This window comes from Lithobates pipiens, unplaced genomic scaffold (genome assembly GCF_037356315.1).
Source record: "Lithobates pipiens isolate NorthernLeopardFrog02 unplaced genomic scaffold, aLitPip1_a1.2 Scaffold_25, whole genome shotgun sequence".
NCBI lineage: Eukaryota > Metazoa > Chordata > Amphibia > Anura > Ranidae > Lithobates > Lithobates pipiens.
This window is the reverse complement of record NW_027507787.1, coordinates 109,936,481-110,042,971: the sequence shown is the minus strand read 5'-3', so window position 1 is coordinate 110,042,971 and position 106,491 is coordinate 109,936,481. Positions and strand designations below refer to the sequence as shown.

The 106,491-nt window shown below is 47.5% G+C and overlaps 45 pseudogenes; 29 read left to right on the top strand and 16 right to left on the bottom strand.

Moving 5' to 3' along the window:
- The first annotated feature begins 26,971 nt into the window (after positions 1 to 26,971).
- On the top strand, positions 26,972 to 27,080 carry LOC143932183 (5S ribosomal RNA; annotated as a pseudogene).
- Positions 27,081 to 27,834: 754 nt separating this feature from the next.
- LOC143931170 (5S ribosomal RNA) lies at positions 27,835 to 27,952 on the top strand (annotated as a pseudogene).
- A 334-nt stretch (positions 27,953 to 28,286) lies between these two features.
- Positions 28,287 to 28,405, top strand: LOC143932201 (5S ribosomal RNA; annotated as a pseudogene).
- Positions 28,406 to 28,512: 107 nt separating this feature from the next.
- Positions 28,513 to 28,631, top strand: LOC143932128 (5S ribosomal RNA; annotated as a pseudogene).
- Positions 28,632 to 28,741: 110 nt separating this feature from the next.
- Positions 28,742 to 28,860, top strand: LOC143931564 (5S ribosomal RNA; annotated as a pseudogene).
- Positions 28,861 to 28,967: 107 nt separating this feature from the next.
- On the top strand, positions 28,968 to 29,086 carry LOC143931930 (5S ribosomal RNA; annotated as a pseudogene).
- A 106-nt stretch (positions 29,087 to 29,192) lies between these two features.
- LOC143931212 (5S ribosomal RNA) lies at positions 29,193 to 29,311 on the top strand (annotated as a pseudogene).
- Positions 29,312 to 30,609: 1,298 nt separating this feature from the next.
- LOC143932616 (5S ribosomal RNA) lies at positions 30,610 to 30,728 on the bottom strand (annotated as a pseudogene).
- Positions 30,729 to 30,832: 104 nt separating this feature from the next.
- LOC143932332 (5S ribosomal RNA) lies at positions 30,833 to 30,951 on the bottom strand (annotated as a pseudogene).
- A 335-nt stretch (positions 30,952 to 31,286) lies between these two features.
- LOC143931235 (5S ribosomal RNA) lies at positions 31,287 to 31,405 on the bottom strand (annotated as a pseudogene).
- A 108-nt stretch (positions 31,406 to 31,513) lies between these two features.
- LOC143932188 (5S ribosomal RNA) lies at positions 31,514 to 31,632 on the bottom strand (annotated as a pseudogene).
- A 12,604-nt stretch (positions 31,633 to 44,236) lies between these two features.
- On the top strand, positions 44,237 to 44,355 carry LOC143931638 (5S ribosomal RNA; annotated as a pseudogene).
- A 108-nt stretch (positions 44,356 to 44,463) lies between these two features.
- On the top strand, positions 44,464 to 44,582 carry LOC143931521 (5S ribosomal RNA; annotated as a pseudogene).
- Positions 44,583 to 44,690: 108 nt separating this feature from the next.
- LOC143931292 (5S ribosomal RNA) lies at positions 44,691 to 44,809 on the top strand (annotated as a pseudogene).
- Positions 44,810 to 44,916: 107 nt separating this feature from the next.
- LOC143932173 (5S ribosomal RNA) lies at positions 44,917 to 45,025 on the top strand (annotated as a pseudogene).
- A 334-nt stretch (positions 45,026 to 45,359) lies between these two features.
- LOC143931691 (5S ribosomal RNA) lies at positions 45,360 to 45,478 on the top strand (annotated as a pseudogene).
- A 790-nt stretch (positions 45,479 to 46,268) lies between these two features.
- LOC143932429 (5S ribosomal RNA) lies at positions 46,269 to 46,387 on the top strand (annotated as a pseudogene).
- A 107-nt stretch (positions 46,388 to 46,494) lies between these two features.
- LOC143932346 (5S ribosomal RNA) lies at positions 46,495 to 46,613 on the top strand (annotated as a pseudogene).
- A 333-nt stretch (positions 46,614 to 46,946) lies between these two features.
- On the top strand, positions 46,947 to 47,065 carry LOC143931945 (5S ribosomal RNA; annotated as a pseudogene).
- A 290-nt stretch (positions 47,066 to 47,355) lies between these two features.
- Positions 47,356 to 47,474, top strand: LOC143932626 (5S ribosomal RNA; annotated as a pseudogene).
- A 108-nt stretch (positions 47,475 to 47,582) lies between these two features.
- LOC143931237 (5S ribosomal RNA) lies at positions 47,583 to 47,701 on the top strand (annotated as a pseudogene).
- A 14,363-nt stretch (positions 47,702 to 62,064) lies between these two features.
- On the top strand, positions 62,065 to 62,183 carry LOC143931734 (5S ribosomal RNA; annotated as a pseudogene).
- Positions 62,184 to 62,291: 108 nt separating this feature from the next.
- On the top strand, positions 62,292 to 62,410 carry LOC143931692 (5S ribosomal RNA; annotated as a pseudogene).
- Positions 62,411 to 62,517: 107 nt separating this feature from the next.
- Positions 62,518 to 62,636, top strand: LOC143932412 (5S ribosomal RNA; annotated as a pseudogene).
- Positions 62,637 to 62,740: 104 nt separating this feature from the next.
- On the top strand, positions 62,741 to 62,859 carry LOC143932592 (5S ribosomal RNA; annotated as a pseudogene).
- Positions 62,860 to 62,967: 108 nt separating this feature from the next.
- On the top strand, positions 62,968 to 63,086 carry LOC143932013 (5S ribosomal RNA; annotated as a pseudogene).
- Positions 63,087 to 63,194: 108 nt separating this feature from the next.
- Positions 63,195 to 63,313, top strand: LOC143931198 (5S ribosomal RNA; annotated as a pseudogene).
- Positions 63,314 to 63,420: 107 nt separating this feature from the next.
- LOC143932588 (5S ribosomal RNA) lies at positions 63,421 to 63,539 on the top strand (annotated as a pseudogene).
- Positions 63,540 to 63,646: 107 nt separating this feature from the next.
- Positions 63,647 to 63,765, top strand: LOC143932011 (5S ribosomal RNA; annotated as a pseudogene).
- Positions 63,766 to 63,873: 108 nt separating this feature from the next.
- LOC143931197 (5S ribosomal RNA) lies at positions 63,874 to 63,992 on the top strand (annotated as a pseudogene).
- A 107-nt stretch (positions 63,993 to 64,099) lies between these two features.
- Positions 64,100 to 64,218, top strand: LOC143932587 (5S ribosomal RNA; annotated as a pseudogene).
- A 107-nt stretch (positions 64,219 to 64,325) lies between these two features.
- On the top strand, positions 64,326 to 64,444 carry LOC143931685 (5S ribosomal RNA; annotated as a pseudogene).
- A 105-nt stretch (positions 64,445 to 64,549) lies between these two features.
- On the top strand, positions 64,550 to 64,668 carry LOC143932408 (5S ribosomal RNA; annotated as a pseudogene).
- Positions 64,669 to 65,933: 1,265 nt separating this feature from the next.
- LOC143931313 (5S ribosomal RNA) lies at positions 65,934 to 66,052 on the bottom strand (annotated as a pseudogene).
- A 333-nt stretch (positions 66,053 to 66,385) lies between these two features.
- LOC143931080 (5S ribosomal RNA) lies at positions 66,386 to 66,504 on the bottom strand (annotated as a pseudogene).
- Positions 66,505 to 66,611: 107 nt separating this feature from the next.
- On the bottom strand, positions 66,612 to 66,730 carry LOC143931211 (5S ribosomal RNA; annotated as a pseudogene).
- Positions 66,731 to 66,837: 107 nt separating this feature from the next.
- Positions 66,838 to 66,956, bottom strand: LOC143931915 (5S ribosomal RNA; annotated as a pseudogene).
- A 108-nt stretch (positions 66,957 to 67,064) lies between these two features.
- LOC143931155 (5S ribosomal RNA) lies at positions 67,065 to 67,183 on the bottom strand (annotated as a pseudogene).
- A 108-nt stretch (positions 67,184 to 67,291) lies between these two features.
- LOC143931218 (5S ribosomal RNA) lies at positions 67,292 to 67,409 on the bottom strand (annotated as a pseudogene).
- A 335-nt stretch (positions 67,410 to 67,744) lies between these two features.
- On the bottom strand, positions 67,745 to 67,863 carry LOC143932639 (5S ribosomal RNA; annotated as a pseudogene).
- A 109-nt stretch (positions 67,864 to 67,972) lies between these two features.
- Positions 67,973 to 68,091, bottom strand: LOC143932006 (5S ribosomal RNA; annotated as a pseudogene).
- A 110-nt stretch (positions 68,092 to 68,201) lies between these two features.
- On the bottom strand, positions 68,202 to 68,320 carry LOC143932444 (5S ribosomal RNA; annotated as a pseudogene).
- A 21,615-nt stretch (positions 68,321 to 89,935) lies between these two features.
- LOC143932566 (5S ribosomal RNA) lies at positions 89,936 to 90,054 on the bottom strand (annotated as a pseudogene).
- A 108-nt stretch (positions 90,055 to 90,162) lies between these two features.
- On the bottom strand, positions 90,163 to 90,281 carry LOC143932179 (5S ribosomal RNA; annotated as a pseudogene).
- A 2,973-nt stretch (positions 90,282 to 93,254) lies between these two features.
- Positions 93,255 to 93,373, bottom strand: LOC143932692 (5S ribosomal RNA; annotated as a pseudogene).
- Between the last annotated feature and the right edge of the window lie 13,118 nt (positions 93,374 to 106,491).

The following is a 106,491-nucleotide window of genomic DNA, read 5'->3' as shown; positions in this document are numbered from 1 at the left end:
ACATCCCCTCTATGTCCAATAAGTGTGTTACTAGTGAGGGAGGAAGGGGCGTGACAGTCCATAGAAACAAGTGGGAGGGGCATGATAGCCTTTAGGCCAAATTAAAATAGTCCCAAAGAAATACTCAAAAAGAAAAGTCTCTTGGATGGCTTCTGAATGTCCATTAGATTTGCAGAAAAGGAAGGAAAGGGAAATGTCCACATTATAACGCTCATTCTGCTCAACTTTTTCCAAAACCTTTTAGTTCAATTCTGTGATCACTCATATGTACAGACAAGAATTCTCTACCCCAAAACACTGCCTCTTTGTAAGGACAGAACTTGATATCCACAGACAGACTGGAACTGATGCGTTGGGCGAGACCGGGGACTTTCGGCTGGCACATCTGGATCTTTTTCATGTGGTGCTCACAGGACTTTTGTACACCAGGTTTGCGTCATGTGGCTCCCCCTTGAGGTATCATTCGCAGGAACAGTTTCCAGCCGGAGTCCGCCTTTAGTCACCTGAGCACCTCCTATGGTATTTGAACAACAAAGATGAACAACAAAGACTTCCATGTTAACGCTGTAGTCATTACTTCATTAGGATAGGATATAGGGCAGGGTATGGATGGGGTGTAGGGTATGACTGGGGTGGGCATTTCTTCATGTGAATAGGGCTGTGGGTGAATGCAGGCTGGCTGGGGCAGATACTCCTCATCCGACATGAGTAGTCACAGAATCTACCTGATCAATTCAGGCCTTAACCATTGGAGATATTAAAAATAATATTCTTAATTGACTCAAACATAAGTAAAACATGCAGGAATGAAAATGTTTCTCAGCAAAGGTTTTCATTATATAGTTTCAATGTATTTAACTAAACATTTTTCCAAATCCAGTATTATAGCAGAACTTCAACAAAACTTAAACCTCTTTAGTTTCTTCTATTCCCGGGATCCAAGTGGACCCAAAGGACCTAGGACAGAACATTTTACCCAAACACATATTCTGACTTAGAAGTCTCCCAACTTTGCAAATATGTCTGATGATCATCAGCAACAAACAAAACATTGATGGATAAACGAGGAGAGCAAGGGGGCGGGACTTTATATGAAGTAAAAGGTAGCTGTAGAGTTGATTGGTGAGTATATAGGAATTTAATTGATTATGACAGTAATACATACATAATAAGCAGATACAGAGATGTAACATTAATATCATAAAATCAACATTTACACTTGTTAATATCATCAATTACTCATGGTAGATTAACAATCAGATTCCAAAATTCACCAGCAAAGGATTGGATAAAAATGTTTAACACAATAAAACCTGCAAGACCTATTGCCTCCCTAGGTCAATAAATGGACATAATACAATAATAACTTGAGACTCAAGTAAATGATGGTAAGAATACGACAGTTTGTAGCTCTACGCGTTTCGTGGCTTTTGAGCCACTCATCAGGAGCAAGGCGTAATGAATCTGTGATAGAATAATAATAGATCAATAATGTGATAAAGATGATAAGCGACATGAATGTGGAAAGGATGAATAAACCTTACCCCAAGTACATGTCTACTTGCTCAGATACACAAATCGGTGATGGGATGACCGGGTGACGCAAACCGTCCGGGGGCACCCCCGGCCGGGAGCTGTGGCAGGCGGCCCGGAAACATAACCCACACAGGCTTCACCCAGGGCGGGCATGGAACTAACGAGGCACTCCTGTGGGGGAACAAATAGGTGATGGAGCGGATAAGAATGTAAAAGTGAGCAGAAAAGTGCCCAAAGGAAAAGGTGAAAAGAAAGTAATGGGCAAAAGAGCCCGTGCTGATAAAGGGTAAGCAGGGTGGGACAGTGAAGGTATCCCAAAGACAAAAGCAAAAGTGAGGGGTGAGAAAGTGATCCAAAAACATGCATGAAGAAAATGGATAGGAAACTTATCCATAGAAGACCAATAATGGAAGTGTGAACCGTGTAAGGAAAGTGAAGGGTGCACCATTACCTGTATTTAGAAAAATATATGGGAGAAGAGGCAGAAGAAAACCCTGACTGTGTGTGAACCCAAGTGCAGGCAACCTCGAGTGCCAGCCATTACCCAGGAAAATACCTGCATGTGCGTCGCCAGGGAATGCCCATCAACGCCACGACGCATGGCGGAAAGCAAGGAGGATGGGCTAGCAGCCGGGCTGACAAAGTCACCGGCCGAATGGCTAACATCCCCCAGTCCGCCCGCGGATGTAAGCTCCACGTGCAGGGACGCGGCGGCGTCAGAGTGACGTTGCGCGTTCAGCGTGGGACCGTGACGTCGACGCGCTGTGCGGGATCTCCACCCCCCCAGGCATAGGATGACGCGGGGGCAGGGGGAGGTCCGCAGAGCGCGACGCAACTCCCGGAAGTAAGGACAGAACCGGGCGGCACGGCAGTCCGATCACACCACACACCAACGGTGTAAATAGACCAAGACCACATGTCTATAAGGGACTTAATTATATATAAAAAATTATATATATATGAGTACTAGAAATTTTGAGAGGTTACTTAAATTAAAATAATATAATTGGATAAGAACAAGGGAGGCTAAATCGAAGGTCAATAATTTGCAAGAATGTAGTAAAGATAAACAAATAGAGCATAACTAAGTACTTCCATCCCTAATTAGTTAAATGACAAAAAATGAAGGTTTTTAGGGACTTTAAGGAAATTATGTCCTGGTAAAGGTCATGTAATTCCATCCCTAGGGACTTTGAGTGAAACCATGACCTGGTAAGGTCACAAGTTTCCATCCCAATTTGTTGAGAAGGAGGAGAGCAAGGGGGCGGGACTTTATATGAAGTAAAAGGTAGCTGTAGAGTTGATTGGTGAGTATATAGGAATTTAATTGATTATGACAGTAATACATACATAATAAGCAGATACAGAGATGTAACATTAATATCATAAAATCAACATTTACACTTGTTAATATCATCAATTACTCATGGTAGATTAACAATCAGATTCCAAAATTCACCAGCAAAGGATTGGATAAAAATGTTTAACACAATAAAACCTGCAAGACCTATTGCCTCCCTAGGTCAATAAATGGACATAATACAATAATAACTTGAGACTCAAGTAAATGATGGTAAGAATACGACAGTTTGTAGCTCTACGCGTTTCGTGGCTTTTGAGCCACTCATCAGGAGCAAGGCGTAATGAATCTGTGATAGAATAATAATAGATCAATAATGTGATAAAGATGATAAGCGACATGAATGTGGAAAGGATGAATAAACCTTACCCCAAGTACATGTCTACTTGCTCAGATACACAAATCGGTGATGGGATGACCGGGTGACGCAAACCGTCCGGGGGCACCCCCGGCCGGGAGCTGTGGCAGGCGGCCCGGAAACATAACCCACACAGGCTTCACCCAGGGCGGGCATGGAACTAACGAGGCACTCCTGTGGGGGAACAAATAGGTGATGGAGCGGATAAGAATGTAAAAGTGAGCAGAAAAGTGCCCAAAGGAAAAGGTGAAAAGAAAGTAATGGGCAAAAGAGCCCGTGCTGATAAAGGGTAAGCAGGGTGGGACAGTGAAGGTATCCCAAAGACAAAAGCAAAAGTGAGGGGTGAGAAAGTGATCCAAAAACATGCATGAAGAAAATGGATAGGAAACTTATCCATAGAAGACCAATAATGGAAGTGTGAACCGTGTAAGGAAAGTGAAGGGTGCACCATTACCTGTATTTAGAAAAATATATGGGAGAAGAGGCAGAAGAAAACCCTGACTGTGTGTGAACCCAAGTGCAGGCAACCTCGAGTGCCAGCCATTACCCAGGAAAATACCTGCATGTGCGTCGCCAGGGAATGCCCATCAACGCCACGACGCATGGCGGAAAGCAAGGAGGATGGGCTAGCAGCCGGGCTGACAAAGTCACCGGCCGAATGGCTAACATCCCCCAGTCCGCCCGCGGATGTAAGCTCCACGTGCAGGGACGCGGCGGCGTCAGAGTGACGTTGCGCGTTCAGCGTGGGACCGTGACGTCGACGCGCTGTGCGGGATCTCCACCCCCCCAGGCATAGGATGACGCGGGGGCAGGGGGAGGTCCGCAGAGCGCGACGCAACTCCCGGAAGTAAGGACAGAACCGGGCGGCACGGCAGTCCGATCACACCACACACCAACGGTGTAAATAGACCAAGACCACATGTCTATAAGGGACTTAATTATATATAAAAAATTATATATATATGAGTACTAGAAATTTTGAGAGGTTACTTAAATTAAAATAATATAATTGGATAAGAACAAGGGAGGCTAAATCGAAGGTCAATAATTTGCAAGAATGTAGTAAAGATAAACAAATAGAGCATAACTAAGTACTTCCATCCCTAATTAGTTAAATGACAAAAAATGAAGGTTTTTAGGGACTTTAAGGAAATTATGTCCTGGTAAAGGTCATGTAATTCCATCCCTAGGGACTTTGAGTGAAACCATGACCTGGTAAGGTCACAAGTTTCCATCCCAATTTGTTGAGAAGGAGGAGAGCAAGGGGGCGGGACTTTATATGAAGTAAAAGGTAGCTGTAGAGTTGATTGGTGAGTATATAGGAATTTAATTGATTATGACAGTAATACATACATAATAAGCAGATACAGAGATGTAACATTAATATCATAAAATCAACATTTACACTTGTTAATATCATCAATTACTCATGGTAGATTAACAATCAGATTCCAAAATTCACCAGCAAAGGATTGGATAAAAATGTTTAACACAATAAAACCTGCAAGACCTATTGCCTCCCTAGGTCAATAAATGGACATAATACAATAATAACTTGAGACTCAAGTAAATGATGGTAAGAATACGACAGTTTGTAGCTCTACGCGTTTCGTGGCTTTTGAGCCACTCATCAGGAGCAAGGCGTAATGAATCTGTGATAGAATAATAATAGATCAATAATGTGATAAAGATGATAAGCGACATGAATGTGGAAAGGATGAATAAACCTTACCCCAAGTACATGTCTACTTGCTCAGATACACAAATCGGTGATGGGATGACCGGGTGACGCAAACCGTCCGGGGGCACCCCCGGCCGGGAGCTGTGGCAGGCGGCCCGGAAACATAACCCACACAGGCTTCACCCAGGGCGGGCATGGAACTAACGAGGCACTCCTGTGGGGGAACAAATAGGTGATGGAGCGGATAAGAATGTAAAAGTGAGCAGAAAAGTGCCCAAAGGAAAAGGTGAAAAGAAAGTAATGGGCAAAAGAGCCCGTGCTGATAAAGGGTAAGCAGGGTGGGACAGTGAAGGTATCCCAAAGACAAAAGCAAAAGTGAGGGGTGAGAAAGTGATCCAAAAACATGCATGAAGAAAATGGATAGGAAACTTATCCATAGAAGACCAATAATGGAAGTGTGAACCGTGTAAGGAAAGTGAAGGGTGCACCATTACCTGTATTTAGAAAAATATATGGGAGAAGAGGCAGAAGAAAACCCTGACTGTGTGTGAACCCACGGTCCCACGCTGAACGCGCAACGTCACTCTGACGCCGCCGCGTCCCTGCACGTGGAGCTTACATCCGCGGGCGGACTGGGGGATGTTAGCCATTCGGCCGGTGACTTTGTCAGCCCGGCTGCTAGCCCATCCTCCTTGCTTTCCGCCATGCGTCGTGGCGTTGATGGGCATTCCCTGGCGACGCACATGCAGGTATTTTCCTGGGTAATGGCTGGCACTCGAGGTTGCCTGCACTTGGGTTCACACACAGTCAGGGTTTTCTTCTGCCTCTTCTCCCATATATTTTTCTAAATACAGGTAATGGTGCACCCTTCACTTTCCTTACACGGTTCACACTTCCATTATTGGTCTTCTATGGATAAGTTTCCTATCCATTTTCTTCATGCATGTTTTTGGATCACTTTCTCACCCCTCACTTTTGCTTTTGTCTTTGGGATACCTTCACTGTCCCACCCTGCTTACCCTTTATCAGCACGGGCTCTTTTGCCCATTACTTTCTTTTCACCTTTTCCTTTGGGCACTTTTCTGCTCACTTTTACATTCTTATCCGCTCCATCACCTATTTGTTCCCCCACAGGAGTGCCTCGTTAGTTCCATGCCCGCCCTGGGTGAAGCCTGTGTGGGTTATGTTTCCGGGCCGCCTGCCACAGCTCCCGGCCGGGGGTGCCCCCGGACGGTTTGCGTCACCCGGTCATCCCATCACCGATTTGTGTATCTGAGCAAGTAGACATGTACTTGGGGTAAGGTTTATTCATCCTTTCCACATTCATGTCGCTTATCATCTTTATCACATTATTGATCTATTATTATTCTATCACAGATTCATTACGCCTTGCTCCTGATGAGTGGCTCAAAAGCCACGAAACGCGTAGAGCTACAAACTGTCGTATTCTTACCATCATTTACTTGAGTCTCAAGTTATTATTGTATTATGTCCATTTATTGACCTAGGGAGGCAATAGGTCTTGCAGGTTTTATTGTGTTAAACATTTTTATCCAATCCTTTGCTGGTGAATTTTGGAATCTGATTGTTAATCTACCATGAGTAATTGATGATATTAACAAGTGTAAATGTTGATTTTATGATATTAATGTTACATCTCTGTATCTGCTTATTATGTATGTATTACTGTCATAATCAATTAAATTCCTATATACTCACCAATCAACTCTACAGCTACCTTTTACTTCATATAAAGTCCCGCCCCCTTGCTCTCCTCCTTCTCAACAAATTGGGATGGAAACTTGTGACCTTACCAGGTCATGGTTTCACTCAAAGTCCCTAGGGATGGAATTACATGACCTTTACCAGGACATAATTTCCTTAAAGTCCCTAAAAACCTTCATTTTTTGTCATTTAACTAATTAGGGATGGAAGTACTTAGTTATGCTCTATTTGTTTATCTTTACTACATTCTTGCAAATTATTGACCTTCGATTTAGCCTCCCTTGTTCTTATCCAATTATATTATTTTAATTTAAGTAACCTCTCAAAATTTCTAGTACTCATATATATATAATTTTTTATATATAATTAAGTCCCTTATAGACATGTGGTCTTGGTCTATTTACACCGTTGGTGTGTGGTGTGATCGGACTGCCGTGCCGCCCGGTTCTGTCCTTACTTCCGGGAGTTGCGTCGCGCTCTGCGGACCTCCCCCTGCCCCCGCGTCATCCTATGCCTGGGGGGGTGGAGATCCCGCACAGCGCGTCGACGTCACGGTCCCACGCTGAACGCGCAACGTCACTCTGACGCCGCCGCGTCCCTGCACGTGGAGCTTACATCCGCGGGCGGACTGGGGGATGTTAGCCATTCGGCCGGTGACTTTGTCAGCCCGGCTGCTAGCCCATCCTCCTTGCTTTCCGCCATGCGTCGTGGCGTTGATGGGCATTCCCTGGCGACGCACATGCAGGTATTTTCCTGGGTAATGGCTGGCACTCGAGGTTGCCTGCACTTGGGTTCACACACAGTCAGGGTTTTCTTCTGCCTCTTCTCCCATATATTTTTCTAAATACAGGTAATGGTGCACCCTTCACTTTCCTTACACGGTTCACACTTCCATTATTGGTCTTCTATGGATAAGTTTCCTATCCATTTTCTTCATGCATGTTTTTGGATCACTTTCTCACCCCTCACTTTTGCTTTTGTCTTTGGGATACCTTCACTGTCCCACCCTGCTTACCCTTTATCAGCACGGGCTCTTTTGCCCATTACTTTCTTTTCACCTTTTCCTTTGGGCACTTTTCTGCTCACTTTTACATTCTTATCCGCTCCATCACCTATTTGTTCCCCCACAGGAGTGCCTCGTTAGTTCCATGCCCGCCCTGGGTGAAGCCTGTGTGGGTTATGTTTCCGGGCCGCCTGCCACAGCTCCCGGCCGGGGGTGCCCCCGGACGGTTTGCGTCACCCGGTCATCCCATCACCGATTTGTGTATCTGAGCAAGTAGACATGTACTTGGGGTAAGGTTTATTCATCCTTTCCACATTCATGTCGCTTATCATCTTTATCACATTATTGATCTATTATTATTCTATCACAGATTCATTACGCCTTGCTCCTGATGAGTGGCTCAAAAGCCACGAAACGCGTAGAGCTACAAACTGTCGTATTCTTACCATCATTTACTTGAGTCTCAAGTTATTATTGTATTATGTCCATTTATTGACCTAGGGAGGCAATAGGTCTTGCAGGTTTTATTGTGTTAAACATTTTTATCCAATCCTTTGCTGGTGAATTTTGGAATCTGATTGTTAATCTACCATGAGTAATTGATGATATTAACAAGTGTAAATGTTGATTTTATGATATTAATGTTACATCTCTGTATCTGCTTATTATGTATGTATTACTGTCATAATCAATTAAATTCCTATATACTCACCAATCAACTCTACAGCTACCTTTTACTTCATATAAAGTCCCGCCCCCTTGCTCTCCTCCTTCTCAACAAATTGGGATGGAAACTTGTGACCTTACCAGGTCATGGTTTCACTCAAAGTCCCTAGGGATGGAATTACATGACCTTTACCAGGACATAATTTCCTTAAAGTCCCTAAAAACCTTCATTTTTTGTCATTTAACTAATTAGGGATGGAAGTACTTAGTTATGCTCTATTTGTTTATCTTTACTACATTCTTGCAAATTATTGACCTTCGATTTAGCCTCCCTTGTTCTTATCCAATTATATTATTTTAATTTAAGTAACCTCTCAAAATTTCTAGTACTCATATATATATAATTTTTTATATATAATTAAGTCCCTTATAGACATGTGGTCTTGGTCTATTTACACCGTTGGTGTGTGGTGTGATCGGACTGCCGTGCCGCCCGGTTCTGTCCTTACTTCCGGGAGTTGCGTCGCGCTCTGCGGACCTCCCCCTGCCCCCGCGTCATCCTATGCCTGGGGGGGTGGAGATCCCGCACAGCGCGTCGACGTCACGGTCCCACGCTGAACGCGCAACGTCACTCTGACGCCGCCGCGTCCCTGCACGTGGAGCTTACATCCGCGGGCGGACTGGGGGATGTTAGCCATTCGGCCGGTGACTTTGTCAGCCCGGCTGCTAGCCCATCCTCCTTGCTTTCCGCCATGCGTCGTGGCGTTGATGGGCATTCCCTGGCGACGCACATGCAGGTATTTTCCTGGGTAATGGCTGGCACTCGAGGTTGCCTGCACTTGGGTTCACACACAGTCAGGGTTTTCTTCTGCCTCTTCTCCCATATATTTTTCTAAATACAGGTAATGGTGCACCCTTCACTTTCCTTACACGGTTCACACTTCCATTATTGGTCTTCTATGGATAAGTTTCCTATCCATTTTCTTCATGCATGTTTTTGGATCACTTTCTCACCCCTCACTTTTGCTTTTGTCTTTGGGATACCTTCACTGTCCCACCCTGCTTACCCTTTATCAGCACGGGCTCTTTTGCCCATTACTTTCTTTTCACCTTTTCCTTTGGGCACTTTTCTGCTCACTTTTACATTCTTATCCGCTCCATCACCTATTTGTTCCCCCACAGGAGTGCCTCGTTAGTTCCATGCCCGCCCTGGGTGAAGCCTGTGTGGGTTATGTTTCCGGGCCGCCTGCCACAGCTCCCGGCCGGGGGTGCCCCCGGACGGTTTGCGTCACCCGGTCATCCCATCACCGATTTGTGTATCTGAGCAAGTAGACATGTACTTGGGGTAAGGTTTATTCATCCTTTCCACATTCATGTCGCTTATCATCTTTATCACATTATTGATCTATTATTATTCTATCACAGATTCATTACGCCTTGCTCCTGATGAGTGGCTCAAAAGCCACGAAACGCGTAGAGCTACAAACTGTCGTATTCTTACCATCATTTACTTGAGTCTCAAGTTATTATTGTATTATGTCCATTTATTGACCTAGGGAGGCAATAGGTCTTGCAGGTTTTATTGTGTTAAACATTTTTATCCAATCCTTTGCTGGTGAATTTTGGAATCTGATTGTTAATCTACCATGAGTAATTGATGATATTAACAAGTGTAAATGTTGATTTTATGATATTAATGTTACATCTCTGTATCTGCTTATTATGTATGTATTACTGTCATAATCAATTAAATTCCTATATACTCACCAATCAACTCTACAGCTACCTTTTACTTCATATAAAGTCCCGCCCCCTTGCTCTCCTCCTTCTCAACAAATTGGGATGGAAACTTGTGACCTTACCAGGTCATGGTTTCACTCAAAGTCCCTAGGGATGGAATTACATGACCTTTACCAGGACATAATTTCCTTAAAGTCCCTAAAAACCTTCATTTTTTGTCATTGATGGATAAACAACATTTCCTGTCGCATCATGGCAGCATACACTCTGGGGTTGTGACTCCGCCCCCACAACCTGATAGGACCACATAGCTATAAAATGAAGATACGCCCCCCGCCCCTGTATTCTCTTATTTTTCCTCACCTGTTGGGACTGCACGGATCATCACCCTCTTACCGCTTCGCCCCAGCCAGGTTCTAGCCTCTCCTGGGTGGAAGTCCTTACCGGTACAGCCTCTAAAGGAAGCTAAATGGAAGGAACCCCACTCTGGTGATCTCAGGGGTATGAATACTTTTTCTCTGCAAACAGAGCATTGCCTCTATAGCCATTGGAAGTAAGCCTTAAACAGGCTGAAGGCATATAATAAAAAGATCGGTCTTTAAGCCTTAAACAGGCTTAGTACCTGCGGTGGTCTCCGGTTTCCTCTTCCTCCCTGGTGTCACTCTGTCTGCAACCTGACAGCATACTCTCTACCTTCAGTATCTCTTGTCACCTTAGGTTGTCTGGTGCCTTTCCCCCAGTGTTGCCTTTCTGCCATATTTTACTTCCTTTTGCTGAGCTCTGTCCCACAGCAGCTTCAGCACTCTTCCTGGTCACTTTGCCCCTTTGCACTCACTGTGCACTTTGGGCAGAATGTGTATGTCTATCTATGTCTTTTCCCTTTTCCAAGATGGTGCCAGCGGCCGCACGGAGCTACTGAGCATGTGCGGGCGGGACATGACCCCGGCTCCAATTTTAAAAGGGGAAGATGCCTTTTTTAACGCAGATGCCTTTTTTTGCCTGTTTTTTGTGCTCAGCGGAATTTCATGACTGCTGCATTTCTGTTTTTTCTGCACCAGTGTTGCCTCTCTGTTTGGTAAGTATCTCCCCTGTATTTTTCTTCTCTCTATTCCCCTCTCGTTTCTGTTATGGCTTTATCTTCCTTACCCTTTTTGTGTTACTTGTGTCTTCAGGCTTCCTCTGTTCCCTATCCATGGAGACCACTGCTCCAGCAGATCACCACCAGCATAATAGGTAAGAGGGGAGGAGTTTGGTAAGTAGAGAAGATCGAAAAAGAGAGCAGGACGCACTAGCGCTACCTAAATGGTTAGCCCCATCAGGTCCGCAAGATCATCTCGCAGAGATTCCTTGCATAGAAGAAGCCGCTCTGGCCATAGGCAGAGCCATTCGGGGGAGGAAGTTGCTCAGGGAAAGGGAGTCGCAGAAGGAGTCGCTCCAGGTCTCATTCAAGGCGCAGCCATTCCCGCCGAAGAAGATCCCCTGACCGGAGGTACCATTCACCAGCACGCCACTCCCATCCTTCTGAAAATACCTGCTGGGTATGCGGGGCCATAGCCCTTCCAGATATGTTGGCATGCCGCAGGTGCTTTGAAGAAGCCACCAGAGAGAAAGGGCAAGAACACAGAGAGCTCACAGAGTCTTCTGCCCCACGTATCGCTCCCGACACTGAGTTATCTCCATGGGGTGCTTCGCCGGCTCCCCCAAATACTTCCAGAGAGCATGATTCTCCTTCAGATGAGGAAGAACTAGAGGCTTCAGCGGGCTTTGACTTCTCCCTAATAGAGCCTTTTGTGAGGTCAGTAAAGGGGGCCATTAGCTGGGAGGAACCCCAGGAGGCTCAACCCAAAAGGAGAAAATATTTCCCGAACCTGAAGAGAGAACCCAAAGCCTTCCCCTTCATTGATGAGTTGGAGGAACTTATCAGAGACGAGTGGCAGAGACCCCAGAAGAAAGCAAGTCTCAACAATCGGCTTGCCAACCTATATCCTCTAAAGGAGGCTAAAATTAAATCTCTCGTGCCCCCGCCAGTGTTGGATGCATCCCTCATGTGCCTGGCCAGACACGTTACGCTCCCTATCGAGGACGCCGTGTCATTCAAGGACGTCCTGGATAGGAAGATCGATACTGATCTCAAAAGAGCTTACCTAGCATCAGGAGGCGTATGCAGGCCAGCAGTGGTTCTTGCAGCTGTGGGTAAGGCTATTGCCAGTTGGTCAGCAAGCACAGAAAAGCTTGTATCCAAGGCGCTGATCAGGACCAGATAGTTAGGGCCCTGCAAGAACTAAGCCTTGCAGAGGATTTTGTGGCAGAGGCATCTGTGGATGCTATTAAGTCTGCATCCAGGGCTATATTGTCCTCGGTAATGGCCAGACGGGCTCTCTGGCTCAAACCCTGGGCGGCAGATCCTGCTTCCAAGTCCAATTGGTGCAGCATCCCGTATGATGGCGAGAACCTTTTCGCCGCAAAATTGGACTCTGCTATTTCTAAGGTCACTGGCGGAAAATCAGGGCTTATCCCCTCGGATAGAAAGCCAAAGCTTCAGAGGCCTCCTCCCTTTAAGCGTAACCTCCCAGACAGGTACAGGGATGCCAAGTCCTACAGGCCTGGTAGGGAGTACAGAAGGAACTGGAAGGCCCCTCAAACGTCCTTCCTGAAGTTCCAGAAGCCCAGGACCCCGCCATCTACTGACAAGAAGTCCTTTTGAAGGTGTGTCCGCCCAGCCAGCAGTGGTGGGGGCCAGACTCTCAAAGTTCACGCTGGTCTGGGCGGAAACAATAAGCGACCCCTGGACGTTAACCACCATTCGCATCGGGCACAGATGGTCATTCAGGTGACTTCCCCCGGGGGACCATTTTTGCCCAACAAACCTCCCGTCATCCCGGCAAAAGAGGTTAGCCTTGACCCGATACGTTCAGGATCTGCTCCAAAAGGAAGCAATTACCGAGGTGCCCCTATCCCAAAGAGGTCGGGGTTCTATTCCCCTCTATTTCTAGTAAAAAATAAATCAGGGGACCTACGTCCTGGATCTAAACTTAAATCGCTCTATCCAGGTAGAAGCATTCAAAATGGAGAGCCTCCAGTCTATCCTCCAGGCCATAAATCTGGGGGACTGGATGCTCTCCATAGATCTAAAGGAGGCCTACCTCCATATCCCTATCCATTCAGAACTCCAAAAGTTCCTCCGTTTTTCGCTAAACCACAGACACTTTCAGTTCTGAAGTATTCCGTTTGGAATTTCTACGGCTCCCAGGACTTTTACAAAGGTCCTTCTTCCAGTTATCGCGCATCTGAGGGAGAGGGGGCTGCGAGTCCACCATTATCTGGACGATATTCTCCTCCTCTGACAGCCGGGAGTCGCTGTTACAGCATCGAAAGATCCTCGTCTCCACTCTGCAGAATCTGGGATGGCTCATAAATTGGGGGAAGAGCCAGACTCCGCCCACCCAGAGAATGATCTTCTTAGGAGCCCAGTTGAATACAGTGCAGCTGCCTCCGGAGAAGTCTTCCCTGTTGGTCCAGAAGGTGAAGAAGGCCATTCTGGCAAGATCCCTGTCGGCCAGAGTATGCCTCAGCCTTCTAGGCTCCCTATCTGCAACCATTCCTATGGTCCATTGGGCTCAGTGGCACACCAGACCTCTGCAGAACTCCTTCCTACATCAGTGGGATGGTTCATCCATGACCCAGACGATCCGGATCTCGGAGACAGTCAGGCGCTCATTGCGTTGGTGGACTCGTCCCCACAACTTAAACAATTGCAAACACATAGTCATCCCTCCTCAGGAGGTAGTGACCACGGACGCCAGTCTAGAAGGTTTGGGAGCCGACCTCCAGTCCCATGCAGCGCAGGGCCGTTGGCCTTTCGAAGTATGGGACTCGGTATCAAACGTGCTGGAGATGAGGGCGGCCCTCCAGGCTCTCCTGGCCTTCAGCTCCCTTTTAAGGGGGAAGCAGGTCCTCTTAAGGATGGACAACAAGGTTGCTGTCGCCTACATAAACAGACAGGGGGGGACCAGGAGTCCCTCCATGATGCGGGAAGTTCTCCCTGTGATTGAATGGGCACAGTTGAACCTGTCAGACCTGAGGGCGACTTACATCCAGTGGGTCGAGAACATCTTAGCCGACACGCTCAGCAGGGAGTTTGCCTCCAACAATGAGTGGTCCCTGAGCCCTCAGGCCTTCTCCCTCATCTGCCAGACCTGGGGTCAACCAGACATAGACCTTGCTGCGACTCCGGCAAACTCCAAATGCCGAAGGTTCCTGTCAAGGTTTCCCTTTCACTTAGCGGAGGGGACAGATTGCCTCCAGCATCCCTGGAACTTCCATCTCGGGTATATCTTCCCTCCGACTCCCCTGATAGCGAGATTTCTCTTAAGGCTCAAGAGATCAACGGCATTGGTGATAGCGGTGATTCCTATTTGGCCCAGGAGGCCATGGTTTGCCACCCTCCTACAACTGAGCACGGCAGACCCTCTTACTCTTCCCCTGTCAGCCAACTTGCTCTCCCAGGGCCAGCTGCTACATCCAGATTCGGGGAAGCTACACTTGATGGCTTGGGGGCTGAGAGGGCTAGGTATCTATGTCAGGGCTGCTCCCAGAAGGTAGCTGATACCCTGCTCCAGGCCAGAAAACCTACCACCAACTGTACCTACCGCAGGGTCTGGGAGAAATTTGTTGCCTTCGCTCAGGATCTTGGCAGGGATCTGTCCTCCCTTTCGGCTCCTCTGATCCTAGAGTTCCTGCAATCAGGCTTAGACAAAGGTCTTAGCTCTAGTACTCTGAAAGTTCAGGTGTCACCTTTATCCGCCCTGACAGGAGTTAAATGGGCTCACAATCCCCTTGTTATGCAATTTCAGAAGGCCTGTCTTGAACTAAGACCACCTAGGAAGCCTTCCTTTCCAACATGGGACCTATCAGTCATCTTAGAGGTACTATCCAAAGAACCCTGTTTTCCGCTGGAAAACATCTCCCTCTGGCACCTGACACTAAAAGTCACCTTCCTGGTCGCAATCACATCAGTGAAGAGAGTTTCAGAGATGCAAGCATTACTGATTAAGGAGCCGTATCTGATCATCCATCCGGACAGGGTAGTTCTAAGACCCTTGGATCACTTTGTCCCAAAGGTGGCACCCTCTTTTCACTTCAACCAGGAAATCAACTTGCCAGCTCTTAACACAGACCAGGGTGACCCTCATCCTCTGGATGTAAGGGGCAACATCATAAAATATCTTTCCCTGTCCAAATCCTTTAAAAGATCGGAGAACCTCTTCATCATTCCCTATGGCCTTAGGAGAGGTCAAGCAGCGTCGGCCCGAACCATTGCCTCCTGGTTGGTGAAGGCCTACTTGCTGAGTGAGTTGAAAATTCCTGAAGACCTGAGGGCCCATTTCACCAGAGCAGTGGCCACCTCCTGGGCAGCGTATTGTAGGGTCTCAGCAGAAACCATCTGCAGAGCGGCCACTTGGTCCTCCAGGAACACCTTTATCTCTCACTACAAGGTGGACTCAGCTCAGCTATCAACAATAGAATTGGGAAAGTCCATTATTCAAGCCAACTATTCTATTCCTTGCTAATAAACGTTTACCTTTGCATCTCCCACCCAGTCTGCGAGTTAATCCCCAGAGTGTATGCTGCCATTATGCGACAGGAAACTGGAAAATTGTATACTTACCTTTTCCGTAATTTTCCTTTCCTGTCGCATCTTCATGGCAGCATACAATATCCCACCCACAAAGGTGATTCATATATACAGAGAATACCGGGGCGGGGGGCGTATCTTCATTTTATAGCTATGTGGTCCTATCAGGTTGTGGGGGCAGAGTCACAACCCCAGAGTGTATGCTGCCATGAAGATGCGACAGGAAAGGAAAATTACGGAAAGGTAAGTATACAATTTTCCAGTTTCATCACCAACACTCTATGACTGACACCCTGTTAATTCAGAAGGTAAATATCCAGAATAGTCATTCTGATTGCTTATTTCAAATAAATCCTTCCCATCACATTTTAGTACCCCATGGACTCAATATATGCAGCAATGTATCTTGATTACAGTCATTTAATTTCTTCAACATTTTTTTCAAATTTTCACCCTTCCTTTACCAAAATCCCTTTATCAATTCTTTTAATTTAATTTAACCCCAAACTTTTAGGGAAAGTATAACATGGGCCTAAACATAATATGAGACACCTTGTTGTGCACATTCCAGACACACATACAACAACTCTCTCTCATCCCACATTCATCTGGCCATTCCATTCTTTCTTAATTTCATTCATAACACCTTTAAACCTTAATATTTTTCTTTCTAGTGTCCAGAATTACACAACATAGTTACTTCTCTTTTTCTTTACTAACCACAATTCCTCTGGCGTAGCGCCTGGAATATACAACTTCCCTTTTATTTACTTTCGAACACTGGATTTCTTAATTATAATATTCTCAACCCTGTCAAGATCAATATTTCAAATAAATCACTGTTAATTTAAGGGCGGCACAGTGGTGTAGTGGTTAGCACTCTCACCCAGCAGTAAGAAGGGTTGCTGGCTCAAACCCCAACCACAACACCACCTGCCTGGAGTTTGCATGATCTCCTCATGCCTGCGTGGGCCTCCCCCGGGCACCCTGGCCCCCTCCTACACTCCAAAGACATGCAGGTAGGCCAATTGGCTTCTGCCCATAATTGGCCCTAGTATATGAATGGGGACCTTGGATTGTGGGCTCCTTGAGAGCAGGGACCCATGTGAGTGTGCAATGCACAGGGATATGGACAATTGTAGACACTCACTCAGGTTGAACTGGATGGACTGGTGTCCCTATTCAACCTCGCCAACCATGTAACTATGCAATACAGCTCAAACAATTTGCACAAATATAGCACATTTGCTGTTATCAGAAAAAAAAAAAAACACTTTAATGTAAGGATAGGCAACCACACCCAAAATAGTCTTAAAATCAGACTCTAAAAATTTGCATCTGATCAGATTCCTTTAAAAAACATTTGGTAATTTTATCAGTGACATGTCACATTCCCCTTTTAATGTTTCCAATTTACTATGGAGTAAATATCTGCTTAGTATATGCCCAACACATTTCATGAATAGACTGACACTAGTTGCAACATTTTAACAATAAACATGTACCTTTTATAGATAACTTTTCTGAATCAGATCCTTCGTTAACATTCATTTTCCACTTCAGCAAGTCCCTGACTCACTGACTATGGAATACAAATACAAAAATATACTCCCCACAAAACCCGTGGTGAAAATATAGTTGAAGTTTGTTCCCATCTTCCACCCGAAACAAAATACAGATCTCTGCGAGTGGATATGTACCTCCGTGCATTACTTATGCATTAGGATATGTACCTCCGTGCATTAGTAAACAGTACTTTGGACAGGAGGGATCACTCAAATAGTAATCTGCCTTTGTCCAAATCCGCAATTCAGTCCTCTTAAAGCACCACACACAGATGAGTACCCTACTCTGTCCCTTTTACCTGCCCACTTTAGCAATGCTCTTTGTCTTAGCAGGATCATAGGACATATGATTGTATTATTCAGAATTATCTGAATTCAGAAAACAAAAACAATCTTATACTCTAAATTGGAATTCCAAGACAAGACAAAAATTCACATACACATAACATTAAGCATTTCTCTCCATTAAACAGTTCCCTCTACCCATGTGTCCATCTTATAAAACTGCAAACAGGGCGACCCAATGACTGCCACTAACCACAGTCCACAAACAGTCCATGAAGCAGAGACAGTCGTGGGAGAAGTGTTTAAACATGTTCTCCCTCTGACAGAAACAGTCAGTCCATAAAACTGCAACCCTTTTGCCTCACCGGAGATCCATGTCAGAATTCACACCCCCAAACCCACCAGCTCAGAGGTGGAGAATCGGAGAGCGATGAGAGAATCTGGGGGAATCCGAGGGGGGAAGCAGGAAGATTCATATTCTCCCTCTACCTAACTCAGAACCCCCAAAACAGTAACCATGTCCCCCTGTCAGTGCATCCAGCAGCAATTTAATCACTGCCCAATAAACCAACATCTTGATGTCTCTATGAATCTCCGGTACCGTAATCCCGCAAAAGTCTCACGAGACCCCAGCACCAGGGCTGCTCATTTCACGAGGTGGGGTGCTTTCAACAAGGTTTCTAGCCTCCCCACCAGCTCTCTCTCTTTTTACCCTTGGTTGACCCTTTTTCCCGTGCCGTTGCCAAACAGGGATCTGCACTGATCTGCACATACCACCAACCCACCTGTACCGACTCATTATAACTTCAGCAAACAACAATAAACAAATAATCAACAAACAGACACAAATAAACAAACAAGGTAAGTCTACACTAAAACATTCCTTTTAACAACACCTTTTATCTGACAATCCAAATAAAACTAGCTGTGACACTTTAAAAATCCTTATTTTAAACAAAACTCTCTCTGTGTTAATTTCCTTACCTGCCCAAAACTTCCCATCCCGGCTGTCCTTTAAAATCATTTCCTCGACGCAAATAGCTAACTGCCCGTTTTTAAATGTACTTTCCTTAACTTTTTTTTTTCTTTCTTCTATGTCAGTTCTAAAATGGCTCTGAAACCTGGCTTGTATATAAAAAGAACAATGCATTGAAAAACCTTGCAAAATGCACACCTTCCTTTAATAAATAACTCAAATCTCTCCTTTACCTTCTAACTTCACTTACTTTACCCTCAACAAATGTAGGATATTCTTAATTAACATCCTACTCACTTACCTAAATCTCATCACTCCTGGGCATTCTTCCAAAATACCCACCTGTCTTCAACCCCCATCCACCTAACACATACATTTTACAACCTGCAAAAAATACCATTCCGATACCCTTCCAAGAGTTACCAAAACACATGTGAAACATGTGCAAACAAATTATGCACTTCTCAAGCAGAATCAAGCACCTATAACTATAGAGTTCCATAGCCAACATACTAGCAACCAACATACTTAAAAGGGGAGAAGTCATATTATTCATATACTATACCATTGTCTCTTCAAAGAATACCTTAGCAAACTTATATGAACATGCATATGACAGTAATCACCCTTCCCATGATACCGTACCTAAATTTAACTTCACTCTAATCTAATTTTCCCCTTTTGGGACATCATATAACAGTGAAAACAGGGCTGTCTTACCTTCCAACCATGTTTCACACAACACATATCTTATTACTTTAATGCAAATGCGATAGACAAGAAAAGCCAGATAGAGCAAAAGTTTGTAGCAGTTTTGTGGGTTCCAGTAGTAATTGGTAATTGCCCCATTACCCTTTTTTCCCCTTCTCCTTCCCAAAAGGAGCCTAATATTAGGTTTTTAAACAGAGTCCCACCAAGGACCTAGGCTTCTCATATGCCACTTCTTAACAACCTGGTCCGTCTCACAATTCTCTTAACTAAAATTTATCTGGCCAGGGTTGTGTGTGTCAAAGCTTTCCACGCTTGACCACACCCTGCCAAGTCCTAAATTCCTAAATTCCAAAATCTCAGCAGTGCCTCCATTCTTTTGTGATTAAAATGGTATTTCTATATACCTGACAAAGACCAGCTAGGTGTAACTAACGCAATTACAATACTCACAAAACCATTTATACTAATGCTGCAGCATTAGGAGACAAACATCCCGACAAAGACAATAAGAGATGAGTTGAGACCAAATGTCAGGAGTTGTCTAATTCATTGTGGGAGGGGCTGCACGTTATATGCACCCTTATCAACCAATCATTGCATAGAACATGGGTGTGGTTAACATAGAGGCGTACATATCATTACATATCATTAATAATGAAACAGTCTATTACCATAATGCTATACATGCCTATAATGTAAATAACCTTTGAGACATAGCTGTCACAAGGTTACCAGGACGAAAATACCATCTGGTGATGACTAATACTTGGTTTCCCATCCCGAGTCTGTGTACCCCAATAAGAGGAAGGCGGGAGATACCACAACTTATTTATACATTATAGAATGCTCACAAAACACTTATGCAAGCAAGTTTATGCATGCTATTGTGACACATAGCTCAATACTAGACCTGAAGAACCAAACTTCAAAATATGTTCTCAAAACTAAGTTAAAAGCACATTGCTCTATAGCCAGAACAAGATGGAGTTACTATTGTTCAGTCATATTACTACAATTATGAGGCATTCCAACAATCCCTTTGCTGAGTTCCCAGGTCTGTACACCCACCCTGCCCATTAGGAGAGGGTTCCCATGAGCCCTATGCTGAGATTCCCAGGTCTGTAAACCTGCTGGGCCCATTATGAGGCATTCCAACAATCCCTGTGCTCAGTTCCCGGGTCTGTACACCCACTCTGTCTATTATGAGGGGTTCCCACCAGCCCTGTGCTGAGATTCCCAGGTCTGTACACCTGCTGGGCCCATTATGTGGGGTTCCCCCCAAACACGTGCTGTGTTCCCGGGTCTGTAAACCCACTCATCCCATTATGAGGCGTTCCCACCAGCCCTGTGCCGAGTTCCCAGGTCTGTACATCTGCTGGGCCCATTATGAGGCATTCCAGCAATCCCTGCGCCTAGTTCCCAGGTCTGTACACCCACTCTGCCTATTAGGAGGGGTTCCCAGAAGCCCTGTGTTGAGTTCCCAGGTTTCTACACTGACAGATCCCATTATTCCTGTGTCGAGTTTCTGGGTTTGTCCACCCACTCATCCCATTATGATGGGTTCCCACCAGCCCTGTGCCAAGTTCCCAGTCTGTAAAACTGCTGATACCATTATGAGGGATTTCCCAAAATCCCTGTGCCGAGTTCACGGGTCTGTACACCACCTCTGCCCATTATGAGGGGTTCCCATGAGCCCTTTGCTGATATTCCCAGGTCTGTACACCTGCTGGGCCCATTATAAGGGGTTCCCCCCAAACACCTGCTGAGTTCCCGGGTCTGTAAACCCACTCATCCCATTATGAGGCGTTCCCACAAACCATGTGCTGAGGTCCCAGGTCTGTACACCTGCTGGGCCCATTATGAGGCATTCCAACAATCCCTATACTGAGTTCCCAGTTCTGTACACCCACTCTGCCCATTATGAGGGGTTCCCACCTAACCTGTGCCGAGTTCCCATGTCTATACACCAGCTCTGCCTATTATGAGGGGTTCCCACCAAATCTATGCCAAGTTTCCAGGTATATACACCAGCTCTGCCCATTAGCAGGGGTTCCCAAAATCCCTTTGCAGAGTTCACGGGTCTGTACACCACCTCTGCCCATTATGAGGGAGTTCCCATGAGCCCTGTGCTGAGATTCCCAGGTCTGTAAACCTGCTGGGCCCATTATGAGGCATCCCAACAATCCCTGTGCTGAGTTCCTGGGTCTGTACACCCACTTTGTCTATTATGATGGGCTCCTACCAAACCTGTCCCAAGTTCCCTGGTCTATAAACCCACTGACCCCATTATGAGGGGTTCCCAAAATACCTGAGCCGAGTTCATGGATCTGTACACCACCTCTGCCCATTATGAGGGGCTCCCATGAACCCTGTGCTGAGATTCCCAGGACTGTAAACCTGCTGGGCCCATTATGAGGCATTCCAGCAATCCCTGTGCCGAGTTACCAGGTCTGTACACCCACCCTGCCCATTATGAGGGGGTTCCACCTAACCTGTGATGAGTTCCCATGTCTGTACACCACCTCTGTCCATTATGAGGGGTTTCCACCAAACCTGACCCAAGTTCCCTGATCTGTACACCCACTGATCCCATTATGAGGGGATCCCAAAATCCCTTTGCCGAGTTCATGGCTCTGTACACCACCTCTGCCCATTATGAGGGGTTTCCATGAGCCCTGTGCTGAGATTCCCAGGACTGTAAACCTGCTGGGCCCATTATGAGGCATTCCAACAATCCCTGTGCTGAGTTCTCAGGTCTGCAAACCCACTCTGCCCATTATGATGGGTTCCCACCAAACCTGTCGCAAGTTCCCTGGTCTGTAAACCCACTGATCCCATTATGAGGGGTTCCCAAAATCCCTGTGCCGAGTAGGGAACGGTTCGCCCGGCGGTCAGTTTGCGGCGAATTTCGGCTGTTCGCGATTCGCCCGATCGGCGGACTATTGCCGCTGTTCGCCCGGCAGACTTACGTGTTTACTGTGTAAAAGAACTTTGACCTATGATGACACATCCATCATGGGGTACAGGACAGCCAATTGAGACATTACAGCACATTGACAATTGGACATTCCCCCTAACTTATAAATAGACCCGATCCGGCAGCCATTTTACATTCTTTCTACTGTCACTATAGGGAGAGGTTGCTGTGGGGAACAGGGAGAGACTGCAGTGACCCAAATCGCTAGCTATTAGGACCACAAAAGTCCTTTTAAGGACTGGTATGGTATAGGTGTAGTTCAGGATATAGGTTTGAGGCACTGCTAATCAAGTCATTGTTGGAGCAGATTGTCTTTTGTCAGTGCAGATAGGGACAGACAGGACACTGTTTGTAGCAGAGAGGGACAGTCAGTTTAATCATTAGCTGTCACTATTAGGTCCACAAAAGTCCTTTTCAGGACTGGTATGGTGTATTACAGGATATAGCTTTGAGTGCACTGCTATTCAAGTGATTGTTGCAGCAGCCTGTGTTTTGTCAGTGTACAGAGGGACAGACAGGACGCTGTGTGTAGCAGTGAGGGACAGTCAGTTTAATCATTAGCTGTTACTATTAGGTCCACAAAGGTCCTTTTCAGGACTGGTATGGTAATATGGTTGTACACGTATAAAATTCTTTCTTCCAAATATAGAAAGAATATTATGCTTGACTGCTGCCCTTATGCTGCAGCAGTCCTTTATCAGTATAGGGACTGAGGTACAGTCTGCTAATCACAACCTACTCGTTCCACAAAGGTCCTTATAAGGACTGGTAAGGTGTAGCGTACTACAGTATATAGGGTTGAGTGAGGTACAGTCTGCTAATCCTTAAAGACTGGTATAGGTCCACAATATATAGGGTTGAGGTGCACTACTGCTGACTGCTGCCCTATTCTGCAGCAGTCCTTTATTTATAGGCAATTGCTTTGGGCACCCTCAACTCTCTTGACAAACACCAAGATCGTCACCTTGGGAATCAAGGGGGAAAAAAAAGTCAACAGCAAAAAAAAAAATATTTACGGCACCTGGTAATCCCAGGCGGTCTCCCATCCAGGTACTAATCAGGCCCGACGCTGCTTAGCCTCCGAGATAAGATGAGATTTGTTGCTTTCAGGGTGATGTGGCTGTAGGCAATCTCTTTGCGCACGCTCAACCCTCTTGACAATTGCCAAGATGGTCACCTTGGGAAACAAGGGAAAAAACAAGTCAACGCCAAAAAAAAAAAATAATAATAAAGCCTGCAGCACTGGGTATTCTCAGGCGGTCTACCATTCAGGTAGTAAACAGACCTGGCCCTGCTTAGCCTCCAAGATTAGACGCTTTCAGCATGATGTGGAAAGAGGCAATCACTTTGGCAACCCTCTTGAAAAATGCCAAGATGGTCACCTTGGGAAAAAAGGGGAAAAAAATAGGTCAATGCCCCAAAAAAAAAGAAGCCTATGGTGTCCCATCCAGGTACTAACCAGGCCCGACCCTGCTTAGGCTCGGAGATCAGACGAGATTGGTTGCTTTCAGGGTGATGTGGCCATAGGCAATCTCTTTGGGCACCCTCAACCCTCTTGACAAAAGCCAAGATGGTCACCTTGGGAAACAAGAGAAAAAAACAAGTCAACGCCAAAAAAAAAAAAGAAGAAGAAGCCTGTGGCACTGGGTATTCCCAGGCGGTCTCCCACCCAGGTACTAACCAGGCCCGACCCTGCCTAGCGTTTGAGATGAGGCGCTTTCAGGGTTATGCGCCCATAGGCAATCTTTTTGGGCAGCCTCAGCCCTCTTGACAAACGCCAAGATGGTCACCTTGGGAAACAAGGGAAACCTTGGCACCCCAGATTTTTGGAACTACATTTCCCATGATGCTCAACTACACTGCAGAGTGCATGAGCATCACAGGAAATGTAATTCCAAAACATATGGGGTGCCAATGTTCACCATCACTGTCCTAGGGCAAGGATAGATGAAGACTTTGCACTATGCGGTCTTCCAGAGAGGCTTGCGGCTCTCACCTTGTCCATCCCTGCACCACGCTGATCTACTCACTGTCTCTCATCTACTCACTGTCTCTCCTTGCTCCTTCCCTCTGCCTCTCCGGCATGGATGCTTTCACTGCCTTCTGAGTCAGAATCCTTCCAAGCCAGCATCCTTCCAAGACAGCTTTCTTGAGCCCCTGGCCTGAGCTACCACCCCTTCCTGGCAGGGGTTTCCTCAAGGGCCACCAACAACCTCTCCTCAGCACTGCCTCTCCATCTTCCACCCAACTCCCCTGCTGGTATGGCCCATGTCTATTTATGGGGTTGTCTTAGTCCTTTGCCAACCCACTTCTGGGGACCCCATAAAAATTCATGTCAGCCCTTCCTAACCTCTACCTTCTAGTTCTAGAAGATTCTTTAACCTTCTAGACACCATGGGGAGGCACCAGAGAGCTGCCAAGAGGAGTCATCCAGCCCTGGCCTCTAGTAACCCAGACCCAATTTAATGATTCAGGTTATTCCTGGCCAGTAATATGCTTTTTTTCTACTCTCACAATAGAGGGTGCTATACTCTCCTCCCTCTTAAAAGCAGCCGTGTCCCCATCGTCTAGAAAAACAAAAATTGGTCCTGCACCCAGGAGCAAGGGCATCCCATAAGCAAAAATGGGAAGGGGAAAAAGGGAATACAGCTGGAAAAGGGCTTTGTACAAATAAATATGTGGTATCAAAAAAAGATGATTTATATATTTTCTTTCACAAACAGAAACCATATACATAATGTGTACATCTTGACTACAGGTCCCTGTAGCTAGAAAGATCTGTCAATGTCAACATATGTACATTAGGGATGAGCTTGGTGTGTATTCGACTCGAACACCGGCTGTTCGCCCGTTTGGCGAAGCCAGAACTCTGTGGGCCGTTCATGCCAAATTCGTGTGGCGCTCATGGCCCACAATGCACTGCGCCATCGCAGTGCATTGCTAGCTCATGATTGGCCAAGCATGCACTGTGACCCCGCATGCTTGGCCAATCACAGCGCTGGCAACGAGGAGAGCCATGATTGGCCACAGGCAAGATGCATGTGGCCAATCATAGCTCAGGCTGTGTAGTACACGCCCCACACTATATAAGGCTGCCAGCAGGGCGGCCTTGTGTAGTGTGTTGGTGTCTGCAGGAGTTAGTGGGTGTTCTCTGTGTACCTTCAAACGCAGTATACACCGTCCATTATCCACCTATTTAGCGTTTTTGCTCTTCTGTAATTGAGCTATCAGCCATCTGCAGGAGTTTCTGGGTGTTGTCTGTGTGCCCTGAGTGCATTATACACCATTATACACCTATATAGCTATATTGCTCTTCTGTAATTGCTAATCTGCAGGAGTTTCTCTGTGTTGTCTGTGTGCCCTGAGCGCAGTATACACCTTTATCCACCTATTTTGCTCTTCTCTAATTGAGCCATTTGCCATCTGCAGGAGTTAGTTGGTGTTGTGTGCCTCCAACACAGCACAGTATACACCGGTATCTACCCTTTAATTCCTGTTGTTCTATAATAAAGGCATCTGCAGGAGTTTGGTGTTGTGTGCCTCCAGCACAATATACACTACCCAATTGCTGGTTTTCCCATCTCCCTTCAGGCCATTACCATGTCTGGAAGGCCAACAAGGAGAGGCAGACAGGCACGAGCCGATAAAAGAGGGCAAGCAGGCTCTGTGTCTAGAGACAAGAGTGCTGTTCGTGGATGTGGTGCATTGTCATCAGCACGTGGCCATTATTTTCGGCAGCTGGACGTGTTGAGCAGCATCATGACGAAGACTTGATAGCAAAGCAGCTGCCAACGCATCCTCTTCCCTCGTCTCATTGTCATCATCAGTGACTCCTTTCCTAGACCCACCACGTCTTCCTGAGGAGTCCCCTTAACTCTTTGAGCACAGTGTTGGGTACATGCTTCAGGAGGATGCCCAGTGTTTTGTAGGCTCTGATGATGATACCCAGCTAGAGGAAGGCAGTAGCGTGAGCGCAGAGAGAGGGGATGCTCAAGAAGGACAGCAATCTAGCAGTCATGTTCCACAAGCTGCAGCATACTGCCAGGTTTGCTCCAGCGATGAAGAGGTAGGGGATGATGAGGGCACTGACTCCACGTGGGTGCCTGGTAGGAGAGAGGAGGACGAAGAGGAGGAGGATGCACATCTTCAACGAGGCAGAATGTCCTCCGGGGGCCAGCTTAGGGGCAGCACACCGCCTGTGCAGGGCGCTGCCTCTGCGCGTTATTCTAAAAGTTCTTTGGTGTGGGCCTTTTTTGAGACAAGTGCATCAGATCACACTGCTGCTATTTGCAACATATGTCTCAAGCTTATCTCGCGTGGCCAAAACATCAGCCGCTTGGGCACCACATGCTCGACCAGACATATGTTGACCTGCCATGCAGCTCGTTGGCAAGCGTACCTCAAAGACCCACACCAAAGAACAAAGCGGACCTCTCCTTGCTCCTCCTCAGCTGGGATCTCCAACCCCACTAGACCTTCAGTCCTCTCTGAGAGGAATGAAGGTCTAGAATTAGGTGTGTCACAGGCAAGTGCTTGCAGGCACTCTGCTAACAGTACAGCCACGTCCGATTGTAGCAGGCAAATTTCCCTGCCCCAGCTGCTGGACCATAGAGTACAGCAGTCAGGAATACCAGGTGCCGTAGGCTTTTTTTAATATGTTGTTGGCGTCGACGACCTGTTTTATTTTTCTGCTTGTTTGCCAAGGTGACCATCTTGGCTTTTGTCAAGAGGGTTGAGTGTGGCAATCATGATCGCCTATGGCCACATCACCTTGAATGCGCCTGATCTCGGATGCTAAGCAGGGTCCGGCCTGGTTAGTACCTGTATGGAGGACCGCTTGGGAATACCAGGTGCCGTAGGCTTTTTTTTAATATGTTGTTGGCCTCGACGACCTGTTTTATTTTTCTGCTTGTTTGCCGAGGTGACCATCTTGGCATTTGTCAAGAGGGTTGAGAGTGACCAGCAAGATCACTTATGGCCACATCAACTTGAGTGCGCCCGATCTTGTCTGATCTCAGTTTCTAAGCAGGGTCGGGCCTAGTTAGTACCTGGATTGGAGACCGCCTGGGAATATCAGGTGCCGTAGGCTTTTATGTTTCTGCTTGTTTGCCGAGGTGACCATCTTGGCGTTTGTCAAGAGGGTTGAGAGTGGCTGGCAAGATCACCTACGGCCACATAACCCTGCATGTGCTAGATCTCGTCTGATCTCGAATGCTAAGCAGGGCCAGGCCTAGTTCCTACCTGGATGGGAGACTGCCTGGGACTACCAGGTGCCATAGGCCTTTTTTTAATTTGTTGTTGGCTTCGACGACCTGTTTTTTTTTCTGCTTGTTTGCCGAGGTGACCATCTTGGCATTTGTCAAGCGGGTTGAGAGTGACCAGCAAGATCGCCTATGGACACATCAACCTCAGTGCGCCCTATCTTGTCTGATCTCGGATTCTAAGCAGGGTCGGGCCTGATTAGTACCTGTATGGGAGACCGCTTGGGAATACCAGGTGCCGCAGGCTTTGTTTTAATATGTCGTTGGCAACGATGACCTGTTTTATTTTTTTGCTTGTTTGCCGAGGGCACCATCTTGGAGTTTGTCAAGAGGGTTTAGAGTGGATATCAAGGTTGCCTACGGCCACATCACCCTGAATGTGCCAATCTCATCTGATCTCGATTGCTAAGCAGGGTCGGGACTGGTTAGTACCTGTATGGGAGACCGCCTGGGAATACCAGGTGCCGTAGGCTTTTTTTTTAATATGTTGTTGGCATCGACGACCTGTTTTATATTTCTGCTTGTTTGCCTAGGGGACCATCTTGGCATTTGTCAAGAGGGTTGAGAGTGGCCAGGAAGATCGCCTACAGCCACATCACCCTAAATGTGCGAAATCTTGTCTGATTTAAGATGCTAAGCAGGGTCTGGCCTGGATAGTACCTGGATAGGACACCACCTGGGAATACCAGGTGCCGTAGGCTTTTTTTATATGTTGTTGGCGTCGACTACATGTTTTGTTTTTCTGCTTGTTTGCAGAGGTGACCATCTTGGCGTTTGTCAAGAGGGTTGAGAGTGGCCAGAAAGATCGCCTACGACTACATTACCCTGAATGCGCCTGATCTTGTCTGATCTCAGATGCCAAGCAGGGTCGGGCCCGGTTAGTACCTGTATGGGAGACCGCCTGGGAATACCAGGTGCCGTAGGCTTTTTTTAATATGTTGTTGGCATCGACGACCTGTTTTATTTTTCTGCTTGTTTGCCTAGGTGACCATCTTGGCGTTTGTCAAGAGGGTTGAGAGTGGCCAGTAAGATTGCCTACCACCACATCACCCTGATTGCGCCTGATCTCATCTGATCTCGGATGCTAAGCAGGGTCGGGCCTGGTTAGTACACGGATGGGAGACCTCCTGGGAATACCAGGTACCGTAGGCTTTTTGTTATATGTTGTTGTTGTCGTCGACGACCTGTTTTATTTTTCTGCTTGTTTGCCGAGGTGACCATCTTGGCGTTTTTCAAAAGGGTTGAGAGTGGCCAGTAAGATCCCCTATGGCCACATCACCCTAAATGCACCCGATACCATCTGCTCTCAAATACTAAGCAGGGTCGGGCCTGGTTAGTACCTGGATGGGAGACCACCTGGGAATACCAGGGGCCGTAGGTTTTTTTTAATATGTTGTTGACGTCGACCACTTGTTTTATTTTTCTGCTTGTTTGCTGAGGTGATCATCTTGGCGTTTGTCAAGAGGGTTGAGAGTGGCCAGCAAGGTTGCTTACGGCGACATCACCCTGAATGCACCTGATCTTGTTAGATCTTGAATGCTAAGCAGGGTCTGGCCTGGATAGTACCTGGATAGGACACCACCTGGGAATACCAGGTGCCATAGGCTTTTTTTTAATATGTTGGTGGCGTCGACGACCTGTTTCTTTTTTGCTTGTTTGCCGAGGTGACCATCTTGGCATTTGTCAAGAGGGTTGAGAGTGGCCAGCAAGATCCCCTATGGCCACATCATCCTGAATGCGCCCGATACCATCTGATCTCGGATGCTAAGCAGGGTCGGGCCTGGTTAGTACCTGGATAGGACACCACCTGGGAATACAAGGTGCCGTATGCTTTTTTTAAATATGTTGTTGGCGTCGACGACCTGTTTTATTTTTCTGCTTGTTTGCCAAGGTGACCATCTTGGTATTTGTCAAGAGGGTTTAGAGTGACCAGCAAGATGGCCTACAGCTACATCACCCTGAATGCTCCCTATCGCGCCCTATCTCGTTTGATCTCGGATGCTAAGCAGGGACGGGCCTGGTTAGTACCTGGATGGGAGACTGCCAGAGAAAACCAGGTGTCGGGGCATTTTTTTTTATATGTTGTTGGCATCGACGACCTGTTTTATTTTTCTGCTTCTGTTTTGTTTATTGCTTGCTCTTAATCCCTGTACTCTATACACCATTAAAGTTCGTGTGTGTTCATGTGTAAAGGCAGGTGTCCCAATACTTTTGACAATATAGTGTAAGTGTAAGGGGGCACTCTGCCACACTCTGATCATTAATCAATTAGTTAGGTATCCTGATAATTTTTTATTACATTTAGAGGCTTGTAAGACGCAACAGATTGGGTACGGCACAGATATCAGGTTTTTCAGGATCAATTCTAGTTGGTGCCCGGTCATGGTTTTTGATCTGTTGTTGCTCCAGTTGGCAGGACAACCCAGGGATGGTCCTCTTTTGCCCTTTAACGGGGCCCCGCTCACATCATCACTTTTCATCAAATACTGCAGCACAGTTTTGGGGAATTTGGGGCTCAACCCCAAGTAATACTCGGGTCACTCCTTTAGGATCGGGGCAGCCTCTGCAGCTTCACGTCAGGGGGTCCCCGTGCATATCAATAAGAGATTGGGTAGGTGGAGGTCTAAATGCTATGCCAGGTACATCCCGGAGCCGGTAACAGAGATGTCCCAAGCGTTTCTTCATTCGACTGATTGATTGGTTCAGGTTGAATAAACTTTGTATTTTCATCTCCCTGTCTGTTGTACTTTTTGCCCCCTTTTAGGCATACTGACCACGTGACCACGGCACACCTTCAGGTCACTTTCTTTCAGTAGCTGTCATTCCCATTTCATCATTGTTATAAGAGTCTCTAAGGACAAGTGGGGAGGCGGAACGTAGGCCGCCGTCATTTGTCGTTATAAGACGGCCTCGGTTCCTCCCTGCCCTGTCGGATGTTTCCGGAGGTTGTCCCACCCTCCCGTTCCCCTTTTTCTTTTTATCCCTTTTTTTTTTTAGTACTACTTGGGAATGCCCCCTTTTAGGCATACTGACCACGTGACCACGGCACAACTTCAGGTCACTTTCTTTCAGTATCTGTCATTCCCATTTCATCATTGTTATAAGAGTCTCCGAGCACAAATAAAAAAAAAGCCTACGGCACCTGGTATTCCCAGGCAGTCTCCCATCCAGGTACTAACCAGGCCTGATCCTGCTTAACATCCAAGATCAGACGAGATTGGGTGCATTCAGGGTGATGTGGCCATAAGCCATCTTGCTGGATACTCTCAACCCTCTTGACAAACGCCAAGATGGTCACCTCTGCAAACAAGCAAAAAAAAAACAGGTCGTCGACGTCAACATATTAAAAAAGAAGCCTACGGCACCTAGTTTTCCCAGGCAGTCTCCCATCCAGGTACTAACCAGGCCTGACCCTGCTTAGCATCTGAGATCAGACGAGATTGGGAGCATTCAGGGTGATGTGGCCGTAGGCAAACTTGCTGGTCACTCTAAACCCTCTTGACCAACGCCAAGATGGTCACCTCAGCAAACAAGCAGAAAAATAAAACAGGTCATCGTTGCCAACAACATATTAAAAAAAGCCTACGGCACCTGGTATTCCCAGTCAGTCTCCCATCCATGTACTAACCAGGCCTGACCCTGCTTAGCATTTAAGATCAGACAAAATCGGGTGCTTTCAGGATGATGTAGCCGTAGCCAATCTTGTCAGCCACACTCATCCCTCTTGACAAACGCCAAGATGGTCACCTCGGCAAACAAGCAGAAAATTATAACAGGTCGTCGAAGTCAACTACATATTATAAAATTAGCCTACGGCACCTGGTATTCCCAGGCGGTCTCCTATCCAGGTACAAAGCATGCCCAACCCTGCTTAGCATCCGAGATCAGACGAGATCAGGCATATTCCGGGTGATGGGGCCGTAGGCGATCTTGCTGGCCACTCTCAACCCTCTTGACAAATGCCAATATGATCACCTTGGCAAACAAGCAGAAAAATAAAACAGGTCGTCGACGCCAATAACATATTAAAAAAAAGCCTACGGCACCTGGTATTCCCAGGCGGTCTCCCATCCAGGTACTAACCAAGCCCGACTCTGCTTAGCATCCGAGATCAAACTAGATAGGGTGCATTCAGGGTGATGTGACCGTAGGCAACCTTGCTGGACACTCTCAACTAGGGATGAGCTTCGTGTTCGAGTCGAACATACGTTCGACTCGAACATCGGCTGTTCGCCCGTTCGGCGAATTCCGAACGTTATGGGCCGTTTGCGCCAAATTCGTGTGGCGCTCACGGCCCACAATGCACTGCGTCATCGCAGTGCATTAAATAGAAAATAGATGGTGTTGCGCTCCACACCAAATAAATTAAGTCTAATAGCACAATTAATAAATAATCGCATAAAATCTTGAAAACGCACTCATGTGATTAAAATCACTAAATAATCGCATAAAATCTTGAAAACGTGCTCATGCGATTAAAAATTTCATTAATTCTAAGATAAATACCAAGTGAATAATACAGTGCTTAAAATAAAGCTATTTCCTACTAGTATTCATAAAATAAAGTAGCTAAAATGGTCTATATAATCGTGATAAAGTGACAAGAAAAAAATCGCAAATGTTAAAATTATCAAAAGAATCGTGACATCAAACAAATCTGTGTCAGTCCATGAAAGTGCATACAAGTGCCAGCATATGTGCAGAAAAAAATTATATATAATAATAAATATACAGTAAAAATATATAAAACGGTGTGTGAAAAAAATTATTATCGCAAAATACAAAAGATAATAGTCCAGCAAACATGATAAAAAATGTCTCTAAATAAGTGTAAAAAAGCTAAATCATAAAGTTCATGCAGAAGATGAAATAAATCCACGCTGTGCTATGTGAAGAAATGAATCCTATGAACAACCCCGGGATGATTCCACCAGTGATTTTGCAGCTCCTTAAACGTGGGTGCTCACACACTGAGTGCAGTGGGTACCTTACCTCACTGCTGTCAGTAAGACAGCAAAATACTCCAGTGCAACAGTTGTGTCCTCAAATGGGGTGTATATCCTCAGTGGGTGTAGGGGAACTTCAACACTTTGCGGTGTATATCCTAAATGTAGTATGGGCGCCCTCAAAACCTTTTCCTCCAGATATTCCGCAAGGGATCGCAAGTCAGACCCAAGAAAGAAAGAGGGGGGCTCCAATAGTGAAGTACGTTCACACAAATACTTTATTATAAAAAGGAACTAAGTCCTGGGTACTCACATTTATACATTAAAAATCAAGCGTTTTTTTCACTAACAAACAACGAACGGCTTCCTCGTTCGTACCCCGGACGTCACTTCCGGTATCCTCCTAGGCCAATCCTACGCGTATCGTCATTGATCACGTGACTTCATCAGGGACTACATCTAGTCCCTGATGAAGTCACGTGATCAATGACGATACGCGTAGGATTGGCCTAGGAGGATACCGGAAGTGACGTCCGGGGTACGAACGAGGAAGCCGTTCGTTGTTTGTTAGTGAAAAAACCGCTTGATTTTTAATGTATAAATGTGAGTACCCAGGACTTAGTTCCTTTTTATAATAAAGTATTTGTGTGAACGTACTTCACTATTGGAGCCCCCCTCTTTCTTTCTTGGGTCTGACTTGCGATCCCTTGCGGAATATCTGGAGGAAAAGGTTTTGAGGGCGCCCATACTACATTTAGGATATACACAGCAAAGTGTTGAAGTTCCCCTACACCCACTGAGGATATACACCCCATTTGAGGACACAACTGTTGCACTGGAGTATTTTGCTGTCTTACTGACAGCAGTGAGGTAAGGTACCCACTGCACTCAGTGTGTGAGCACCCACTTTTAAGGAGCTGCAAAATCACTGGTGGAATCATCCCGGGGTTGTTCATAGGATTCATTTCTTCACATAGCACAGCGTGGATTTATTTCATCTTCTGCATGAACTTTATGATTTAGCTTTTTTACACTTATTTAGAGACATTTTTTATCACGTTTGCTGGACTATTATCTTTTGTATTTTGCGATAATAATTTTTTTCACACACCGTTTTATATATTTTTACTGTATATTTATTATTATATATAATTTTTTTCTGCACATATGCTGGCACTTGTATGCACTTTCATGGACTGACACAGATTTGTTTGATGTCACGATTCTTTTGATAATTTTAACATTTGCGATTTTTTTCTTGTCACTTTATCACGATTATATAGACCATTTTAGCTACTTTATTTTATGAATACTAGTAGGAAATAGCTTTATTTTAAGCACTGTATTATTCACTTGGTATTTATCTTAGAATTAATGGAATTTTTAATCGCATGAGCACGTTTTCAAGATTTTATGCGATTATTTAGTGATTTTAATCACATGAGTGCGTTTTCAAGATTTTATGCGATTATTTATTAATTGTGCTATTAGACTTAATTTATTTGGTGTGGAGCGCAACACCATCTATTTTCTATTTACTGTCACTTTGAGGGGAGGGTTTGCACCTCTGTCGGTGTTTTTTGCTGCAACCACACCAACCTGCTCTAACTTTACCACTATAGCGCGAGGATAACCTACCATTACTATTTTGACATCGCAGTGCATTGCTGGCTCATGATTGGCCAAGCATGCACTGTGACCCCGCATGCTTGGCCAATCACAGTGCCAGCAGCGAGGAGAGCCATGATTGGCCACAGGCAGGATGCCTGTGGCCAATCATAGCTCAGGCTGTGTAGTACACGCCCCACACTATATAAGGCCGCCAGCGCGGCGGCCTAGTGTAGTGTGTTGGCGTCTGAAGCAGTTAGTGGTTGTTCTGTGTACCTTCAACACAGTACACACCGATCGTTTTCGGCCAATTTTCGATCTTGCTGTTGTGTAGTGGTTGTTGTCTGTGTGCCCTGACCGCAGTATACACCGCTATATTCACCTCACCTATATAGCTAGTGATCTATCTTTTATAATAGAGCTTGCAGTCAGTAGTGTTAGGAGCTTGTGCGTGCTGTCTGCGTGCTCTGTACCCAGTACACACCGCTATATCCACCTACATAGCTGTTCTCTATTTGAGCCCACTTGCCATCTGCAGGAGTTATTGGAAGTTGTGTGTGCCTCCAGCACAGCACAGTATACATCTGTATATACCCCTTTATCTCTGGTGTTCTATAAAAAAGGCATCTGCAGGAGTTAGTGGGTTTTTTGTGCCTCCAGCACAATATACACCTGTATCTACCCTTTATTGCTGTTCTCTAATAGTGCCATCTGCAGGGCTTAGTGGGTGTTGTGTGACTCAATTACAGTATACCCCTTTATCTCTGGTGTTCTATAATAAAGGCATCTGCAGGAGTTAGTGGGTGTTGTGTGACTCCAGCACAATATACACCTGTATCTACCGTTTATTGCTGTTCTCTAATAGAACCATCTGCAGGGCTTAGTGGGTGTTGTGTGACTCCATTACACTGCTGTTTTACCCAACTCCCTTCAGGCCATTACCATGTCTGGAAGGCCAGCAAGGAGAGGCAGACAGGCGCGAGCCGATAAAAGAGGGCAAGCAGGCTCTGTGTCTAGAGACAACAGTGCTGGTCGTGGACGCGGTGCATCGTCATCAGCACGTGGCCATGGGACATGCTTGTCCTTCTTTTCGGCAGCTGGACATGTTGAACCGCAACATGCCAACGACTTGGTAGAGTGGATGACCAAGCCCTCTTCATCCTCCTCATCCTCTCTCACATAGTTTCAGGGTACTAGTAAAGCAGCTGCCAATGCATCGTCTTCCCTCCTCTCAATGTCATCATCAGTGACTCCTTCCCTAGACCCACCACGTCCTCCTGAGGAGTCTCCTGAACTCTTTGAGCACAGTGTTGGGTACATGCTCCAGGAGGATGCCCAGTGTTTTGTGGGCTCTGATGATGACACTCAGCTAGAGGAAGGCAGTAGCGTGAGCGCAGAGAGAGGGGATGCTCAAGAAGGACAGCAATCTGGCAGTCATGTTCCACAAGCTGCAGCATACTGTCAGGTTTGCTACAGCGATGAAGAGGGAGGGGATGATGAGGGCACTGACTCCACGTGGGTGCCTGGAAGGAGAGAGGAGGAGGAGGAGGAGGCACATGTCCAACGAGGCAGGATGCCCTGCGGGGGCCAGCTTAGGGGCAGCACACCGACTGAATCACACTGCAGAGCTCCGCCTGTGCAGGGCGCTGCCTCTGCGCGTTATTCTAAAAGTTCTTTGGTGTGGGCCTTTTTTGAGATGAGTGCATCAGATCGCACCGCTGCTATTTGCAACATATGTCTCAAGCGTATCTCACGTGGCCAAAACATCAGCCGCTTGGGCACCACATGCTTAACCAGACATATGTTGACCTGCCATGCAGCTCGTTGGCAAGCGTACCTCAAAGACCCACACCAAAGAACAAAGCGGACCTCTCCTTGCTCCTCATCAGCTGGCATCTCCAACCCCACTAGACCTTCAGTCCTCTCTGAAACCTGCTCTGAGAGGAATGAAGGTGTAGAATTAGGTGTGTCACAGCCAAGTGCTTCCAGGAACTCTGCTAGCGGTACACCCACGTCCGATTATAGCAGGCAAATGTCCCTGCCCCAGCTGCTGGACCGGCGAAAGAAGTTCACTCCCAGCCATCCACATGCCCAGCGGTTGAATGCTAGCTTGGCTAAATTGCTAGCCCTTCAACTGGTGCCTTTTCAGTTGGTAGACTCGGCCCCCTTCCGTGAGTTTGTACAATGTGCGGTTCCTCAGTGGCAGGTCCCCAAACGCCACTTTTTCTCACGGAAGGCGATTCTGACTCTCTACCGGCATGTGGAAGGCAATGTCCTTGCCTCGCTGGACAGGGCGGTCAGCGGTAAGGTGCATATTACCGCTGACTCATGGTCCAGCAGGCATGGACAGGGACGTTACCTGTCTTTCACGGCCCATTGGGTCACTCTTCTGGCAGCTGGGAAGGATGCAGGACAAGGTGCAGTAGTGTTGGAGGTTGTTCCACCACCACGCCTCCAAAATGCTACTATTGGTTGTGACACACCTCTCTCCTCCACCCCCTCCTCTTCTTCTTCCTCCATGGCCTCTTCCAGTGCTCTGTCCTCAGAACCAGCGGTGCTTCGTAGGAGTTCCAGGGGCTACGCAAGTACGCAGGCAAAACGATGCCATGCCGTGGTTGCGCTGGTTTGTTTGGGGGACAGGAGCCACACTGGGGCGGATGTTTTGTCAGCTCTGCAGGGGCAGGCTGAGAGGTGGTTGACGCCACGCCAGCTTAAGCCAGGAATGGTGGTTTGTGACAATGGCACCAACCTCCTCTCCGCCCTCCGACAGGGACAACTGACCCATGTGCCCTGTGTAGCTCACGTCCTTAACCTGGTGGTGCAGCGGTTCTTGGGCAGGTACCCCGGCTTACAGGATGTCCTGAAGCAGGCCAGGAAAGTCTGTGTGCATTTCTGCCGATCATTTAATGCCTGTGCTCGGCTGGCTGAGCTCCAAAAGGAGTTGAACCTGCCCAAGAACCGCCTTATATGTGACATGCCCACCAGGTGGAACTCAACGTTGGTCATGCTGCAGCGGCTGCACACGCAGCAGAGGGCCATCAATGAGTACCTGTGCGACTACGGCACCAGGACAGGGTCAGGGGAGCTCGGTTTTTTCTCACCACGCCAGTGGGGCATGATCAGGGATGCATGCACTGTCCTGTCACCATTTGAGGAGGCCACAAGGATGGTGAGCAGTGACAGTGCATGCATCAGTGACACTGTACCTCTTGTCCACCTCTTGGAGCATACGCTGCGTGGAATAATGGACAGGGCACTTGAGGCAGAACAGAGGCAGGAAGAGGAGGACTTCCTTGCCTCTCAAGGCCCCCTTTATCCAGACAGTGTTCCTGCTGTGCCACCCATCACACAGGAAGAGGATGAGGAGGAGGAAGAGGAGGAGGAGGATGATTGTGTCAGCATGGAGGTGGAGGCTGGCACTCAGCAGCAGCAGCAGCAGCAGCAGCAGTCTTGTAGGGATGATTTACAGTCCCAAGAAACACGTGGACTTGTACGTGGCTGGGAGGAGGTAGCTGCGGATCATGTTGTCCTTAGTGACCCAGAGGACTCCGGACCGCATGCCTCAGCTAACCTACGCTGCATGGCCTCCCTGATCCTGCAAAGCCTGCGGAAGGATCCTCGTATTCTTCGGATCAAGGAGAGGGACCATTACTGGCTGGCCACTCTCCTTGATCCACGGTACAAGGGTAAGGTTGCCGACCTTATCTTGCCATCGCAGAGGGAGCAGAGGATGAGACATCTCCGGGAGGCCTTGCAGAAAGCTCTGTGCAACGCGTTCCCAGAGACTGGGAGGTTACAAACTCCTGGTCCTGGACAACGTGTTGCTGAGGCATCGGTCAGAAGGAGCGGTGGAGAAGGTGGCCGTCTGACTGATGCTTTCAGACAATTTTTTAGTCCGCAGCCCCAAGGTATGATCGGTTCCAGCACCCATCGCCAGCGTCTGATTTACATGGTGCAGGAATACCTAGTGGCAAGGTCAGACTTGGACACCTTTCCCACCGAAAATCCTCTGGCTTACTGGGTCTTGAGGATGGATCACTGGCCAGAGCTTGCACAGTATGCAATTGAGCTACTGGCCTGTCCTGCATCCAGCGTTCTTTCGGAACGCACCTTCAGTGCTGCTGGTGGCTTTGTTACCGATCACAGGGTGCGCCTGTCCACCGAATCAGTTGATCGACTGACCTTCATCAAGATGAATCAGTCTTGGATCACCCACAGCTACCAAGCACCTGAAGCTGATGTAACAGAATAATTTTTTTTGAAATATCACATCCCTTCAAGACTGCCTATGCTGATGCTGAGTGAACGTCCTGTTATGTTGATTGTCTATCCTCTTCCTCCTCCGCTGATATGTTGAAAGAACATTTCTGGTTCTGGGTGATGCCTAAGGCCCAATTTTTCTGCCCCTGTTTAACAGGGGCGTTTACGTACAATTTTTGATGCAATGCTTTGCAGCAGGGCTAATTCCTGCAATCAAACATGAGTATATGGGAGAGGTTGCAGTGTGGTGGCACCAGCACCAGTACCTAAGGCCCAATTTTTCTGCCCCTGTTTAACAGGGGCGTTTAATTACAATTTTTGATGCAATGCTTTGCAGCAGGGCTAATTCCTGCAATAAAACTAGAGTATATGGCAGAGGTTGCAGTGTGGTGGCACCAGCACCAGTGCCTAAGGCCCAATTTTTCTGCCCCTGTTTAACAGGGGCGTTTAAGTACAATTTTTGATGCAATGCTTTGCAGCAGGGCTAATTCCTGCAATAAAACTAGAGTATATGGGAGAGGTTGCAGTGTGGTGGCACCAGCAGCAGTGCCTAAGGCCAAATTTTTCTGCCCCTGTTTAACAGGGACATGTAATTACAATTCTTGATATAATATTTCACAGGAGGGCCCCTTCCTGTGCCCACCCAGAGTAACGGTGAGGACTTATAGTGTTGTGGCACCAGCACCACAACCACCAAAGGTCAATTTTTCTACCACTGTTCAACAATGGCATGTAATTACAATTCTTGATATAATCGTTCACAGCAGGGCGCTCCAGCGCCCACCAAGAGTCACTTTGAGGGCTTACAATGTTGTGGCAAAACCAACACCTTGTTTCGCCATTTCTGCAGAGCATATAGGGCAGGCCCCTACTTTCAAACATCCAATTTACAAACATCTCCTACTTGCAAATGGAAGGAGACAACAGCAAGTGAGATGAAAAAAGATAGACGACAAAACAAATTATACAGGGGTGATAACCCTTCCCTATGTTTTCCAAAAAGCTTAAAAATAGTTTTTTTGACTGGAGCTACACTTTTAATTAATTTTCAATGTACCAGTTGAAAATTACAAACAGATTCAACTTAACACAACAAACCTACACAGTCCCTGTCTTGTTTGCACCGCCTGTATACTGCTGTTCTGAGTATATAGGGCCTGGGGGCCACACGCATTTCCTTTTTTTAATATGGGTACAGGGTTCCCCTTAATATGCGTACAAGACCCAAATAGGCTGGTAATGGGCAGGGAGGGCTACCCATGCCATTTTTCTCAATGATTTTCAACCATATTGCAGGAACCAGATATAATATTAAAACCGCAAGCAGTTTTAAATGGTGTTATTTCCGTTTAATCTCATTTTGTGCAGGGACTGTTCTAAACACGGGAAACACGTGGCACTTCACAGGCATACTACAGACACCCCCCAGGCACCATATTTAAAGGAATATTTCACTTTTTTTTCACTTTAATCGTCATTAAAATCAGTGCTCCCGCCAAAACGGCCATTTTTAAAAACATTTTATGCATTGACCCATGTCCCCTGGGGCAGGAGCCAGGTCCCCAAACCCTTTTTAGGACAGTATCTTGCATATTAGCCGTTAAAATTAGCACTTTTAATTTCGAACGTTCGAGTCCCATAGACTTCAATGGGGTTCTAAAGTTCGTTCGAATTTGGGGTTCATTCGAAAGTTCTGGTGCGAACCGAACCAGGGGGTGTTCGGCTCATCCCTACTCTCAACCCTCTTGAAAAACGGCAAGATGGTCACCTCGGCAAACAAGCAGAAAAATAAAACAGGTCGTCGACGCCAAAAACATATAAAAAAAAAAAGCCTACGGCACCTGGGGTTCCCAGGCGGTGTCCCATCCAGGTACTAACCAGGCCCGACCCTGCTTAGCATCCAAGATCAGACGAGGTACAGCCCCATGGTGTGCTGTGGATCAGTCAGCGTCAGGGTAATCCCAATGTGGTTAGTGGTGGGAGAACAGGCCACCATGTCGGCCCCCTGGTTGCTGAAGAGATCCGGTATTGTCTGGGTATTACAGGATCCCAGGTCCCTTGGTGAGCGGGATCTAGATGCAGAGGGTCCGCGTGAGGAGGTCCCCATGATGTGACAGTGTTTTTCAGGTAAAATCCTTGGTGATCAATCTTTTTTAGGCTGAGGTAAGACGGAGCAAAAAGCTTAAGCAGCCATCCTCTCTCTAGGCAAGCCACACCCTCCCGGCTTTTTTTTAATATGTTGTTGACGTCGACGACCTGTTTTATTTTTCTGCTTGTTTGCCGAGGTGACCATCTTGGCGTTTGTCAAGAGAGTTGAGAGTGGACAGCACGATCACCTACAGCCAGATCACCCTGAATGTGCCTGATCTTGGATGCTAAGCAGGGTCGGGCCTGGTTAGTAACTGGATGGGAGACCGCCTGGGAATACCAGGTGCCGTAGGCTTTTTTTTAGTATGTTGTTGGCGTCGACGACCTGTTCTCTTTTTCTGCTTGTTTGCAGAGGTGACCATCTTGGCGTTTGTCAAGAGGGTTGAGAGTGGCCAGCAAGATTGCCTACAGCCACATCACCCTAAAAGCACCCGATCTCGTCCGATCTCGGGTGCTTAGCAGGGTTGGTTAGTAGTGATGGACGAACTTCTGACGGGACGTTTCGCGAACGCGGACCGCGAACGCGGCCGATAGTTAGCGAACCGTAACGTTCGTGGCGGGCCCCATTGACTTCAATGGGAGGCGAACTTTGCAAACCTACAGGTCAAATTTGCAGCCACAAAATAATTACTAGCTATGCAAACATAGTCCCACCACATGGCCAATGACATAACACATGTATGAGGTGAATCTGGGGTCGACAACTACAAGCATTCTTTTTTTATATGTGAAATTGTGACAATTCAGGACTGTGGAGTGCATGAAGGCAATGGAGGAGAGGGAAGGTCAGGGTAGGCAAAGAAGAGGGTGCAGGAGATGATCACCAGCAGCGTGACATACAGCAATGACACCTGCACCGTGATAGAGTCATCTGACACCAGCACCGTGATAGAGAGCACTGACATCAGCAGCGTGACATACAGCAATGACACCTGCACCGTGATAGAGTGATCTGACACCAGCTCCGTGATAGAGAGCACTGACATCAGCAGCGTGACATACAGCAATGACAACTGCACCATGGTAGAGTGATCTGACACCAGCACGGTGATAGAGAGTGCTGACATCAGCAGCGTGACATAAAGCACTGACACCAGCACTGTGATATACAGCACTGACACCAGCACCGTGATATACAGCACTGACACCTGCACCGAAGTAGAAAAGATGTAGCTGGATAGCCGCACTCCAAATTATTCAACTTTATTTCAAAAATGTAATTAAAATCATAGCATCTAGGCTGGCAAACAGACTAACTGCACAGCCGCTGACATGTTTCACACCGAACATGGTGCTTAGTCATAGCTATGATTTTAATTACATTTTTGAAATAAAGTTGAATAATTTGGAGTGCGGCTATCCAGCTACATCTTTTCTACTTCAGTTCCTGTTGCAAACAGAGCCAGCACCCTGTGGGATTGTGGAGACAGCTGTTTTGGGAGAAGTCATTACCTTAGAGCGGTAATTCTTTGTACTGACACCTGCACCGTAAGCAGCCCCAGGAGGAAGTCAGGACAGCACAGGTATGGTGGGAGCCCCTCATAATGAGCATAGCACAGGGATGGTGGGAGCCCCTCATAATGAGCATAGCACAGGGATGGTGGGAGCCCCTCATAATATGCACACCAGAGGTACAGCCCCAGGAGGAAGTCAGCATAGCACAGGGATGGTGGGAGCCCCTCATAATAAGCAGCCCCAGGAGGAAGTCAGCAAAGCACAGGGATGGTGGGAGCCCCTCATAATGAGCAGCCCCAAGAGGAAGTCAGCATAGCACAGGGATGGTGGGAGCCCCTCATAATGTGCATAGCACAGGGATGGTGGGAGCCCCTCATAATGAGCATAGCACAGGGATGGTGGGAGCCCCTCATAATATGCACAGCAGAGGTACAGCCCCAACAGGAAGTCAGCACAGCACAGGGATGGTGGGAGCCCCTCATAATATGCACAGCAGAGGTACAGCCCCAGGAGTAAGTCAGCACAGCACAGGGATAGTGGGAGCCCCTCATAATAAGCAGCCCCAGGAGGAAGTCAGCACATCACAGGGATGGTAGGATCCCCTCATAATGAGCATAGCACAGGGATGGTGGGAGCCCCTCATAATATGCACAGCAGAGGTACAGGCCCAGGAGGAAGTCAGCATAGCACAGGGATGGTGGGAGCCCCTCATAATGAGCATAGCACAGGGATGATGGGAGCCCCTCATAATGAGCATAGCACAGGGATGGTGGGAGCCCCTCATAATATGCACACCAGAGGTACAGCCCCAGGCGGAAGTCAGCACAGCACAGGGATGGTGGGAGCCCCTCATAATAAGCAGCCCCAACAGGAAGTCAGCATAGCACAGGGATGGTGGGAGCCCCTCATAATATGCACAGCAGAGGTACAGCCCCAGGAGGAAGTCAGCACAGCACAGGGATGTTGAACTTTTCAAACCTACAGGTCATATTTGCAGCCACAAAATAATTACTAGCTGTGCACACATAGTCCCACCACATGGCCAATGACATAACACATGTATGAGGTGAATCTGGGATCGACAACTACAAGCATTCTTTTTTTATATGTGAAATTCTGACAATTCAGGACTCTTGAGACAATGGAGGCGAGGGAAGGTCAGGGTAGGCAAAGAAGAGGGTGCAGGAGATGATCACCAGCACCAGCACCGTGATATAGAACACTGACACCTGCACCGTGATAGAGTGATCTGACACCAGCACCGTGACATAACAGATGTATGAGGTGAATCTGGGATCGACAACTACAAGCATTCTTTTTTTATATGTGAAATTCTGACAATTCAGGACTCTTGAGACAATGGAGGCGAGGGAAGGTCAGGGTAGGCAAGTCTATCCCTGCTCCACACAGCAACCTCTCCCTATAGTGACAGTAGAAAGAATGTAAAATGGCCGACCGGATCGGGTCTATTTATAAGGTAGGGGGAATGTCCAATTGTCCATGTGCGGTAATGTCTCAATTGGCTGTCCTGTACCCCATGATGGATGTGTCATCATAGGTCAAAGTTCTTTTACACAGTAAACACGTAAGTCCGCCGGGCGAACAGCGGCAATAGTCCGCCGATCGGGCGAATCGCAAAACAGCCGAAATTCACCACGAACCAACCGCCGGGTGAACCGTTCCCTACTCGGCACAGGGATTTTGGGAACCCCTCATAATGGGCAGAGTGGGTTTACAGACCTGAGAACTCAGCACAGGGTTTGTTGGAATGCCTCATAATGGGCCCAGCAGGTTTGCAGTCCTGGGAATCTCAGCACAGGGCTCATGGGAACCCCTCATAATGGGCAGAGGTGGTGTACAGAGCCATGAACTCGGCAAAGGGATTTTGGGATCCCCTCATAATGGGATCAGTGGGTGTACAGATCAGGGAACTTGGGTCAGGTTTGGTGGGAACCCCTCATAATGGACAGAGCTGGTGTACAGACATGGGAACTCAGCACAGGTTAGGTGGAACCCCCTCATAATGAGCAGGGTGGGTGTACAGACCTGGGAACTCGGCACAGGGATTGCTGGAATGCCTCATAATGGGCCCAGCAGGTTTACAGTCCTGGGAATCTCAGCACAGGGTTCATGGGAACCCCTCATAATGGGCAGAGGTGGTGTACAGATCCATGAACTCGGCTCAGGTATTTTGGGAACCCCTCATAATGGAAATACCAGGTGCCATAGGCTTTTGTTTAATATGTTGATGGCGTCGACGACCTGTTTTATTTTATTGCTTGTTTGCCGAGGTGACCATCTTGGCGTTTGTCAAGAGGATTGAGAGTGGCCAGCAAGCTCGCCTACAGCCACGTCACCCTGAAAGTGCTTGATCTCATCTGATCTCGGATGCTAAGCAGCGTCGGGCCTGGTTAATACCTGGATGCGAGACCGGCTGGGAATACCAGGTGCCGTAGGCTTTTTTTTAATATGTTGTTGGTGTCGACGACCTGTTTTATTTTTCTGCTTCTTTGCCGAGGTGACCATCTTGGCATTTGTCAAGAGGGTTGAGAGTGGCCAGCCAGATCCCCTATGGCCACATCACCCTGAATGTTCCCAATCTCATCTGATCTGGGATACTAAGCAGGGTCGGGCCTGGGTAGTACCTGGATGGGAGACCGCCTGGGAATAGCAGGTGCTGTAGGTATTTTCTAATATGTTTTTGGCGTCGAACGTCCTGTTTAATTTTTCTGCTTGTTTGCCGAGGTGCCCATCTTGGCGTTTCTCAAGAGGGTTGAGAGCGGCCACCAAGATCACATACGGCCACATCACCCTGAATGCACTCAAGCTCGTTTGATTTTGGATGCTAAGCAGGGTTGGGCCTGGTTAGTACCTGAATGGGAGACCACCTGGGAACACCAGGTGCCATAGCCTTTTTTTTTTAATATGTTGTTGGCGTCGACGTCCTGTTTTATATTTCTTGTTTGCCAAGGTGACCATCTTGGCGTTTGTCAAGAGGGTTGAGAGTGACCAGCAAGATTGCCTACGGCCACATCACCCTGAATGCGCCTGATTTCGGATGTTAGGCAGGGTCGGGCCTGGTTAGTAACTGGATGGGAGACCGCTCGGGAGTACCAGGTGCTGTAGGCTTTTTTTAATATGTTGTTGGCAACAACGAACTGTTTTATTTTTCTGCTTGTTTGCTGAGGTGACCATCTTGGCCTTTGTCAAGAGGATTGAGAGTGGTAAGGAATATTGCTTATGGCCTCATTACCCTGAATGCGTCCGATCTCATCTGATTTCAGATGCTAAGCAGGGTCCGGCCTGGTTAGTAACTGAATGGGAGACCGCCTGGGAATATCACATACCGTAGGCTTTTTTTTAATATGTTGTTCGCATCGTCGACCTGTTTTATTTTACTGCTTGTTTGCCGAGGTGACCATCTTGGCATTTGTCAAGAGGGTTGAGAGTGGCATTCAAGATTGCCTATTGCCATATCACCCTGAATGCACAAGATATCGTTTGATCTCGGATGCTAAGCAGGGTCGGGCCTGATTGATACCTGGATGGGAGACCCCCTGGGAATACCAGGCGCCGTAGGCGTCTTTTTAATATGTTGCTGGCGTCGAGGACCTGTTTTATTTTTCTGCTTGTTTGCCGAGGTGACCTTCTTGGCGTTTGTCAAGAGGGTTGAGAAAGGGCCAGCAAGATCGCCCATTGCCACATCACCCTGAATGCGCCCGATTTCATCTGATCTCAAATACTAAGCAGGGTCAGGCCTGGTGAGTACCTAGATGGGAGAAAGCCTGGGAATACCAGGTGCTGTAGGTGATTTTTTAATATGTTGCTGGCGTCGACTACCTGTTTTAGTTTTCTGCTTGTTTGCTGAGGTGACCATCTTGCCGTTTGTCAAGAGGGTTAAGAGTGGACAGAAAGATCGTTTAAGGCCACATCACCTTGAATGTGCCCTATCTCGTCTGATCTCGCACGCTAAGCAGGGTTGGGCCTGTTTAGTCCCTGGATGGGAGACATATGGGAATACCAGGTGCCGTAGGCTTTTTTTTAATATGTTGTTGGCATCGATGACCTGTTTTATTTTTCTACTTGTTTGCCGAGGTAATCATCTTGGCTTTTGTCTAGAGGATTGACAGTGGCAAGCAAAATTGCCTATGGTCATATCAACCTGAATGCGCCAGCTATCGTCTGATGTCGGATGCTAAGCAGGGTCGGGCCTGGTCAGTAACTGAATGGGAGACATATGGGAATATCAGGTGCCGCAGGCTTTTTTTTTAATATGTTGTTGGCATTGACGACCTGTTTTATTTTACTGCCTTGTTTGCCGAGGTGACCATCTTGGAGTTTGTCAAGAGGGTTGAGAGTGGACATCAAGACCTCTTATGGCCACATTACCCTGAATATACCCGATCTCATTTGATCTCAGATGCTAAGCAGGTTTGGGCCTGGTTAGTACCTGGATGGGAGACCTCCTGGGATTACCAGGTGCCGTAGGCTTTTTTTAATATGTTGTTGGCGTCGACGACCTGTTTTATTTTTCTGCTTGTTTGCCGAGGTGACCATCTTGGCATTTGTCAAGAGGGTTGAGATTGGCCAGCAAGATAGCCTATGGCTACATCACCCTGAATGTGCCCAATCTTGTCTGATCTTGGATGCTAAGCAGGGACGGGCCTGGTTAGTACCTAGATGGGAGACCATCAGGGAATAACAGGTGCTGTAGGCTTTTTTTAATATGTTGTTGGCGTCGACAACCTGTTTTATTTTTCTGCTTGTCTGCCGAGGTGCCCATCTTGGCCTTTGTCAAGAGGGTTGAGAGGGGTAATGAAGAACCCCTAAGGCCTCATCACCCTGAATGCGCCAATCTCGTCTGATTTCGAATGATAAGCAGGGTCGGGCCTGGTTAGTACCTGGGTTGGAGACTGCTTGGGAGTACCAGGTGCCGTAAGCTTTTTTTTAATATGTTGTTGGCGTTGACGAACTGTTTTATTTTTCTGCTTGTTTGCCGAGGTGACCATCTTGGCGCTTGTCAAGAGGGTTGAGAGTGGTCAGCAAAATCGCCTACAGCCTCATCACCCTGAATGTGCCCAATCTCCTCTGATCTGGGATGCTAAGCAGGTTTGGGCCTGGTTAGTACCTGAATGGGAGACCTTCTGCAAATACCAGGTGCCGTAGGCTTTATTTTAATATGTTGTTGGAATCGACGACCTGTTTTTTTTTCTGCTTGTTTGCTGAAGAGACCATCTTGGCGTTTGTCAAGAGGGTTGAGAGTGTCGTCTGATTTTGGATGTTAAGCAGGGTCGGGCTTGGTTAGTACCTGGATGGGAGACTGCTTGGGAGTACCTGGTGCCGTAGGCTTTTTTTATATATATGTTTTTGGCGTCGACGACCTGTTTTATTTTTCTGCTTGTTTGCAGAGGTGACCATCTTGCCGTTTTTCAAGAGGGTTGAGAGTGTCCAGCAAGGTTGCCTACGGTCACATCACCCTGAATGCACCCGATCTCGTCTAATCTCAAATGCTAAGCAGAGTCGGGCTTGGTTAGTATCTGGATGGGAGACCGCCTAGGAATTCCAGGTGCCGTAGGCTTTTTTTTAATATGTCATTGGCGTCGACGACCTGTTTTATTTTTCTGCTTGTTTGCCGAGGTGACCATATTGGCGTTTGTCAAGAAGGTTGAGAGTGGCCAGCAAGATCGCCTACGGCCCCATCACCCGGAATATGCCTGATCTCGTCTGAGCTCGGATGCTAAGCAGGGTTGGGCATGCTTAGTACCTGGATAGGAGACCGCCTGGGAATACCAGGTGCTGTAGGCTTTTTTTATAATATGTTGTTGACTTCGACGACCTGTTATATTTTTCTGCTTGTTTGCCGAGGTGACCATCTTGGCGTTTGTCAAGAGGGATGAGTGTGGCCGACAAGATTGGCTACGGCTACATCATCCTGAAAGAACCCGATTTTGTCTGATCTTGTTACACATTCATATTGCACCACAGCTGTGTCAAGGGGACTGAGTCAAGTCAAAGGGGGTTCATTAGCAAAGTGCAGGTCCAAATAAAACCAGCAGCTCCTTCAGGTAATGGGGGTAAAAAAATCAAGCCGTTTTTGTTCAACCCACTGGTTGAGCACAAAGAAACATTCTGATGTATGGACTGAGCTTACATGAAAAGAGAACTTCATTAAAACCAGCAACAATTGAGACAATGAACACCTTGGTCAGGTCTATGTACAGTATATCTATGCATATTGTATAGAGTACAGGGATTAAGAGCAAGCAATAAACAAAACCGAGTACAGCAGTAAGGATAACTGCCACATTCACAACAGGGTTCTCCTTTACATCCATGTCTCTAAAGTCCCACCTTACATCAGAGTCCCACTTTATAGCAGAGTATTGCCCCCTTGCATCAGAGTATGGCAGAGTGCCCCCTTACACATACACTATATTGTCAAAAGTATTGGGACACCTGCCTTTACACACGAACTTTAATGGAATATCAGTCTTCGTCCATAGGGTTCAATATTTAGTTGGCACACTCTTTGCAGTTATAACAGCTTCAACTATTCTGGGAAGGCTGTCTACAAGGTTTGGGAGTGTGTCTATGGGAATATTTGACCATTCTTCCAATAGTACATTTGTGAGGTCAGGCACTGATGTTGGACGAGAAAGGCCCATCTCGCAGCCTTCACTCTATTTCACCCCAAAGGTGTTCTATTGGGTTGAGGTCAGGACTCTGCATTCCAGTCACGTTCCTCCACCCCAAACACGCTTATCCATGTCTTTATGGATCTTGCTTTGTGCACTGGTCCAAATCACTTGGTGGAGGGGGGATTATGGTGTGGTGTTGTGTTTCAGGGGTTGGGCTTGGCCCCTAAATTCCAACTTTGTGGGAAGTTTGAGGAAGGCCCCTTTCTGTTCCAACATGACTGTGCACCAGTGTACAAAGCATAATCCATAAAAGACATGGATGAGCGAGTTTGGGGTGGAGGAGCTTTACTGGGCTGGACAGATTCTTGACCTCAACCCAATAGAACACCTTTGGGATGAATTAGAGCAGAGAATCCCGAGCCAAGCCTACTCGTCCACATCAGTGCCTGACTTCACAAATGATCTTCCTGGAAGAATGGTCAAACATTCCCAAAGACACACACCTAAACCTTGTGGTAAGCCTGCCCAGAAGAATTGAAGCTGTTGTAGCTGCAAAAGGGTGGGCCAACTCAATAGTGAATCCTCATTGACCACCAAGGGGAGACACGCTGCCCATCATTGGCCACCAAGGGGAGACGTGCTGCCCATCATTGACCACCAAGGGGAGACGTGCTGCCCATCATTGACCACCAAGGGGAGACATGCTGCCCATCATTGACCACCAAGGGGAGACATGCTGCCCATCATTGACCACCAAGGGGAGACATGCTGCCCATTGACCACCAATGGGATGAACGTGCCCTGGAGTTAAAGGATAAATGCATCTTTAAAGAAAAATAAATGTATAAAATTAAGAAAAAATGTGTACCCTTCACTTACTTTAGATCGAACAGCAGCCCAGCCATACTGGATCATTCCAGTCAGAAGGAAGAAAGAAATGACTGCAGATCCAGAACGTCCAATTGCCTTTTATATTGTTTCACAAAGATAACAATAAAGACACCAAACTATGGTCATGTGGACGCATTTCACACATACATCTTGTGCTCATTCCAGTCATCTGCAACGAGATATTGGTAACATTAAAAAAACACAAGGAGGATGATATGGGGCTTTAGGCCCCAATTATTGCATTAACAACCTTTAAAACACACTGCACTCAATTGTAATATTGACAAGCTAGGCATTTTAAAACAATAAAATGCTTTCCTGGCTTCTAAACAAATAAAGCATTCAGCAGTAAAAATATACATCATTTTCACATTAAACAATATGGTTCTAATGCTAACTAATAACCGTACTAAAGCCTAACAAAAAAATAAAAATAAATAAATTATGTGCATTGTGTCTGAATACTGCTCTGTTGGGACCACAAAGAGCTGGAAACAAGGGGAAATCAATTGCAATGCATTCTATGCTGCGCCAGGCTGGGCATGAATCAGCAGCAAAGGGCAAATTAATGGCATTGTATACAAACAATGCTACCGTGGGCTTGGGAGGGGGTCCTGTCGAAAGCCTAGCTGCAACAAATGGGCAGCAAGAAATCTATGTGCATTGCATCTGAACACTGCTCTGTTGGGACCACAGAGAGCCTGAAATGGGAAATTAGTCGCAATACATTCTATGCTGCGCCAGACTGGGTATGAATCAGCAGCAAAGGGCGAATTAATGGCATTGTATAAAACCAATGCTACCGTGGTCTTGATTGTGCAACACATCATTTGCATTTCATATAACTGGCTCCCCTAGAGCAGCCAATCACTATCTGCATTTTTTTAATGAATGCTGCTTTGTTGGGACCACAAAAAGCATATGCGCAAGGTGAAATCATTTGCAATGCATTCTACACTGCGTAAACAAACAATGCTTCAGTGGGCTTCATGGCACAATACATCATTTGAATTTCATAAAAACCAAAGGCCGGCTCTAGTAGAGCAGCCATTTACTATTTACATTGCCTATGAAATCTGCTCTGTTGGGACCACAGAGCATATGCGCAAGGGGAAATCACTGACAATGCATTCTACACTGCTCCAAGGTGGGCATACTAATGAGCAGCAAACGGGTAGTTAACAGCATTATACAACGCTACAGTGGGCTTGGGAGGGGGTCCTGTCTAAATCCTGCTCTAGCAAATGGGCAGCAAGTGATATCTATGTGCATTGTGCCTGAACCCTACTCTGTTTTTGCTTGCTACTGGCTACACTATACATGGACATTAATGAATAGTTTTCATTGAAAACTTTCATATGGTTTAAATTATTATAATTAACAAATGGATCTGAAGTCCTGTTCAACAGCCCTGGTCTGGTGCACCGTTTGGTTCAATGCCGGCTGACTCATCACACCGCTCCGCTCCGCTGGGTGAGCCAGGTCCTCTGATGCTCCGAGAAGTGTCTCTGGATCCCTTCTGATCTGGTCACCGTGTCTCTCGTGCTGTTAGATGTCTGGCAATGTCTGTCTCTGCAGCGCTCTGCAATGGCTGTAGGCCACTCCTTCTGGAGACCTCCTCACAAATCCTCACAGGCAGACCATGCATCCAGAAGAGGCCTAAGATGGCCGCACGGGGCCCTTTTATAATCTACCCAGCATGCAGTTCTGTCCCAGGTGACCATGGGTAGGGCACCTTGCATTCTGGGTAGGCAAAGGTCAGATAAAAGGAACATAAACATAGTCACTTCCTATGATGCTTTTCAACGTTCAAGAAAGAAAAGAATCCAAGTCCATTTCTTGTCAATGGTCGCTAGATGGCGCCAAATACTAAGTCAAGATAATGTCCATAGACTTACATTATAATAACATTAAAGACGAAGTAAACCCTGATGAGTTTACTTCCTCTTTCATTCCCTGCAAAGGAAAAGCATAATGGACTACTATGCATCGCATAGTAGTCCATTATGTGTCACTTACCTGATACAGGAGCCAGCGAAGTCACTGCTGTCCCCTGTAGTCCGGCGCATCCATCTTCTTGGTGGGGTCTCGCAGCTCCGCCGCTGTCATTCGGCGAAGCCGCGATGACGTCACTCCCGCGCCTGCGCACGGGAGCCGACACACGTCGTTGGAAATGCCACGCTCAGTGCGCCTGCGCGCCGCTGTCTACGGCGCATGTGTCTTCAGGCAAATATCTCCTAAACCGTATAGTTTTAGGAGATATTTCTTGGACCTACAGGTAAGCCTTAATCGAGGCTTACCTGTAGGTCAAAGTGTGTTGTAAGGGTTTACAAAAAAGCCAGGCTCCTCCGCTAGTAAAAGAGCTAGCAGAAGATAGCGGAGGAGTCCGGCGAGAAGACCCCCGGAGCTGTGCAATAAACTATTTTAACCCTTGTGTGTTGTGTTTTTTTTTACATTTTTTTCACAGGTGAATGAGTAGGGGTACATTGCACCCCATACTCATTCACATAGGGTGGGGGGACGCTATCGGGGGCCCCCTTATTAAAGGGGGCTCCCAGATTCCGATAAGTCCCCCACCCACAGACCCCGACAACCAACGGCCAGGGTTGTAGGGAAGAGGCCCTTGTCCTCATCAACATGGGGACAAGGTGCTTTGGGGCGGGGGGGCCGCACCGCCCCCCCTTCCCCAAGGCACCCCCATGTTGAGGGCACGCGGCCTGGTACAGCTCAGGAGGGGGGGCGCTCACTCGTCCCCACCCCCTTTCCTGACCGGCCGGGCTGCGTGCTCGAATAGGGGTCTGGTATGGATTTTGAGGGGGACCCCACGCCGTTTTTTTCGGCGTAGGGGATTCCCCTTAAAATTCCTACCGGACCTAAGGGCCTGGTATGCCTCCGAGACATTATTGCCGATCTCTTGCTCTCGCTACTATAGGAAAATGACAGTGTCGCGCTGGAAACACAATATCGGCGGCACCTACTGTATATATATATATATATATATATATATATATATATATATATATATATATATATATATATTAGCATAGACCCTAGTGAATAAATTGGTGATCGTTGAAATAGTTTTTTTTGTCTCATGATATTTGCGCAGTGCTCTTTCAAACACATTTTTGGGGGGAAAAATACACTTTTATGAAAAAAAAAAACCCATAAAGTTAGCCCAATTTTTTTCTATTTTTTTTTTTTTTTTAAACTTCTGTTTATTGAGTTTTCAATTTATAAGAACATTTACAACACAGGTTGAGTCCTGCCAACATAGCAGTACCCCAACCGTTGGCCTCGCAGGGCCTAACATATAAACAATTTGACTAACTATTAACAACCCCCCCCCCAACCCCCCTCCCCCTGTTTGTCACGACTCAGCCCCCCAAAAATACTCGGACTAGTACCTCGGATCCAGGTTCCTGCAGTTCATCAAAAACTATTACTTATGAGCCGGTGTACCGACAGCCATCTACAACATATCAGTTATAAGCAGTATATCATTACAATGCACTCCCCATTTCCTTGTTCAGGACAACCTCTAAACCGTAATCAACAGGACCCTGTTGTCTTAGCCAACCCCAGCACAGCAAGTCCCCGGGGCCTAGCCCGCAGTGCCCTCCGCTTCGTACCAGGCTCTCCAAACCCTATCAAATTTGTGTACAGTTCCCCGCACCCTGTATGTCGTTTTATAATACGGCAGCATAGCATTGATTAGATGTTTCCAAAAACCTATACTCGGAGCCTGTTTATTCTTCCACTTAAGTAGGATGGCCTTTTTACCATAGAATAGCAGGATGGTAATCAATGTTCGCAGTGCCCTAGACGGCACCACCTCCTCTACCAAGCCCAATAGGCAGACCCGCACCGTCAGGGGGATCTGTACTGCCACTACCTCCGATATACAGGAGGTAACCTCCTGCCAAAACCTCCTAATGTGAGCACAGCTCCAGAATATATGGTCGGCATCGGCCGGAGAAAAAGCACATCTCCAACACTCCGCCGCCGTTAATCCATATATCCTGGCTAATCTGGCCGTGTGTAGTAGCTTCTATGTAAGAACTTAAATTGTATTAGGCGATCCCTGGCCGACACAAGATGCCGAAAAGGTTGAGCCCAGAGATCGTCCCAGTCCTCCGTCTGTAGATCAGGGACCTCCATTTCCCATTTAGTCCTGCACCTAGTGACTGCCTTAGGCGAACATTTAAAGAACTCCTTATAAGTTACGGAGAGCGTTTTTGATAGGTCCTCCCGGGATAGCAATAATTCGAGCGTCGAAGGCAGAGATGCCACCTTCAACTCCTCAAATTGAGCATGATATGCGTGCCTGAGTTGGAAAAAACTGAAAAAATACGAGTTAGGCAGATCATGCCTAGTTTGTAGCTGCGAAAAAGACTGCAATTCCCCTAGGTTAGTAATGTCTCAGAGCGTCTTTATGCCTCTAATCGCCCATAACATTGGATCAGGTAGCCCATAGAAATGGGGGAGCCTCCTATTCATCCACAGAGGTGTGGACGGAGATATTCCCTTATAACTAGGGGCAGCCAAAGTATGTGCCTTTTCCCATGCCCTAATCGTGGCCGTCATGGTTACGGTGATGGGCAAATCTGAATTAGTTCCCCGAAAAAGCGCCAGGCGTAAGCTTTCGTACGAACCTAAGTGCACGGCTTCCAGTACCGTCGCCGCGTCACCATCGTCGGACAGCAGCCACCGGCGTGCAAACACCATCTGGCCCGCTAGGTAATATTTGAACCAATCCGGAACTGCCAAGCCACCCCCATCTGTTGGTTCCTGTAGGACCTTCAACCCGATCCGAGGTGACTTTGGCGACCAGAGAAATGTATTTATAATCCCCTCTAATTGTTTGAAAAAGGACATTGGTATCCAGACCGGGGCATGTCTCAGATAATATAGGATTACCGGAAGCAGCTTCATTTTAAGTAAACTGATTCTGCCCACAAGGGACAGGGGCAGTCCAACCCAGGCCTGCGTTTTATGCTTAAGGAGACCCAGCAAGGGAAGCAGGTTCAAGGAGAAATAGTCGCGCACCCGGGGAGTGACCGTTACACCCAAATATTTAATGGAATCCACCCATTGAAGTGGCAAGTGTGGATCCATCCTGGCTTTGGCCTTTTCATCCACCGGCAGGATGGATGACTTCATCCAGTTCACTCTAAGACCCAAATAGACGGCGAATCTGTCAAAGACAGCCAGCGCCTCTTTCAAAGACTCCTCCGAGTCATTAAGGAACAAAAGCATATCATCCGCATAGAGGGCTAAAGTCTCCCTGATATACCCCACCCTGATGGCCTGAATCCCCTCTGCCGACCTGAGTGCGATGGCCAGGGGCTCCATAGCCAGGGCAAATAAAAAGGGAGACAACGGGCAACCTTGCCTGGTGCCCCTGCCCACCGCAAAAAAATCAGAGGTCCTCGCTCCCACTCTAACAGCCACCTTAGGATTCGTGTACAACATGGACACCCATTTACAAAACTGTGGCCCAAAACCCATGACTTTTAGCACTCTAAGCATATATTCCCAATCAATAGAATCAAACGCTTTTTCTATGTCTATGGACACCACAATTCTACAGTCAGAGTCTGTTGGCGGGAGCTGCAGATGGGTAAAAAGTCTCCTTATGTTTGTGTCTGTTGATTTGCCAGGCATGAACCCTGTCTGGTCGCTGTTCACCACCGTCTGAATGACCTTGGCAAGTCTGGTCGCTAGGACTTTCGTGAGGACCTTAAGATCCGTGTTTAGGAGAGCTATGGGACGATAGGATGCACACAGTAGGATCTTTCCCCGGTTTCAACAATAGAAGCATATAAGCCTCCATCATGGAGGGCGGCAGTGAGGTCACATCAAGACAGTGCTGTAGCAGCCAATTAAATCGCGGGGCCAAAAGCTCTACATTTACCTTATAAAATTCTATTGGAAAACCATCCGTTCCCGGGGGCCTTATTGGGTGGGAACGAGAAAATTGCCTTCTGAATTTCTGTAAGCGTAATGGGGGAATCAAGGGTCAAGCAGTCGTCTTCCGCCAGTTGTGGGATTGGCAGACCCCCTAATAGGGAGTCCAGAGCTCCAGGGTCATACCTAGGGATGGGCCGGTACAGTTTCGTGAAAAAGGTCACAAACTCCTGCATTATTAAGGTTGGGTCAGAAACCAAGGCACCTGATGCAGTTCTAATTTTAGGAATGTGCACCAGGGGCGGCCTATCAGCCACCAATGTGGCCAGGAGCTTTCCATTTTTGTCCCCTTCAGCAAACACTCTGTGGGCAGTAGTGGTCCATTCAGTGCTAGTCAATTCTTTAATATGAAGCGACAAACTCCTCCTAGCCGTCATGAGATGCTCAAGAGTGGCCCCCGTCGGGGACCCCGCATGAGCCTCCGCACACTCCCGCTCCTTCTGCTTCAAACAGAGGAATTCCTCGTTATCATTGACCCGAGCTGTTTTTATTGCTGATATACATTCGCCCCTGGCAACTGCCTTAAAGGCATCCCACACCACAGGTGGATCCGAGGTGTCCATGTTCTCCGACCAGTAATGTTGGAAAGCAGGGTTAAGCTGGGAGAGCACGTCTTCCTTCTGTAACCAACTGGCAGACAACCTCCATCCCCTCTTCCCGGATCCAGTCGGAAACGACAGGGTGAGGGAGAGAGGATTATGATCCGATATGCCCCCCGGCAAATATTCCACCCTTTCCACACTGTGCAGCAACCTGTCGTTACCAAAGGCCAGATCAATTCTCGCCGCTGACCCATGGGCTGAGGACACGTGAGAATAGCATCTGGCCACCGGACACTTCCATCTCCACAGTTCCGTCAGTCCCACCCCCATGGCCCAATTGTTTAGTTCGGTTGAACCTCCCCTACTTGGGTTGGAGGAATCCAATACCGTCTCCAGTGTAGCATTGAAATCCCCCAATACCACCATGGGTAGATGTAAAAATTCAGCCAAGCTGGCAAACATATCATATAATAATTGAACCTGGAATGGGGGGGGGTATATACACATTGACCAACAATATCTTCTGGTAGTACACTTCCAGCACCACCGCCACATATCGTCCCCCCCGGTCAGTAATAACTTGATGTACCGTGCAGGCAATAGCCTTGCTAATAAGCATGGACACTCCCCTTGCGTAAGTGGAATATGTGGAATGCAAAGCTTTCTGAATCCACGGCTTCCGCATAGTCAATACTTTGGCTCCATCTAGATGTGTTTCTTGGAAAAGTATTATATGGGGTTTGTATTGTTTCAAATATTGGAAAACCGAGGCCCTCTTAAATTTGTGATTGAGGCCTCGGACGTTCCAAGAGACAATATCCAACCTATCCACCATTATCCCACAACAGAATAACACTCGTACAGTGCAGGTCAGACCAAACTCCCACATGCCGGACCACCGGTACCATGGCATAAAACCTTAACTTAAGGAACCATACCTCCTTCCCGAGACTCTGAGTCGTGACAAACCGAATTCCCACCCCTGCTCTTATACCAGCACCCGTTTTAAAATCAAACCAAAGTGTCCTGATATGAAGCTTCCTCCCATAACGAAACCAGCAAAAACTTGCGGTGAGGTCCAACCGCTGTAATCGAAAGTCTGGCAACATCTCCTCCGTCGTGTCTTCCTTGGTCCTAAGCTCCAGGAAGTGAGCATACTATTGGAGCACAGCACGCACCAGGGCACAGATACGTGCCAACATAGTCCCATACAAGTGGTTGAGATCAGGGAAAAAAGAAAAATAATAATAAAAAAAAAAAGAGAAAAAAAAAAAAAAAGTCAAAGGCAAAGGGACAAAAACATAAGGATGAGTAGCCTCGGGTAAACATAAGTGGAAACTCAGATGGAAAAATAGGAAAAAAACGTGAATAGTAAAGGGACCGTGGGCTCCCCGACCCCTCCGGGGAAAACCCACCCCCCCTTCAAGCAACCCCAGAGTACCGTATGATGCAGCACGAGCCTCCTCCACCCTTGTTGCAGGTACGTCTAAAAATGTTCCGGAGCAATGGGAGGGTCGCGTTCCATTCCACTGTCTGCCGGCGGGGGTGTTCTGCCGGAGGACCCCCGACTCATGGCTCCGTCTCCACCAACAGGATGCTGAATAACTCTCTAGGCATCAGTGGGCCAGTCCTCGTGTCGGACAACTTTTCACAGAAGTGTGCAACAGGCACAATATTCCGCCACAGCCGTGGCTGATTAATAACTCCACGCCCAACGTCCCATGCCTTTAAGCCAGTTCTTTGTCCATCCAGTCACAGGCCTCCGCAGGGTTGTCAAAAAATTTCACACTGCCTTTGTGTTGGATTCGAAGCCTGCTCGGGTATAGCATACTGTATGGTATCTCCTTCGCGCGTAGCCTCTTGCGGACATCTGTAAAGGATCGGCGTTGTTGTTGTGTGGCGGCAGAGAAGTCAGGGAATAGCATTAACTTGGAATTGTCATACAACAGTTCTTGTGTTCTTCTAGACTTGTCCAGGATCATGTCTCTATCCCTGTAGTTCAGGAATCTGACAAGAAAAGGTCGTGGGAACGCCCCTGGTGGCCGCCTGCCCGTCGGGACCCTGTGCGCCCGTTCGACCACATAAGTGGGGGGTAAATCTTCCAGGGAAAATAATTTTTTGAACAAAGCCTCAGCAAACTCCACCGGCTTGTCCCCTTCTGATCCCTCCACCAGGCCCACCACCCTTACATTGTTGCGCCTTTGATGGTCTTCGGCGTCATCCGCTCTGCGTTGGAGGTTCCGCACCATGTCACGGAGTTCAGCTACCTGGGCTGCCTGTGAATGTGTGGCATCTTCAACTCCAGACACCCTGTCCTCCACTGTAGTAAGTCTGCCCCGGATCTTGTCTAGGTCATGGCGTATCAGTGTGCATTCAGAGGACAAATGATCGATTCGCCCCATCAGCTCAGACTTACTGACATTAATGGCTTCCAGTATAGGTCTCGTGATCGCCTCAGCATCCACCGCTACAGGATGGTCCTCAAGCCCCTCACCTTCTGCTCCCAATTCCGCTGCAGGAGCAGAATGCTCCATCCCGTCCCACGGCCGCGCTACACACTGCTCTGCCCTCTGTGAAGACAAGATGGCGGGGGCGGCGTTGCTCTTTCTGGGCCCTGCGCTGCTGTTTAGATGCCGATGAACGCATCTCTGGAGCCAGTACACTTTCCCCCGGACTATGGTGCCTTGTATTCCCGGCCGGCTGCGCTCCAAAATCACGGATAGTAGCAGGATGAGCGGAGCTGTGTAGAAAAGCTTGCTGCCACGATCACATCCGGTCACGCCCCCGTCCCAATTTTTTTCTATGATGTAAAAGATGATGTTATGCCAAGTAAATAGATACCTAACATGTCATGCTTGTGAACATTACTGGAATGACAACAAACTAAGGAACCTAATAAATCTCCATAGACAGCGCTTTTAAAAATAATGTAACGGTTACCAGGTTAGAGTTACAGAGGAGATCTAGTGCTAGTATTATTGCTCTTACTCTGACGATTGTGGCAATACCTCATGTGTGATTTGAACACCATTTATATATGAGGTGTGACTTACGTAAGCGTTTTCTTTGCTGCGCAAGCATGCGAAGACGGGAGGGGGGTGCTTTAAAAAAAAAATCTTATTTTTCTTTCTTTTTTCTTTTTTTGCATTGTCCCTTTAAAAAAAAATCTGATCACTTTTATTGCTGTCACAAGGAATGTGACAGTAAAAGGCATGTGACTGGTACTCTATATGGAGGTATCAGGGGTCTAAAAGACCCTCCTTTTGCACTTACAAGTATTCAGATTGCCAAAATCAGCGATTCTGAATACTGTTATTTTTTTTATAATAAATTGGTGCTGTTGGGATTATACATCGGAGTCCCAATCCAAACCACATCTGGCTTTGTTCAGGTCTCAGCTTGGGGGGCGGATGTGCTGACTGGTGGCTCAGGTCTACCAGTGGGACAGGAAGAGCGGCTGGAGAAGGGGGTTGGACGTCCCCTCTCGAACGGCTTTTAGCCACCTTGGTTGTTATCACTAAAAAGCCAACCGTTCTAAAAAAAAAAAAGTAACCCCTTCAAGCCACGAACGCAAATTTGCATACAGTAAGAGCGACGTTGTGCCCAAATATTGTCCTTTTCCTTTATTTTTTTATTTTTTCCCCACAAATAAAACTTTCCTGGTGCCACCATGGCAGCATACCTATGATAGCTCCGCCCCGGAGTCCTCCCCTCAGGATAGTTAATAGCTTATAAAAATGACAACCCTACCCCCCCCCCCCCCCCCCCAGCATTATCCTTCTTTTCCTCATACCTAACTGATAGTGTTTGGACGTATCTTACCTCTGCCATGGGCAGTTTTCCATCTGGGTTCTGGCCGTAGGCAATCTTGCTGCCCACTCTCAACCCTCTTGAAAAACGCTAATATGGTCACCTCTGCAATCAAGCAAAAAAATAAAACAGGTCGTCGACGTCAACAACATATTAAAAAAATAGCCTATGGCACCTGGTATTCCCAGGCGGTTTGTAAGAGGGGGGTACTGGGGGGTAGGTTTGGGTGGGCCTAAAAATCATATAAATCATGGCTCCTGTATATCCTGGATCAGGGATAAGGCTAGTAAGGGGGATATCACTTGATAAATTGACCACCCAATGCCTGCAATATTGTAAGGTAGTTAACGGGCTCCTGCTTTCAGGGTAGTATGATGTTTAGTAAAGTATATAGAATTACTAGCTCCTCTATGATGATATGAGGTCTGCATTATGAAGAATAGTTCATATAAGGCAGAGAGGTAAGTGCCAATATAAATGTTGCAGCAGGGCACAAGATCGGTTCAGTCACTAAAATATACCAAGTGCTCCGTTCGATGTATACTTTACCGATAGGTGTCTCGGATCCTTCTGGGCGCTCATTCGGCCGTGGTAATGTTCAGTTAGAGAGTAAAAGGCTACAATTATATGGGATCCGAGCAGGAATGGAGTCTAGTCAAGTGCGTGCGTTGAATGCTCTCTCGTCTGACAGGTTGGAGGCCCAGGACTGCTCCAGGTAGAAATCATGGTGGTAACCGGAGTCAGGGATATTGAAGCTAGTGTAAGTGTCTGTAGAGCGGGCCGAAGTCGGGCTCGTCGGTGGGTGGCGGGGTCGGTATCCCCCAAGTGGTCTGTAGGTGGATGGCGACCTATGTCTGCGAGATCTGGACAGTTGAGTTTCCATGAGATCTTCAGTACTGTGGGTGTTGGGTGAAATGTGGACCCGAAAATCAGCATACCAATTAGGTACTTCAACCAGTGGCAGGTCCAGCATTTTGCAGAAGGTTTCTAGATCTTCTGGCACTTTTAAGATGGCAGTGCGGCCCTGGTAAGAGGCTTTCAGAGCGAACAGAAACTTCCAGCGATAGTGGATGTCTCTCTGCCTCAGCCCGTCAAGTAATGGGCGCAAGTCTCTTCGATATTTCAGAGTGATCGCTGAAAGATCCTGATATATCTGGATCGAATGGCCTTCAAATGTCAGGTTCGGATCGCTCCTAGTTTTTTTAAGAACCTCTTCTTTGAGGGTATAGTCGTTAACATAACAGATGACATCCCATGGGGGATCAGAATCTTTGCCCTTAGGCCTAAGGGCTCTATGTATCCGCTCCATAGCTATAAGTGGACCGGAGGGTCGGACTAGCAGCTGGTTGAATAGGGATGTGACTGCTGGGAGAATTTGCTCAGGCTCGATCGACTCCGGGAGGCCTCTCATCCTCAGATTGTGTCTTCATCCCCTATTGTCGATATCTTCGACATGGCGCTGGAGGTCTCTGAGCTGCCAGGTGTGTGTGTCGACTTTGCCTTGAGCCATCTGCAATTCATGCTGTTGTTGCGCCGCCATTAGCTCCATGGAGTTTACTCTCCCTGTGATTGCTTGTATCTCGTGGCGGAGGTCTGAGATGGCCACGGTCAGAGTGCTCTTTATATCGGCCGCGACAGTCCTCAGGTCGTGGATATTTAGTTGTTGGTGATGGGGAGATGGACTGTCTGCCGTGGTGTGCTGTGGATCAGTCAGCGTCAGGGTAATCCCGATGTGGTTAGCGGTGGGAGAACAGGCCACCATGTCGGCCCCCTGGTTCCTGAAGAGATCCGGTATTGTCTGGGTATTACGGGATCCCAGGTCCCTTGGTGAGCGGGATCTAGATGCAGAGGGTCCGCGTGAGGAGGTCCCCATGATGTGAGTGTTTTTCAGGTAAAATCCTCTGTGATCAATCTTTTTTAGGCTGAGGTAAGACGGAGCAAAAAGCTTAAGCAGCCATCCTCTCTCTAGGCAAGCCACACCCTCCCGGCTTTTTTTTTAAATATGTTGTTGACGTTGAGGACCTGTTTTATTTTTCTGCTTGCTTGCCGAGGTGACCATCTTGGCGTTTGTCAAGAGGGTTGAGAGTGGACAGCACGATCACCTACGGCCACATCACCCTGAATGCGCCTGCTCTTGGATGCTAAGCAGGGTCGGGCCTAGTTAATACCTGGATGGGAGACCGCCTGGGAATACCAGGTGCCGTAGGCATTTTTTTTGTATGTTGTTGGCGTCGATGACCTGTTCTGTTTTTCTGCTTGTTTGCAGAGGTGACCATCTTGGTGTTTGTCAAGAGGGTTGAGAGTGGCCAGCAAGATCGCCTACGGACCCATCACCCGGAATATGCCTGAACTCATCTGATCTCGGATGCTAAGCAGGGTTGGGCATGCTTAGTACCTGGATAGGAGACCGCCTGGGAATACCAGGTGCCGTAGGCTTTTTTATAATATGTTGTTGACTTCGACGACCTGTTTTATTTTTCTGCTTGTTTGCCGAGGTGACCATCTTGGCGTTTGTCAAGAGGGATGAGTGTGGCCAATAAGTTTGCCTATGGCTACATCATCGTGAAAGCACCCGATTTTGTCAGATCTTGAATGCTAAGCAGGGTCAGGCCTGGTTAGTACATGGATGGGAGACCGACTGGGAATACCAGGTGCCGTAGGCTTCTTTTAATATGTTGTTGGCAACGACGACCTGTTTTATTTTTCTGCTTGTTTGCTGAGGTGACCATCTTGGCGTTTGTCAAGAGGGTTTAGAGTGGCCAGCAAGTTCGCCTACGGCCACATCACCCTGAATGCTCCCAATCTCGTCTGATCTCAGATGCTAAGCCGGGTCGTGCCTGGTTAGTACCTGGATGGGAGACTGCCTGGGAAAACTAGGTGCCGTAGGCTTCTTTTTTAATATGTTGACGTCGACGACCTGTTTTTTTTTTGCTTGTTTGCCGAGGTGACCATCTTGGCGTTTGTCAAGAGGGTTGAGAGTATCCAGCAAGATGGCTTATGGCCACATCACCCTGAATGCACCCAATCTCATCTGATCTTGGATGCTAAGCAGGATCAGGCCTGGTTAGTACCTGGATGGGAGACTGCCTGGGAATACCAGGTGCCATAGGCTTTTTTTCAATATGTTATTGGCGTCGACGACCTGTTTTATTTTTCTCCTTGTTTGCCAAGGTGACCATATTGGCGTTTGTCAAGAGGGTTGAGAGTGGCCAGCAAAATCGCCTAAGGCCCCATCACCCGGAATATGCCTGAACTCGTCTGATCTCGGATGCTAAGCAGGGTTGGGCATGCTTAGTACCTGGATAGGAGACCGCCTGGGAATACCAGGTGCCGTAGGCTTTTTTATAATATGTTGTTGACTTCGACGACCTGTGTTATTTTTCTGCTTGTTTGCCGAGGTGACCATCTTGGCGTTTGTCAAGAGGGATGAGTGTGACCAACAAGATTGCCTACGGCTACATCATCCTGAAAGCTCCCGATTTTGTCAGATCTTGAATGCTAAGCAGGGTCAGGCCTGGTTAGTACCTGGATGGGAGACCGACTGAGAATACCAGGTGCCGTAGGCTTCTTTTAATATGTTGTTGACTTCGACGACCTGTTTTATTTTTCTGCTTGTTTGCCGAGGTGACCATCTTGGCGTTTGTCAAGAGGGATGAGTGTGGCCAACAAGATTGCCTACGGCTACATCATCCTGAAAGCACCCGATTTTGTCTGATCTTGAATGCTAAGCAGGGTCAGGCCTGGTTAGTACCTGGATGGGATACCGACTGGGAATACCAGGTGCCGTAGGCTTTTTTTAATATGTTGTTGGCAACGACGACCTGTTTTATTTTTCTGCTTGTTTGCTGAGGTGATCATCTTGGCGTTGGTCAAGAGGGTTGAGAGTGGCCAGCAAAATCGCCTAAGGCCCCATCACCCGGAATATGCCTGAACTCGTCTGATCTCGGATGCTAAGCAGGGTTGGGCATGCTTAGTACCTGGATAGGAGACCGCCTGGGAATACCAGGTGCCGTAGGCTTTTTTATAATATGTTGTTGACTTCGACGACCTGTGTTATTTTTCTGCTTGTTTGCCGAGGTGACCATCTTGGCGTTTGTCAAGAGGGATGAGTGTGACCAACAAGATTGCCTACGGCTACATCATCCTGAAAGCTCCCGATTTTGTCAGATCTTGAATGCTAAGCAGGGTCAGGCCTGGTTAGTACCTGGATGGGAGACCGACTGAGAATACCAGGTGCCGTAGGCTTCTTTTAATATGTTGTTGACTTCGACGACCTGTTTTATTTTTCTGCTTGTTTGCCGAGGTGACCATCTTGGCGTTTGTCAAGAGGGATGAGTTTGGCCAACAAGATTGCCTACGGCTACATCATCCTGAAAGCACCCGATTTTGTCTGATCTTGAATGCTAAGCAGGGTCAGGCCTGGTTAGTACCTGGATGGGATACCGACTGGGAATACCAGGTGCCGTAGGCTTTTTTTAATATGTTGTTGGCAACGACGACCTGTTTTATTTTTCTGCTTGTTTGCTGAGGTGATCATCTTGGCGTTGGTCAAGAGGGTTTAAAGTGGCCAGCAAGTTCGCCTACGGCAACATCACCCTGAATGCTCCCAATCTCGTCTGATCTCAGATGCTAAGCAGGGTCAGGCCTGGTTAGTACCTGGATGGGAGACTGCCTGGGAAAACTAGTTGTCGTAGGCTTCTTTTTTAATATGTTGACGTCGACGACCTGTTTTTTTTTTTGCTTGTTTGCAGAGGTGACCATCTTGGCATTTGTCAAGAGGGTTGAGAGTATCCAGCAAGATGGCTTATGGCCACATCACCCTGAATGCATACAAACTCATCTGATCTTGGATGCTAAGCAGGATCAGGCCTGGTTAGTACCTGGATGGGAGACCGCCTGGGAATACCAGGTGCCGTAGGCTTTTTTTTTATTTGTGCTCGGAGACTCTTATAACAATGATGAAATGGGAATGACAGATACTGAAAGAAAGTGACCTGAAGTTGTGCCGTGGTCACGTGGTCAGTATGCCTAAAAGGGGGCATTCCCAAGTAGTACTAAAAAAGAAAAAGGGATAACCTCCGGAAACATCCGACAGGGCAGGGAGGAACCGAGGCCGTCTTATAACGACGAGGCTCCTCCCACAAATGACGGCGGCCTACGTTCCGCCTCCCCACTTGTCCTTAGAAACTCTTATAACAATGATGAAATGGGAATGACAGCTACTGAAAGAAAGTGACCTGAAGGTGTGCTGTGGTCAGTATGCCTAAAAGGGGGCAAAAGGTACAACAGACAGGGAGATGAAAATACAAAGTTTATTCAACCTGAACCAATCAATCAGTCGAATGAAGAAACGCTTGGGACATCTCTGTTACCGGCTCCGGGATGTACCTGGCATAGCATTAAGACCTCCACCTACCCAATCTCTTATTGATATGCACGGGGACCCCCTGACGTGAAGCTGCAGAGGCTGCCCCGATCCTAAAGGAGTGACCCGAGTATTACTTGGGGTTGAGCCCCAAATTCCCCAAAAGTGTGCGGCAGTATTTGATGTAAAGTGATGATGTCAGTGGGGCCCCGTTAAAGGGCAAAAGAGGACCATCCCTGAGTTGTCCTGCCAACTGGAGCAACAACAGATCAAAAACCATGACCGGGCACCAACTAGAATTGATCCTGAAAAACCGTGCCGGAACCAATCTGTTGCGTCTTACAAACCTCTAAATGTAATAAAAAATTATCAGGATACCTAACTAATTGATTAATGATCAGAGTGTGGCAGAGTGCCCCCTTACACATACACTATATTGTCAAAAGTATTGGGACACCTGCCTTTACATATGAACACACACGAACTTTAATGGTGTATAGAGTACAGGGATTAAGAGCAAGCAATAAACAAAACAGAAGCAGAAAAATAAAACAGGTCGTCGATGCCAACAACATATAAAAAAAATCCCACGGCACCTTGTTTTCTCTGGCAGTCTCCCATCCAGGTACTAACCAGGGCCGTCCCTGCTTAGCATCCAAGATCAGGCGAGATAGGGCATGATAGGGCGCATTCTGGGTGATGTAGCTGTAGGCCATCTTGCTGGTCACTCTAAACCCTCTTGACAAATGCAAAGATGGTCACCTTGGCAAACAAGCAGAAAAATAAAACAGGTCGTCGACGCCAACAACATATTAAAAAAAAGCATACGGCACCTTGTATTCCCAGGTGGTGTCCTATCCAGGTACTAACCAGGCCCAACCCTGCTTAGCATCCGAGATCAGATGGTATCGGGTGCATTCAGGATGATGTGGCAGTAGGGGATCTTGCTGGCCACTCTCAACCCTCTTGACAAATGCCAAGATGGTCACCTCGGCAAACAAGCAAAAAAGAAACAGGTCGTCGACGCCACCAACATATTAAAAAAAAAGCCTACGGCACCTGGTATTTCCAGGTGGTATCCTATCCAGGTACTATCCAGGCCACACCCTGCTTAGCATTCAAGATCTGACAAGATCAGGTGCATTCAGGATGATGTCGCCCTAAGCAACCTTGCTGGCCACTCTCAACCCTCTTGACAAACGCCAAGATGATCACCTCGGCAAACAAGCAGAAAAATAAAACAAGTGGTCAACGTCAACAACATATTAAAAAAAGCCTACGGCCCCTGGTATTCCCAGGCGGTCTCCCATCCAGGTACTAACCAGGCCTGACCCTGCTTAGCATCTGAGAGCAGATGGTATCGGGCACATTCAGGGTGATGTGGCCGTAGGGGATCTTGCTGGCCACTCTCAACCCTTTTGAAAAACGCCAAGATGGTCACCTCGGCAAACAAGCAGAAAAATAAAACAGGCCATCGACGCCAACAACATATAACAAAAAGCCTACGGCACCTGGTATTCCCAGGAGGTCTCCCATCTGTGTTCTAAGCAGGCCCGACCCTGCTTAGCATCCAAGATCAGACGAGATCAGGCGCAATCAGGGTGATGTGGTCGTAGGCGATCTTACTGGCCACTCTCAACCCTCTTGACAAACGCCAAGATGGTCACCTAGGCAAACAAGCAAAACAATTAAACAGGTCATCGACGCCAAAAAGATATTAAAAAAAGCTTACAGCACCTGCTATTCCAAGGCGGTCTCCCATCCAGGTACTAACCAGGCCCGATCCTGCTTACTATCCCAAATCAGATGAGATTGGGAACATTCAGGGTGATGTGGCCGTAGGGGATCTTGCTGGGCACTCTCAACCCTCTTGACAAATGCCGAGATGGTCACCTCAGCAAACAAGCAGAAAAATACAACAGGTCGTCGATGCCAACAACATATTAAAAAAAAGCCTACGGCACCTGGTATTCCCAGGCGGTCTCCCATACAGGTACTAACCGGGCCCGACCCTGCTTGGCATCTGAGATCAGACAAGATCAGGCGCATTCAGGGTGATGTAGCCGTAGGTGATCTTTCTGGCCACTCTCAACCCTCTTGACAAACGCCAAGATGGTCACCTCTGCAAACAAGCAGAAAAACAAAACATGTAGTCGACGCCAGCAACATATTAAAATAAAGCATACGGCACCTGGTATTCCCAGGCGGTGTCCCATCCAGGTACTAACCAGGCCCAACCCTGCTTAGCATCCGAGATCAGAGGAGTTCGGGGCATTCAGGGTGATGTGGCCTTAGGGGATTTTGCTGTCCACTCTCAACCCTCTTGAGAAATGCTAAGATGGTTACCTCGACAAACAAGCAAAAAAGAAACAGGTCGTCGATGCCACCAACATATTAAAAAAAGCCTACGGCACCTGGTATTCCTAGGTGGTGTCCTATCCAGGTACTATCCAGGCCAGACCCTGCTTAGCATCTGAAATCAGACAAGATTTCACACATTTAGGGTGATGTGGCCGTAGGCGATCTTTCTGGCCACTCTCAACCCTCTTGACAAACGCCAAGATGGTCACCACGGGGCAAACAAGCAGAAATATAAAACAGGTCGTCGACGCCAACAACATATTAAAAAAAAAGCCTACAGCACCTGGTTTTCCCAGGCGGTCCCCCATTCAGGTACTAACAAGGCCTGACCCTGCTTAGCATCCGAAATCAGACGAGATCGGGCGCATTCAGAGTGATGTGGCCTTAGGCAAAGTTGCTGACCACTCTAAAGCCTCTTGACAAACGCCAAGATGGTCACCTCGGTAAACAAGTAGAAAAATAAAACAGGTCGTTGACGCCAACAACATATTAAAAAAAAAGCCTACGGCACCTGGTATTCCCAAGCGGTCTCCCAACAAGGTACTAACCAGGCCCAAGCCTGCTTAGCATCCGAGATCGGACGAGATCGGGCGCTTTTAGGGTGATGTGGCCGTAGCCGGTCTTGCTGGCCACTCTCAACCCTCTTGAAAAAATGCCAAGATCGTCACCTCGGTAAACAAGCAAAAAAATAAAACAGGTCGTCGACGTCAACAACATATTAAAAAAAAAGCCGACGGCACCTGGTATTCCCAGGCAGTGTCCCATCCAGGTACTAACCAGGCCCTAGCCTGCTTAGCATCTGAGATCAGATGAGATCGGGCACATTCAGGGTGATGTGGCCATAGGTGAACTTGCTGGCCATAGGTGAACTTGCTGGCCATAGGTGAACTTGCTGGCCATAGGTGAACTTGCTGGCCAAACCCTCTTGACAAATGCCAAGATGGTCACCTCGGCAAACAAGCAGAAAAATAAAACAGGTCATCGACGCCAACAACATATAAGACAGGGGTTTACTGAGATGCATTAGACCAGAAGGCTGAAAGGACGCTTATCAGCGCAGGTGAGATGGATTACGCATAGTGTATAGTGGAATTCCTGCAACTGCAAGCATGAAACAATTTTGCGCTTTTTGTCAAATACATGCAAACATGTACAGTTTTGTGCACTTCTAGAAAAATGCCCAGGCCTGAATGGGATCTTATTGTTAATTTTACCCCACACATCTGTGAATGCACAAACGTTTGAATGCAGCAAAGCACACGGTGACACAATTCCTATTTCTCAAAAGGGTCAGGGAATTTATCTGGCACATAGGGAATCACATTGAAATGAATGGTTTGCCCTATATCTGATGCTCATAAATGCACAGAACCACACGCATGCTCCAGTTTTGTGAACAGAGCCTTTAGCTGGCTTTCTATAATACAATCTTCTTGTACAATCTCTAGATTTACATTCATCTATGTAGTGCCAGGGCCTGCCTGATTGTATACAAATTGAAAGTGCTAATTGAAAGTGCTGTTTAGATTTGACCACATATTATATAAGTAGGGAAGCCCACTGAAATAAATGGTCTGATCTACAAGTGATGTGCAGGAATGCACACAACCACACTCATGCTCCAATGGTGTGAACAGATCCTTAAGCTGGTCATACATTATACAATCTTCTTGTATGATCTCCTTTAGATTTACTTTCAGCTATGTAGTGCAAGGACCTGCCTGATTGGATATGAATTGAAAGTGTTGTTTAGGTTTTCCCCTCCTATTATGTTTTTTTTTTTTGCTGGTCAGTCTCAAGGAAAATTGTATTCCAAGATTGTATGATGTATGGCTGTAATGGCCAGCTTCGATTTAGAACATGCACAGTCAGAACGTTTGTTGCTTTGCAGTGACCTTTATCTGACCTCCTAGCCTCCCTCTGTTGTGACTTATTACAAGGTAGCAAAGTGTCCAGTGATCCGGAGTTATGAAGCTTGCTCAACAGCGCAGCAACAGGTTAATTTGGAAATTATATGCTCTAAAAAACTATTGTGGGTTCCATGTCAGCACCACCAGTGTTGAACTTGAAGGCTGCTCAGCAGCGCCACCCCAGGTTACTTTTGAAATGACATGCTCTGAAAAATGATCGTGGGTTACATGTCAGCACCAACAGTGTTGAAGTTGAAGGCTGCTCAGCAGCGCCACCCCAGGTTACTTTTGAAATGACATGCTCTGAAAAACTATCGTGGTTTCATGTCAGCACCACCATTGATGAGTTTGACGGCTGCTCAGCAGCGCCACAACAGGTTACTTTGAACATGACATGCTATGAATGCATAAAGGTGAGGGAGTGTTCAACTTGTGTGGTGAATTAATAGTTACAGCGGCCGCTGCTTATGAGCATCTCAGTAATATCAAATTTCACAACTAAAAAATATTAACATTATTATGTTTCTATAGGCGTTTGCTTAAGAGAATTTAGTCCATCTAATTTTTTAATCGAAGCGCCTTAATTTTGTGGTTATTTGTCGATTAGCATATATGTCCCTCCATAATTTATTCCTCAGCTAATTTTCTGCAGTCTATTTGCATCTTTTTCCCTCCATCTTTTAAATCGCACATATCTACAACCTGTAAATCGCACATATCTACAACCTGTAAATCACATCTATCTACAACCTGCAAATCGCACACATCTACAACCTGCAAATCGCACACATCTACAAAATGCAAATCGCACACTTCTACAATCTGCAAATCGCACATATCTACAGCCTGTAAATCGCACATATCTACAGCCTGCAAATCGCACATATCTACATTTTCTTTTTTTTCCTTCCATTTTTTTTGTACAGCTAATTTTCTGCAGTATATTAGCATCTATTTTAATCCATTTTTTTGTTACTGCTAATTTGCTGGAGTCTATTAGCATATTTCCCTCCATATTTTTTCACAGCTAATTTTCTGCAGTATAGTAGCAGATTTCCCCCTCCATATTTTTTCTCAGCTAGATTGTATGATGTATGGCTGCAATGACCAGCTTCGATTTAGAACATGCACAGTCAGAATGTTTGCTGCTTTGCAGTGACCTTTTTCTGACCTGCTGGCCTCCCTCTGTTGTGACTTATTACAAGGTAGCAAAGTGTCCCGTGATCCGGAGTTATGAAACTTGCTCAACAGCACATCAACAGGTTTCTTTGGAAATGACATGCTCTAAAAAACTATCGTGGGTTCCATGTCAGCACCAACAGTGTTGAAGTTGAAGGCTGCTCAGCAGCGCCACCCCAGGTTACTTTTGAAATGACATGCTCTGAAAAACTATCGTGGGGTCCATGTCAGCACCAACAGTGTTGAACTTGAAGGCTGCTCAGCAGCGCCACCCCAGGGTACTTTTGAAATTACATGCTCTGAAGAACTATCGTGGGTTCCATGTCAGCACCACCATTGATGAGTTTGACGGCTGCTCAGCAGCGCCACAACAGGTTACTTTGAACATGACATGCTATGAATGCACAAAGGTGAGGGAGTGTTCAAATTGTGTGGTGAATTAATAGTTACAGCGGCCGCCGTGGCGGACGTTGCTTATGAGCATTAGTGATGGGAAGTCCGGATCTTTTAAGTGAATCGGTTCATTTCGAACTACTCACTGAAATGAACCGATTCAATGAATCGATTCTTCGGTTCACTTGCTGAGCCTACTGACAAGCAAGTGAACCGAAGCTCTGACTCAACCTTCTTAAATGATTAGAATCAAAAGAATGATTCTTCTCAGAAGGCTGGCAGGTCCTGGGGAGGTTTACTTGCATCTAATTCCTTGCTACAAGCACAAGCACAATCCTATTATTCTGTCAGACCACAATTAGTCAGATCAGCCAGCGTCATCAATTTTGGTGACACACATAAAGCTGTGAAAATGAAAAGCTGATTTTTCTGCATGTGATTGGCCAACTACACAGTTAACATTGCTAGACATCAAATTTTTCCGTTCTCTTTGCAGTGCATGCACAGGAAAAATGATTGTATTTTACTTCCGCGTGCAGGCGAAGTATCCACGGTAGTAAAATCCAATCGTTAGGCTCCTTTCACACTTGTGCGACTTGAAAGTCATGCAATTTTTGCCACGATCTTTACCGTGACTTAGATGCGATTTTGATGTGACTTGAAGGAATACTTATGTAATCTTGAGGTCTCTGCCTCAAGTTGCATCAAAATCAGGCCAAAGTAGTGCAGTAACTACTTTGAAGTCGCTGTGACTGGAAGACCCACAGATATGAATGGTACTCATTGGAAATCTTGGGGTACGACTTGTCATGCGACTTTGTAGTTCCAAGTTGCATGATAAGTCACACAAGTGTAAAAGGAGCCTCATTATGCACTGTAAAGACTACAGACAAATATGATGGCCAGCAATCTTGCCTGTGAATGCCCATCAGAATGCAGAAAATACACACAAAAACATGCTTTTTGTTTACACAACTGTTTGTGCATCACCGTAAGTGACAATATTGGCTGCTCCTATAGATTGCTTGATCTGACAGAACACCTGCTACCCAGGTTACTGAGCACAATTGTATACTCATATAATCATATACCAGACCCCATATGCAATAAAGAGAACCTAGTAAAGTGCAAGTGAAACAATAGGTAACGAAATCACAAATAGTAATGATGGCAATCCAAACAGTGTACAATCCAAAGTGTGTCTCAATCCATAAAGTGCATCCAAGTGAAGAAATATATACGTTAAAAAATTGTATAAAAGTAGAATTCAATAAATAAATAAACAGAAAAAGTAAAAATAGATATAAAACACAATCCAAAAAAAATTCTTAAAGTGTCTCTATTTATAGAAAAAATAGCAATCCATATCAGGTCATGCAAATAAGTGAGTCCACACTGTGCTGTGTAATAGACTAGTTCTGTGAACAAACACGGGATAATTCCACCGGTGATCTCACAAATCCTCAAGACAGGTGCTGGCACACTGAGTGCAGTGGGTACGTTACCTCACTGCTGTCAGTTAAACAGCAATACGTTCCAATGGTTAAGGTGTATGTTCTCAGCTGATATAGATACCCCAGGCAATCCCCTCCAGGTACTCAGCCATGGACCATAGATCACACCCGGAAAAAAGAAGAGGGGCTCCAATAGTGAAGTAATGTCAAACAGGTTTTATTATAAAAAGGACATAGTCCTGGGTACTCACATTTAGTAGCACAGTTAAGAGCGAAAATTACAGCTAAAATGTATTATAGCTTATGTATGTATGTATTATGTATGTATGTATATGTAGATTATGTATTGTAGTTTTATATCTTTGTAGTTTTGTTATAGTTTTATATACTTTTATCTAATATGTTTTAGGATGGTATACTGGAAGGGAGATATGGGAACTCTGGACTTCTTTTCCGGTATCCACCTACTAAATCGCATGTATATATACGTGCTGGTTCGATTTTGATACCTTGAATATCGCTAAATAAATCGTTTGGGTTACTTTATCCTTACACTAGAATGTATGATGAATTTGGAGTAATTACCGACCTCTGTCGGATGTAGGGCTGTAGGTATAGTTTATTTATACTTATAAATACTTTGTTTTAGATATAATTGCTTGTGGATGTGTTTTCATCTATAAGCTAAAGAACCTATTAATATTTGAAATAATACCTCTTGTCTTAAGCCAATTATCATATGAATATTTTAATATATGTTCCCTTCATTTTAACTTCTTAATTAAAATATATTTTTAAATTTATTTTTATTAATATTATTCTTGATGCTTAGAGCCATTTATTTGGAGTGTAGGATTCCCTTTTAGTCATGTGCCCAAATCAGCTTAACTACAGGGCGTCTAAATTGAAATGAACCCAGTCCACAATAGTTACAACTTGTAAACATACAAATAAAATAAGTACCTCAGTGGTGAAGCCGTGTTGCGAAACCCAACTTGGTGACCTCCCACCTGGCCCTTACCATGAGGTAACGAACCCCTAAGTAACCCGAACTTACCTGAATAGCCGAGACTGCAAATCTAAAGAAGAAAACACCCCTGAGGTCCTGCAACCGTGCCGATACTTGACAGTATGTAGAACTGACTAAGAACAAAAGAAATGAGACAAGCCAAATAACCATGCGACTCGCTGCTGAATCAACAGAAACCAAGACCTGACCAGAGCAACATACAACTGATCCCACCCGTGTAAAACGTACCGAGAAAATACCCTGAAGGAAATGAGAGAGGCCCTGATGATAAATGAGCTTACCATGACCACCATGATCGCAGCAACATGAGAGGCTCCCTTTCCCCCCTCCCCCAAAACATCCCCTGACCATCTGGACCAAACGCACCCCCCCCCTCCCAGAAAAACCACCCTAAACCCTGCATGTGTGCCCTGCCTGGACCCCATACCGACCGAGCTTTCCCAGCGACAATACCAACCCAGAACCGACCGCACAGGCACTTACTACGGGTTTGACAAAAGTATAACTTGTATTGGCCACTCACAACCATACACAGCTCCAAAGTAGTTCCTGAGGGAAAAGGAAAGGAAAACATAGCATAAAATGACATTGCAGTATAACTGAAAAGAGAAACCCCCAACATTCCACAGTGCCCTGCAGTGAGGAGCCAGAGCCTGGGAACATAAAATTAAACATGACAATGAAATGACAACCGGAAAGAAATGACTGCAAAACACCCCAGCCATTACCCGTGCATGACCTACTTCTTACAATATCGCCAGCAAAAATGTCCTATCCCAGACAGTGATGCCCCTATGGAAACACCGCTGTTTGCGAATCAGTGACATAACCCCCCTGCACCAACCCCCCCCGGGCAAAACAGCAGGCAGCGCCATCTGTCAAACCACCCTCCCCCCACACATCAACCCTGAGAAACGCCCACAACCTCCAGCAAGAACGTACCTATGTTGGCCAGTGATACCCCTATAGAATGCACTGCTATAATGACACCATTGCCACCCCCCCTCCCCCCGAAACGAAAAAATTAGGCAGCGACATCTGCTGGCTGTGACCACCCCCCCATCCCCACAAATGATTAAAATGAACCACACATTGTGACAATTCCCCCCCCTCCCCCCATCAGAACGCAACCATACCTCTAACCTGAAATGACCCCCTCTGACAACCTGCGACTACCCCCCGCTCCTCCGGAATAAATGCCCCCCAAGAAAACACAAACCCCCCACCAACTACCTGACCTTGCACGAAGGCAGAGAGAATAGGAGCCCACCACCGCTGAACACCTCCACAAGATGCACCGGAAATGCCGTCCGCGGTCACACCGGAAATGGCACGTGCGTAACCCAGACTCCTAACCCGAGATACGCCCACAACCTCCGGAGGAAACATCCGGCAGGGTAGGGTGGAACCGAGGCCATCTTATAACAGCGAGGCTCTTCCCACAAATGGAGGCGGGCGTACGTCCCGCCTCCCCACATGTTGTTGGCGTCGACGACCTCTTTTGCTTTTCTGCTTGTTTGCAGAGGTGACCATCATGGCGTTTGTCAAGAGGGTTGAGAGTGGCCAGCAAGATTGCCTATGACCACATCACCCTGAATGCGCTTGATCTCGGATGCTAAGCAGGGTCGGGCCTGTTTTTTGTTTTTTTTAACATAAGACTTTATTAAATTTGTACAGTACATGTCAGAACTGTGGTACAATCTCAGCAGTGATTGTCATGACATTTTACAGCGGTAGACCAAGAAGAGTATATAGAAAGAAAAATCCATGACCAGGGTAGTCTAAAGGTCCCTTTCTTTTACCTGTTAACCATTCCACTCCAACCTCCACCCCTTTTAACCCAATAAAATATGAGACCACACCTTGCTTTGGAGTAAAATGGCCATAACAGCCTTTATTACAATTCTCAAACACTCCAATAAAAAAATATATATATATATATATATATATATATATATATATATATATATATATATATATATATATATATATATATCCATATATAAATAACCAAACTATATACATATAACCATATACAACATGCCCGGTCTGGTGATCTCTGACGGTGACCCATAACTTTACCAACCAAACAAATCACTGCGGTACCCACTTCCAATTTTTCCAGGCCTCCAGCTGTGACCGCTTGGAAACAACCTCCGACAGTGATAACCATAACGGTATTCCATCCAACATTCAGGAATACATCGGAGGGACCCATACTAGCAATGGGCCCCCCACCCCTTATCAGATGACCTCTGATTTACCGCCAACCGTCAAAGACCACCAGACACACATCGCCACAGCCCAAAAGGGTGACTCCCTTACCCTTGAGGGCCACCCCACACGCGCAAGGCCTTCGGGATACCCTCTTGCAATCCCAATGACCACAAATCAATCCCCACATCCGACAAGTGTACCCCATCCCGTTTCAGGTAAATCCCCACATTACATTCCATCTCCCGGTGACGAACCACGAACCACAAACCTCCCCACCCCCTTGTTGACCCTAAGGGTCCTATGGATGCTGTCGACCGAACGAGCCCAGCGCCAAACTGTCCTCGCCACAATGTCTGACCACACCAATACTGTACCAAGAAAACGGAAGCGCAGCCGCATGAAATCTGACTTGATGTCCGCAATCAAATCCCTGACCTTCCGGACCGCCAGGTCGTTTCCCCCCGCATGGATTACCAGCACCACCAGGAGAGCCTCCCACAACACGTGTCTATCAACCACCTCTACCACACGATCCCACTTCATATCCCAGAATACCCAACCATCGCAAGCAAGCCTCCCTCCTTGAAATACCAAGTTGCCTGCTCTCGGGCTGCTGATCTCCTCTCCTGGCCCCCCAACACACGGATGAGTGCCCCAAGATCCAGACGAGGCGAGCCATACCTCCATCTGAAAAGAAAAACCAATAGCGTAAAACAGCTTTCAACCATTAACATTGCACCCACCATGACAGGAAAACACCCACGCCAACCCCCACGCCAACCCCCACATGTGAAACAAACTCCAATAGCGACGTGCAGGTGTTCCCCCCACTTTTCCTTTTTTTTTTTTAAGGAAAACACTTAAACCACCACCAACTGCGGTCTAACATATGAACGAAAATGCTGAGATTCCCATCTCCCAATCCGGCGAACAGCCGCCACATCCAAACCGCACCGGGCCGCCTCTGTGGAACGAATGCGACACAAAATCTCTACGATCCAAACCCACCTCCCGCAAGCACTTCCGGAACACCGAGACGAACTGGTACCCGGACAAAAAGAACCCATCCTCATGCCGCAGGAAAGGCCCCTAACTTCTCGAAAAAGTCCCGCACCGCCGCCACCGGGCACACCCTGGATCCTGGTAACACGAACAGAGACACCAGGACCCCCTTACCCTGCTTATACATTTTTGACCTGCGTAGCCAGAGCCCCACCCTATCAGCCTCCGCATGAACCTCCCCATCAAACAGCCCCCCAGCCACTTTTTTGGACGGGCTTACCAACTCCAAAAATCCGGAACGCCCCATAGAAGGACAAAGAAACAAACAGCCACTTCTCGTACTCCGAAGAGCACACCAACCCAAGCTGAGCACAAATCGCCTGCAGGGTGGCGAACGTGACCGGCCTCCGCGCATCCCTCGTCCGGTTCTGCTTGCGATAACCCTTCAATGCCTGTCACACCCAAAAGTCTTTTGTCCAGTCTTCAGTTTAAATAAGAACGTCAAACCCGACAGTTTCCATCCAATTGCGGAAAGCGACACCCCCGTTCCATATTCCTGGTCACGAAATAGAGCACCAACAACCGCCTATCGGATCCCCGCTCACTTACCCCAGCTTCGCGAACCAGACCCGACCATTTAGACCACACCTTTGCGTAGGCCACCCATGTGGGCGCACTCACAGACTGCCTGATCCATCCCGCGGCGATTCCAATGGCAGCCTCCAAATCCACTCCGGGCAAGGGGCCCCTTCCGCTTCCGGGCCCGGAGCCAGCTCCCTGAACCTGTCCCACTGGAAACGAGACAGGGAGTCAGCCAACTCGTTCTTCACGCCCGGGATGTGTACAGCGTAAACAAAAACATTCAACTGCAAACAACAAAAGACTAACTGCCGCATCAACCGCATAACCGGAGGGGGTGAATCCAACACGCGGTTCACCACCTGCACCACCCCCATGTTGTCACAATTAATGCGCAACTTCAGATTCCTACACTCCTCCCCCCCATGCGCCCGAGCGCCACCTCCTTTTGCAGCTTGTCATCCACCACCCCTGGATGTTCCAATGCGGACTTCAAGTTTTTTGCGACCCGCGGCACCTCTGACAGCGAACACGGAACCCCTCCGCCAGCAAACGCCGCCGCCGCCCCATCCGGATACCTACTTAGAAAAGGGAGCATCCTTGCCAGCATCACCGGCGTCCTCACTTTTCTCTTTGCGGAAGCACCGGGACAACATGTGAGCTCCCCCGCAACCGGAACACTTGTGCTTGAACTTGCACGCTCCTCTGAACTTGCAGGCTCCCTCATTGTACTGCCAGCAAACCCCCCATTTTTTCCGTCCGGCAGTCCCGAGGTAGTCGCCCGCCCCCCCTGAAGAAACTGAGGCGGGGCCCTGGCAGACGACATAAGCCTCATCCAGAGGCTGATGTCCTTGTGGTCCCAGCGCAATTCCGGCCGCACCGCTTTGCGCTGCCGGAATTGCTCGTCGTACCGGAGCCACGCCACCCCCCCCATACACCCGATGGACCTCCCCAATCGCATCCATTTAACAGAAAAGCGCCGAGCAATGCTCAGGGTTCTTCCCCCCAATGACGCTAGCCAAAATGGCAAACGCCTGTAACCAATTAGAGAAAGTGCGCAGTATCAGCCGATACCACCGTTGCTCCTCATCCTCCTTCTTGGAATCATGGGGCTTGAACCTATCCAAGTTTCTTCTCCAGCGGGAGAAGCGAGAAAATCTCCACGTACTCCCCCTTCCCGATCTTTTCCTGCACCTCCTGCTTCAAGTGGGTTCCCAACGGCCCCTCGAAACACACGTACACCTCACACGGCACCGCATCGGCCATCCGAACAATGTCCGACCGCGCAACCGAGTCCTTTTTGCCCACGTCAGCCCCCTCTGCCTCCCACACCCCCACCCCCACTGTGGTCGGCACTGAAGGTGCCACTGGTGTCGCACCTCCCACGGCCCCGGGGGCCACCCGAGCTCTGCGGTCGGGGGACCCACCCATGGGGCCACCGGCGGCGGTAAGGCCTGCCCCCGGTCAAAACGCCCCACCAAGGCCCGCAACCCCTCCAACAAATCCCACATCTGTGCAGCCGGTTCTGCCCCCCCGCCACCCGGTACCGCCGCCGCAGAAACCCCCGCCACCACCGTGTCGTGACCCACAGGCGTCACTGGCATCCCTGTGCCCGCCTGCACCGCCCCAACAGACCCTGCAATGCATTGGACAACAGTTCTGCATCAAGAGACTCACCTGGCTGTCCAAGAACTCTCCCCACAGCGAGACTGGTGACATCTCCTCCTGGAACAGGCATCTCCTCCTCATCGGACACTTTGCCCTCGGACCTGTCCTCCTGGTCCTATGTAGGCGGCGGTGTAAGCCCCCCGGGGGAAGAGACCCCGGAAGCTGAAGCCACAACCCGCATCGGCTAAACCACACCCCCGGCCGAGACCTCCCTGGCAGCCTGGTGAAGTGAACCAGCCCTGCCAGCCCCTGGGGTAGTGGACACCCGGGCGCCCCTGCCCGCTTTCTGCATTGAGCAGCCTGCAGGCGGTTCACGCACCTGCCCAGGCTGACTCGCTGTCCCCTTGCTCCTGGCTGCTGGATCACTGTGAGAGCCAGCCCGAGCAGCCATCCCTCCTCCAGAACTGGGTCCTGCTGCAGCGTCCCCCCTTCCCCCCGCAGTCTCGGAAGAAGCACGGCAGCCGTGTGACCCACCCCCGGCCTATGGCGTGAAGACTGCTCCAGGCCCCCTGAGTCCCCCTGTGTTCTTTTAGCTGGGGGGAGTGATTGGTCCTCCCCAGGGCTCCGCACAACACGAGGTGGCCGAGGGTCCAGCCCAGGTGAAAAACGCTCCGGAGGCCGTGACCTCCGCGCGCACTGCATGAGCTCACCCCTCCTGATGTCCGGTCCCGGTGCACCCGCCAGCCCCCCAAGATGATCCCGCAGCCACTCAGGTCCACGTTCCTCCGCTTGCCGCCTCAGCCCCGCCAGCATGGTCTCAATGTCCACCATCTTCCAAGGAGCAGTGGGGAAAAACTGCCTCCTCTCTGTGTCCCCTCCTTCGAACTGACCTTTGCTCTGCCCCCTCTACCTTTTCTAGGGCTCCTCCCCCATCCCTCACACTTCCACCGGCTCCTCCCCCACAGCCTATTCTCACTCTGGCTTAACCCCCTAGCTCCCTTAAACATCCCTGTCATGCCCGGCCCTCCATTACTTCCCTTCCAGTCCATCCACTGCGGGCCTCCCTATCTGGGCTAAGCAGCATAGATAACATATCAGATTACAACATACAATCAGGTAGTATCCTTGTCAAGCCAGAATTGCATTCAGAAAGTAAGGTCAGTGTAGTACACATCATCACGGGGGGGTACCATCGTCTATACCAAACACAGGTCATCCCCAGCTAACTGAAAAAGGCAAACAGATTCCCCGGCCCTTCCTACCACCTTCCTACTTAGAGATTCTTATACCGTCTTCAGCTTAGTGACTAAGGAAGTGGTCTCTCTTTGGTCCAGGGGCCCCATATCTTATCAAATTTTTTGGGACAGTTTCTTCCCAGGTACGTCAATTTATAGAGCGGCAAGGCTGCATCAATAAGGGCTCTCCATTGAGAAACCATTGGGGGATTAGGGTCCTGCCATTTAATTAGGATAGCTTTCCTAGCATAGAAGGCTGAGTAGAATACAAATAGTTTTTTAGCCTGCGATGCTGGGAGCGTATCTACAATTCCCAATAAAAGGGGTAGCGGATCACAGGGGACTTCAAACTGGCCTATAGAACTGATCTCCGATGCCACCCCCCTCCAGAAGGTCTGCAAGTACACACAGGCCCATGTAACATGGAAGAAAGTACCAGAGGCCAAACCGCATTTAGGGCACATACCATTTCTGTTAGGGTAAATTTTGAGTAGTAAGCTCGGTGAAGAAACCTAAATTGGGTGTATCTGTCTCTAGAGGATATCATGAGAGGTAGATATTGTTGGACACCCTCCTCCCAATCCCCCTCCTCTAATTCTGGTATATCTCGCTGCCATCTGGAGAACAGACGGGAGACAACAGAGGTATCAATACTGTTTAAAACAGCATATAGGGTCGACAACGTTTTCTTTTCATTCGATAGGGCCAGAATGGTCTCCACAGGGGTCGCCTCCAGAGTGATAGCACATGTAAACTGTGCTCGATAGGCATGCCGGAGCTGGATGGATCTAAAAAACATGGAGTTAGGCATCTCGTGTCTACGTTTCAGTTCATCAAATGGAAGCAACCCCTGTGAGGAGGAGACATTCGCCAAAGTTTTGATACCACTCCGGGCCCATAACAGCGGGTCTGGAATGGTTTGAATGGAATGGAGTAGCAGGGGACCAGCTATGCGGTTTTCCTATCCTGGCCCTAACTGCATCCCAGACCCTCAGTGTGGTCCGCATCGAGGGAGTAACCCCGGAAATGGACCTAGGGCCTCTGTGGACCAAGTTCCGGAGTTCGGAATAAGAGCCCAGGAGTGCCGCCTCAAGGGTAGCTACAGGGTTTGCCGGCTCTGCCGACAACCACCACCGCACCGTTACCAGGACTGCGGCCCAGTAGTATTTAACAAAGCACGGTAAAGCTAAACCCCCTAAAGAGAGCGGAAGCTGAAGCGTGCTCTGTGCTATTCTTGGGGTGCCGCCGTTCCAGATAAAATAAATAATCAGACTGTTTAGCATCCGAAAGAAAGCCTGGGGAGTATGCACTGGGGTTTATCGAAATAAGTAGGTGAACTTGGGCAGGGCAGTCATCTTGATCAAGTTAACTCTGCCCACTGGCGAAAGAGGCAAAGTCCTCCAACCTGAGCACTGTCGCATCAGTGAGGACAAAACCGGGTCAAGATTAAGAGGTATGAATCGGGTCAGGTCTCTGTGGATTATCACCCCCAAATACTTAAACTGTGTTACCACCTGAAGTTGGGAGTTAACCGGGAGCCCAGCACCCGAGGGGTGAAGGGCAAACAGGACACACTTGTCCCAGTTTACTCGGACACCTGAGTACCTGCCAAAGGTGTCGATAAGGGAGAGGGCCTCCTCCAATGACGTGGACACCTCCCGGAGGTACAAGAGGATGTCGTCGGCATAAAGGGAAATTTTCTCCTCCACAGGGCCCAAGGGGATGCCACGGATCACCGAAGAAGATCTGATCAACATGGCGATTGGCTCTATAGCTAGCGCAAAGAGCACCGGAGAGAGCGGGCATCCATGTCGAGTACCCCTGCGGAGGAGAAAAGGGGAGAAAGACCCATCCAGTGCGCACTCGTGCCCTAGATAGCCTTCACCCAGGAAACAAATCTGGGGCCAAAGCCAAAGCGGAGCAGGACCCCCCAAAGATACTCCGACTTGAATGCTTTTTCAGCATCCAGGGAGGCCACTGCATACGCCGGGGCCAGGTGGGCATCAGATCCCAGAACCGTGTATAACCTCCGGAGATTTATATCCGTATCCTTGCCCGGCATAAAACCAGTCTGGTCCTCGTGAACCAGGGTGAGGATTACCTCATTTAATCTCCGCGCCAAGATTTTAGTAAGCACCTTGGCGTCGGCATTAAGTAAGGATATGGGTCGGTATAAGGAACACAGCTCCGGGTCCTTACCTGGCTTGGGTATAACCACTATGATCACCTCAGCCATTGACGCCGGTAGGTCCTCCCCCGAAGAGATTGGACTATCATATAGTGCAGCCTGGGGACCAACTCGTCAAGGCCCGGAGTTTCCCCCACCTGGAGTTCCCCCAGCGCCCGCCAAACCTCCTCCTCCGCTATGGGGGCCTCCAGAGAGTCCAGGGCCTCAGGAGAGAGAGTAGGGAACTGGATATGGTTCAGGAAGCAGTCAAGGTCAGCGCTGGAGTAGTCCACCCGACAGCTATAGAGATCGCTATAGTACGAAGCGAACCGGGCACATTTATGAGTGAGGGGTCCACCAGCACCGTGCCATCCGAGCCCCGAATACGGGCAATAGAGGTGATAGGCTGTTGCTCTCTAGCCAACCAGGCCAGCAGGTGGCCTGTCTTCCCCCCTGCTCAAAAATGCGGTGCATCTGAGCCAGTTGTTGCTTTTTTGCTCCCGACACCCTGAGCCCTTGTACACACGGTCGGAGAATCTGTCGGAATGAGTCTTATCGGACCGTGTCGTTAGATAATCTGTGTGTGGTATGCATCGGACTGATTCCGTCCGAATCTCCGTCCGACCCAATTTTACAACAGGTTGGAAAGATTTCCCGACCAACTGGGCCGGACGGACCTAATCCGATCATGTGTACAGCATTTTCATCGGACCAAGTGCCACGCATGCTCACATTCAAATTCCGACACAGAAGCGCTCGTTCGCGTAAAACTACTGCTCGTAAGCGATATAGCACATTCGTCATGCTGAAATGTTAAAAAATCAGTCATCAAGCGCATTCTCTTGTTCTTTACAATGCTGCAAGAACCAACTTCTTTTGATGCTCATAGTCACACACACTTCTCCCGAACAGATTTCATTACTCTTTTTTAACCATTTCAGCAATACAATTTTAGTTTAAGTCACATCTACACAATGTTTGTTTTATTTTAATTTTTTGGGATGTTTTTTGGGGAGGGGGGATTCCCTAAAAATCTCCTTTAAAGACACTGCTCATTTCTCCTTTTTTGAACTTTTTATTTTTGGGTGTAAACTTACAACAACATTATTGTATTTTTTAGATTTTATTTTTTAATCTACAGGAGGTTGTTTAGTGTTGGTACCCCTTGTTATTAATTCCCCTTTGTATTTTGGAAATGTACCTGCCTGCTCACAAATAAACTCTACTTTTTGAAGGAAAACACATTACACAAGTATTTCATCAAACAAAAATAAAATTTATTTTTTTTGCTTGAAAATAAAACTAGGAACGCAGCACTGGAGAAACTTATTAACTTTGGAGCAGCCTTTGGCCCCCAGGGCAGACATGAATAAATTATATTAAAAAAATTGTTGGCCTGAGGAGTACATATCTCAGGGAGAGAAGTCTGCTCCTGAAGTCCTAGAGAGCAGGAAATTCAGATGCCCAGGATGGTGATCTTGAAGAGGCTGCATCTTCTGGCACACCAGACTCATCCCAGGCCATCACTCTCTGGTCTTCCTTTGGGACTTCCCACCAGGCATCCTTCCAGGCTGTGGCTGGGCTCCTCTAGCTGGGGCAGGAGGAGGAGGGCGTTGTTGGACCTCCTGGCTGCCACTTTGCCCAGCCTCCCCCGACTGAGGTCTTCCTGTGTATGAAAAGGGGACATAGTTTTAGTTTTTTGATCATCAATCACAACATTTTGTGCTCCTGGCTTTTGCTATTTGACTGTTACCAAATAGAACAGACTATCATTCTGACACCAGCATTTTTCTTTCCTGTCCCAATCATTTTTGGTCACTACTGTCTATTGAGATGTAAACCACTTGGAGAAATCTCAACTTACTGATCAATAAGAACATCTAGTTAACATCATTAAATGCAACACAAGAAATATGTTCAACAATGCAATACCTGTCTCAAGCTGGGCCCCACCACATGGTGCTGCCTGGAAGGCCCAGGTTGGTCATCAGAAGCCTCAGCTGGGGGTGAAGGATGCCTTGGAGGAAGCATGGAGAGTGGTGGCCTGAGTGGTGGCCTGGGTACCCCCTGGTCTAACAGAAAATGCAGCCTGTCAAAGTGCACCATCCTGGGGTAGTAAACAGCATCTGGATCTCCTGCTCTCAAGGACTCCAGGTGCTTCTTTCTCTCCCTGAAATATGTAAGCTTCATGGTCACAATTTTGCGATTCAGATATGTCATATCTGCCGTGGGGACCCTGATCTGCACCAAAGCAAGCAGTTTCTCCAGTGCTGCATTCCTCTTGGATCTGTCATAATAAAATTTGTTGTGGAACTGCCACAGGCAGGGCATCTCCATGTATAGCTCGAGGAAGAGCCCCATAAAGTTGGGATTGGTGAATGGGTCCATTTTGTCTGCAAGACACAACACAAGACAAACCCTCAAATACTAATAATGCAATTAAAATCCCTCCTAATCTTGTCCCAACAGCGGCCTAGATACAAGCAGTCTAGTCTAGTGAAGCACAAATGTAAAAATGTTACCTTCGTTTCGATGTTCGCCGCGTCCGTGACTCACACTCTCCTCCCAGATCGTACGGACGATACACATGTGTGGCGTTTTATATACAGTGCGCATGCGTGAAACTCCGCCCGCCCCTGACGTTCTTTCCAGACTATTCCCCGCCCCTTCGCTTCCTGCGCAGTGGGGAGAGCACATGGTGGAGAGAAAGCAGGTGCACAATAATAGTTCCACTAACGAGGAGGAGGGTGAGGAAAGCCCGGAGCCAGAAACGTCCCGATCCAGGAAGACAAGATTTAAGGCCTCAAATATGTCTTTTGGAGAGATGTTGGAGATGGTCGACATATTGAACAGGACCGACTATGATGGGAAGTATGGACCATTTCCCAAACCCAAATGTCAGAAAGGCCAAGATCATGAATAAAGTTGTGAAGAGTCTTCTGAAGAATTTTGGGGTACGCCGATCCAAGGATCAACTGAGAAAAAGCTGGTCAGACCTGAAACTGAGGGAGCACGAGCAGTACGTAAGGATCAAGTGTGTTCTTAAAAAAAGTAAGTAGTTGTCATGTGTTCATATCATTATTCTTGCTTGCATACATGCTCCATGTGCTTGGATTTCATGTTGTGCATTTTAAAATGGCCACTTTCAAGGTCATGGTTTCGTTCGTTCGTATGAAACATCGTTCTGCAGGGAAGTATTCCAGCTTAACAAAGTGGCACCAATAATGTTCTCACCTTGTAACTCGGCCCAAAAAAAACAATTGGACAACACTTCCAAGCAATGTTTCATGTTCCTATTTATGCCCTCTGTGTGCTAATTAATCTTTGTTTACATTCTCATAGGGGAGAGAAGATTCGGCAAGTATGAGGACACCAGGGACCATGAGGACACCAGGGACCACACCCCTCCCAAAGAAGGGCAACTTCCAAAAGAAGAAACAGAGGAGCAGGAGCAGGAGGAGGAGGAAGAAGGAGAGATCGTGGAGGTTGGCCAAATTGTCACCACAACAGGTGAGTGTCGGAGAACACAGCTTCCGGTAAGCTCATCAATGTATATCACCATATTTGGATTACATGGTGTGTTTGTTTTGTTTTTTCTAGGTCATGTGGAGGAAGATTCCCGTTTTACCAGTGAAAGTGCCCAGATCTTGATCGGGGAGATAATGGTGTGCAATAGGGATTTGGAAATTGTACAACAAAACATCAATGATGTTAAAAATAAAATGAAGAACATCATTGATGTTTTGGGGAGAGTGTGAAAACGAAAAAACTAGATAGGGTTTTATTTTTGTTTTAGAAAAAAAAAAAAGGTGGATTTAGCATAATTCCAAATTTGGAAGATGCACAGAGTGTGTAAACATGCGCTATCTCCCATCATGGGGGATCAATGTAGATGTTTTGTGTAAAGTGTCTGAGATGAAGGGGTCGCAGCCCCAAAGCATGTACATTGATCCCCCATGATGGGAGTTAGCACATGTTGACACACTGTGTGCATCTTCCAAATTTTTATTTTTCAGGGGTCACACCCCATGTGATGAAGGCAATATCAGCCCCACTTGTACATATTCATGTCTGATATTGTCTTCACTTTTCCAAGTTGAACTTTGTAAGTTCCTGTGTTCTGTATTTTACGGTTTGATACATGCCTGTTTACACAAAAAAACAACTCAAAAATAAATATTATTAAACTGGGTTTTGGATACCCAAAATATCTTGGTTGTGTTGTAAAAACCTTTACTAAACGCACATATGAATGTGCTTGTATTAAAAAGTTTAATTCTCAACAATGTGTGGCTTCCTTTTTCATTGGGATTACAATGTATTTGTAGTGACATTTTAGTTTGTGCTGAGAAGGAGTGTGATTTACTAAAGGCAACTCCACTTTGCACTCCAAGTGCAGTTTCAGGTGTACTTTTGCAGTGCACTTGTAGTGCATAGTGGATGTGCCTTTAGTAAAAAGCACCCACAGTGATGGGTCAATTTGGACAATCATGCCATTTTCCTGCCATGGTGCTGAAAATGAGCATGATTTAGATCAGTAATGCACTACACATTAGTTAACAAAAAGAAGGTGTGTGTAGCAGACCCACAACATAATAAGATTATCTGAAGAAGAGACTGTCCCCTCATCTCACTCAGAACTTGGGTTTGCGCTGTTGCTGAAAAAGGCACAACTTGTCAAAAAAATGGCAAAGTGGGAGGCCACAGTCTGCCATTCCTGTTGCGTTGAAGGACACTGTGTAGTGACACAAGAAAACAAACTAGTAAGTTTACAAATCAACATTGCATGCAGATTAGACACCCACATTTTTGAAGACAATTAGTATAACATTTTTTAAAATGAGTATTTAAAGCCTAAAGTATAAGGTCCCCTTATGAGAGTCCTAACCCCCCCATCCCCCCCATCTGATGGGCCCGTGATAAAAAATGAGGGGGGATGTTTAGGAGAGGTAACCCTCTCCACTTGATTGAGAGCTGAATGCCTAAATAATGTGTGATACTTTGTGAAGCCCCTCCTTGGTTACACTATTGGCAGCCCGCCGGACAGGTAAGAAGTGTCATAATAACAAAATGGAATTTATGCACTTTCACATATAATTAGTATAATATTCTGTTTCTCAGATATCCCTGTTCCACTGATTATATATCATCACGTCTGGCTATATTAAAGTGGCTGTCCATACTGTACACTTCCTCTGTTCGTCTGATGTTGCACCTCCATATTATGCCGCCTCAGCTCCCGTGTTGGGGTCTATATCCGGGGCCTACCCTGCGCCTGTCACCATGCGCTGCGTGTGTGGTTCGGGTTGGTGAGTGGGTTTGGTGAGCCATCTATTGACATATAATATCTTGTATAATTCTATTTTAAATATTGATATATCTTATATACCTTTATAGGAATCTCTGGTGCACTTGCTCCTGACGAGTGGAAAAATCCACGAAACGCGTCGAGCTATACTTCATGACACAGTTGTATTCCATATGGATTGATCCCTACCCAGCTTTTATCAACATTTTATGATATTGTTCTTAGATTAGCGAATAGATCTGTATATACCCTGTGGGTGCATATGCCAGTTTTGGGTCTGTCGCTGTGGCATTTTTTGCACCATAGCATTTATAATTTTTCAAAATCATTTTTTCCTTTTTTATTTACTTATTTATTTGACTTTGATCTTATATCGTTTTGACTATATTATCTTACTCATTATGTTCAGGCCTTATGTGCAATATATATGTATATGAAATAAATTATATTCTTTATGATTCTAGATAAATGTCTTCAATTAAATATTTAAATATTATTCATTTACAGTTTGTCTTCACTATACAATTGCTTCATCTAAAAGTCCCAAACCCCCCTTACAGTTTTTACATAGAATGTGATGTTTACGGTTAAAAATTAGCATAATATAGTCCTTCAGCAGGAGCTGAATGATGGCAGAACAGGTCTCTTCAATAATGATCCCCAGAGCCTGGGGGGAGATGCCTGTAGAGAACTTGAGGTCCTGAAGGTTCGTCTACGTACTCATCGTACAGTTTGTGCTGTGCAGGGGTTCTTACTTTGACTTTGACACAAGCCTTTTGGCTTGTGTCAAAGTCAAAGTAAGAACCCCTGCACAGCACAAGCTGTACGATGAGTACATAGACGAAACATGTTTGGAAAACGGTCGGGTGGTCAGAACGGACACCAGAAAGCAACGCTAAACAGCAAGGCCTGAAAGGACGACCTGAATAGCAGAAGCAAGCAGACAATAAAAAATGCCTTTCAAAGCGTACTATACCAAGATAGAGTCCACAATGAAAAGCAAATACTTGACTGCACGCACTGATTATCAGATACGCAAAGACAAGCACAAACTGAAGAGCAGTAGCGATCTGAATCACTAATCCGAAAAGCGCGAATCGTCTTTCACCAAACTTCTACTAAAACACGAGATCAGCAGAAGGAGCCCAAAGGGTGCCGGACGTGGTGCTGAACTTCCTTTTTCTAGTCCCGCCGTACACGGCTTACGTCACCGCGTTCTTGGCAACCGCGAAATCAGACAACTTGGCCCGACCGTGTGTATGCAACAGTTTCGGGCACAATCCGTCGGACTCAATCCGACGGGCAAAATCCGATGGATTTGGTTGCCAAAATCTCCGATCGTGTGTACGTGGGCTAAGAAGCACCTCCCTGTAAGCCGTTTGCATGTCTAGATAAGTAATAGGGTTCTGGGTGGAGGCATAGCGAGCCTCCAGCTCCCTGGCAGATGCCTCAGCTTCCGCCAAAGTATTTGCCGAGTCGTGTCGGGCCCTAGCTATAGAGGATTGGTATGCCCCCCTAATGTATGCCTTAAACGCATCCCACACATTAAGTTCTGAGGCCGAACCCGCATTTGTTAGCCAGTAAGTCTGGATATGTTTAGAAATCTCCATCTCCACCAGCGGGTCAGAGATCCAATACCTAGATAAGCGCCAGATTCTCTCCGTGGGGGGAGTCAGCATTTGAAAGGTACATAGCATGGGGGCATGATCCGAGATGCCTCTCGGAAGCATGTCCACCACCCGCACCCGTGAGAGAATCCCGCCACTAACCAACACCAGGTCAATCCGTGACATAGCTCTATAGGAGGTGGAGTGACATGTATAGGCCTTCTCCCCCGGGTGTCTCCACCGCCAAACATCAATAAGGCCATAAAGGTCAGCTCATCTCGATAGCAGGGAGTCCACTCCACCCCCCAGGGACATCCTATCCAATGCAGGGTTTGGTACCATGTTAAAATCACCCGGGATAATAATGGTATCGGTGGGGTAACTAGACAGGAGGGGAACCAGTAGCTTTAACAGGGCAGTGGTAACCGGTGGTGGGATGTAAAGATCCACAATTACCATTTCCACCGTGTCTATAACAGCATGCAGGATCACATTTCTGCTCCCCGGGTCCAGTTGGACATTCAGTATTTCAAACATCAGGGATTTATGTATCAGTATACTAACCATTCCCAGGTGGTCTCCCATCTATGTACTAACCATTTCAGACCCTGCTTAGCATCCGATATCAGGCGAGATTGGGCACATTCAGGGTGACGTGGCTGTAGGTGATCTTGCTGGTCACTCTCAACCCTCTTGACAAATGCCAAGATGGTCACCTCGGCAAACAAGCAGAAAAAAAACAGGTCGTCGACACCAACAACATATTAAAAAAAAGCATACGGCACCTGGTATTCCCAAGTAGTCTCCCATCAAGGTACTAACCAGGCACAACCCTGGTTAGCATCCGAGATCAGACGAGATCAGGCACATTCCGGGTGATGCGGCCGTAGGCGATTTTGCTGGCCACTCCCAACCCTCTTGACAAACACCAAGATGGTCAGCTCGGCAAATAAGCAGAAAAATAAAACAAGTCGTCGACGCCAACAACATGTTAAAAAAAAGCCTACGGCACCTGGTATTCCCAGGGGGTCTTCCATCCAGGCTCTAACCAGGCCCGACCCTGCTAAGCCTCCGAGATCATATGAGATTGGTTGCTTTCAGGGAGATGTGGCCGTATTCAATCACTTTGGGCACTCGCAACCCTCTTGAAAAACGCCAAGATGTTAACCTTGGTAAACAAGGGAAAATAACAAGTCAACACCCAAAAAAAAAAGACTTGCACTTTGAGTGAGCAGTGGGCGGTGCTTCCGACATCACTCAAGGAAGTGACGTTGGCACAGCACTTCTCTGTTCTGCCCGCCTGAGAGGATCAGGTAAAGGGCTGCCGCATGGCAGCTTACTAATTCTTTATTATTTATTCAGCGCCGCCGCCGGTACCCCCTCCACATCCACAGGGTGACTATGGTGGTCGCACTTGGCAGCATACCCCAACCCCCTTCACCCCCCCCCCCCCCTGCTAAACAAGATTTAAAGAAAAAGTGTTATTATCGGTGGCCGGCAGCATACAACCCCCCCAAGAAGCTATAAAAAAACAAGGGTTATTAATAATAACCCTTCTTTTTTTAAATCTTCTCGGGGGGGTATGCTGCCAACCACGATAATAACCCTTATTTTTAAAATCTTGTTTAGCGGGGTGGGGGGGGGTAAATACTGCCGACCACCGATATTAACCCTTTTTTTAAATCTTGTTTGGGGGGGCAGGTATGGGGGTTAATGCTGCCGACCACCGATAACAACCTTTTTTTTAAAATCTTGTTGGGGGGTATGCTGCTGACCGCAGATAATAACTTATTATCGGTGTTTGGCAGCATACCCCCCCCAAACAAGATTTAAAAAAAAAAGGGTTATTATCGGTGGTCGGCAGCATACTCCCCCCCAAACAAGATTTACAGGTTGTAGATATGTGCGATTTACAGGTTGTAGATATGTGCGATTTACAGGTTGTAGATATGTGCAATTTACAGAATGCGATTTACAGAATGCAGATATGTGCTATTCACAGGTTGTAGATATATGTGATTTGCAGGTTGTAGAAATGTGCGATTTATAGGTTGTAGATATGTGCAATCTACAGGTTGTAGATATGTGCGATTTGCAGGTTGTAGATATGTGCGATTTACAGAATGCGATTTACAGAATGCAGATATGTGCTATTTACAGGTTGTAGATATGTGCAATTTACAGGTTGTAGATATGTGCGATTTGCATGTTGTAGATATGTGCAATTTACAGGTTGTAGATATGTGCAATTTACAGAATGCAGATATGTGATTTACAGAATGCAGATATGTGCGATTTACAGAATGCGATTTACAGGATGTAGATATGTGCGATTTACATGTTGCAGAATGCAGATATAGGCCATTTACAGGTTGTAGAATGCAGATATGTGCGATTTACAGGTTGTAGATTTGTGCTATTTACAGAATGCGATTTACAGAATGCAGATGTGCGATTTACAGAATGCAGATATGTGCGATTTACAGAATGCAGATGTGTGATTTACAGAATGCAGATATGTGCGATTTACAGAATGCGATTTACAGAATGCAGATATGTGCGATTTACATGTTGCAGAATGCAGATATGGGCAATTTATAGGTTGCAGAATGCAGATATGTGCAATTTACAGGTTGCAGAACACAGTTATGTGCGATTTATAGAATGCAGATATTTCCAATTTACAGGTTGCAGAATGCAGTTATGTGTGATTTACAGAATGCAGATATGTGTGATTTACAGGTTGCAGAAGGCAGATATGTGTGATTTACAGGTTGCAGAATGCAGATATGTGTGATTTACAGGTTGTAGATATGTGCTATTTACAGGCTGCAGATATGTGCGATTTGCAGAATGCAGATATGTGCGATTTACAGAATATGATTTACAGAATGCAGATATGTGCTATTTACAGGTTGTAGATATGTGCAATTTACAGAATGCAGATGTGTGATTTACAGAATGCAGATATGTACGATTTACAGAATTCAGATATGTGCGATTTACAGAATGCAGATATGTGCGATTTACATGTTGCAGAATGCAGATATGGGCAATTTACAGGTTGCAGAATGCAGATATGTGCGATTTACAGGTTGTAGATATGTGCTATTTACAAGTTGCAGATATGTGCGATTTACAGAATGCAGATATGTGCGATTTACAGAATGCAATTCAGAGAATGCAGATATGTGCGATTTACAGAATGCGATTTACAGAATGCAGATATGTGTGATTTACATGTTGCAGAATGCAGATATGGGCAATTTACAGGTTGCAGAATGCAGATATGTGCAATTTACAGGTTGCAGAACGCAGTTATGTGCGATTTACAGAATGCAGATATGTGCAATTTACAGGTTGCAGAATGCAGATATGTGTCATTTACAGGTTGCAGAAGGCCGATATGTGTGATTTACAGGTTGCAGAAGGCAGATATGTGTGATTTACAGGTTGCATAATGCAAATATGTGCGATTTACAGGTTGCAGAAAAGGTGCCTGATGTGGTTATGCACAAGATAGCCATGATTCATCTGCTTTAGTAGAGCCCAGTGTATAATGTGCAGCCTGGTATATGATGTTGATTCAATAAGGGGTGTGGCTTGTGATAAGTGGGGGGGGCAAATCTGAGGGGTGTGGTCTTGCGCCCCCCATCCTAAAACTTCACCAGCCGCCACTGCCCAGGAGGTCTCCCTTTTGTTAATAACCAGGTCAGACGCTGCTCAGCCTCCGAGATCAGACAAGATCGAGCACTTTCAGGGTGATGTGGCCGTAGGAAATCTCTTTTGGCACCCTCAACCCTCTTGACAAACACCAAGATGGTCACCTTGGGAAACAAAGGACAAAAAACAAGTCAACGCCAAAAAAAAAGAAACCTACAGCACTAGGTATCCCCAGGGGGTCTCCCACCCAGATTCTAACCAGGCCCGACCCTGCAAAGCCTCCGAGATCAGACGAGATCGGTTGCTTTCAGGGAGATGTGGCCTTAGGCATTCCCTTTGGGCACCCTGAACACTCTTGAAAAACGCCAAGATGGTCACCTTGGTAAACAAGGGAAAATAAGTCAATGGCAAAAAAAAAAGAAAAAAAGAAGCCTATGCCACCTGGTATTCCCAGGCAGTCACCCATCCAGGTACTATCCAGGCCTGACCCTGCTTAGCCTCCAAGATTAGACGAGATTGGTCGCTTTCAGGGTGATGTGGCCATAGGCAATTTCTTTGGACGCCCTGAACCATCTTGACAAACGCCAAGATAGTCACCTTGGGAAACAAGGGAAAAAAACAAGTAAATGCAAAAAAAGAAAAGAAGCCCAGGGGCCTGGTATTCCCAGGCGGTCTGCCATCCAGGTATTAACCAGGCTCAGCCTCTGCTTAGCCCCTGAGGTGAGACAAGATGGGGCTCTTTCAAGGTGATGTGGCCGTAAGCCAATCTTTTTGGACATCCTCAACCCCCTTGACAAACACCAAGATTCACCTTGGGAAACAAGGGAAAAAATAAGTCAACGCCCCAAAAAAAATTTTTTTTAAAAAAAAGGAAACCTACAGCACCTTGCATTCCCAGGCGGTCTCCCATCCAGGTACTTACCAGGCCCGACCCTACCCATAGGCAATCTCTTTAGGCACCCTCATCCCTCTTGACAAACGCAAAGATGGTCACTAGGCCCGACCCTGCTTAGCCTCGGAGATCAGATGAAATTGGGCGCTTTCATGGTGATATGGCCCGTAAGCAATCCCTTGGGCATCCTCAACCCTCTTTGACAAACGCCAAGATGGTCACCTTGAGAAACAAGGGAAAAAAACAAGCCAACGCCAAAAAATAAATCAATAAAGAAACCTACATCACCTGGTATTCCCAGGCGCTCTCCCATCTACGTACTAACCAGGCCCGCCCCTGCTTAGCCTCAGAGATGCGACGAGTTGGGGCACTTTCAGGATGATGTGGCCGTAGACAAATGCTTTGGGCACCCTCAACTCTCTTGACAAACACCAAGATCCTCACCTTGGGAAACAAGGGGGAAAAAAGTCAACGGCAAAAAAAAAAATTACGGCACCTGGTAATCCCAGGCGGTCTCCCATCCAGGTACTAAGCAGGTCCGACCCTGCTTAGTCTCCAAGATCAGATGACATCGGACGCTTTCAAGGGAATGTGGGTGTAGGCAATCTCTTTGGGCACCCTCAACCCTCTTGACAAATGCCAAGATGGTCACCTTGGGATACAAGGGAAAAAATCAAGTCAACGCCAAAAAAAAAAATAGAAGCACTTGGTATTCCAAGGCGTTCTCCCATCCAGGTACTAACGAGGCCCGACCCTACTTAGCCTCTGAGATTGGGCGCTTTCAGGGTGATGTGGCCGTAGGCAATCTTTTTGGCCATCCTCAACCCTCTTGATAAACTCAAAGATGGTCACCTTGGGAAACCTACGGCACCTGGTATTCCCAGGCAGTCTCCCATTCAGGTAGTAAACAGACCGACCCTGCTTAGCCTCTGAGATTAGACGCTTTCAGGGTGATGTGGAAATAGGCAATCACTTTGGCAACCCTCTTGACAAACGCCAAGATGGTCACCTTTGGAAAAAAGGGAAAAAAAACAGGTCAATGCACCAAAAAAAAAGAAGCCTACGGCATCCAATATAGGTACTAACCAGGCCCGACCCTGCTTAGGCTCGGAGATCAGACGAGATTGGTTGCTTTCAGGGTGATGTGGCCATAGGCAATCTCTTTGGGCACCCTCAACTAGTGATGGACGAACTTCCGACGGGACGTTTCGCGAACGCGAAACGCGAACGGACACAAACGTTCGCGAAAACGACCGTTCGCCGCGGGCTCCATTGACTTCAATGGGAGGCGAATTTCGCAAACCTTTAGGTCGAATTTGCGGCCACGGGGTAATTATTAGGGGGTAGCACGTAGTCCCACCACCTGGACAATAGCATAATACATGTATGAGGTGAATTTGGGATCGATAACTACAAGCATTTTTTTTTTATTTGGGAAATTGTTCTGACAATTCAGGACTATGGAGCTAATGAAGGCAATGGAGGAGAGGGAAGGTCAGGGACCAGGGTAGGCAAACAAGAGGGTGCAGGAGATACAGAGCACTGACAGCAGCACCGTAATACAGAGCACTGACATCAGCACCGTGACATACAGCGCTGACAGCAGCTCCGTGACATACAGCGCTGACAGCAGCTCCGTGACATACAGCGCTGACAGCAGCTCCGTGACATACAGCGCTGACAGCAGCTCCGTGACATACAGCGCTGACAGCAGCTCCGTGACATACAGCGCTGACAGCAGCACCGTGACATACAGCGCTGACAGCAGCTCCGTGACATACAGCGCTGACAGCAGCTCCGTGACATACAGCGCTGACAGCAGCTCCGTGACATACAGCACTGACAGCAGCTCCGTGACATACAGCGCTGACAGCAGCTCCGTGACATACAGCGCTGACAGCAGCACCGTGACATACAGCGCTGACAGCAGCTCCGTGACATACAGCGCTGACAGCAGCTCCGTGACATACAGCGCTGACAGCAGCTCCGTGACATACAGCGCTGACAGCAGCTCCGTGACATACAGCGCTGACAGCAGCTCCGTGACATACAGCGCTGACAGCAGCTCCGTGACATACAGCGCTGACAGCAGCTCCGTGACATACAGCGCTGACAGCAGCTCCGTGACATACAGCGCTGACAGCAGCTCCGTGACATACAGCGCTGACAGCAGCTCCGTGACATACAGCGCTGACAGCAGCACCGTAAGCAGCCCCAGGAGGAAGTCAGCACAGCACAGGGATGGTGTGATCCCCTCATAATAAGAACCCCCAGGAGGAAGTCAGCACAGCACAGGGATGGTGGGAGCCCCTCATAATAAGAACACCCAGGAGGAAGTCAGCACAGCACAGGGATGGTGGGAACCCCTCATAATAAGCAGCCCCAGTAGAAATATGACACCGCTCAACCTCTTCAAAGAGGAGGGTAGGGGCATATAGTACGGTGTGCTTTTTTGGGTCAGGGAAGTGAGCCAAATGAATTAAGAAGGTCTGTGTGCTTGATTCCAAAAATTGTTTATAGACATATACATGGTCTACTGATCACATGTGTTGAATTCCTCCGAGATCCATGCCTCATTCATTTTTAGAAATGTGAGGTAGTTAACACTGTGGTGAGCTAGGCGAGTACGCTTATCGGTCACAATCCCCCCTGCTGCGCTGAACGTCCTTTCGGACAGGACACTGGATGAGGGGCAAGCCAACAGTTCGATTGCAAATTGGGCAAGCTCTGGCCAGAGGTCAAGCCTGCCCACCCAGTAGTCTAGGGGTTCATCACTCCTCAGAGCGTCCACATCGGCCGTTAACCCAATGTAGTCGGACACCTGACGGTCTAGGCGTTCCCTGATGCTGGATCCGGATGACACCTGTCGATGGGTCGGCTGAAAGAATGACCTCATATCCGAAGTCACCAACACATCTTCAAACCGGCCTCTTCTTGCAGGCGCTGTTGGATTGGTACCCGCAAATCCTTCTCTGGGAGTGGGAATTGCTCCTCTGCCAGCGCACGCAAAAGCAGAATGCAGCATTTCTCGAAGCAAGGCCTGGAAGTGCTGCATTCTGACAGCCCTCTGCGACGGCGGTAACATTTCCGCCATTTTGTGTTTGTACCGGGGGTCTAAGTACGTTGCCACCCAGTACTGGTCCTTGACCCTCATGCTTTTTATACGGGGGTCCCTATTAAAACACTGGAGCATGAAGGCCCCCATTTGCACTAAAGTGGAAGCGGTGTGGTGGCCTGGCTCCTGCTCATCATCCAGGATAATGTCGTCCTCTTCATTCTCCTCTCCCCATCCTCGCACAACAGGGATCCCAGAAAGGTTTAAAGCATGCTCTTCTTGCTCCTGCTCATCCGCCCCGGCACCATCCTCCTCTGACTCCTCATCAGACTCCTGTTGTTGACTTGTCTCAGATAGAGTAGCCCCCCCTGGGAATTCATCCAGCATTGCGACTTCCTCATCTTCCCGCTCCTGCTCCTCCACAGCCTGATCAATGACACGACGCAATGCACGCTCCAGAAAGAAGGCATAAGGTACCATGTCACTGATGGCGCCATGGCTGCGACTGACCAGTTTGGTGATCTCCTCAAATGGCCGCAGAAGTCTGCATGTGTCGCGCATGAGCAGCCACTGGCGCGGTGAAAAAAAACCCAGCTCCCCAGAACCGTTTCTTTCGCAGAGTTCATACAGGTAGACGTTAACTGCACGTTTCTGCTGGAGCAGCCTATCAAGCATATAGAAGGTTGAGTTCCATCGCGTCGGGCAATCGCAAATAAGACGTCTGACCGGCAGATGGTGTCGCCGCTGAATGTCAGCAAGGCGAGCCATGGCCGTGTAAGATCTTCTGAAATGGGCCGAGATTTTCCTTGCCTGCCGCAAGATGTCCTGGACCCCAGGGTATTTGACAAGGAATCGCTGCACGACCAAGTTTAAGACGTGTGCCATGCACGGCACGTGCGTGATTTTGCCCTGTTTCAATGCGCTAAGCAGATTGGCACCGTTGTCACACACCACTTTACCAACTGTCAAATTGAGCGGTGTTAGCCACTCATCTGCCTGTGAACGCAAAGCTGAAAGGAGTGCCGGGCCAGTGTGGCTCTTTGCTTCCAGGCACAACAGACGCAGCACGGCATGGCAACGTCTCACCTGGCATGTGGAATAGGTTCTGGGGAGCTTGGGCGGTGCAGTGGAAGAGACGCTAGCAGCGGAAAAGGAGGAGGCAGCTGAGGAGGAGAGGGAGGAGGATGGAGTAGGAGGAGGAGAAGAAGAGTCAGGCCTGCATGCAATCCGTGGCGGTAAAACCAAATCTACACGGGTGCCACGGGTTACATGCTTGACGGCCGTCAGAAGGTTCACCCAGTGGGCAGTAAAACTGATATACCTTCCCTGCCCGTGTTTGCTAGACCACGTGTCTGTGGTCAGATGTATCTTGGCACCGACACTGTGTGCCAGAGATACATTCACTTGCCGCTGAACATGGCCATATAGCTCTGGGATGCCCTTCTCTGAGAAATACTTCCTTCCTGGGACCTTCCATTGTGGTGTTCCAATGGCCACAAATTTGCGAAAGGCCTCCGAGTCCACCAGTTTATATGGCAGTAGTTGGCGGGCTATGAGTTCTGACAAGCCAGCCGCCAACCGTTGGGCAAGAGGGTTATCCGGCGTCATCATTTTTTTACGCTCAAACATTAGGCCCACGGAAGCCTGCCTTTTTGCAGAAAAATGTGAGCTTGGCGTGATGGAAGGTGGAGTGGAGGACAATTGTGAGGAGAGAGGAGAAGGAGAAGTAGAAGACGAGGCTGGACGGTGAGAGCCTGCAGTGTGGCTTTGTGTGTTCCGTTGCTCCCACTGGGCTCGGTGATGGCTGCTCATGTGCCTTCTTAAGGCGGTCGTCCCTAGGTGAGTATTGGGCTTACCGCGACTAACGCGTTGACTGCAAAGATTGCAGATGGCAACGCTATTGTCAGCAGCGGACACGTTAAAAAAAGCCCACACTGCGGAGCCATGTGCCGGTGTCCTGGGAGCGCCAGATGTGACCGTACATGGTCGATGACTCGCTCCTGATACATTTGCAGTCTGCTTTGTCCCTGCTGTGCAATGTAAGTCATTGCTGCTTCTCCTCCCTATCTGCTGGTCCATATCTCCCTCTGAACTCCCCTCCTCTTCCTCTCTTGTGGGCACCCACGTGACATCACTAGACACGTCATCATCAACGTCACCTTCCCCACCGCTATAAGTAGAGTAGGCAGCAACACCGGGGACCAACCTCCTCCTTGGGCTGATCTGGGTACTGGCGTCAGACTGCTGAGTAGCGCTTGTTGCTACCTCCTCTTCCTGATCCAATACCAAGAGTGGCTGCGCATCAGAAATGTCCTCTTGATATGGATCGGAAAATAATTCCAGTGACTCAAGCGGAAGGTATGTGGTGGTGGTGGTGGTGGTCGTGTTGTTGGTGGTAGTGTCTTTGGGGGTGCACATAGCAGAGAGTGAAGAAGAGGGTGCAGATCGAGAGGATGAGGAGGGTGCAGAAGAGTAAGGCTGAGCGAGCCACTCAACCAAGTCTGGTGCATCCTTTAAAGTAATTGAACGCACCTTCTGCAACTTCCCACTTTGGCTCAAGCCTGTTGCTCCTGCCCTACCCCTACCACCCCTGCGGAAGGGCCTGCCTCTTCCTCTGCATGTCATTTTTTAAATGACCCTGTGACAAAACTCTTAGTCCCTATACCGCTGAAGGACTGCTGCAGTATAGGTGAGCGGTCAGCAGTGGTGCACGTCAACCCTATCTATTGTGGACCTATAGCGGTCCTTACAGAACAGCAGACTGTACCGCACTCAAGCCTATGTACCGTAGCACCCTATACCAAGTTACCAGTCCTTATAAGAACTTTTGTGGACCAAGCAGGTTGTGTATTAGTGTTTAGCAGACTGTACGTCAGTCCCTATACCGCTGAAGGACTGCTGCAGTATAGGGCAGCGGTCAGCAGTGGTGCACGTCAACCCTATCTATTGTGGACCGATAGCGGTCCTTACAGAACAGCAGACTGTACCGCACTCAAGCCTATGTACCGTAGCACCCTATACCAAGTTACCAGTCCTTATAAGAACTTTTGTGGACCAAGCAGGTTGTGTATTAGTGTTTAGCAGACTGTACGTCAGTCCCTATACCGCTGAAGGACTGCTGCAGTATAGGGCAGCGGTCAGCAGTGGTGCACGTCAACCCTATCTATTGTGGACCGATAGCGGTCCTTACAGAACAGCAGACTGTACCGCACTCAAGCCTATGTACCGTAGCACCCTATACCAAGTTACCAGTCCTTATAAGAACTTTTGTGGAACAAGCAGGTTGTGTGTTAGTGATTAGCAGACTGTACGTCAGTCCCTATACCGCTGAAGGACTGCTGCAGTATAGGTGAGCGGTCAGCAGTGGTGCACGTCAACCCTATCTATTGTGGACCGATAGCGGTCCTTACAGAACAGCAGACTGTACCGCACTCAAGCCTATGTACCGTAGCACCCTATACCAAGTTACCAGTCCTTATAAGAACTTTTGTGGACCAAGCAGGTTGTGTATTAGTGTTTAGCAGACTGTACGTCAGTCCCTATACCGCTGAAGGACTGCTGCAGTATAGGGCAGCGGTCAGCAGTGGTGCACGTCAACCCTATCTATTGTGGACCGATAGCGGTCCTTACAGAACAGCAGACTGTACCGCACTCAAGCCTATGTACCGTAGCACCCTATACCAAGTTACCAGTCCTTATAAGAACTTTTGTGGAACAAGCAGGTTGTGTGTTAGTGATTAGCAGACTGTACGTCAGTCCCTATACCGCTGAAGGACTGCTGCAGTATAGGTGAGCGGTCAGCAGTGGTGCACGTCAACCCTATCTATTGTGGACCGATAGCGGTCCTTACAGAACAGCAGACTGTACCGCACTCAAGCCTATGTACCGTAGCACCCTATACCAAGTTACCAGTCCTTATAAGAACTTTTGTGGACCAAGCAGGTTGTGTATTAGTGTTTAGCAGACTGTACGTCAGTCCCTATACCGCTGAAGGACTGCTGCAGTATAGGGCAGCGGTCAGCAGTGGTGCACGTCAACCCTATCTATTGTGGACCGATAGCGGTCCTTACAGAACAGCAGACTGTACCGCACTCAAGCCTATGTACCGTAGCACCCTATACCAAGTTACCAGTCCTTATAAGAACTTTTGTGGACCAAGCAGGTTGTGTGTTAGTGTTTAGCAGACTGTACGTCAGTCCCTATACCGCTGAAGGACTGCTGCAGTATAGGGCAGCGGTCAGCAGTGGTGCACGTCAACCCTATCTATTGTGGACCGATAGCGGTCCTTACAGAACAGCAGACTGTACCGCACTCAAGCCTATGTACCGTAGCACCCTATACCAAGTTACCAGTCCTTATAAGAACTTTTGTGGAACAAGCAGGTTGTGTGTTAGTGATTAGCAGACTGTACGTCAGTCCCTATACCGCTGAAGGACTGCTGCAGTATAGGTGAGCGGTCAGCAGTGGTGCACGTCAACCCTATCTATTGTGGACCGATAGCGGTCCTTACAGAACAGCAGACTGTACCGCACTCAAGCCTATGTACCGTAGCACCCTATACCAAGTTACCAGTCCTTATAAGAACTTTTGTGGACCAAGCAGGTTGTGTATTAGTGTTTAGCAGACTGTACGTCAGTCCCTATACCGCTGAAGGACTGCTGCAGTATAGGGCAGCGGTCAGCAGTGGTGCACGTCAACCCTATCTATTGTGGACCGATAGCGGTCCTTACAGAACAGCAGACTGTACCGCACTCAAGCCTATGTACCGTAGCACCCTATACCAAGTTACCAGTCCTTATAAGAACTTTTGTGGACCAAGCAGGTTGTGTATTAGTGTTTAGCAGACTGTACGTCAGTCCCTATACCGCTGAAGGACTGCTGCAGTATAGGGCAGCGGTCAGCAGTGGTGCACGTCAACCCTATCTATTGTGGACCGATAGCGGTCCTTACAGAACAGCAGACTGTACCGCACTCAAGCCTATGTACCGTAGCACCCTATACCAAGTTACCAGTCCTTATAAGAACTTTTGTGGACCAAGCAGGTTGTGTATTAGTGTTTAGCAGACTGTACGTCAGTCCCTATACCGCTGAAGGACTGCTGCAGTATAGGGCAGCGGTCAGCAGTGGTGCACGTCAACCCTATCTATTGTGGACCGATAGCGGTCCTTACAGAACAGCAGACTGTACCGCACTCAAGCCTATGTACCGTAGCACCCTATACCAAGTTACCAGTCCTTATAAGAACTTTTGTGGAACAAGCAGGTTGTGTGTTAGTGATTAGCAGACTGTACGTCAGTCCCTATACCGCTGAAGGACTGCTGCAGTATAGGTGAGCGGTCAGCAGTGGTGCACGTCAACCCTATCTATTGTGGACCGATAGCGGTCCTTACAGAACAGCAGACTGTACCGCACTCAAGCCTATGTACCGTAGCACCCTATACCAAGTTACCAGTCCTTATAAGAACTTTTGTGGACCAAGCAGGTTGTGTATTAGTGTTTAGCAGACTGTACGTCAGTCCCTATACCGCTGAAGGACTGCTGCAGTATAGGGCAGCGGTCAGCAGTGGTGCACGTCAACCCTATCTATTGTGGACCGATAGCGGTCCTTACAGAACAGCAGACTGTACCGCACTCAAGCCTATGTACCGTAGCACCCTATACCAAGTTACCAGTCCTTATAAGAACTTTTGTGGAACAAGCAGGTTGTGTGTTAGTGATTAGCAGACTGTACGTCAGTCCCTATACCGCTGAAGGACTGCTGCAGTATAGGTGAGCGGTCAGCAGTGGTGCACGTCAACCCTATCTATTGTGGACCGATAGCGGTCCTTACAGAACAGCAGACTGTACCGCACTCAAGCCTATGTACCGTAGCACCCTATACCAAGTTACCAGTCCTTATAAGAACTTTTGTGGACCAAGCAGGTTGTGTATTAGTGTTTAGCAGACTGTACGTCAGTCCCTATACCGCTGAAGGACTGCTGCAGTATAGGGCAGCGGTCAGCAGTGGTGCACGTCAACCCTATCTATTGTGGACCGATAGCGGTCCTTACAGAACAGCAGACTGTACCGCACTCAAGCCTATGTACCGTAGCACCCTATACCAAGTTACCAGTCCTTATAAGAACTTTTGTGGACCAAGCAGGTTGTGTGTTAGTGTTTAGCAGACTGTACGTCAGTCCCTATACCGCTGAAGGACTGCTGCAGTATAGGGCAGCGGTCAGCAGTGGTGCACGTCAACCCTATCTATTGTGGACCGATAGCGGTCCTTACAGAACAGCAGACTGTACCGCACTCAAGCCTATGTACCGTAGCACCCTATACCAAGTTACCAGTCCTTATAAGAACTTTTGTGGAACAAGCAGGTTGTGTGTTAGTGATTAGCAGACTGTACGTCAGTCCCTATACCGCTGAAGGACTGCTGCAGTATAGGTGAGCGGTCAGCAGTGGTGCACGTCAACCCTATCTATTGTGGACCGATAGCGGTCCTTACAGAACAGCAGACTGTACCGCACTCAAGCCTATGTACCGTAGCACCCTATACCAAGTTACCAGTCCTTATAAGAACTTTTGTGGACCAAGCAGGTTGTGTATTAGTGTTTAGCAGACTGTACGTCAGTCCCTATACCGCTGAAGGACTGCTGCAGTATAGGGCAGCGGTCAGCAGTGGTGCACGTCAACCCTATCTATTGTGGACCGATAGCGGTCCTTACAGAACAGCAGACTGTACCGCACTCAAGCCTATGTACCGTAGCACCCTATACCAAGTTACCAGTCCTTATAAGAACTTTTGTGGACCAAGCAGGTTGTGTATTAGTGTTTAGCAGACTGTACGTCAGTCCCTATACCGCTGAAGGACTGCTGCAGTATAGGGCAGCGGTCAGCAGTGGTGCACGTCAACCCTATCTATTGTGGACCGATAGCGGTCCTTACAGAACAGCAGACTGTACCGCACTCAAGCCTATGTACCGTAGCACCCTATACCAAGTTACCAGTCCTTATAAGAACTTTTGTGGAACAAGCAGGTTGTGTGTTAGTGATTAGCAGACTGTACGTCAGTCCCTATACCGCTGAAGGACTGCTGCAGTATAGGGCAGCGGTCAGCAGTGGTGCACGTCAACCCTATCTATTGTGGACCGATAGCGGTCCTTACAGAACAGCAGACTGTACCGCACTCAAGCCTATGTACCGTAGCACCCTATACCAAGTTACCAGTCCTTATAAGAACTTTTGTGGAACAAGTGAGTTGTGAATGTTTAGCAGACTGCAGCAGAAGGGCAGCAGTCAAGTATAATATCCTTTCTATATTTGGAAGAAAGAATATTATACATGTACAAGCCTATTACTGTACCACTGATACCAGTCCTGAAAAGAACCTTTGTGGAACTAATAATAACAGCAAGTCTTTAAAATTACCCTCACTGCCTGACAACACTGCTTCCTTCCTGTCCCTATACAAATTGGCAAAAAAAGAGAACGATTAGTGGTTACTGGAACAGCTCTTTTGTGGACCTTGATAGTAACAGCTAATGATGATGATGATGATGATGATGATGAAAGACTAATCTGGCTGTCCCTGTAGCATACACCGTCCTTTCCCTTTCTCTAAACTAACAAAAGACACTCAGGCTGCTGCAAGAATCAGCAGCACAGCAAACCTATCAACACCTAACACCTATACCAGTCCTGAAAAGAACTTTTGTGTACCAAATAGCTAGTGGTTTATCTCTCCCTACTCCACACAGGAACCTGTCCCTAACCTATAGGTTAGGGGGAATGTACAAGTGTCCATGTGCTGTCATGTCTCAATTGGCTGTCCTGTATCACATGATAAACGTGTCACCAAAGGTTAAAGTTCTTGTATACATTAAACACGTAAGTCCGCCGCGGCGAACGACGGAAAAAGGCGTTCGAACGTGCGGACCGCGAATGTCGGAAATTCGCCGCGAAACGACCGCCGGGCGAACCGTTCGGCCATCACTACCCTCAACCCTCTTGACAAAAGCCAAGATGGTCACCTTGGGAAACAAGAGAAAAAAAACAAGTCAACGCCAAAAAAAAAGAAAGAAGAAGCCTGTGGCACTGGGTATTCCCACCCAGGTACTAACCAGGCTCGACCCCGCCTAGCCTTTGAGATGAGGCGCTTTCAGGGTCATGTGCCCATAGGCAATCTTTTTGGGCAGCCTCAGCCCTCTTGACAAATGCCAAGATGGTCACCTTGAGAAACAAAGGGAAACATTGGCACCCTAGATTTTTGGAACTACATTTCCCATGATGCTCAACTACACTGCAGAGTGCATGAGCATCACTGGAAATGTAGTTCCAAAACATCTGGGGTGCCAATGTTCACTATCACTGTCCTAGGGCAAGGATAGATTAAGACTTCGCACTATGCGGTCTTCCAGAGAGGCCTGCTGCAGATGGCAGGCTCTCACCTTGTCCGTCCCTGCACCGTGCTGATCTACTCACTGTCTCTCCTTGCTCCTTCCCTCTGCCTCTCCGGCATGGATTCTTTCACTGCCTTCTGAGTCAGGATCCTTCCAAGCCAGCTTTCCTGAGCCCCTGGCCTGAGCTACCACCCCTTCCTGGCAGGGGTTTCCTCAAGGGCCACCAACAGCCTCTCCTCAGCACTGCTTATCCATCTTCCACCCAACTCCCCTGCTGGTATGGTCCATGTCTATTTATGGGGTTGTCTCAGTCCTTTGCCAACCCACTTCTGGGGACCCCATAAACATTCATGTCAGCCCTTCCTAACCCCTACCTTCTAGTTCTAGAAGATTCTTCAACCTTCTAGACACCATGGGGAGGCACCAGAGAGCTGCCAAGAGGAGTCATCCAGCCCTGGCCTCTAGTAACCCAGACCCAATTTAATGATTCAGGTTATTCCTGGCCAGAAATATGCTTTTTTTCCACTCTCACACTAGAGGGTGCTATACTCACCTCCCTCTTAAAAGCAGCCGTGTCCCCATCGTCTAGAAAAACAAAAATTGGTCCTGCACCCAGGAGCAAGGGCATCCCATAAGCAAAAATGGGAAGGGGAAAAAGGCAATACACCTGGAAAAGGGCTTTGTACAAATAAATATGTGGTATCAAAAAAAGATGATTTATATATTTTCTTTCACAAACAGAAACCATATACATAATGTGTACACCCTGACTACAGGTCCCTGTAGCTAGAAAGATCTGTCAATGTCAACATATGTACATTAGGGATGAGCTTGGTGTTTGAGACGAACACATGTTCGACTCGAACACCGGCTGTTCGCCCGTTCGCCGAAGCCAGAACTCTGCGCCGTCGCAGTGCATTGCTGGCTCATGATTGGCCAAGCATGCACTGTGACCCCGCATGCTTGGCCAATCACAGCGCCGGCAACGAGGACAGCCATGATTGCCTGTGGCCAATTATAGCTCAGGCTGTGTAGTACATGCCCCACACTATATAAGGCCGCCAGCATCTGCAGGAGTTAGTGGGTGTTCTCTGTGTACCTTCAACACAGTATACAACGTCCATTATCCACCTATATAGCTATATTGCTCTTCTGTAATTGAGCTATCAGCCATCTGCAGGAGTTTCTGGGTGTTGTCTGTGTGCCCTGAGCGCAGTATACACCTTTATCCACCTATTTTGCTCTTCTCTAATTGAGCCATCTGCCATCTGCATGAGTTAGTTGGTGTTGTGTACCTCCAGCACAGCACAGTATACACCGGTATCTACCCTTTAA